Source organism: Gorilla gorilla, chromosome 1 (assembly GCF_029281585.2).
Source record: "Gorilla gorilla gorilla isolate KB3781 chromosome 1, NHGRI_mGorGor1-v2.1_pri, whole genome shotgun sequence".
Taxonomy (NCBI): Eukaryota; Metazoa; Chordata; class Mammalia; order Primates; family Hominidae; genus Gorilla; species Gorilla gorilla.
In genome coordinates, this window is record NC_073224.2 from 231,009,328 (window position 1) to 231,150,975 (window position 141,648).

General features: G+C 50.1%; 2 protein-coding genes and 1 pseudogene across 7 annotated transcripts; all 3 read right to left on the reverse strand.

Moving 5' to 3' along the window:
- Positions 1–874: 874 nt before the first annotated feature.
- Positions 875–27,232, reverse strand: TMEM201 (transmembrane protein 201). Of its 4 annotated transcripts, XM_063702925.1 has the most exons (13): positions 26,955–27,214; positions 19,954–20,074; positions 18,913–19,107; positions 17,241–17,417; positions 14,412–14,761; positions 13,593–13,796; positions 8,183–8,415; positions 5,837–5,908; positions 4,943–5,242; positions 4,675–4,733; positions 4,406–4,527; positions 3,856–3,993; positions 875–2,763 (listed from the first exon to the last, which is right to left on the reverse strand). In XM_063702925.1, exons 1-13 carry the CDS (start codon positions 27,065–27,067, stop codon positions 2,550–2,552), a joined length of 2,298 nt encoding a protein of 765 aa, XP_063558995.1. In that variant the 5' UTR covers positions 27,068–27,214; the 3' UTR covers positions 875–2,549. The 4 variants fall into 4 exon arrangements, with proteins under 4 accessions (XP_063558995.1, XP_004024661.4, XP_055239979.1 ...); XM_004024612.5 differs by lacking the exons at positions 4,406–4,527; positions 4,675–4,733 and having other exon boundaries at positions 26,955–27,228; XM_055384005.2 differs by lacking the exons at positions 875–2,763; positions 4,406–4,527 and having other exon boundaries at positions 3,859–3,993.
- A 6,584-nt stretch (positions 27,233–33,816) lies between these two features.
- On the reverse strand, positions 33,817–77,096 carry SLC25A33 (solute carrier family 25 member 33). 3 transcript variants are annotated; one of them, XM_019013995.4, is made up of 7 exons: positions 76,774–77,096; positions 62,424–62,603; positions 48,878–48,955; positions 45,892–45,992; positions 42,850–42,916; positions 36,347–36,627; positions 33,817–34,291 (listed from the first exon to the last, which is right to left on the reverse strand). In XM_019013995.4, the coding sequence occupies exons 1-7, from the start codon at positions 76,827–76,829 to the stop codon at positions 34,089–34,091; spliced, it is 966 nt and encodes a 321-aa protein (XP_018869540.1). In that variant the 5' UTR covers positions 76,830–77,096; the 3' UTR covers positions 33,817–34,088. The 3 variants fall into 3 exon arrangements, with proteins under 3 accessions (XP_018869540.1, XP_030862211.1, XP_055239999.1); XM_031006351.3 differs by lacking the exon at positions 76,774–77,096 and adding an exon at positions 76,484–76,697; XM_055384024.2 differs by lacking the exons at positions 42,850–42,916; positions 45,892–45,992 and having other exon boundaries at positions 76,774–77,074.
- On the reverse strand, positions 36,634–42,843 carry LOC129532850 (large ribosomal subunit protein uL6-like; annotated as a pseudogene).
- Positions 77,097–141,648: the final 64,552 nt, after the last annotated feature.

The following is a 141,648-nucleotide window of genomic DNA, read 5'->3' on the forward strand; positions in this document are numbered from 1 at the left end:
GCCGGGGTAGGAGCTGAATGGGCTGCTGGATGTCTGAGCCTCAGGTTTAAACATGACGTTCCCAACATCTTGAAGACCCGAGGTCAGTGAGCTCAGAGGCGTTTGTGGCTCCCGCTGCAGGCAGCTCCTGATGGGGAGCCGACCCAGCCCTGCACCCTCATCTGCCCTCAGGGTCTGGTTCAGGTTGGTCCTGCCGGCCCCTGGGAGCCGGTCCCCCTGCTCACTGGCTGTGGTCCTCCTGCCCGCTGGGCACTGGGCCAGAATGACAGCCCACCTTGGTAGAGCTCCCTCTGCGTTGTGCTGTGGCTTAAGGGTCCCCATATCAGCCCCGGATGGCCGTCCTGTTACTCCCGTGTCAAACTGAAGCCAACAGAAATGCAGATCCCAGTCACCAGAAAGGTGACCCCAGAGCTTGTGCTGTGACACCCCGGCCATTCCCCATCCCCGCCGCCTCAGCATGGAGCTGTGCAGCAGCTCTACGCCCTCTCTGAGGAAGACAAGGTCTTTTTCACAACCTGACCGTGGTCCCTGCAGCCAGGGGCAAGGACGGTCAGGGATGGCTGGTGGGCTCAGGCTTTTCTGAAGAGCTGAGCTGAGCATTTCCTGCCTGGACACCCTTCTCTGCACAGCAAACTCTGGGGTGTCCTTCCGGCCCAGGCTCAGCCAGGCAGCGAGTCTCCTGTCCAAATCCCTAAGCCCCTCCAGGGACACTGTCTGGTCACACTGTGGCCACCCCAACCCGAGCCCCCCACTCCAGAACCCCCCATTGAAGAGGAAAGAGAAAGTGGATGAGAGCCCCCTTAGCAGGGACCCTGCCCTACCTGGAAGGCCCGAGCTGCCCAAGCAAACGAATACAGACAGCCAGCAGGCATCATTCAAAGGCTGTATCTTTTTTGGTTTCCTTTTTTGCTTTTGTAAAGAAAAATAAGGTGTGTTTTCTGTTTGAAACAAAACATAAAACCCCCTCCCGCTGGGCCTGTTCCCTGGCTCTGGGGGATGCTGGGACCGCAGGTCTGGGCAGGAGAGGCCAGGCTACCCGGCTGAGAGGAGGGAGCGCCCTCAGAGCCAGAGATGAAGTGCATTTGGGAATGGAGTTTGATTAAGCAAAAAATAAAAAACCTCGACACACACACACACGCCTGCTATACAGAAATGGGGACCAAGAGGCGCTGCCTCCGAGTTGGAACCATTGCTGGCAGCTGGACTCAAAAGTCCTGATGCTGTCCTGGGGCCCCCATTCCCCACGTTTCAGGGGTAGGCAGGGCAGGAGGCGGCATCCACAGCTCTCAGGACAGGAGTCAGGGGAGAGGAGGGTGACGTCAGAGCAAGCTCCTTCCCCACATTAAAAAAAAGGTATTAAAAAAGCACCCAAAGCTTAAAAAAAAGAATCCTCCATGGCAGGGAAAGTTGGGGGCATCCTGCTTACTAGCAAAATGCCTGACCTGGCAAAATGTGTAGAAAAATAAAATTAAACTTTATCCCTGAATGGCAGAGTGAAGACCCTTCTTCCCGCCCCACAGTGAGTCTCAGAATCCACCGAGACAGCTGATTCCTCCCCAGCTGGCACCAGCACATGACCAGCAGACACACACTGCCCCAGGCCCGTGTCCCAGGCCCAGGGTGGGACAGCGGAGGGGCTCTGATAGCCACGGGTGCACGGTCCCTCCCCACTGCCTCACAGCATTGGGAGCGCCCCTCAGTGCCAGGAAGGAGCCCCAGCAGGGGAGTGGGCAAGAGAACCAGGGGAAGATGGGGTTCTCAGGGGCTCCTGGGCAGGAGAACTAGGGGGAGATGGAGTTCTCAGGGGCTGAAGGGAGGCAGGTGCCCAGTAGGGTGGGTGAAGGGGTGCAGTCTCATCTGAGATCTGAAGGCCCCCCGCCAGCCTGCCCTGCAGTTCCATGTGCAGCTGAAGGACCAGACGTGCAGGCCTGGAAACACAGGGCGAGGCGGGCCAGGGCTCTCCGCATTCTCAGGGTAATGGGGCTGCTTCCAGGAAGGTGAACAGAGGTCACAAAGTGGGGCACATGTGGCAGGGGACGGTGGGGCAGGGGCTCGCGCTGGTCCTGGAGGCCCAGCTGGGCCTTTGGCTGCTCAGACCTGGGAGCTCTGAGGATCCCGGGAGCCCTTCTGCCCACTCCACAGGAAGGGGCAAGACAGGGCAGATGATAAGGACCATGCTTCCCCCTCCCCCAGGGGGCCTTCAGCTTAGTGGGGCTCTGAGGTTGCCCCAGGTGAGACAGGGGAGTACAGTACAAAGATGTGACTATGCCTGTGGGCGTGGGGCCGGAAGGCAGGCCAGGCAGCTCCTGCTGCAGTTACAGTAGTACTGGTGTCCCTGCCAGGCAGGGCTGAACCATGTGGGGCACCCCAGGGTCATGCAGCCCCTTGGGGCTCCCTGGCTTCGGGATCAGAGTGTCAGCACCAAACACAACTGATGTCAGCCAAGGAGGTGGGCGGGCAGAGAGTGTGACCTCAGACACACGCTCAGCCCTGCAGTCTGTTAGGTGAGGAGGGGCAGGTGTCCTGAGGACAGTCACAGTCCAGTGAGGTCAAGGCCCTGGAGATGAGGGCAGAGGTGGCAGCCCCTCCAGGGAGGGTCCTGAGGCCGGCAGTGGTGAAGCAGCAGGCACCGGGTTGCTCCCCTCCGAGGGGCTCCAATGGTGGGTCAGCGCAGGCTCTGGTACAGAAACACCGAGGTGAACAGGGCGTTGGCGGCCAAGCTCACGGCCAGGAGGCCCCGGACCAGGGAAGGGCCGAAACGACCTGAAAAGCAGAGACCTGGTCAGAACATTGTTTGGGTGGGTGGGGTCGCTGTGCAGCTGAGCAGCCCCCTAGAGCATGCAGTTTGTGGGGAGCTCAAGGCTCTGCCCAGGGTACTCTCCGAGACTGGTGAGGCTCACCCCCAATTCTTCTCTTGGCCAAAGGCTTCCCTAGCAGGAAAGACCCCCACTCCCTGCCTCCCTGAAGGCACAGCTTTTCCTAACCCTGAGCCGCCAGGAAGGCCATGGGCTGGGCTGTCATGAGCTGGGGCCTGGGTGATGAGGCAGTGACCACAATGGCCACTTTACAGATGAGGTCACGGGGGCTGGGAACAGGAGCACCCCGTCCAGGCCTCCAAGGGAATAAGCAGCCAACCCAGGTCCACCTGCCGCATGCCGCAGCCTGCGTTCTCACCAAGGCCTCCAAGCTGCTGGGCCACCCTCCAGCCTGGGGCAGCACTGGCTTTGAGAGTCAGTGCAAAATGACCTGCCCAGGAAAAGCCCTGCTTGCTGATCTGTCCATCTCCCTCAACACACACCCCCTCCTCCCCACCCAGGGAGTGATGATGTGTACCACAGATCTGGTCTCTTGCCCCTGAGCCCCAGGGTTAGTGAGCAGAGAACCTGGGATCTGAGCCAGGCAGCTCGGCACCCGGTGCAGGCTGCAGCCCCAGCGTGATGTGGTCCCGGCGCACCCAGGCTCTCTGGGCACTTCCGGCCACGATGGCAGCCTTCGGTATGTGTCCTAAATGGCAGCCATGGGCCACAGGTGCCTACTGAGCACTTGAAATGTGGCTAGTGCAGCTCAAGAACTACATTTCGAACTTTATTTAATTTTAATTCAGTTAATTTAAATAGCTGCCTGGGGCCAGAAGCTACTGGAATAGTGCAGATCGGGGCCCAAATCCCGAGGGGGGGAGTGCCGTCTACCGAGTCCCTGACCCTGGATTCAGAGGCGCCGGGTGGGTTACTTGTCGGCCACTCAGGGACTGCAATGTCCTGGAAGATTCTGTCAGCGCTCTGGACCCCCCAGGGGGAGATGGTGGCTTCGGATGTGTGCCCACACCCCTCCCCTCCCGCACCTCAGGGTACAGACCTCTCCAGGTGGCGGCCTCCTCCGAGCAGCCCCTGGTGGTGGTGTCCACCACACAGGTAGACGACTGGGAAGAGTCGTCCTCTTTCTTGATGGAGCGGTTGCTGCAGGCGCTGCCTCTTTCCAGCTTGGATCTCAGGTCTGCAGAGAGAAGGGTGTGCTTCTCAGCGGCGCTCACGGCTCCCTCCAGGGACAGACGTGGGGCAGCTGTACTTCCACTCTAAGGACAGTTGTCAGAAGTGGTGAGCCAGCCTGTCCCAAGCCACTCATCCACCCTGGACAGTGGGGGGCCAGGTCCTTGCTCAACTGTCCTGCCACCTCTTATCTGCCAGTATTCAGGCCCAAGGTGACCAGATCTCTGACATCGAAAGAGATGTGGGAAATCTAAACATTCGAGGCCGGGCACAGTGGCCCACGCCTGTGATCCCAGCACTTTGGGAAGCCAAGATGGGTGGGTTACTTGAGATCAGGAGTTCAAGACCAGCCTGGGAAACATGGTGATATCCTGTCTCTACTAAAAATATAAAAATTAGCCAGGCATGGTGGCGCGCACCTGTAGTCCCAGCTACTCAGGAGGCTGAAGCAGGACAATCTCTTGAACCCTGGAGGAGGAGGTTGCAGTGAGCCAAGATCACGCCACTGCACTCCAGCCTGGGCGACAGAGTGAGACTCCATCTCGAAAAAAAAAAAAAAAAAAGGAAATCTACAAATTCATGTGAAAGTTGAAAGTTGTAGGTTTTAAAGGCTGGGGGCTAACTGTAAACATTTTAAATGCTTTGCATACAGCACCATCTGAGTGAAACTATCTGTGGCCACACGCACCTGGCAATGCGTGATGTGTTTTCGATCAGTTCCAAGAAACAGAGGACCCTGAAGGTCAACTGCAAAAGGAGAAACTGAAATCAGCCATTAGAGGTCAATGTCCCAGAGGGTTCAAGTCACCAGAGCCGGAATGGGGTGCCTAGAGCTCCAGGGTGGGAAGGCGCACACCGGAGTCAGAGCAAGGATGAGCCCCCCCGCCACCGCACAGCCAGGCCTCTTGGCAGCAGAGGCCCTCCCACGGCCCCTTGGGGTGGTCAGAAGGCCGTACCCAGGGCGTGCTTCACATCCTGCAGGGGCGGCTTCCGGGGAACTTGGGGCGGCTCCATGGTGAAGAGGCTGCCGTTGTGAGGCGAGTGCCCATCGGAGCTGCTGGGCGTGGTGGGGGCCTCTCCAGCGGGTGACGGGAACAGCAGCAGCTTCTGTCCCTTCAGGTTGAGCCGGGCAGGGCTGATGAGGGGCCTGCGGTGGCGCAGTGAGCCGGAGCTGGAGGCCACCGAGCCGGCCACGGAAGGCGCTGGGGAAGGGAGTGGGGAGGAAGGGCAGCTCCCCGACAGAAGAGAGAAGTAATCTGGAGGGAGGGAGGAAGATGATGTGAACGTGGGCTCCTGTCACTGCAACGCTACGACGCGCTATTTCATTTCTGGGGGCTTTCTTCTATTAACCCGGGAAGACAGGAAAGGTGCAGAGACTGGGGACAGGGGGAAGTCCTGCTGCAAAGCTGAAGGAGGAGAGGTGCCCTCTACCAGGCACCTGAGGGAGAGGAGAGATCCCGGAGCCTCAGCCATGGCCTTCTGCCCTTGATTTCCATCCAAAGCCCCGGGCACCATCAGCTGAGAGCAAGGCCAGATAGCAGCAAACCCTGGAGGTACAAGGCCAGCTCACCCGAGGCCTTGCTGCCAGCTGGCACCTGGTGCACCAGCTCCAGCCGTGACTGCCACTGAGGATGGCAGAGCAGCATGGTACCATCTGATCCTAGAGACTGTCATTCCCATTTCACGCAAGAGGAAACTGAGGCACAGGTGTGTAGGTCACTTGCCCAGGGCTGAGATGTGAACACACACTTGGGGTCTGTCTGACCCCAAAGCTCACACAAACCACCGTGCTCTGGAACGCCCGGGCTTCATGCTGCCCCGTCCCCCACTTAGCTCTCTGTCTTCCTCACCTGAAACAGGAAACTCCCCAGATCGAGACACCTGAGATGGTGGGCGGCTACCGCTGAACAGATAGCCGGAGTCTGGAGACAGAGAGAAGCGGGCGACACGTCAGGCCTGTGGATGACGTGCAGAGGCCCCCACAAATGCTCTGCCGAAATCCCAATCCAGCCTTTGCTCTTTACAAATGTGGTTTCATGGAAACACAGGTGCTCACGGATTCCTCGGACTGCTGTCTGAGGGGTGCTGGGCACGTTCCCTTTTTGCAGATAAAGAAACTGAGGCTCGGGCTGGGCGCAGTGGCTCATGCCTGTAATCCCAGCACTTTGGGAGGCTGAGGTAGGCAGATCAGATCACGAGGTCAGGAGATTGAGACCATCCTGGCTAATATGGTGAAACCCCGTCTCTACTGAAAATACAAAAAATTAGCTGGGCGTGGTGGCAGGTGCCTGTAGTCCCAGCTACCCAGGAGGCTGAGGCAGGAGAATCACTTGAACTTGGGAGGCGGAGGTTGCAGGGAGCTGAGATGGCGCCACTGCACTCCAGCCTGGGCGACAGCCTGGGCGACTCCATCTCACAATAAAAAAAAAAAGAAACTTGAGGCTCACAGCAGGTGGTGAGAAGAGTCGGCACCGGGCATATTGTCCACTCCTCGTTCCATGCCCTTCTTCCCACAGAAGGGCCTGCTTTTCCAGCCATCTAGTCCCACTTTCTCCACTAACTGCAGACCCCAACTGCCTGTTCTCTCCATCCCAGGGATCACCAACCACGCTGCCTTTTCCTAAATCAGGCGCATGCACCCCAAGGGCAGGGGCCCCAATTCCAAGTGGCTGGCTGAGAGCTGAATGTGGGACCCAGGGACTGCCTCATGTCCTGTTGCCACCTGTGGGCTCTGAAGGGTCTGTTGCAGCATGCAGATAACCCTCCCCTCACCAGGCCAGTGGATAGGCTGGATAAGGGTGGTCATAAGAACCCAGCATGCCAACCAGGGTCCTTCTAGAATCCATTCTATGGATGCTGGGAGAGGCCGTCTTCCTGCTGGGCATGGGCTGCAGGACACAGGGATGAGGTGTGTGGCAGAGAAGCGGACTGAGGACAGACAGGGAGACAGCAAGCTGGATTCTGGCCACAGCACCTGAGCCCGGTCCAGCGCGTCTCTGAATACATGAGCCAAAGCCCTGCAGGAACTCCTGCCTCCGACCCACCCTCTGGCGATGGAGACCGGGCTCCTCCCCCCGACCCACTCTGGCAATGGAGACTGGGGTCCCATCTGTCACCGGACACTCCAAGACAAGCTTGCGCCCCAAGACCTCTGCTGCCACCTCAGACAGGTCGCTACTGTGTCCCTGCCTTGAGCCTTAACAGGGAGATTGCCTGTTCTTCTCTGTGGGCAGGAGCCCCTGCCTTGGAGGCCTGAACTGGCTCTGGGATTGCCACGCTCCCCTCCCAAGGGGCTTGAAACAGAAGTCCCTGAGCTCTGCCACCTTGGTCAGTGCGCACAGAGTTTACTCGGAGTGCTCAGGCCCAGGGCAGGGCTGCTCCTGGCACCTCCCACCCCAAGTTCCATTCAAGTGCCACCAAGCTGGGGTGCCCTGAAAATAGGGGGGTATCTCTGCTTAGGGGAAAAGCAAAAGCATCCTAATATAAACCTTGGTGTGTGTGCAAAATGGCCTGCCCTCTAACTGCACGAGAGGAGAGGGGCCTTGGCTGTTATCAGCATCTCCTCCCCTAGAATAACTAGAGTGGCCCCCTTTGCTGAGGGGCATGTTGCAATTTTAGAGGAAAAGATTAGGGCACAGCACGGTGCACACATTTACCCAAGGTCATGTCACCAGAGCTGGGACTAAGGGGCCGTGCTGGGGCTCCCAGATGATATGGCAATTCTGGGCACTTTATTTTTATTTTTGTTGAGACAGGGTCTTGCTCTGTTGCCCATGGTGGAATGCAGTGGCGTGATCATAGCTCACTGCAGCTTCCAACTCCTGGGTTCAACTGATCCTCCCACCTCAGCCTAAATAGCTGGGACTATAGGTGTACACCACCATGCCCAGTTAATTAAAACAACTTTTTTTGTAGAGACAGCGTCTCCCTATGTTGCCCAGGCTGGTCTTGAACTCCTAGCCTCAAGCCATCCTCCCACCTTGGCCTCCTAAAGTCCTGGGATTAAAGGCATGAGCCACCTATTCCTAGCTAGCCCCATTTCTTTGGGGGGAACTGAGGCTCAAAGCTCTGTGCTGCCTGTCTCTGTAGCAGGAACACTAACCACTCCCGGCCCTCCCTACACTATGTACCCATCCACAGTTCTGTCCCAGCTGCCCCCAGCCCTGACTGTCTGCCAATGCCTGGGCACCCCTTACCTGCTCGAGTCAGAGAGGGTATGGTTCCCAGAGAGAGGGCCCGGCTGAGGCGGCCGGGCAATGAGGAGGGTGAGGTCCGTCGAGGAGACCGGAAGAGCTGCTGGTTGGCGAGGGGCAGGAAGCTGGGCGGGCTGGGGATGAACAGAGACGCTGGAGAGCCTCCGACACTCGGGTGAGGGATGGCCAAGCTGGGGCTGGTGGGGAAAAGGCCGGCAGAGTCTCCTGGGAAGAACCTGCAAGGGCCCGTCAGGCACGGGACAAGAAGAGGGTCAGCGGGAGGTCCCGGAGGCAGCCTTGCAGTGGGTCCCACCCCTCTCCCACAGTGCAAGGTGGGGGCCTCAGCTGGGGTCCCAGAGGAGGCGTGCGTTAGTTAAAGCAGAAAAGCAATCCGACCACATTCACGCCATTAGGAGCGGGTGGCTGGGAGGTGCCAGCAAGACCCGGCCCTCCCCGCATGCCCCCTCCTACCCCCTCGGCTCACAGCAAACTATCTCCACTACGAGTCTCGGTATTAAAGTGACACTGTCGCCTTTGCCAACCTCATGCCAACCCTTTCGCCTTGAAGCAAAAATGCCCAGCCCCGTGCCAGGCACTCAATGAAGGTTAATGGACTTGGACTCCTTGCCACTTCTTGTTCTGTGCCGAGCCTTCCCACAGAGCGGCCGGGCTCAGGGACATCCCGGCTCATCTCCCAGACGGGCCTGGATCATAGGAAGTCAGGCCCCAGCACGGCTCTGGGCACCCTCTGTTCCCAGGTGTGATTCCTGGAAGTCCTCCCACAGCTCTGCCCTTAGAAGGTTGCCTCCTGCTCTCTGGCCTTGCACTCTGGAAACTCCTCTGAAGTTCCTGGTAGAGCAGAACTGGGGAGCAGCCAGGCCTTGGAACCCCCTGGAAGAGGCTCTCACGGGATAACGCCAAAACCGAACTTAGAAGAGACCCATCCACGACCGCAAGGCTGCCCGAAAGACGGAAGGTGACAGTGTCTCTTTAACTCGAGATGGTACAAATCACACAACAGGACCTAATGGCCCCACGCCAGAACGTCAACCATGCTTCTGATTAAGGCACCCAATTACAGAGGGAAGAGAGGGACAGAGGCAGTTAATACATTAGTCCACCGTCTGGACGGAGCTCCGGGGGTCCAGCCTTACCTCGGTGCCAAGGGACAAATGAGCCCAGTGGACAACGTGCTGTTGAGCGGGCAGGCTGGCCCACGCCCTGCAGGAGCCAGGGGCTGCTTAAGGGACCTGTGCCCAGCACGACTGCATGCTCGGGGATCGCTAGCCAAGCCGCGCGCCACCAACCTCCCAGCTACTTTCCCTCTAAAAAAGTTTTACAAGGAAAGTGTGGGGCCAGCTCTTGACTTCCCGGAGAATCATGTAACCTTTCTAATGCCTTCCAAGGTGCCAGGAGACCACCTGGACTTCAGAACCAAAGGCGAGGCCATGTTTGGCGAATGTGGGCATCAAGGCAGGAGCTGAGCTGGGGACCCTGGGGAAGGCCCCGGTCAGCCGGACTGGACACATCCTTGTTCCGCCTGCTGACCTGTGATTCCCAGGCCCAGTGCCCGCTGCTTGCCCCCAAGACTCCAGGGAAGGCTCCACCTCTACACAGAAGATGAGATTTTGTGTCGTCATGTTAGAATTCTGATTCCATTTGGCGGAACAGCGTAGCGACTTCAGGGAATGACCCTGAGGGCACCTTTAGGCAGGGGCAGTGAAGGTGTTGCTGGGACCTTGGGGCATGACCCTCCATGGGAGAGAGTTTGTGGGGCAGGGCTCTGCGCTGGGCTTCCTGTGCCCACCCTGCCCGGCAGCACAGACATAGCCAAGAGTCAGCCAAGGGTGACCAGGTCCCCCAGTGACCTGAGAGTACCGTTGGGGGACGCGTGAAAGGAGGGTCCTAGTGGGCTGTGGGTATGAGGTGGTCAGCTGGGCCGCGCAGCTCCTGGCCCCAAAGGGTGGGCTCCAGCAGGAGTGGCTGGGTCTTGCCAGGGCATCCCCACTCTTCCCAGCTCCTGCTCACACCACCCGGGGCTGCCTCAGTGCTTAAAGGCTGAATCTCCTGGCCACCTGGCACAGGGGCTGTTGTTCCCAGTTTGGTGCCACTGAAGATGGTGCTGTGGGGAGTTCCTTCGCAGTTTGACTCCCTCACTGTGATATGTGGGAACATCACTCAATGAGCAAGACCTCGTAAATCGCTCACAGGGCTGGGCATGAGGGCTGGGCTCTGTACAGGGGCCCCAGCGAGCCTCCGCCAGCTAAAGGAGCCCAATCTGTTGGACCCTGGAGAACTCCAAAGGTGCTGACATTTCCTTTGGCGAGAGACCCCCACGACTGCCCTGTGCCCTCAAACCACGTCTCAGAGAGGGACTAAGAGACCAGGATCAGGCCTGGATGCTGGCTCTGGGGAGTGCCGGAGCGGATACGCTCATCTGACACCAAGGGGAGATGTCTGGTCTTCTCCGACCCAATCCCAGCCCACGTCAGGAGTGGAAGGAGAGAGACCACGTTTTAAGCAGCAGTTTATTGAGACGGAAAAAATATGATCCAGCAAAGGCGAGGAGGCGAGCCGGGCCCCGAGCCAACTGGTGTCATTGTCACTGGCTCCCAAACCTGACTCCTGTGGACGTGTCTGTACCCCAAACACAGCTGCCCACCCCAGCCCTGGCACAGAGCCCTTCTGAAAGAAAGAAAAAAGAAGAAAGACGCGGCACCTGACGCCAGCGGGTAAAAGCAGGGCCCCAGAGGCATTTATTGAAAACACAGCATCCAAAACACGACATCTAGGCCAGGTGCGATGGTTACAGTGATGAGAGGGTCACTAGACAATTATCCACAATTCTACGACATGAGACAGAGACTCAGCAACAGTCACAGACAGAAAGGTCACGCGTTCCTTCCTGGGCAGGGCGGGGTGCGGCAGGTGCGGCGTGGAGGCTGCGTCCTGGCGGTTTGCTCCCAGGCAAGGGGTACGGGGGGCCTGCTTGGCCTGGGTGGGGACCTCAAGTCTGAGGGTGAGGATGGCTGAATCTACCTCGCTTATGTCTCAGGGACGGTCACCCACACCTAGGATGACCCCAGCCAGACCCTAGAAGGTCTGATGGCCATCCCAAGTCCCCTGCAAGGAGAAGAGTTCCCTGGCAGGGGTGACACATTCCCGGTCAACAAACCACAACACAGTGGTGCCTGCACTCTCTCAGCTGTTGCCACAACACTTGAAGGTGCTGGAATTTTCTCCACGTAGTGAAACTTTTAAGGGACACATGAATAATTTAAAAAGTCACACAAAACTCTACAAAAGGCAGGAATCCTCACTCTGCTGAGAGCTACCTCCTGAGATGTCGTTTCCGGACCCCGGCAGAGGGCAGGAGTGACATCAGCTCGGCAGGAGGATCCTGGCCAGCGCGAGGGCTGGCTCTGGTTATTATAAATAATCTAATTTAAATACACACATACACACAGATGTCCTGCTTCTACCCAATGCCAAGAAAAGCAGAAATTAGCATCACACTGTCAACACTTCCTCGAGAACCGAAGATTCGAGACGCAAGCAACAGCATGGCCAGCCGACAGGACGCTTTCCCGTCCTGGCTCCACCACGTCCTTCTCTCAGATGGGCTCTTTGTGGGCTGGGGGGTGGCGTGAGTGCACAGGCAGGTGGTTCCCTGCCCCTCAGGTAGACACCACTGGGGGCCGCTTTGGCTCACCCGCCCCAACTCCTCACTGCAGAACCAGTGGGAAGCGTGGCCCCGACCACATCTTTTCAGAGGGGTTTTCTCACCTCACGCTCCACACAGAACAACAAGCTGAGCCCAGTAACGCTGGGGCCTTGTCTGAAGCCACACAGGTCATCGGGCACAGAGGCCACAGAAGCCCCCGAGGGTCTCCCGATGCACCTGGGTTCCTCACTTGTGAAGCTGGGTGGGATGTGAGCTGCTACCCAATCACTGGGGTAGGGCAGCCTCTAGGACCCCCAGGCGTGGCAGATTCACAGCAGTGAGGCCTGGCACCTGCCCCCCCAACCCATCCCGGCAGACCCAGGTGATGGGTGTAACCCTCATGCACCTGTGATCTGCTCTTGCCTCCCCCGGGGTTCCAACGCACAGGAGAGAGGAGCTGGCACACCCTGGCCACATCTGGAAGGTGAACTCGTGCTCAGAGTGGCGAGTGGCAGGACATGCGGGCCCCGAAGGAGTGGGCAGCCAGAGGGAACATGCCCGGTGAGGGACGGCCTCGGGCCACTCTCGACTGGGACCCCTGGATAAAGCCCCCAGGCCGGGAACTTCCTCTGCACGTGGCAGCCCCTCGACTTCCAGAGTGTGTCCTCATGAGCCACCTCATGTGATCCCCACACCCACTGAGCTGGCACCCAAGGGCTATGGAGAGGGGTCCACCTCATTTCATAGATGGTAAACTGAGGCTGAGAACAGCAGGGGCCTGGCCAGGCCCTGCTACTGAGGAGCAGGTCTGTGGGCTGCCCCCTCACCTGAGTCGGAGGACAGAGTGGCGCTGGGCCATGGTGAGCAGGCACCTGCAGAGGCTCGTGACAGGTCAGGGAGGGAAAGGATGACAACGACCTGAGGTCACTGAAGGCCTGCATACCCTGGGCCCCTTACCCTTGGAAAAGCTCAGACTCCCCAAGGTCAGCACAGGCTCCTACTGCCTGTGTCAGGCGGGGTCTCGCTCCCCAAACTCATGGTGAAGGCCAGGCTGGGCCCAAGAACTGCACTCTCCATTTCCGGGGACTCGGGAGGGTCTTGGAGCAGGAGGCCAAGCAGCAGACAGAGCTGCAGCTCGGCCTCCTTCACGGCTCCACCACCTCCTGCACGGCCGGTCCAGCCATAAGCAGGACCAAGGGGACAGACCACAGGTGCTCCTCAGGGGTGAGGCTGGGGCTCTCTGCTGCCCCAGCCTCACTCTGCTGCACGGTCAGGGCACGCCAGGGGCCCAGCCTGCAGCCACTGTCACCACCCCTGTGCAGGAGCCAGAAGGGAAGACAGCAGGACCAGGACCCTCACCCAACAGTGTCAGAGCCAGCAAACGGCGTGGTGAGAGGGGGGTGCCTGGAGCTGCCAGTAGGAAGCCACGGGCCAGAGCCTGTGTGGGCGCTGCCCACGTTCCAGTCACCAGGCCAGTGAAAGGGCCATTGGCCAGACAGGTGGCAGCAGTGATGAGTGGCTACAGGGCACTCGGGGATGGCTGGTGGTGCCCGAAAGGAAAAGGCGGGGCAGACTGACTCTTCGAGGCAGTGGAGGGACTGGGCCAGGACCTGGGGCTGTAGGGTGGGGGTGGGAGGGCGTGAGCAGGTGAAAAGAGGCAGGACAGAGAGGGGCCCGCTTCGGACCTGGCAAAGCCTGGGCCTGAGCATCCGTGTGTCCTCCCCCCGCAGTCATGGCTGCTTCTCTGACCTTCGGGGCCGGAACCTCCGTGGGCCCGTTGCCTTCCTTGTGGCCACAGCCGCCGTGAAGCCAACCAGGCAGCACAAAGATGTGGTGCTGAACTTGAGCGTGTCTAGCCAGCTAGGCGAGGCGGCCTGCAGGTGCTGCTCAGCCAGGTGCAGCCCCAGCAGCAGGGCCCACAGGCAGGTGCAGAAGGCATCGATCCTCCGGAGCCTGAAAGGGAAGCAGCGGGGTCACCCCAGGGGAGGACAAGACCTCCTGGGTCCACGCCTTCCTTCCTGCCTCCTCTGTCTATACCTGGCCCTGCTCAGAAGAGTCCAGAGCCAGGGGAGAGCATGGGCTCGGAATCCCCTCACACTTACACGCTACCTGGCTCTGAGCAGGTGGGTCAGTGTTTCTCCTCAGCCTGTTAAGTTCTAGCCTGTAACAGGGCTAAGGAAAATTCCTCTGAGTCGGTGAGCAGGGGCGACGGGGACATAGCACTCACAGGACATGCTCCCACTCAGGGAACCCCAGAGCCCCCCACGTGAGCCCCCACAACCCAGGAGGCAGGTGGTTATCGTCATCCTGATTTGACAGAGCCTGAGGAGGAGAGAGGAGGCAACCCAGCCCAGCTCACAGCGGGTGTGCACGGGGCTGGCTCAGAGAGCGTCTGCAGCCTCACCTCACCTACGACTCCCAGCCCCTGGGACCAAGCCTTGTACCAGTGACATGGTGGAGTTCAGCCTAGGGCTGTGCACCCAATGGGGTCTCTTGGCCCCCGCCCTAGACAGTAATCCAGCACACAGTCCCCTGCCCGCCAACTCCTGGCCCTGGCCCCATGCACACCTGATGCGGCCAGCCAGCAGCATTGCCAGCAGGCAGGTGAGCAGGCCCAGTGCCACGACGCCCGTCTGGTGGCTCTGCCCAAAGGCCCAGGCCTCACACAGCTTCTCCGCCATGTGCTCGGGGAGTAGGCCCAGCAGCTGCCGCCAGCCCTCGGCCCCAGGGGCGGTGCCATTGTCAGGTGTGGCTGAGCCATTGCCACCAGGTGGCAGGGCCAGGGGCACAGTGGTGCCTGGGGCGAAGTGTCCGCTGGCCCCATACAGCGCGGTGGTCAGCAGGAAGGCGCAGGCCAGGAAGGCGAGGGCACGGAGCAGGATGACCTGGACCGGGGACTTCACGGCGGAGGAGAAGTTCTGCAAAGGAGGAAGAGAGGCAGGTTAGTGAGACGGCCACAGAGCCACCCCCAGCCATCACTGGTGCCAGTCTGTGCGGAGTTCTGGCCAGACCCATGTTCCCACACATCCTGGGCTTGGTTCAAAAACTCACCACTCAGTTCCACCGGCCCGCCTCACTTCTGGGAGGGGAGGAGTGCTGCTCTACCACCCTCTCCTTTTAAAGAAGACTTTCCATATTGTAGTGACCTTATTTTGGCTCACTGCAACCTCTTCCTCCTGGGTTCAAGCGATTCTCCTGCCCCAGTCTCCGCAGCAGCTGGGATTACAGGCGCCCACCACCACACCCAGCTAATTTTGTATTTTTTTTATAGAGATGGGGTTTTACCATGTTGGCCAGGCTGGTCTTGAACTCCTGACCACAGGTGATCCACCAGCCTCGGCCTCCCAAAGTGCTGGGATTACAGGTGTGAGCCACCGCGCCCAGCCAAGTTGAGCCCTTTCCTTTACGCTGGGGAAGCAACATGCCCATGGGGCCACCTCCCTACCCTGCTCCCCAGGCCCCTTCATGTCATCCAGGGTGGGTGTCCCGGGAGAGTGACTGGTATCACCACGCGTTTATTATGTGCGTATCTGAGCATGGGTTTTAGGGGTGGCCCTCCTGTTTCTCAGCACTTTCCTGGCACTTGCATTCGTCCTCCTAGCAGCCTTGGTGGCGCACTCCTAAGCCCTGGACCCATTTACAGCTGTGGAAACCACACTCAGGGAAGCTGAGAAACTTGCACAGGGCCACGTAGAAAGCCCACACCTGGTATGCAGTGGCTCCAGGGTTTGAGCCCAAGACCATCTGGCTAAAACTAATTTTTATCATAGTACTCAGTTGATAGAATATTCTGGTTGTTTAAAAAATCTGGTATGGTAGCAAGGAGGCTAAGTAGTAAAATCTACCCTTACAAAGAAACTCCTATCCACCCCTTTGTGTCTCTAGATGTGACCTGGGTCTGATTGATATGTGGTTTCCAGTCTGCAGCTGGGACACAGCCGTGCTACCTCTGCCCTGCCACACGTCTGCACAGCAAGGCACCAGGTGGACCCTCTCCTGGGGCCTTTGGTTCTCATTCTGTCTGCCTTGTTCCTGGTCTGAATAACTTACTACTGTACTTTTAAGGTTAACTTTTGCCACAGTTATCTGTCCATTTATGTCAGCTCCAATTAAAATCACAATAGGGGCCGGGCGCAGTGGCTCACGCCTGTAATGTCAGCACTTGGGGAGGCTGAGGCGGGCGGATCATGAGCTCAGGAGATTGAGACCACGGTGAAAACCCGTCTCTACTAAAAATACAAAAAATTAGCCAGGCGCCTGTAGTCCCAGCTACTTGGGAGGCTGAGGCAGGAGAATGGCGTGAACCCGGGAGGCGGAGCTTGCAGTGAGCCGAGATCGTGCCACTGAACTCCAGTCTGGGCGACAGAGCGAGACTCCGTCTCAAAAAACAAAACAAAACAAACAAAAAAACCTCACAATAAGAATTTTTGGTGAGAACTTCACAAAATGATGGAAACAGTTATTTGGAGGCTGGGTGCGGTGGCTCACGCCTGTAATCCCAGCACTTTGGGAGGCCAAGGCGGGTGGATCATTTGATGTCAGGAGTTCAAGAGTTCAAGACCAGCCTGAGCAACAGGGTGAAGCCTCGTCTCTACTAAAATATAAATATTAGTCGGCTGTGGTGATGAGTGCCTGTAATCCCAGCTACTCAGGAGGCTGAGGCAGGAGAATTGCTTGAACCCGGGAGGAAGAGATTGCAGTGAGCCGAGATTGCACCACTTCACTCCAGCCTGGGCGACAGTGCGAAACTGTCTCAAAAAATAAAATTTAAAAATAAATAAAAGGCTGGGCATGGTGGCTCATGCCTGTAATCCCAGCACTTTGGGAGGCCAAGGTGGGAGGATCACCTGAGGTCAGGAGTTCAAGACAAGTCTGGCCAACATGGTGAAACCCCATCTCTACAAAAATATAAAAATTAACTGGGCATGATGGCGGGTGCCTGTAATCCCAGCTACTCGGGAGGCTGAGACGGGAGAATCGCTTGAACGTGGGAGGCAAGGTTATAGTGAGCCGAGATCGTGCCACTGCACTCCAGCCTGGGTGACAGAGCAAGACTCTGTTTGAAAAAAAAAAAGGACGGGTGCAGTGTCTCACATCTGTAATCCCAGAACTTTGGGAGGCCAAGGCAGGCGGATCACCAGAGATCGGGAGTTCGAGACCAGCCTGACCAACACGGAGAAACCCCGTTTCTACCAAAAATACAAAATTAGCCAGGCGTGGTGGCGTGTGCCTGTAATCCCAGCAAAACTTTATCTCAAAAATAAAATAAAATAAAATAAAAATAAAGGGGCTCAGCTCTGAAGAGCTACCCTCTGGTCACTAGTGCCCAGCCTCCTGGGAGGGTTTCCTGAACAAACTCAATGCCCCCACCCCCGCCCTGTGGACGCCGCCTCTCACCTGTGCGTGGGTCTGGTCGGCCTCCCGGCGCTTGAACTGGTGGCTGAGCAACAGGGCACGCAGCTGGCGGTTCTGGTGCTTGATGTAGTACTCCACAGCCGCTTGGCACGGCCGGCACAGCTTGTACATCTGCTCCAGGTGATGCCGGTACACCTCGACCTCCTCGTCATACCTGCCCTGTGGGGTGGGGGAACAGGCTCGGCATCTGCAGGGGTGGCTGAGCTGCCTCCATCTTACAGGTCAGACGTGGAATCAGATCCTGACCTGCCACTTACTAGGGGATGACCGCGAGCAAGTCAACCCCACTCTTAACCTGCTTCCCCTCTGCCCAACAGGACAAATGCCCACTGTGTAGAGCCATGTGGGCTACTGGGAGTTAGAGCCAATCCGGGGCAGGGCCCACAAGTGATGGGGACGCTTCCCCTCTGCCCAACAGGACAAATGCCCACTGTGTAGAGCCATGTGGGCTACTGGGAGTTAGAGCCAATCCAGGGCAGGGCCCACAAGTGATGGGGACACTAACAAGGTTCTGTTGCTCCAGGGACACACCCGCAGGCCAGGAGCTCAGGGTCTGCTCCCCAGATGCAGAGCTCCAAGAAGGTGGGTGAACATGGGGGAAGGTGGCTGCTGGCTGACACTGCCTGGAGTGCGGCAGATGGACAACCCAGACTGTGGTGCCTGCCCTTCCGCTTGAACGCTAGAGAGCCCCTGGCCAGGCCTGTCTTTGTGGCAGGTGAAGGTTTCTTTCGGCTTCTGAAATAGCCCAGAAGACAAGTCCCCTCCTTCTCAGCCCTTAGACGTGCAGCACTGCAACTCTCCCTCCCTGTTTCTGAGGAAGCAAACGTTTTGGCCTGCAGGGCCAGGAGGGTCAGGAGTGTGATCCCTTGCTGTGACCAAGCATGCCGAAAAGCTGCCTGGCTGCCAAGTCACCCCTGCCTTCCCCTTCTCGCAGGTTCCCCATCCCTGCCTTGGCCTGAGTTCACCTCTATTCTCCCTCTCTCCCAGGCTGGACCCCAGGAAAGCCAGTGTCTCTGGGCCCCAGCTGGGACCTGCCTCTTGAGGTGACAGGACTCCCTGGGCTGGCCGAGGGCAAGAAGGAGCAGCCAGTAAGCAAGGCTTTTGGACTCCATGGAGGGCACAGGCGAGGTGAGGCTCCCAGCTCAGCCCAGCTCCTTAATGCCAAGCCTCTCAGCAATGTCTAGCTTCCTCCTCCTCCCAGAAGCCAGTGGCATCCTCCACCAACCCCACAGCAGACTGCCGGGGCCACTAGCAGGCAAGGCTGATTCAGAGAAACAGGACAGAGTGGGTTCAACAGGGCCCCACCTGGAACCCAAGGTCCCTTCCTCCCTCTGCCCAGGGACAAATTCCTCTGGACTGGCAGGTGCTGGGCTTTCCACGGTGTTCCTAGGCTTGGAACCCTGATAGCAGTGACCGTAAGACACGGGGAGAAGCAGCTCAGCTCCAACAGGGTCAGAAGAACTAACACATCCTGGAATGTGCTGGCAGTGGCAAGGATGAGGGGGCCCCTTTGGGCACTCAGAACAGAAAAGCCGCTGTCTAGCAGAGCAGGGGCCAGAGGACCAGAGTCAACACCCTGCACGTGCCTGTCCCCCGGCTGCTCTAAGCATCCCTGGCCCCAGCCAGGATCCCTGCCCTCCCAACCCGGCCTCACCTCCTCTCGGGGAGCGAAGGCGGCCAGCTGCTTGATCTTGGTGGTCTGGTGGTGGTTGCACCTCTTGCACAGCAGGACTTGGCTGCTCACCCACTGCTGCGGCTGCGAAGGGTCACGCAGGCTGGGCGTGCTGCTCACCACGTGGTTCAGGTGCTCCAAGTACTGGGCGGGGATCGGCTTGTTGTAGTCGCCGTTCTGCGGGAGAGAGGTGGGACTCGAGGCAGGCAGGCCTTCCCAGCTGGCTCAGGCTTGGTGATGTCCCTGGGGGCCCGCCCCGCTCCAGGCAAGTGATGGTAGATCTCAAACATCTCCATTCTTTTTTTTCTTCTGCACACAACAGCAGCTGCTTTTCTCAAGACACCTCCATGGAACCCAAAGGCCCAGATGCCGAGTGAAGCCACCTAGCCTGAGCACAGAGCAGGGCCTGCAGCCCGCCGCCCACCCACACACCTCTAGCCAGCATCTGTCCTCAGAGCCCTACCCTCTCGGAACTCAGTCTGCAAACCCTGGTCTAGTCCAGGGGACAGCACACTATGACCCGTGGAGGAGCTGCCCGTTTCTGCAATCAAGTTTTATTGGAACACAGTCAGGCTAATTCACTCTTGTATTATCTATGGTGGCTCAGCAGGGTTAGCAGTTGTGACAGAGACCAAATGGCTTCCAAAGCTTAAAATAATATCTGGCCCTTTGCAGAAAAGGTTTGCTAGCCCTGATATAGTACAGAGAATGAGATGCAGAGCCAGAAAGACCTGGGTGTGAACCCCAAATCTGCCACTTTTAGTGGTGTAACCTTGGACAAACTGCCATGGCTCTGTGCGTCGGGTTCCTCCTCAAGTGAGGGGACAGCGCCAGGGCAGTGGTGAGAATCGAGTGAGACAATGTACACGAAACACCATGCTCAGGGCCTGGAGAGGACAGGGTATGAGGATGTGGGGTCCATGAGCCCCGGGGCAGGGCAGGGACACAGGGTGGTCTCAAGGGTGCAAATCTCAAGATCCCCACCCCCGCGTGCCCACCCGTCCGCCTGCCTGTGACCCACACCTCCTGGAAGCCGTTGTACTGCTCGCAGTGGGGACAGTCCCAGCAGTTGCGGTTCCCATAGGGCACCAGCGTATCCTGGTTGCAGAACCAGCAGTTGACCATCGTGTGCGTTGGCTTCATCCTGTGGACCAAGGAAAGAGCGGGTTGGCCTGGAAGACCCCAGCACCTGCTGGAGAGGGACCTCCATGCCCTGCCCCAGGGCCACCAGGGAAAGGGTGCTGGGAGTGGGATCTGGGATCTGGGGACGCAAAGCTGGAGATGCTGGCCCCAAAACAGCAGGAGGAACAAGGGCTCTGAAGGAGAGGAACAAGGGCTCTGAAGGAGAGGAACGCAGACTAGGTACAGCTGCATCCACCCAGGACCAGACAGGGAGGCCACGGCCAACCTGGGCTTCTCAGTCTTCAAGGGGAGGAGGCCAGCTGGAGCCTCACCAGATCCCTAGGCTCCAGTGTGGCCGCATGGGGACCCAGGGCCACCAGCTCCTGGTGGCCTGGGGCTCACACATGGAGCACAACAGGGGCCAGGGCTGGCCAAACCACAGGGCTGACTGGGACCAGGTTCTAGGACCACCCCTCCCCCACGAGGTCCTTGATCCTGGGCTGCAGAAAGGGTGCGCCCCAGGCAGCTTCCAGATTGAATGGGGCCTCCTGTGCTCGAGAGAGAGACAGTCCCAGGATGTGAGAGCCAAGGAGGCTGAGGGGAGGGAGCAAGTGACAGCTGCCCAGCCTGGGGCCAACCCTCTCTGGTGGAGAGGACAGTGGCCCTCGCTGGCTACACAGTGTGGTGACAGGTGGGGCCTCGGGATAATCCCAGCCCAGACACTGGGGGATCTATGCTCTGGGCTCCCCTCTACCCACCTCATTGGCTGTGGGACACTGGGGGACTGGGGAGGGGTGGGCAGAGAGACCACCACTGCCCAAAAAACCCCCCCAGTTCCGGAAATCCATGAACAATGTGGGTGACAGGCAGCAGCTGTGGGAGCCCTGGGACCCCGGCTTTGCTGCTCCGACTCTCCACCTCTCCCCCAGGGGCCACCTCCAGCTCGAGGACACCGCTTGAGCCCCTGCCAGAGTGGGCAGCCACTCGCTGCACAGACGGCCCCCCGTCCACAGGACCAGAGAGCACGGCCCTCTAGCCTTTCATCCTGAGGCGCTACTCAGAGAAAGGAGGACGGAGCCCTGGGAAGTTCCTGTACTCTCAGCCTCAGTGTCCACATCTGTGAAGTGGGGGCAACCACAGCACCCCCGGCTTCTGCATGCTGCAAGGACGCAGTGACACAAGACAGAAAGGTGCTGTGCTCTGCAAAGAGCCAGCTCTGTCGCTAACCCATTGGGCTGGCCAGGGGCCTGAAGGGGAGGCTGGGCCCTGGGAAGCAGGGCTCCCGCTTCTGACACTACTGCTGCTGCCCGGCCCTCCCCTCCACCCCCTTCTCCTGACCAGGGGCATATGAAGGGAGATGTGTGATCACCTGTCAGCTGGAGACAAAAGCACCTCCCTCACAAGGGACTGCTCGTGGGACGCACTTAACAGTGACTGGCCTAGAGTATGTACGCAAAAAAGCCAAGTTACATGGAGTCGGGGGAGGCTTGGGAGAGAAGGGGAGATGGGACCAGGCCCTGCGGGGAAGGCCCAGGGCCCACAGGGGCAGCTGGGATCTCCCCCAGCAGCCTCGGCCCACACCTTCTCACCCCACACCCCCTGCCCCAGCACAGGCCCAAGCCCTCACAGAGGACAAGAACCGCTGCATCTTGTCAACAGCATGGAGACAGCAGGCAAGGCCTGCAGACCAGCGACAAAATGGAGCCAGCCAGCTGGGCAGGCGGTATGGCAACAGGCACGGCCTTGGAGAGCAGCTCTGCCTTCTAGGGCCGCAGTCTCATCCCTCACCTGTCAAAGGGGGCTGCTGAGCGTCCCTGCCCCAGGAGAGCCCACTGTGAGGATCCTACAGGAGAATGCAGGGAGGTGCTCAGTGCTCGGCATTAGGACAGCGCCACTGGGCGCCGACTACATGAACAGCCAGGGAAGGAGACTCGCTCTGGGGCATGTGGAGACCTGCTCTGCTGCGGTGCCCGCATCTAGCACTCCCGGGCAACTAAGCACGTGGACTTCCCTGTGCTAATTACTAGCTGTTGTACAGGCTTCTTTGTAACTGTGCACGGGGGCGTGTCCTGATGGGTGATGACCTGCTTGTGTGACCCCCCACCCCAGAGCCCTGAGCCAGACAAGGCTCTGCATCCAACTGCCTTTGGGTGACAGGCTTCCTATCCCCACGGAGGGCCCCTCAGCTCTCTTACCCTGTTTGAAAAGGAAGGTCAACCCTTGAGCCTGCCTAGGGGACCAATGACAGCTGAGCAGGGGCTGTGGCTTCTGTCCAGGGCGCCTGCCATGAAGCCCCGCCCACCCCAGGAAGTCATGTTTCCATTCTGAATCTCCTGCTCTGTTGCTAGGGAAATGGCTCCACTGATCTAGAATGAGGCGGCCTGGAAGAGGGGGGAGGCAAGGGATTAGCCCTTGTCCCTGGGGCCAGCAGCTCTAACTCCTGTCACTCTCAGCCCTGGGTAATCCCTGCTAGAGTTGGGGGTGGGCTCTCTCGTGGCCAGAGCAGCTGCCACCCACTTTGGCCAGGCGGGCCCTACCTGGCAGGGGGTCCTCTCCCACAGTGCCTTTGGGGGCGAGCCTGAAAGGTCCCAAGAGGCAGGTAGGCCAGGGGTCGATGGGGAGCTGGGCATGAATTGCAGGTCCCCCAGGCACCAGCACGGCGGCGTCAGACACATGACCGCATGTGAAACACTGTCCACAGCTCGGACGAGGTCCCCACGCAGGTGGGGGAAGTCCTGGCCCCTAGCCTATGCTTGCCTCTGCCCAGCCTGTTGAGGCAGCATCTGGGCCAATCTCTTCTGAGCCAGCCTAGGCTGGACCCTGTTTTTGCTCTGGGAGAAGCCCCCAAGTTTCCCTGATAAACCCCTCAGCCCACTTCTCTTCTGCAAGCCAACAACCTCTGTCCTTAACTTGACTCTGGGACAAACCACAGTTGGTGGACAAGGTTTGAGGTAACGTGACAGAATGTCCCTGCAACACAAGCAAGAGAGGAGCTCGGGCCTGGAGGGGCTGCCCCTGCCCACAACGGTTCCAGCTCCGGGGGGACAGCAGCTGGCCCTATGGGTCCCATTGGATGGGTGGACACGAGGGCCTGGAGGCCACTATCTCGGCTCCTGCTAGCTCGATGCCGAGCCCCTGGGAAGCCTGAGGAAGCCCGGAGGGAGATGGGTCCCTAAGAAAAAGCTAGGGCAGCTGCATGCTCTGTACCTGCCCCGTCCACAAGCCCAACATACACACTGAGGGAAAACAAGACGGGCACGTGTCCTTAATGATGACACCACTCCAGAGCCCTGAGCACGGACATGTATTGAAACAAAGCTCCTGCAGGATGCCTCACTATTCCCTGCAGGTGGGAGGGGCTCTGTTCTAGGTGCGAGCCCAGCACTGGGTCCTCAGCCTAAGAAAGCACCAGGTAGGGGGCACCTGCTAGAGGGGGCACTGGATGGGGCTTGGTCCCTGCCCTGGGGAGCTCAGTGGTTGTAGCAGGCTGGCCAGCTCCCAGAGTCTCTGCCCAGCCCTGGGAAATCATCACCTCCTCAGACAGGGGCCTTAGCACATTGCTCGGGACCTGGGACACTGTGTGCTGGCCCCAGTGGGGGGTTGGAAAGACTGTAAGAGTCAGGTTCCCTCAGGGGCCAGGGAGCCAGAGGCCAGCCTCCCAAGCAGCTCCTCACCTGCACTTCCCGCTTAAGTGGGCAACACCGTGTCTCATTCAACCAGAAGGACCAGAGAAGAGGCCTCCTGGGCTTCAGCGACAGCAGCATCAAAATGCAACTCAGAACTTAGCACTGCCAGGGCCTCCAGCCCATCTCCAAGCAAAACATACTTGAATCCACAGTAGCAACTCCAACATCAGGATGGAAAATGCCCCAATCCACCATTCTAGGGTCGCTCCTGGTGCGAGCGGAACATCCCATCAGTTAAGCAAGCACCACGCTAGGCTGGCAGAGATGCAAACATGAGCAAGACAAGAACGACGACCTCCCAGGGCAGCTGGTGACAGATGCCACAGGACAGAGGCCAATAAGCGGGGCATCTGCGGTCGCCCTGAAGCACAGCTGTGCTCACCAGCAGGGCAGACGGCAGAGGGAGGGGACCACCCAATGTATGCCCAGGGTGCGGCGGTTGCTCAGGGAGAGTGCGCAGCAGCAGGAGAGTGAGTGGGAGGGGTGAGCCTGGAAACGGGAAGGGCCGTTACAGGGGACTCTGACTTCCAGAATGAGGCTCTGCTGCATATCCTCTGGGAGGCTGCATCTTCTTTGTCCCCAAACACTAGAAAGGAGACAATCCCAGTAAACACCAACAAAGCCTCGGAGGCGGGGCGGTGGTGTGTGCAGGGATGTGCTGGCAGAGCACGGATCCTGGGCATCGTTTGAAGAGGGCTGAGGACAGGCACCCGAGCAGCAGCGTCCAGGGGACAGGGAGGCCTAGGAAGCCACAGCCTTCACGACGGCCTGGACACAGGGAAGTGAAACTGGGGCATCTGCCCCCCAACTGTGCTGACCGTGGTGGCTTCCCATAGGTGCAGAGAAGCAGCCAAGGGGCTCTGTGAGCACCCAGAGGTTGAAGCTGGGCTGACAAGCTGAAGTTCTGGTGCGAGGCAGGGCCCTGCCATTTAACAGCCAGGTGATGTGGGGCAGGTAGCCGAACCTCCCCAAGCTTTGGTTTCCTCATCTGTAAAATGGGAGAACAGTAGAGCCCGCCCTGGCAGTTTCATGAGGAGACAGTGTGCTGTGCTTACAGCCATCAGCTGCTCCCATCAGTAACAACCATGGAAGTGAGAGGACTCCATGCGTGGGGAAGCCAGGGCGGGCCCTGACTGAGGCTGTGGGAGGACTCAGTCCTTCAGAGAAGCAGCCTCCTTCCCATGCGCCTCAGCCAGTCCTAAAGCACAAGATGGGGCTGACCTGCCCACTCCCTCTACATCTTCCTCTCTGTCCATCTCTGTGCTGAGCCTGCAAACACCCACCCAGCTAAGTCGCCTTCCAAAAACAGCTCTCCTTACATGCCCTCCCGAGGGTCATTCAAAACCCACACTGCAGCCAGAGTCAATGCTCGGTTCCTCGCTGTCACAGCACTCTCCTCCTCGGAGGAAGGCTCAACCTCTTGCTAGGTTGGTCTGGCCTCTGAATCGTGACAGTGGCCAATTTATGACCTCCAGGTGAAACCCAGTGCTCTATGAGGACATCTTAAAGCATCCTGGGAAAGGCTGGCCCTTCTCAGCCCAATCAACAGCAAGGGTCTCAATGCCACACCGTCACCTGCTGGTGTCGTCAGGGGTGTGAAAGAAAGGACTTCCAGGCACCCTCCTAGTTCCCCTGGCACCAGCTAGCCCAATACCTCTCCAAGGCCCCAGACTCCTGTTTCCAGGAGATGGAGAGCTGTGGCCAGCAGGGCAGAAAGGGGAGACAGCATCCCTGAGGACAGCTGCAGTGTGTGGCACAGTGAGCCACCCAGTCCAAGTCCAGCCTCAATAAACACAACGGAGGTGCTGTGTGGCTGGCAGACTATCCCCTCCCCCAGGCTCTGATCCTTGAGGCAACACCCCCCATCCTGGGTTATCTGAGAGGCGGCTTCGTCCAGGAAGAACACGGGGTGCTGGACCAGCTCAGCTGGCAACATGCTCTGGGAATCTGAGCAAATCACCTGAGGTCTCTGGACCTCGGTCCCCTGGGTATAAAACCACCGGCTTGGACAAGCTGGTCCTGCAGATGCTCAGCTTCCAGAAATCCAGCAGAAACCGACATGGAGAGACTTGGGTTGTCAGGGACCCCTGGGCTGGGGTCACTCAATCCCCAGCTACCCTCCTCAGTCACATCTGGCCCATCTTCCAGACACAGCTGATGTCCCTCCCATGCCTTCCTCCTCTGGGAAGCCTCTGTGACTCAACCACCTGTACTTCTTTTTCCCCGTTTCCCCCCTGGAGGACAGAAGCAGCACCGGTATGTGTTAAGGAAGAACAAACAGACCAGCCAGACGATCAGGGTTCAAACCCCAGCTCTGCCACTTGCTGCTGAGTGGGCAAGTCCCTTCTCCCCTTTTACCTAAGAGTGTGAGCTCATTGCATCCCTTGCCGAAGCTGCAAACCCATCCACTCTTTCTAGGATGTTCTCACAACCCCAATTTCCCCCCTGCCCTCTGGAAAGGTGGATCAAGTGGAGAAACAGTAAGCTACCTGCGAGGCTCTGCTGAAGCAAGAGGCCACTAAGCTTTTATGCCTGGTGATGGAGGCCGATGAAAGAGGCCGGATCTGAACCCGGGGGCCCGCATGGCCCGTGAGCGGGGCAGGGAGGAGGGTGGCCCCGGCCCGTCTTGAACTGTTTGGAGGCATCTCAGGCCTTGCCCACCTCTGGGAGGCAGCCCAGCCTCGGGGTCTGCCCTGCAGATTCCATCGGCTCAAACCATGATTCCTCTCATTAACACCAAGTTACTGAACCTCCCTGTCCCTCAGCTGCTCTAGCGTAAGCAGGGGCTGTGGCTCTGAAACGCGCGGATGCGAGGCGTGTAGAAAAACACCCGGGACGTCACACGCCGAGCAGCAAGCGCCAGCCGCGATCGCCAGCATCGCCGTGCACCGGGGCCCAGCACGGGGCTGAGGGCAGGGGCGGCCCGTGCGCACCGGCTCCAGCCCCCCGCGGCTCCCGGAGGAAGTTTGTGGCCCCCGCGCGGCGCTCTAGCCCGCACCCCACGTTCCCGGAGTCCCCGCCGCCCCACTCGACTCCGCAGCCGCTTCCCGACTGCAGTCTCAACCCGGTCTCAGGGGGCAGCGGCGCGAGCCGGGGGTCTCCGCGCGCTCGCGGGCAGCCCGGGTCCCGGCCGAGGGGGGCAGCGGGCCGGGGCGGCGCGGGGGCGGGCCTGGCGGGCGGCGCAGAGGGCCTCGTGGGGCCGAACCATGCACTCACCTCCGCGCGATCCGGTAGAGCAACACGCCGGCCGCGGCGCACGCCGTGACCCCCAGGCCGCCGGCCAGGCCGGCCGTGGGGCAGCGGGCCAGCAGCGCGCTCACTCCCTCCATGGCTCTCCGCGTGGAAGGACGGCAGGCGGGTAGGCGGGCAGGCGAGCAGGCGGGCAGGCGGGCAGGAGGCGGTGACGCCGGGGGCGCGGGCCGCAGGCGGGACGCGGGGCGGCGACGCGCGCCTCCTCGCGCCGTGACCTTCGCCGCTTTGTAGCGGGCGCGGGCACGCCCCCTGACTCGGCGCGCTCCCGTCGCGCAGCCAATCGGGACGAGGGGTGAGCCCGGGTGGGCGGGGCGGCGGCGGAAGCGACAGCGCCGGCCCGGGAGCGCCTCCGCGCGGCCGGAGGTGGAAGACGGCGCGGGGAGGGCGGGGCACGGAGCCCTGTAGGAAAGCCCCGCCTTCTGCCTCCCGCGCCAGCCGCCAGGCCCGGAGATCTGGCTGCAGACAGTCCACCGAGCTTCTGCTAAGGGGAGCATCTCCAGAGTACGCAACTGCTTGTAATTAGTCTTTTTCCCCCTCGCTAATCCTGTCTAGTCAAACCCAGCCTATGCGCCCAGTGCTGTTTAGCAGCTCCTTGAGCCGCTCTAATGGTTGAAAAACTAGCTTTTTAGAAACACGATCATCCACGGATAGGGACATGGTTGAATAAATCATAGGACAGCCATAGTTCGGAACATAATGCAACCATTAGAAAGAATGCCAGATCCAGGCAGGGCGCGGTGGCTCACGCCTGTAATCCCAGCACTTTGAGAGGCCGAGGCGGGCGGATCACGAGGTCAGGAAATCGAGACCATCCTGGCTAACACGGTGAAACCCCCTCTCTACTAAAAATACAAAAAATTAGCCGGGCGAGGTGGCGGGCGCCTGTAGTCCCAGCTACTCGGGAGGCTGAGGCAGGAGAATGGCGTGAACCCGGGAGGCGAAGCTTGCAGTGAGCCGAGATCGCGCCACTGCACTCCAGCCTGGGCGACAAAGCGAGACTCCTTCTCAAAAAAGAAAGGAAAGGAAAGAGAGAGAGAGAGAGAGAAAGAAGGAAGGAAGGAAAGAAGGAAAGAAAGAAGGAAAGAAAGAAAGGAAGAAAAGAAAAGAAAGCCAGATCTGGAGTTATTGGCATAGATGGATGATACATTGTTTTTAAAAAGCAACATGCAGGCAGGGCGCGGTGGCTCACACCTGTAATTCCAGCACTTTGGGAGGCCGAGGCGGGCGGATCACCTGAGGTCAGAAGTTCAAGACCAGCCTGGGCAACATGGTGAAACCCCATCTCTACTGAAAATACAAAAATTAGCGGGGCGTGGTGGTGCACACCTGTAATCCCAGCTACTCGGGAAGCTGAGGCACAAGAATCGCTTGAACCTGGGAGGCGGAGGTTGCAACGAGTCAAGATTGTGCCGCTGCATTCCAGGCTGGTGACAGGAGACTCCTTCTGAAAAAACAAAAACGACAACAAAAAAGCAACATGCAGGCCGGGCACATGGTGGCTCACGCCTGTAATTCCAGCATTTTGGGAGGCCGAGGCAGGCGGATCACAAGGTCAGGAGTTGGAGACCATCCTGACCAACATGGTGAAACCTGGTCTCCACTAAAAATACAAAAATTAGCTGGGTGTGGTGGTGGGCGCCTGTAGTCCCAGCTACACGGGAGGCTAAGGCAGGAGAATTGCTTGAACCCAGGAGGCGGAGGTTGCAGCGAGCTGAGGTTGCGTCACTGCACTCCAGCCTGGCAACAGAGTGAGACTCCATCTCAAAAAAAAAAAAAAAAAAAAGAAAAAAGAGAAAAAGAAAAAGCAACATGCAGATTGATTTTTATTTATTTATTTATTTTTATTTATTTATTTTTTTTATTTTTTTATTTTTTTTTTGAGACGGAGTCTCGCTCTGTCACCCAGGCTGGAGTGCAGTGGCGCGATCTCGGCTCACTGCAAGCTCCGCCTCCCGGGTTCACGCCATTCTCCTGCCTCAGCCTCCCGAGTAGCTGGGACTACAGGCGCCCGCCACTACGCCCGGCTAACTTTTTGTATTTTTAGTAGAGACGGGGTTTCACCTTGGTCTCGATCTCCTGACCTCGTGATCCGCCCGCCTCGGCCTCCCAAAGTGCTGGGATTACAGGCGTGAGCCACCGCGCCCGGCCCAGATTGATTTTTAAATAATATCCAAAGCTTAAATAAAGCCTTATGTGCTTGTGGGAAGTGGAGAATAGTTAACACTGAACTGCAAACTGATTACCTGGTGGTGGGAGGAGATTCAAGAGGAAGAGTCACTGTGTTTCATTATTGATTTCAGCTAAATTACTAGTTTTAAAAAAGTAAACAGAAAATATTTGTATCTAATTACACACTATGTTCCAGTGTTCTGATAACTTTTTTTTGAGGTTAACATTGTAAATTCTTTGTGGGTAGTGATGGATTGAGGGCAAATGTTTTTTTGCTCCTGCAGCCAGTTCCTCTGTCCACACCCGAATCATGCACATTCACTGGGGGGAAGGGGGACTGGAGAGTGAAGCAGACAGGAAACCTGGAGGTTCACTTGGGTCTGGACCTCCTCTTTCTTGTGAGTATCCCAGCAAAAGCCTTTCCATGCAGTCTGGATGCTTTCACCAGCCATGAGCAAACAAAATAATCATTTAAGGTGTATCTTCCTTCAAAACAGCAGGCAGGCATTGTGTTTAAGTACCATTTGCTTCCCAAGGAAGATTCAGTTTGCATGTCCCACCCAAAGGACTCTTTATGTGGCCAATTCTATTATGTGCATTAGTTTAAGCACACCTTTATCAGCAGTATCATCCATGGATCTGTAATTCTTAAGTAAATGGAATGAAATGGTTTGTCAGATCTTGACTTTGGAGTCAGACCATTCCACAGGCTCAGATGCCCCTCTTGCTCTGTCGTCCAGATTGGAGTAGAGTGGCACAATCCCATGGCTCACTACAGCCTCAACCTCCTGGGCTCAAGGGATCCTCCCACCTCAGCCTCCCAAGTAGCTGGGACTACAGGTGCATGCTCAGCTAATTTTTTTGTAAAGAGAAGGTCTCCCTATGTTGCCCAGGCTGGCCTTGAACTCCTGGCCTCAAGCAATTCTCCTTCCTCAGCCTCCCAAAGTGCTGGGATTACAGGTGTGAGCTACCACGAGGTGGCTAATGCCTGTAATCCCAGCACTTTGGGAGGCCAAGGCAGGCAGATAACTTGAGATCAGGAGTTCGAGACCAGCCTGGCCAATATGGTGAAACCCTGTCTCTGCTAAAAATACAAAAATTAGCCAGGCGTGGTGGTGGGCACCTGTAATTCCAGATACTTGGGAGGCTGAGGCAGGAGAATCGCTTGAACCCAGGAGATGGAGGTTGCAGTGAGCCGAGATCATGCCATTGCACTCCAGCCTGGGCCACAGAGCGAGACTCCATCTCAAAAAAATTTGTTTTAATTTAAAAAATCTTTATATTAAAAAAAGAGAAAGAAAAAAGCACAACAGGATGACTACAGTCAATAATAATTTAATCGTACTTTTGAGACAGGGTCACTCCTGTCACCCAAGCTGGACTGCAATGGTGCCATCTCAACTCATTGCAACCTCCGCCTCCTGGGCTCAAGTCCTTCATTCTCCTGCCTCAGCCTCTGGAGTAGCTGAGACCACAAGTGCACACCACCACACCCAGCTTTTTTTTTTTTTTTTAAATAAAGACAGGGTTTCACCATGTTGCCAGGCTAGTCTTGAACTCCTGAGCGCAAGTGATCCTCCACCTGCCTCACCCTTCCAAAGTGCTGGGATTACAAGCGTGAACCACCCAGCCCCAACATTAACTGTGCATTTCAAAATAACAAGAGTGTAACTGGATTGTTTGCAACTCAATGGATACACGCTTGAAGGGACGGATACCCCATTCTTCATGATGTGCTTATTTCACGTTGCACGCCTGTATCAAAACATCTCATGTACCCCATAAATATATATACCTCCTGTATACCCACAAAAATTAAGAGAAAAACCACAGGTATTTCCCATTTTTAAAGCTAATGAGCCCTTTACAGAGGAACCATCACTTCTTTCCTACTTTGGGTGCCTAAGCAGCTTGCATTTCCATGCCCTGGGGCAGGAGAAGCAGAAAACTAAAATTATAATTGGTTACTATCAAATTTATTCATTCAAGAAGGAGTGAAAACAAAGCAATTTTACACCTTCATATTAGACACAATCTTGGAAAACAGGTTTTAATATGGATATAGGAGGATGTTGCTAAGTGCCATCATCGAATATGAATATTAAAATAGGAATGTGAATATTAAAATTAGATGTTACTCTGTAATTCCAGTGCTTTGGGAGGCTGAGGAGGTAAGATCGCTTCTGGCCAGTAGTCTGAGACCAGCCTGGACAACATAGCAAAACCTCGTCTGCACAAAAAATGAAAACACATTAGCTGGGCATGGTGGTACTTTCCTGTGGTCCAAGCTACTTGGGAGGCTGAGATGGGAGGATCCCTTGTGCCCAGGAGTTTGAGGTTACAGTGAGCTATGATCTTGCCACTGTATCCAGCTTCAGTGATCGAGTGATACCTTGCCTCAAAACAACAACAACAAAGGAAGGGGTGGCACGGGCCAGGTATGGTGGCTCCCTCCTGTAATCCCTGTACTTTGGGAGGCCGAGGCAGGTAGATCACCTGAGGTCAGGAGTTTGAGACCAGCCTGGCCAACATGGTGAAACCCCATCTCTACTAAAAATACAAAATTAGCCAGGTGTGGTGGCGCATGCCTGTAGTCCCAGCTACTCAGGAGGCTAAGACAGGAGAATTGCTTGAAACCGGGAGGTGGAGGCTGTAGTGAGCCGAGATTGTGCCACTGCACTCCAGCCTGGGAGAGACAGAGCAAGACTCCATCTCAAAAACAAAACAAAACAAAACTTCTGGAATAGCATTCCTGTCACGTATTGTAAAGTACAGAAGCTTCACTAAAGTCACTCATTTTGACTTCTACGTAGTTGTTGGAGCAATTATACTAGAGTCAAGAATCCCAGTTAAAAGTAAACTCAATTTAAATATAACTTGGAAATATCCTCCGCTTAACCCTACCAGGGTGTCTGCAAGTAAACCTGAAACTACAGTGCATAGGTATTAGAAATGAGTATCTTTCTAGACGTTCAAATTGAAAACCAACCTTCATGTACAATATACTCAAATTCCAGTGAAAGAGCTAATGGAAGACTAGGGGTTTTACTTGCCTTCTTCTTAGTATCATCTTTTTGTTCCCTTATTAAATTTGCTTTAAAACCAAGGGGGCAACATCCTGGTTTTTTTTTTTTTTTGAGATGGAGTCGCACTCTGTGGCCCAGGCTGGAGTGCAGTGGCGCCATCTCAGCTCACTGCAAGCTCCGCCTCCCAGGTTCACGCCATTCTCCTGCCTCAGCCTCCCGAGTAGCTGGGACTATGGGTGCCCGCCATCATGCATGGCCAATTTTTTTGTATTTTTTTAGTAGAGACGGGGTTTCACCGTGTTAGCCAGGATGGTCTCGATCTCCTGACCTTGTGATCTGCCCGCCTTGGCCTCCCAAAGTGCTGGGATTAAATTTTTTTTTTTTTTAATGTTGAACTAGGATATTTAAACAATCCCAGTGCTTCCTATCAGAATGTGAGCTCTCTGACGGGTGAGCCATAGTCCTACGTTGTGCTCCTTTTCTGCAAGAGCAGAGGTCCAAGAACAGGGCTAAAGACCTCAGTGGGAATGACTGTTCTTTATCACATTCTGGATTCACAGCCAAACAGGGTGGCTGTGCTGTCAACACACTTAACAAGGCAACTGGTCTTAAGTTCCGGAACTATATCCAGGAGCCAGGCCATTGATAAACAGTTCTTTAAAAATTCTTGCCTTGGCCGGGCGCGGTGGCTCACGCCTGTAATCCCAGCACTTTGGGAGGCCGAGGTGGGCGGATCACGAGGTCAGGAGATCGAGACCACGGTGAAACCCCATCTCTACTAAAAATACAAAAAATTAGCCGGGCGCAGTGGCGGGCGCCTGTAGTCCCAGCTACTCGGGAGGCTGAGGCAGGAGAATGGCGTGAACCCGGGAGGCGGAGCTTGCAGTGAGCCGAGATTGCACCACTGCACTCCAGCCTGGGCGACAGAGCGAGACTCCGTCTCAAAAAAAAAAAAAAAAAATTCTTGCCTTTGGTTCAAAGTAGGGAGAAAAGGATAACTTCAGCGAATTTTTTATAGCTTAGAATATTTAGTGTCAGAAAGTTATATATATTCATCTCAGTAGTCTGAACGCTTAGATGATCAATCTGCAAGTAATTGGAAATGTACAAAGAAGAAAAATTGCTGGGAAGTTTGTCTTGGTCCATACACCACCATCAAAATGTGACACAATTTTTTTTTTTTTTTTGAGATGGAGTCTCACTCTGTCGACCAGGCTGGAGTGAAGTGATGCGATCTCGGCTCGCTGCAACCTCCGCCCCCTGGGTTTCAAGTGATTCTCCTGCCTCAGCCTCCCAAGTAGCTGGGATTACAGGCCCACGTCTGGCTAATTTTTGTATTTTTAGTAGAGACAGGGTTTCGCCATGTTGGCCAGGCTGGTCTGGAACTCCTGACTTCAGGTGATCCATCTGCCTCAGCCTCCCAAAGTGCTGGGATTACGGGCGTGAGCCACAGTGCCCAGCCAAAATGCGACACTTCTTCCCTGTCTAGCAGTGCAAGATCTTAAAGTCAGATTATAAAACAAGTTGTATTCTCACTTTATCATTTTTCTCTGCAGTTCTAGGGCAGGTTTATCTGAATTACTTAAGTCCTTCATAGTATAGTGAGCATAAAAGAGGACACAAGCCAAATGTATACTTAAATTAAATAGCATGATTTAATTTAGTTGGTGCTTAACCCTGAATCCTCTTAAGTTAAAAAAAAAGTTATAATTAACTATTAACGTTAATGAATTTAAACCTTCCAGAAAGCATGAATCCAAAAGGAAATGTCCAACAGGTGATATGAACCAGATATTTTATGGCCTTTCCTGTTTCAGTCTCAAACTTTCTAAACATCAATGGGGAAAAAAAATTCTCTAGAGTTTTTCAGTTTTATTCTTCTAGAGCACAATTTTCCGGCCTGTTACTGAGTACGGTCTTCTAACAGGTACACAATTAACTCATAAGTAGACAACACAATGGCAGTATTTGGGATCTGCCGGATAAGCTGGGCAAACAGTCCTCTATAAAAGGCGAGGTAGCCTTCTTCCCGGAACACCAGGCGCGCCGTCTGGACAAAAGACTTGTACTTGGTGCCCTCTTCCCGGAGCCTCGTCCTTATGACTTCTGCAGAGAGAGAAAGACCTACTTTACGCCACATATTAAATGGGGAAAGAATCCACAGCACACAACTTTAAAACTGTCAAGGTTAGGCCGGGTGCGGTGGCTCACACCTGTAATCCCAGAACTTTGGGAGGCCGAGGCGGGTGGATCACTTGAGGCCAGGAGTTGGAGACCAGCCTGGCCAACATGGTGAAACCCCGTCTCTACTGAAAAACAAAAATTAGCCAGGCATGGTGGTGCACGCCTACTACTAGAGTGGCTGAGGAATGAGGATCGCTTGAACCTGGGAGGTGAAGGTTGCAGTGAGTCGGGATCGTGCTACTACACTCCAGCCTGGGCCATGGAGCAAGCAAGACTCTGTCTCAAAAAATAAATAAATAAAATAAAATTGTCAAGGTTACAACTGTGTCTATTTCCCACCTCAGCTGTATTTGGACAGGAAAGTCACATAACCTAGAGAGACAATGAAAAATTAAGTTCTTTTTAGAATCTTTTCCAACTCTAGGATTTGGTCAACTATGGACACTTACACATACATAAAGTACAAAATAACTTTTTTTTTTTTTTTTTTTTTTGAGGCAGAGTCTCACTCTATCACTCAGGCTGGAGTGCAGTCGGTACGATCTTGGCTCACTGCAACTTCTGCCTTCTAGGTTCAAGTGATTCTCCTGCCTCCGCCTCCTGAGTAGCTGGGATTACAGGCACCTGCCACCACACCCAGCTTATTTTTGTATTTTTAGTAGAGACGGGGTTTCGCCATGTTGGCCAGCCTGGTTTCGAACTCCTAATCTCAGGTGATGTGCCCATCTTGGCCTCCCAAAGTGCTGGGATTACAGCAAAATAACTTTTAAGGGGTTAAAAAAAGCTTAGTTTGAATGAGACTTAATGTTAAAATAATTCATGGTTTTCTACTCCCAATTAAGCAAATGCTAATTTGTATGAAGTATGGCAATATCTTCAACGAATTCTTTTCTTATATTTTTCAGTTTCCTCCTCCTCCTGGAAACGTTTTCTACTCTGCCCAGCTCAAAAGCCACCCTCTCCTTTGCCAGCCTTTGCCCGCCTGGGCCTCCTTCCCAGACACCTAGAGTTGGACATTCGTCACTCCTGCCCTCACACAGACCTCAGACCCTGGGAGGCATCACTGACCTCTTTCCTCAGATGTCCTCTGGGGTCAGCTTAGTGCTCCAGGACACAAAGGGGACTCAGCACCTGTTACTGAGTTGACCGTATGCATTTGCCATAGCTGACAGTACAGAAGGCTTATGAAAATAAAACCTGTTTTTCATGGCACAATAAACTAAGCATTTTTTAAAATAAGTAAGCCAGTAGGTCAACAATTCTATAACTTAAAAAAATAAACTTACCCAAAGTAGCCTTACTTAAGGCTCCATTAGAAATAGAGGCTGAATGATTATTATTATTATTATTATTTTTTGAGACAGAGTCTCCCTCTGTTGCCAGGGTGGAGTGCAGTGGCTTGATCTCGGCTCACTGCAACCTCCACCTCCCGGGTTCAAGCGATTCTCCTGCCTCAGCCTCCCAAGTAGCTGGGACTACAGGCATGCGCCACCACGCCCAGCTAATTTTTGTATTTTTAGTAGAGACGGGGTTTCACCATGTTGGCCAGGCTGGTCTCAATCCCTTGACCTCATGATCCGCCCGCCTCAGCCTCCCAAAGTGCTGGGATTACAGGCGTGAGCCACCGCGCCCCACCGAGGCAGAGTAAGTTTGGCTCCCATATTATTATTTTGATTCAAGGAATATTAAATACAATCCAGATTTTTAGCTTCCTTGAAAACAGCAAAAGTTCAGCAACCCAGGGCCTGAGTTTCTGCACAACAAGTTTTGGCTATTATCAGCTGGATTTGAGTAAGGTCGAGTTTCCACCACTCACGTGACCTCTGTCCATGCGGTTAGAGCTGTTTCCCTCATACTCACTGACCTTACCTGCAGGGATCCTGCGCCTCAATGTGCGCCACAGAAGTCTAGATATACCCACAAACAACAAACGTGACAGCTGTTTTACTGCTCTGGAAGAACAAAAGCAAAACATACCGTGTGGATAAGCAATGCAGGAGGCACAGCCCTTAGAAAGAGCAGCAGCTGCCATAAGTCCAAAAAAACTTGTGGAATTTTTCTCAGTCCCATTTGCAGAAGAGGCTAATGGAGCTTCTTTCAGATACTTCTTTAAACTTTCATAAATAGCAAAGCAGATTATAGTTTCGGAAATTCCAGCGTACGAGGCAGTTAATCCTCTATAGAAGCCACGAATGCCTTCGGTCTGGTAAACGTAACGAGCACACTGGAGTGTATTCATCTGCTTAGAGCCCCTCACTCTGCATAAAAGAGACCAACACAGGCTGTTAAGGAGACATATCATGGCGGAACACAGACATCACACAGTAGGAGAACAGGTACGGGTCTTCTTTGTGGTGGTAGGATACTTGTTTCCTGGCTCCTAACTCTCATAGCCCTCGTCTTTTGTTATGTGGGGTGTGTGAGGCCGCAGGGGCAGCCTCTGACAGTCCCTTGATCTCCTTTCACCTGCCCCAAGGCCATCCTCTAATATCCGTATCTTGTTGGTCTTACTCCATGAGAGTCCCCTCCTATCCCCTGGGGGAAGGAATGCTGCTGACATGAAGCTTCCAGAAAAACCCAAGAGGACAGGGTTCAGGGAGCTTCCAGAGCTGATGGCATGGAGGCTCCTGGAGGGTGGCCCCCGGGGAGGGTATGAAAGCTCCACGCCCCTTACTCTGTACCTGGCCCTACCTGTCTCTTCTTCTGTATCCTTGCGATGTCCTCTATAACAAACCAGTAAATATTAAGTGTTTCCCTGAGTTCTGTGAGCCACTCCAGCACATTAATAGAATCCAAAGAGAGGGTCATGGGAACCCCAACTTGAAGCTGGTCGTTCAGAAGCTCTGGAGGCCCAGACATACAACTGTTGTGTGGGTAAGTGGGTGGGTGGGGGGTGGGCAGTCCTGGGGACTGAGCCCCCAATCTGTGGGGCTGTCTCCTGGTAGACAGTGTCGGAAGTGAACGAGAGGACACCCAGCTGGTGTCCGCTGTTCGGTGTGTGTGGGAAAAACCCCCTACACATTTGGTCACAGAAGTCATCTTCTGTGTCAATGACTTGTGGTGTGACAGTGGAGGAAAAACATGGTTTGAGGAGAGTTTTTCCCACATATCTTTGTACTGTTGTCAGCTGACCTCCAGCCCACTGTGAGGCCAGACCAAGTAGCTGGCACACCTGACAGGCCCACAGAATACTAGCTACATCTGTATCAAGAGTCATAGAAACATGTTCATAAAAACATTAGCATTTGACCTAATTTTAGAAAGAGCTACAGGGAGCAGTAAGGCTCATCACAGAGGAACTACAACTGCAAAACAATCAGGACAACAATCCAGATAGCTGACCATGGTACATCTGCTAGATTAAGTCACAAGGCCGTGAGACACAGGGAATGCTTTCAGTGGAAAACAGGACTAAGTTAAAGGTAAAGGATGATCACAAGGGCTGGGCGCAGTGGCTCACACCTGTAATCCCAGCACTTTGGGAGGCCAAGGCGGGAGGACTGCTTGAGGCCAGGAGTTCAAGACCAGCCTGGCCAATGTAGTGAGGCTCTATCTCTACAAAAAAATAAATAATAAGAAAGAAAAATAGGAACATTCCAACCTGTTGGTGAGGCTACTTATTAGATTTCTGATCACACTCGTCTCCAAATAGATTCTATTATTGCTAAATTTATAAAATCATAAAACATCAAAATAAAACAGCAAATGAAAACCATGAGGTTTAGAGGCTCCTACCCCAGGACATAAAGCATTTATGAACTGCCTGGCTGCAAGGCAGGAGTGAGCCACCAGATGAGCGTAGTTAGGTGTGCACCGGTCACACATCACAGACCCCTCCGAGTGGGCGCAGACCTGGGGCCCCTTGGGCTTCAGTCTCAGCTGGCCTCTCTCCCTTCTTTATTATCTCCGCATAGACTGTTCCCGCTCCTTAGCCGCAGTGACCTTTCTAACACATATCCAACCATGCAACTCCCGTGCTTAAAACCATCCAGAGGCCGGGTGCGGTGGCTCACACCTGTATTCCCAGCACTTTGGGAGGCTGAGGTGGGCAGATCACGAGGTCAGGAGATCGAGACCATCCTGGCTAACACAGTGAAACCCCGTCTCTACTAAAAAATACAAAAAGTTAGCCGGGCATGGTGGCGGGCACCTCCCAGCTACTCGGGAGGCTGAGGCAGGAGAATGGCGTGCACCCGGGAGGCGGAGCTTGCAGTGAGCTGAGATGCACCACTGCACTCCAGCCTGGACAACAGAGTGAGACTCTGTCTCAAAACAGAACAAAACATCCAGAGTTTCTCACCCTTGGCACTATTCACATTTGGGGCTAGACTATTCAGTTTGGGGAGAAGCAGGCTGTCATGTGCCTTGTAGGGTTTAGCAGCATCCCAGCCTCTATTCACACTAGACACCAAAAACACTCACCTAAGTTGTGGCAACTTCAAATGTCTCCAAACTTAGATGCTGGATGTCCCCTGGAGGGCACCCCCTACCTCCATCCTCCATTTCCCCTGAGGACCACTGCTCTGATGACTTTCCACTGCCCTCAAAGCCCAACTCCAAACTCCCTTTCAGGCCTGGGAAGGATCGGGCTCCCCTGCTCCTCCAGCCTTATTCTTCCATAACTCCCTTCTCCGGCGCAGATGCACGTACTACACGCCAACTACACTTCCTGTGTTACAGCTCCCCAGAACTAACCACGCTTTCTTTTCTTTTTTTCTTTTTCTTTTTTTTTTTTTTTTGAGACGGAGTCTTACTCACTCTGTCCCCTAGGGTGGAGTGCAATAGTGCAATCTCAGCTGCAACCTCAACTTCTGGGTTCAAGCAATTCTCCTGCTTCAGCCTCCCTGGGATTACAGGCTCCCGGGTTCACGCCATTCTCCTGCCTCAGCCTCCCGAGGCATGACACCACACCCGGCTAATTTTTGTAGAGACAGGGTTTCACCATGTTGGCCAGGCTGGTCTCGAAATCCTGATCTCAAGTGATCCGCACACCTCAGCGGATAAAGTACTGGGATTACAGGTGTGAGTCCAGCCTAACTACGCTTTCTTGACTCAAGATTTCTACACTCACCTTCTCTCTGCCCAAAAGACTCTTCTCTGCCGCCCCCACCTGGCTATTCTTTTTTTCCCAAATCAGTGTCTTTTATGGCATCATTTAAATATCACCAATAGGTCTTAGGAATCATCCGGCATGTTGTTTCTGTAGCGGGACAACTCTTAGATCTTATTCATCAGCCTGCTGAACAGTTCCTTTTTCAGAGACATAGATACCATCCCCAAACTTCCTGATATCCTTAACTGTTGTGGCTTGCTGAATCAAGGCAACTGAATTTGAAACAAGCTCGATGTCATTTCCTTCAAGGATTAAATTCATCCTTCTAGGCTTGAGATACTGAACAAGCAACACCTGGTCTCATCCGAACCCTGCGGGTGTATTTTTCATCCAAGAAATTTCGGATTTCAACAAGAGACCCATCCTCCTGGATAACAATGTCGGTGGGGAAGTGAGCATACGCAGACCTCATCTTGTAACAGAAGCCCAGTGTAACACCCTTGATCGTGTTCTGCACATAACTGCCAATAGTTTGAACGGTAGCCAGTTCCTTTCTGTTACCCCACCGTGTGGCACTCCAGAGCCTCTTTAGACTGAGTTCTACATTGATGTGACTGAAGTCCCTCTGCATGGTTCCTCTGGGGCCATTCACAGTAACTGTGCATCCCTTCAGGGTAATGTTGACATTTTCTGGAATGACAACAGTCTGGTTGCTGTGAATGGTCTTCATTTTCACAGTAGACACGGCAAAGCCCACCTGGCTATTCTTAAGATGGGAGTTGGGTGCTGCTGCCTCTGAAGGCCCTCCCAACCTTCTCTCTCTTAACCCAACCTGTACTGGGTGACTCTTGAAGGTCTAGTGGCACCCTCAGCAACCTTATCCCACCAAACTTTAATTATCTTATCTGTGAAGCTGTAAGTTCCTAGAAGCTAGGTCTTAATTCCCTGCTGTTTCCCTAGTGACTAGTGCAAGCAACAAATATTCACTGCTGAGAGACAAATATTAACAGAGCTCACCCAAAGTTCTAAAGTATTCTTGAGCACCATCATTAGGCAGAATGACAAGAATACATATACAGGCTCTCAGCTGATGGACGCATTTATCCCTGGCTAAACAGAAGTGATATGAGTTTACTATGGGACACTTGGAATTAGGAGGAATTACCAAAGGCTTCCACAACAGGTGACAGCATGACCAGGAAGGGGAAGGGGGAATCTCTGGTGAGGGACAGCATACGTGGGCAGACAGAGCAATAAAAGCACATGACATTTTTGGAAAACTACAGGACTGCTGAATTAGGAATTTACCCTGAGAGGAACAGATTCATCAAAAGAGTCTGAGCAAGTGGTCTGTTCAAATGATTATACCTGATGCATGTTAGAAGGCTCTTTCGGGCAGAATAGATTGATTGGGGGAACTTGGAGTCAGTGACTCATGCAGAGGTTATCATGGTCATTAGGAAGAAAAATGAACTGGGGCCCCTACCTACCCTTCCTGGGGTACTCCCTGCCTCCTTTCGTTTTGTTTTTGTTTTTTTTTTCCAGACAGAGTCTTACTCTATCACCCAGGCTGAAGTGCAGTGGTGTGATCTCGGCTCACTGCAACCTCCACCTCCCGGGTTCAAGCGATTCTCCTGCCTCACTCTCCTAAGTAGCTAGGATTACAGGCGCCCACCACCACGCCTGGCTAATTTTTGTATTTTTAGTAGAGACGGGGTTTCACCATGTTGGCCAGGCTGGTCTCAAACTCCTGAGTTTGTGATCCACTCGCCTCGGCCTCCCAAAGTGCTGGGATTACAGGCATGAGCCATTATGCCCAGTCTGCCTCCTTTCTTTAGAGGCAGCTGAAAATCAGAGTGGACTGGCTAGAAGTTTCCAGTGCATACATTTCCAGGCAGCACAGTAATACAGGGGTTCTTAATAGAATGCTGGTAGTTCCTTCACTTGGACTGGGGAGAAAATGCATCTTTAACCCTAATCCCTAACTGAAATCCAATAGTTAAGTTGTTAACTATTGGAGTTTAGGGCTAAGCATAGTGGGGTATCTAATCCCAATTTGGGTCTTAGCTATTGTGTCTTCAGAAGTATTAAAGCCACCTTCATAGTTTATTTTATTTCAGCTAGGGTTTTTTACAACTTAGATGAAGCTTAGCTTTATTAAGTCTAAAGCACTCCTTACACCGGGTTCCATTAGCTTGGTTAAGTTAACTGTATTCATTACGAATGTAAATACACAGGCCACAGTAGTAGCAGCAGTAGTACCTGTGATTTGACACACATAGAAATATTTTCATGTCACATTACATTTGTTGAAAACATCACAGGACACTGTTTATCATTTCTTAGAAATTATAGTAGTTACTGGACTACTGCCATATCTTATTAATTTAATGTGTTAAAGAGGCATACCACTGTATCACTGACAAGTGTATTTTTAAAAACCTTATTAAGGCCTGGTGTGGTGGTTCACGCCTGTAATCCCAGCACTTTGGGAAGCCAAGGCAGGAGGACTGCTTGAGCCCAGGAGTTGAGACCAGCCTGGGTAACATGGCAAGATCCATCTCTACAAGAAAAACAAAATTAGCTGGGTATGGTGGCATGCACCTGTGGTCTCAAACTACTGAGGAGGTGAGGCTGAGGCAGGAGGATTGCTTGAGCCTGGGAGGTCGAGGCTGGGTGATAGATGAGGCCCTGTCTCAAAAGAAAAAAAAAAAAAAAAAAAAAAGAAAAGAAAAGGAAAAAAAATACATTATTCTACCTAGGAGGCATAGATTGCAGTGAGCCAAGATTGGACCACTGCACTTCAGCCTGGGCAACAAGTAAGACCCTATCTCAAAACAAAAAAACAAAACAACAACAACAAAAAAAAAACCCAAAAAAACTCAAAAAACAACATTATTCTAAAAAGGGCCTGCAGGTGTCACCAGACTACCAAAGGAATCCACAGCCCCACAAAATGTTACAAACCCCTGGCTGGAGCTTGAGGGCAGAAACCTATTACAGCTGAGGGCCTTTGGAGACTAAAATTAGCCCTCTGAGGTCTGAGGACACTCAGTGTTGTGCCTGTACTGTCTTCCCTTTTGAAAGAGAGACCATCCGGAGGAGAACCCACAGCACTTCAACTGGGGTGGGGTCTGCAAAGGAGAGGCAGTCACTGACTCTCTGAGACAACAGGCGGGACTGCGGATCAGGGGACACAACCAGAGATATCCCCTCCTTCCCCTGTTTGTCATCTCTGTCGCCCTCATCTTCCCATGATGCTTACAGCACAAACTCAACACAAAAGGAATCCTGCGTGCACTTAGATTAAGGAAACGAGGAGGGGTGTACATCTCTATATCTCATCCTTAGAGATGTGGAGGAATTGGGGCAAGAAAAAAAAATCCCAAAAATCCTTTCATTAAGGAAGGAACAAATAATAACTTACTTCTGTTCTAGCTGCATTCGGGTTTTAACCATCCATATAGGATTCATTAAGGAATTTGTGATAAAAGCTGGAAAAAAAAACAGTAAAGGTCAACACTGTATATAGTCAATACTTATTAAAGATGTCTATTATCATATAATAAACTTTGAAATTGGGATTTCAATGGCCTAATAAAAAGACAGTAGGAAGCAGTTATATTTCTATCCTGCAGATAGAAGCTTCAGTTTCCCCATTAAGTGTAACATCTATTGGTATTGCTGGATCTAAAAGAAATTTCTCTTAATTTTCTAGAATCCCTTCTAGTCTTTTCAACCTGTAGGTGGTGGTGTTGATATCTGTGTGAATGTGATTCCTACTGAAAATTGTAACTGTCCTAAACCTCAATTTATAAGCCTCAGATCCAGAAATAATTTAACTTTTAAGACTGATCTGCTTATTTGGTTATATGATAACCATTTGGTGAGTATGCCTTCTCCATCTCTTTAAAAACATTTTTTCTTTTTTTTTTTTTGTAGAGACAGCGGTCTCCCTTGTTGCTCAGGCTGGTCTCAATTCCTGGGCTCAAGGGATCCTCCAGCCTCAGCCTCCCACAATGCTGGGATTACAAGCATGAGCCAACACACCCAGCCAAACCTCCCTCACCTAACATTGTGAATCATTCTAGGACAACCAAAAAAAGCAACACCATGGTATTAGAGATACTGACATACAGTATCTCTTCTGTAATACCTCACACCCTCTATAGTGCTATGGAAGCAGATTAATTTGATACTAGGAAGACACTGGTTTTTTCTTTTTTTTTGAGATGGGAGTCTTGCTCTGTCGCCCAGGCTGGAGTGCAGTGGCGCGATCTCGGCTCACTGCAAGCTCCGCCTCCTCGGTTCACGCCATTCACCTGACTCAGCCTCCCGAGTAGCTGGGACTACAGGCGCCCGCCACCGCGCCTGGCTAATTTTTTTTTTGTATTTTTAGTAGAGACGGGGTTTCACCGTGTTAGCCAGGATGGTCTCGATCTCCTGACCTCGTGATCCGCTCGCCTCGGCCTCCCAAAGTGCTGGGATTACAGGTGTGAGCCACCACGCCCGGAAGACACTGGTTTTAAGAACTTCCTTGAGGTCTGCTTTATTTATCAAGGGTTCTAAGTTAACTTTGCAAAAGTTACAAAACAGATTAATAGTTGTTAGCTTATGCTAACTCACTACTGGCCTATCTTTAAGCGAAGGGCTACCTGTTTTGGAACTCTGCCTTTCCTCCTCAGAGCTCTGTATTACATAGAAATGGCTTCCTTGTATAAAGCAACTTTAACATTTTCTATTCAGGGTCTAGAAATAATTAGCTATAAATATTCAGACAGGTTGGTCATACTTGTATTTGGAGTAACAACGGCAGACAAAACTGGTGTGTACATCTTACAGACTGGTAGGACATGCAAATTTTTCGTAAAATGCCAATTTAAGTTCTCTAAAATATCTTTCTAGGCTTGGCGTGGTGGCTTATGCCTGCGATCCCAGCACTCTAGGAGGCTAAGGCAGGTGAATCACTTGAGTTCAGTAGTTCAAGACAAGCTTGGGCAACATGGTTAAACTCCATTTCTACAAAAAATACAAAAAAATTAGCTTGGCATGGTGGCATGCAGCTATAGTTCCAGCTACTCAGGAGGCTGAGGCAGGAGGATGGCTTGAGCCCAGGAGGTGGGGGTTGCAGGGAGCTGAGATCATGCCACTGCACTCCAGCCTAGGTGACAGAGCCAGACCCTGTATCAAAACAAAACAATACCAATTAGAAAAAAAAAACGCTTCTGTTTAAATGAACATAGAACTCTATACAAAAGAGCCTTCTCGGCCGGGTGGGGTGGCTCACGCCTGTAATCCCAACACTTTGGGAGGCCGAGGCAGGCAGATCGAGACTATCCTGGCTAACACGGTGAAACCCTGCCTCTACTAAAAATACAAAAAATTGGCTGGGTGTGGTGGCACGTGCCTATAGTCCCAGCTACTCGGGAGGCTGAGACAGGAGAATCCCTTGAGCCCAGGAGGCGGAGGTTGCAGTGAGCCGAGATTGCGCCATTGCACTCCAGCCTGGGTGACAGAGTGACTCTGTCTCAAAAACAAACAAACAAAAAAGCCTTCCCTTCTCTCAGAAATCTACACGTTCATGTTTTGCAAGTACATCCCGGGGAAGAAGTCCCGCTATGGCTTTTCAGTAGGAAGTGGAATGGTTCCCTCAAAAGAGAACAGATGCCCTATGAGCTGTCACTGACCCTACTGGAAACTCCACTGCAAGCCCTACACCCTCACTGCATAACCCATAGTTGGGGACAGGAGTGCCAATTGTACACAGGGTGTGTGGGACCCCGTGGGGAATCTGAAGAAAGAAACTCTAATTTTAGAAAATCATCTGATGGGGCTGGGCGCAGTGGCTCATGCCTGTAATCCCAGCACTCTGGGAGGCTGAGGAGGGTGGATCACTTGAGGTCAGGAGTTTGAGATCAGCCCGGGCAATGTGGTGAAACCCCGTCTCTACTAAAAATGCAAAAATTAGCCAGGCATGGTGGCAAATACTTGTAATCTCAGCTACTCAGGAGGCTGAGGCACAAGAACCACTTTAACTTGAGAGGGGGAGGCTGCAGTGAGCCGAGATTGCACCACTGCACTCCAGTCCAGCCTGGGTGACAGAGTGAGACTCTGTCTCAAAAAAAAAAAAAAAAATCTATTATCTATATCTATCTATCTATATCATTTGATGGGCAAACAGAAGACATGAAAAACCTATGAATATTCCTTTAGAAGAACAAAATACCAGTAGCATGCATAGAACATGTACATTTTGAGGGCAAATAAAGAGCTTTAGTGGTCAAGGAAAATAAAATCAAGCTACAAACCGCTCTCACTCTCCTATCGGTTGTAACATAAAGCTTTAGAAAAACAATTTTAGGTGCAAAGGAAGCAAGGAGCTAATTTCTAATTCCTGGAAAAACTGGCACAATGCATGCTTTAGAAAAGTGAGAGAGAGACCCTCTCTTCACTCACTAGGGTAACATACCTGCAGAGCCAGCTGAGAAAATATGCACAATATTGCTGTTAGGCACGAAAATGCCATTAAATTGCTCTTTGGCTTTGGAGTAACATGCAAAGTATACAGCCCTGTTAGAACAAAGAGAACATTATAAAGAAATCATCACAGTGCAACTTTATACGTCCCTCCAGAACACCTGAAAAATTTTCGGAAAATAAAATGGGAAAGATGCTGCCATGTACTAAAAAGCTTGTCCTCGCCTGTGCTAAAACCAAAACCTGCCACAGGCACGTTCAGGAAGCTCCTGTGTGTCCCTCCAGAAATGATTTAGTGGTGACAGAGGTGTTCAAAAATAATTGAGGAAAGTGAGATTTGGGGAAGACATCTACAAAGTCCTTTTACATTCTTTGTTCTGGATAAATGCTAATCCTTTAAGCTTCAACACACTGGAAGTTTTAATTTTTTTTTTTTGTTTCTAGAATAGATCACACTTTTTCACCCTGTGCCAAAATGAGAATGTCGAACATAATTTGAACTGTTTTTGGGCGACTCGGGATCACACAGGAACAGCCATCATATCATACCTGTGTTTTCATAAAGGGCCCTTCCGCCACCCCCTGCCTTGACTACCGCAGAGTGGTCCCGTCACCCTTGTTTTCTCTTCACTTTTCCCCCTGCTGTCTTCCCTCTTGTTGGGGCTGGGAAATAAGAGCTACTTGGGATTTTTCCTGCTCTTTCACCAGCAATGCAGGGAAAATGTTTCTTTCTTCTGCTGGTCAATGAATCAATCATAGAATATATTTTGCAGTTTAGGATCTTAACTACTACTTATCATTATTGTGTTATAAAAGTCTTCCTTTTCCCCTAATGGGTAAGGCAGTCAGGAATCTGCATCAGGTTATCAGGGTTACACTGTAGGAGCATTGCCTGTGAGCAGCGAGGGCTCTTCTCACTTTATTTACTACAGATGGGCAGTAGGTTTCCCATCTATGAATAATGCACACCCCAGATCATCTCACAGACTAGTACTTTCTGTCTTTAAATACATCACACATACTTGCTACAAAATTCTAAAGGAACAAAAGCAGTAAAAAAGTCTGCCTTTTCACAACATCCCCAGGTGATCTGTGTTTTTTTTTTTTTTGAGATGGAGTTCTCGCTCTGTCACCCAGGCTGGAGTGCAGTGGCGTGACCTGGGTTCACTGCAACCTCCACCTCCTGGGTTCAAGCCATTCTCCTGCCTCAGCCTCCCGAGCAGCTGGGATTACAGATGCATGTCACCACGCCTGGCTAATTTTTGTATTTTTGCAGAGATGGGGTTTCACTATGTTGGCCATGCTGGTCTCAAACTCCTGACCTCAAGTAATCCGCCTGCCTCGGCCTCCCAAAGTGCAGAGATTATAGGTGTGGGCTACTGCGCCCAGCCGATTTATGTTTAAATTGGAGCACTGATCTGGAAGAATTCTATAAGCTTTTGGTCTTCACCCTATATAAGACAACATTCTCATTTTTGTTGTAAGATTTCATTTCATTTTCTTTTTTTTTTTTTGAGACAGAGTCTCGCTCTGTCACCCAGGCTGGAGTGCAGTGGCACGATCTCATGCCATTCTCCTGCCTTAGCCTCCTGAGTAGCTGGGACTACAGGCGCCCGCCACCACGCTCAGCTAATTTTTTGTATTTTTAGTAGAGACGGGGTTTCACCGCGTTAGCCAGGATGGTCTCGATCTCCTGACCTCGTGATCCCCCCGCCTCGGCCTCCCAAAGTGCTGGGATTACAGGCATGAGCCACCGCACCCGGCCAGACTTCACTTTCTTTCAAGTCTCTTGGAGTATGACAAGTTAAGTGTCCTGCCCTGCCACCCCGTTCCGTTCTCAGGAGGTCCTTTCTGGAAGAAGTTTTTTTGTTTTGTTTTGTTTTGCTTTTTCTTTTTGAGATGGAGTTTCACTCTTTCACCCAGGCTGGAGTGAAGCGGCATGATCTCAGCTCACTGCAACCTCTGCCTCCCACTGGGTTCAAGCAATTCTCCTGCCTCAGCCTCCAGAGTAGGTGGGATTACAGGTGCCCGCCACCATGCCTGGCTGATTTTTTATTTTTAGTAGAGATGGGGTTTCGCCAAGTTGGCCAGGCTGGTCTCCAATTCCTGACCTCTGGTGATCCACCTGCCTCAGCCTCCCAAAGTGCTGGGATTACACAGGTGAGCCACCACAGCCGGCCTGGAAGCAGTTTTTAATTTACTTTCCAGATATGCTATTCTCTATCTGTCTCTGTTACTTTTACAATCATACACTGTTATCCTCTCTATCCTATCTATCCAAGAGAACTTTCTGCCAAGATGGGATGCCCTGTATCTCTGCTCTTCAATACAGCAGCCATTAGCTGCATGTGGAGATTGAGTGCTTGAAACATGAAGACTGAGCAACTGAACCTTTAATTCTGATTAATTTACATTTAAACTGCTCCATGTGGCCAGTGACTACCGTTATGTACTGGGACAGTACAGTTCCGTATATTTCAAACAGGCTTTCAGGAGAAGCCCTGCAAAGATATGAGGATGTCATTTTACAGAAAGTGAAGTTAAAAGCCTTTACAATTCCTCTGGATCAGTGTTTCTAACTGCGTTGGAGTCACCTGGGGGTTCTGTTAAAATGCAGATTCTGATGTAGGTCTGGGATGTGCCCTGGGATTGTGTGTTCATAACAAGCTCTCAGACAATACTAATGCTGCTGGCCACATGCCATACTTAGAGTAGCAAACACTTAAAGTACATTACAGTAATGATAGCAGATTAATTTTCACACTTAAGAATATAAAGAATACAGTAAGTAGAATCCTTTCTTTCACACACTGAAGACACACTTAGCATTCTCAATGACTATTTGCTATGTCCGCTATATTTAGGCAAATCCAACACAGAAAAAGACACTGGTCATTCAGCAGCATCACCCTTTGGTAAGAAAGGACCCAGAATTCCATACTGCTTAGCATGAGCTAGCTGGAAAGTTTAATGCTTACCTTGATGGTGCAACTCCAACCAAATTTGGACCCAAGCCTCTAAAAAGTGACTTTGGTCCCTCTTTCTCCAAGATCGACCTGAATAATAAGAAAAGACAAACCTTTAAAACCCCTCAGGCAAGGCCTATTAAAAATGATAAAGAGTCAACCTTCTCATTAGTTCCTTGAGAGAATAAAATGTTTGAGAGATCTCAAGCTCGACTCTTATCTGATTTGGTTACAATACAGAATCGGAAGGCTGTAGAATACTACTATCATTAGCACAGTGAAAAAACATGCCTGAAAAAGCATCAGTTAGACATATTTTCTTTCTCTTTTTTTTTTTTTTTTGAGATGGAGTCTCACTCTGTTGCCCAGGCTGGGGTGCAGTAACATGATCTCGGCTCACTGGAACCTCTGCCTCCTGGGTTCTAGCAATTCTCCTGCCTCAGCCTCCCAAGTAGCTGGGATTACAGGCACTCACCACCACACCCAGCTAATTTTGTATTTTTATTTATTTACTATTATTATTTAGACGGAGTTTCACTCTTGTTTCCCAGGCTGGAGTGCAATGGCGTGATCTCGGCTCACTGCAACTTCCGCCCCCCAGGTTGAAGCGTTTCTCCTACCTCAGCCTCCCGAGTAACTGGGATTAAAGGCATGCACCACCACGCTCAGCTAACTTTATATTTTTAGTAGAGATGGGGTTTCTCCGTGCTGGTCAGGCTGGCCTTGAACTCCTCACCTCAGGTGATCTGCCCGCCTCGGCCTCACAAAGTGCTGGGATTACAGGCATGAGCCACCACACCCGGCCCAACACAGGAGGAAGCTGTGCAGAGTCTGTACTATACAATGAAATCCTGTGAAAGTAGGATGAGTATCTGGCAGAGGGTGCCACACAGGGAATAATTTCCTCATCATAATAAGATTCACTGAGAAACAGGTTCAGAGATTTCTTTTGGATTTACTGCTTCTAACAATCCTATCTTCTAGATCTTTACCTAATGTAGCAGAATCTTATACAGGGATATAAAGAATAGAGCCAGCTCAGTGCTCATACCTGTAATCCCAGCATTTTGGGAGGTCCAGGCAGGAGGATCACTTGAACCCAGGAGTTCCAGACCAGCCTGAGCAACACAGTATAAACCCCATCTATACAAAAAATGAAAAATATTAGCCAGGTGTGGTGGTGTGTGCCTGTGGTCCCAGCTACTCAGGAGGCTGAGGTAAGAGGATCACTTAGCCTGGGAGGTCAAGGCTGCAGTAAGCCATGATCATGCCACTGCACTCCAGCTTTAGCGACAGAAAGAGATCCCTTGTCTCAAAAATTAAAAACAAAAAAAAAGTTGGCGGGGGAGGGCAGAATTTAAGGAATAGAAAACTAATAATTTTCATGGACGGATGACGGTTTTTTAAAACCAAAGCCTAGTATCTCAAGTCCAAAGATTATACCGTGACTGCTTTTTGTTTTTCATTTTCTTTACTTTTTTTTTTTTGAGACAGAGTCTCACTCTGTCACCCAGGCTGGAATGCAGTGGTGCAATCTTGGCTCACTGCAAGCTCTGCCTCCCAGGTTCACGCCATTCTCCTGCCTCAGCCCCCTGAGCAGCTGGGACTACAGGCACCCGCCACCACGCCCGGCTAATTTTTTGTATTTTTAGTAAAGACGGGGTTTCACTGCATTAGCCAGGATGGTCTCAATCTCCCAACCTGATGATCCGCCTGCCTTGGCCTCCCAAAGTACTGGGATTATAGGCGTGAGCCAATGCACCCAGCCAACTGCTTTTACTTTTAAACTTTTTTTTTTTGTGATGACATACACGTAATAGAAAATCTACCATTGTAACCTTTTTTTTTTCTGAGACAGAGTCTCGCTCTGTTGCCCAGGCTGGAGTGCAGTGGCATGATCTCAGCTCACTGCAAGCTCCGCCTCCCAGGTTCATGCCATTCTCCTGCCTCAGCCTACCAAGTAGCTGGGACCACAGGCACCCACCACCACGCCCAGCTAATTTTTTGTATTTTTAGTAGACACAGGGTTTCACTGTGTTAGCCAGGATGGTCTTGAACTCCTGACCTCGTGATCCACCCACCTAGGCCTCCCAAAGTGCTGGGATTACAGGCGTGAGCCACACTGTAACCATTTTTAAGTGTACAGTTGAGTGACATTAAGTACATCCACACTGTTGTGCAACCATCACCACCATCTACCTCCAGAACCTTTTCATCTTTTCAAACTGAACCCTTGCACTCATTAAGCACCAGCTCCCTAGCCCTCCCTCCCGTCAGGCCCTGGCAGTCACCATTCTACTGTCTCTAATCTGACAACTCTAGGTATCTCTTATTAGTGGCATCACATCTTTTTTTGTGACTGGCTTATTTCACTCAGTCTTTGAGGTTCATCCATGGTGTAGCATGTGTCACAATTTCCTTCTTTTTATTTTATTCCTTTTTTGAGACAGGGTCTTACTCCATCACCCAGGCTGGAGTGCAGTGGGACGATCTCGGCTCACGGCAACCTTCACCTCCTAAGTTCAAGCAGTTCTTGTGCTTCAGCCTTGCCAGTAGCTAGGATTACAGGTGAGTGCCACCACACTCAGCTAATTTTTGTATATATATATATATTTTTAAATAGAGACGAGGTGTCACCATGTTGGCCAGGCTGGTCTCGAACTTCTGGCCTCAAGTGATCCACCCACCTTGGCCTTACTAAGTGCTGGGATTACAGGCGTGAGCCACTGTGCCCACCCAGAATTTCCTTTTTTTTAAAGGCTGAATATTATTCCACTGCTGTATACACCACATTTTATTATCCATTCACCCATCGATGGACACTGGGGTTGCTTCCACGTTTTGGCTATTATATATAGTGCTGCTATAAACATGGGTGTACAAATATTTGTTTGAGTCCTTGCTTTGGATTCTTTTGTGGAATCCAAGTGGAACTGCTGGATCACACGGTAATCCTATGCCTAATTTTTTGAGAAACCACTAGGCTGTTTTCTATAGTGGTTACACCACCTTACATTCCCGCCTGCAATGTAAAAGGGGTTCCGATTTTTCTATAACCTCGCCAATGTGCTTTTCACACAAAAAAAGTTAAATATTGTTTCCAATTAAAAGCGACTCAGAAAATCCTGAAAGGATTGTATGGAACATTCTTTAGAGGCATTTTTCCGCAGCAACACAGTTATTCACGTTGGTTAAATTTACTCTCTTCAATGGTTCAATTTCCATGGTATCCAGTAGAATTTACATTGTTATATAATGGTCTTCTCTAATTTAATCTCCTTTTCTTATTGAGGATTTCTCTTTACTAGTAGTACCATCCATTTGATAGCACTTAAGGTTGATCTAGCTCACAAATAATCATATGCTAGTCAAAAGTTAATAGAATAGCTGGGAGCAGTGGCTCACATCTGTAATCCTAGCACATTGGGAGGCCGAAGCGGGTGGATCACTTGAGGTCAGGGGTTCGAGACCAGCCTGGCCAACATGGTGAAACCCCGTCTCTACTAAAAATACAAAAACTAGCCAGAAATCACTTGATCACAGGAGGCAAAGGCTGCAGTGAGCCCAGATCATGCCACTGTACTCCAGCCTGGGCAACAGAGCAAGACTCTGTCTCAGAAAGGAAAAAAAAAAAGTTAATAGAATGTTTTACTTTCATTATAACACACAGAAGATATGATGAAAAGGTCTTTCACTTTATGGAAAAGATGTTCCTATAAAGTTAATAGTAAAGTAAATCCTGTCAATTCTATTTCTACCTCTTCCACTTTCTCCACAGGGAAAGTTTCCCAAATTAAGCTGGTTTTTGGTGCAAAAGAGGTACAGCTGACATTCTGGTCCACAGCATACTGGATAATGTTAAAGTTTCATCTATTTCCAGCTCTCCTTCTTCAGATCACTATGTAACTTTTCATGCTCTAGATTCTCTGAATGTATAAAGTAAATAGAATTTTGAATCTTAGCTTCTCTTCTAATTTTTGGATGTTTAAAATAAAGAATATCTATACCTTCAAGAGCTAGTAGTAGGCTAGCAATTAGATGAAAAAGGGTGGAAAGAAAAAAGTAAAACTATGTCTATTCACAGATGGCATGATCTTTTGTTGAAATACTAAAGAATCGGCCGGGCGCGGTGGCTCATGCCTGTAATCCCAACACTCTGGGAGGCCGAGGCGGGCGGATCACGAGGTCAGATCGAGACCGTCCTGGCTAACACAGTGAAACCCCATCTCTACTAAAAATACAAACAAAAAAAACTAGCCAGGCGTGGTAGCGGGCGCCTGTAGTCCCAGCTACTCGGGAGGCTGAAGCAGGAGAATGGCGTGAACCCAGGAGGTGGAGCTTGCAGTGAGCCGAGATTGCGCCACTGCACTCTAGCCTGGGTGACAGAGCGAGTTTCTGCCTCAAAAAAAAAAAAGCTATTATTTAAAAAAGTGTAAGTCAGACCTTAGTTCAATTTATGTAATTTTTTTTTTTTTTGAAACGGAGTTTTTGCTCTTGTTGCCCAGGCTGGAGTGCAATGGCGCGATCTTGGCTCACCACAACCTCTGCCTCCCAGGTTCAAGTGATTCTCCTGCCTCAGTCTCCAAGTAGCTGGGATTACAGGCACCCGCCACTACGCCCAGCTAATTTTGTATTTTTAGTAGAGACAGGGTTTCTCCATGTTGGTCAGGTTGGTTTCGAACTCCCTACCTCAAGTGATCTGCCCACCTCGGCCTCCCAAAATGTTGAGATTACAGGCATGAGCCACTGTGCCTGGCCCATTTATATAATTCAATTACATAAAAATATTATGCAGAGACAGTAGTCTTATTTTCTAATCAAATCATTTTCCTTACTGACGGGTGTTAAGCCCAGGCCCTTTTAAGTGATCCCATACAACCTCTGCCTCCTGGGTTCAAGCAATTCTGCTGCCTCAGCCTCCTGAGTAGATGGGATTATAGACAACAGCCACCACGTCCTGCTAATTTTTTTTTTTTTTTTGAGATGGAGTCTTGCTCTGTCGGCCAGGCTGGAGTGCAGTGGCTGCATCTCAGCTCACTGCAGCCTCCGCCTCCCAGGCTCAAGCGATTCTCCTTCCTCAGCCTCCTGGATAGCTGGGATTACAGGTGTGCACCACCATACCTGGCTAATTTTTGTATTTTTAGTAGAGATGGGGTTTCACCATGTTGGCCAGGCTGGTCTCGAACTCCTGACCTCATGTGATCCGCCCACCTCAGCCTCCCAAAATGCTGGGATTGCAGGCGTGAACCATGAGTATTGCCCCTTTTTTTTTTTTTTTTTTTTGAGACGGAGTCTCGCTTTGTCGCCAGGCGAGTGCAGTGGCACGATCTCGGCTCACTGCAACCTCCACCTCCCGGGTTCAAACAGTATTGCTCTTTTAAGGGTTCAAGCAGTATTGCTCTTTTAAAAGATCGAGCTGTCTGAACTAAAACCTCTCTCAAGTAACACCTTGAAGTGGCCTATACTTTATAATATAGCACATAATCAAGATTTTCAAACGCTAAGTGTATCAAGAAATTGTGTAAAGTTTAGATCCTCTCTGTGGTCCCCATTAATGTACCCTGTTCAGCTTCAGGAGTCATTTAAACACAATTAAGGGAATCTCTGGCTCCAGGAAGCTTGAAGCCGCTCATCCATAATGCAGTAGGGAACTCGTGTCCTCAAGTGACTCAGGCCTGTTAAGAACTTAAGAAAGGCGGTCTCCATAGTTACACATAATAACAGTTGGCAAAAAGCCAAATCTGTTACATAATCCAAACTTCTAACCTAGCTTGATGTTTACAAAACTTTTCTGGAACAATTAAGATCCTACTATAAATGGTACATTTTAGCTGCAAAATCAAGCCCAGAAGGATCCAGACTCATTTTCCCGCAGTCACAAACTTTCATTTAGGAAAAAAATGGAAAAAAAAAATCAGGGTCTTGTTTGGAGCATTTTATTCTCTTCACTGTTTTATATCATAATATGCATACCACAGACTAATCCAAGACAAATGTCTCATCTGAACACTGCGGTTCCTAAAAGATAAGATAGGAGATCACTAACACGTTACTTTTCAGATGAAAAAGGCACTTGAAAAAACAAAAAGAGGGCTGGGCGCGGTGGCTCACGCCTGTAATCCCAGCACTTTGGGAGGCCGAAGCGGGCGGATCACAAGGCCAGGAGATCGAGACCATCCTGGCTAATACCGCTGAAACCCCGTCTCTACTAAAAATACAAAAAAAATTAGCCGGGCGTGGTGGCGGGTCCCAGCTACTCAGGAGGCTGAGGCAGGAGAATCGCTTGAATCCGGGAGGCAGAGGTTGCAGTGAGCAGAGATGGTGCCACTGCACTCCAGCCTGGGCGACAGAGCAAGACTCTGCCTCAAAAAAAAAAAAAAAAGAAAAAGAAAAAAAGAATGTGTCTCAGCAGTTTAAATAGTAAGAACTTTGCTGGAAAATATTAAGCCAGAAGATTTTTATTTTTTTAAAAGCAAATACCTGAAATACATATACTATTTATTACTCTGGCACATTTAATAGCAGATACCTGAATCTGTTAACATATTGCCTTTTTGCTTTTTAAGTAACTATTAAAAAAAAAAGATAGGTTCTTCAATAGGTTCTTCAATAGAGAATATTTTTTCTTTAACAGAATACTTTTCTTTAACAGAACAGAGAATTTTTTTCTCTGAATTTTGAAAATAAACTTTCTATAAACAAATTCTGTTCTCTGACAAGTCTTTTAAAGTAGTATTCCCCAAATGAGTAAGACTATTAACAAGCAGACAACTTTTTTTTTGAGACGGAATCTTGCGCTGTTGCGCAGACTGGAGTGCAGTGGCCCGATCTCGGCTCACTGCAACCTCCGCCTCCGGGGTTCACGCCATTCTCCTGCCTCAACCTCCCGAGTAGCCGGGACTACAGGCGCCCACCGCCACGCCTGGCTAATTTTTTGTATTTTTAGTAGAGATGGGGTTTCACCATGTTAGCCAGGATAGTCTCTATCTCCTGTCCTCGTGATCCGCCCGCCTCGGCCACAAGCAGACAACTTTTAAACGAATGACCATGTTATTTGCATGGGTTTTTTTTTCTTTTCTCTTTTTTTTTTTTGAGATGGAGTCTCGCTCTGCTGCCCAGGCTGGAAGGCAGTGGCGTGATCTCGGCTCACTGCAACCTCCGCCTCCCAGGTTCAAGTGATTCTCCTGCCTCACCCTCCTGAGAAGCTGGGATTACAGGCACGTGCTGCCATGTCCGGCTGGTTTTTGTATTTTTAGTAGAGACGAGATTTCGCCATGTTGGCCAGGTTGGTCTCTAACTCCTGACCTCAGGTGATCCACCTGCCTTGGCCTCCCAAAGTGCTGGGATTACAAGGGTGAGCCACTGCGCCCAGCCTTGTATGGTTTTTGAATAACAAAGTGTCTTCCAAAAGTGTCAACAGGAAACTAACACGGGCTTTGTAGATAAGACAAAAGCCTGTACCCTTGTTCTTGTTTGATCACTTACTAGGTAAAGACCCTCTCTGTAAACCATCGTCACTGCCGTTAGCTTAGGGATGGTTAATGAAGAAACAGAAAGCTGTACAATAATCCAGGTGAGAGAGGATGGTGGCTTTAACCCACATGGTGGCAGCCTGAAAAGGAGCCACCCTCTGTTAAGCCCCCCTAAAGCTTCCTAAGTTGGTATATTGTTTTTATGTAAGTCCTGAGTTACAGACTCTGCCTTTAGAACTTATTAACAGGAAAGGATAAAAATTTCCCCCGAAGAGTGAGTATGCTTTCTTCACATGAGAATTATGTAATAGGATATTCCCCCCCCCCTTTTTTTTGCCTCTATTAAGAGATAAAAGGCTTTAAGGTTAAAAAAAAAAAAAACCTTGTGTTTAAAAGCAGAGAGTAGCTATTATAATGACAGCAGCTTTTATTATTTACACGGAGGGAGGGTGTTAAGCCCTTTATATGCAATATCTTCCTGACATGCCAAAACTCATGCATTCAATTTGTATGGAATGCTTGCTATGTGACAGGCAACATTCTCGATGCTTGGGGACGATTTCAGTAATTAAAAGAAACCAAAGTCACTACCTCCAAAGAAGTCCCATTGGAGGGGGTGGTGAAGAGGGAGAAAAGAATATAAATAAGTAAACTACACTGTATGTTGATGGACGTAAGTGCTACGGGTAAAAATATAAAGCAGGAAGGCGGGCTGGAGTGTTGCGGAGAGTTTGCTTTTAAATAGCATGGTCACTGTAGGGTCTTCCTGCAAGGTGATGACAGCGGACGTCAGCCATGCAGACAATGTCTACTGCAAACACCCTGCGGTGGGAAATGTTCCTGGCCTTTTAAAGGAACAAAAAGGAGGCTGGAGAGGCAAAGGGGAAAATAGGAGATGAAAAGTCAGAAGTAATGGGAAGGGTGAGAATCGTGTAGAACCTAGTAGGCCACAGGGATAGCTGTAGCTCTTACCCAGAGGGAGACAGCAACTCTGAGCAGAGGATCTGAGCAGAGGGTTCTCTGGGTGCTCTGCTGAGATCAGACTGAGTGTAGAGGGCAGCAAGCGTTTCAATCCAGAGCAGTCAGGAAGCGAATGCACCAATATAGGTGAGATACGGTGGCTTCCATCAGGACAGTGGTGGAGGAAGTAGTGAAAAGGGGTAAGATTCTGTATTTATTTTGAAGGTAGACTTGATAGGATTTGCTGCAGGGCTGAGAAATAAGATCCAAGGATGACTATGAAGTTTGAGATCTGTGTAGCTGGAAAGATGGAGCTGCCTCTAACAGAGACAGGGAAGACTCTGGGAGCAGCAGGTTTTATGGAGTTCTGTTTTGCTCATGTTACTCTTGGAAGGCTAATAAACATCCAAGCTGTCAAACAGGCAGCCGGATGGAGCGTGTGAGGCTCAGAGCAGAAAGGCTGCCAGCTTACAGATGGTATTTACAGCCATGAAACTAAGTGCGCCCACAGGAGTGGCAGTAGCTAGAGAAGGCCAGGGTCTGGGCCCTGGACCCTCCAACAGCCAGAGGTTGTAAGGCTGCAGCACAGCAAAGGAAGCAGAAGCAATAGCCACGGAGGCAGGAGGGTGCAGTCCTAGGAGTCTCTGAGCTGGGAACTGCTGCTGCCTTCGCGGAGAAGCAGCAGAGGCTCAGCCTTGTGTCTGGGGCTTGTTCATTTCTTACTTTACTTTAGCGGCTTCAAGTCTTTCTTAGAAGCAAGGTGGATATACATTGAACATGACTTTGGGCATGTCACTTAGCCCTTAACCTGCATGTCCTCTTCTCTAAAATAGAGGTAATGTCACGCCTGAGTACTAATCTGCTAAGGTTGTGAAAAATCAATGAAATACTACCACGTAAAAGGAGTTTTCTTCATAAGTGTGTACACCTACTATGTACCCACAATTTTTTTAAAAGTAGTCCTTTACTTGAAAGTTATTAAATAGTTGTGTGAGAGAATCTTTCTTTTTTTTGACACAGGGTCTTATTCCATTGCCCAGGCTAGAGTACAGTGGCACAATCACAGCTCACTGCAGCCTTGATCTCCCGGGCTCAAGGACATCCTGTCTTACGTAAATTGTGCCTAAAAGTGCTAAATGTGTGGTTTTTGCAATAGAGCACCTGCATTTTATTACGTCTTTTTCTAACATTTCCAAAATACATTTTTACAATGATAAGTAGCTTTCCTGATAAATGTGTCTTGAACACACTCTTGCCCAAGAATCAGTTTGAGAGATCTGAATATCATGCTCAGTTATATTCAACTCCTAAGTTCAGCCTCCTGAGTAGCTGGGATTATAGGTGCACGCCAACATGCCCGGCTATTTTTTGTATTTTTTGTAGAGATGGGATTTCGCCACATTGCCCAGGCTGGTCTCAAACTCCCGGGCTCAAGCAATCCATTTGCACTGGCCCTTCAAAATGCTAGGAATACAGGAATGAGCCACCGTGCCCAGCCCAGAATTTTAAAAATATATAATAAAGCTGAGGAAATAAAGCTTAAATAAAATAGCTCTTGGGTGAAAAGTGCCACTTTACAAACACCTTTCTGACAAAACATTATAACTAAATTTTACTAACGCCATTGTTTGTATTTTGATGTCAATAAAATAAACTGATTTAAAAGTATTCATGCCGAGCACAGTGGCTCACGCCTGTAATCCCAGCACTTTGGGAGGCCAAGGCAGGCAGATCACCTGAGGTTGGGAGTTTGAGACCAGCCTGACCAACATGGAGAATCCCTGTCTCTAATAAAAATACAAAATTAGCCGGGCGTGGTAGCACTTTCCTGTAATCCCAGCTACTTGGGAGGCTGAGGAAGGAGAATCGCTTGAACCTGGGAGGTGGAGGTTGTGCCGAGATCACGCCATTGCACTCCAGCCTGGGCAACAAGAGTGAAACTCTGTCTCAAAAAAAACCAAAATTAATTAATTAATTAAAGTATTCATATGTAAGTGATGGCTCATTATTGTGTAGCTGTGGCTGTATTAACCAATGAAGCCGGTGGGACTGTAATGAAAATAGTTTGTCTTTTGTGTGGTGTGGAAGTTGTTGCTGATGTGGAAGTTGTTCCTGTATTAAAACATGGAGTGGCCTTTTTCCTTTGATTTAAATTTTACTAAACAATTGCCCTAATTGAGGGGAGGGAACAGATACACACAGACACACACACACACAGACACACAGACACACACACACACACACACACACACAATCTCTTATGGGGGGGGGGCTGGATTTACTGGAGATTAGAAAGCCATAAGAATCCAAAATGTTCTAAAATCAGAAACTTTTTGAGTGACAACATGATGCTGAAAGAAATGCCCATTGGAGCATTTTGTATTTCTGGACTGGGGATGCTGAACTGGTATGATGAAGCAAATATTCCAAAATCCGAAATCTGCATTGCTTCTGGTCCCAAGCATTTCAGATAAGGGACACTCTACCCACATATCCTGTAAAACCTAAAATGGAGAAACATTCCCATTTACCTTCCAGGCTTGGCCCTGTTGACACCCACACTTTTGGGTAACAGTTCCCCAGTTACAGTAAATCCAAATTCACTAGTCATGATTATTTGGCAAGAGGAAGTTCATTTTGAATGTTACTGAAGTAACATTACCTGTCTCAGTTTCCTTGTGTCCAAAGCACTGCATGTTCCTTAGAAGAAAGGTGTCACCTGGGACACTGGCACCGCCTAAGCATGTGAAAAGGCAAAGCAGGAGGGGTGTTCTCACAGTCCCATCTTGATGGGGGCATGGACTCGGATCTGTCCTGAGAGCAAACTGTCCCTCCACATCTCTGTGCTTCTGTCCCTCCTGTACCCACCCCCAACCTTCCTGCCCAGTGACTCCACTCCTTTTCTTAGCATTTAATTTAAAAACCTGATTCTCACCCAGACACAGTGGCTCATGCCCATAATCCCAGTACTTCGGGAGGCCAAGGCAGGCAGATCTCCTGAGGTCAGGAGTTCAAGGCCAGCCTGGCCAACATGGTAAAACTCTGTCTCTACCAAAAATACAAAAATTAGCCAGGCATCGTGGTGCATGCCTGTGATCCCAGCTACTCGGGAAGCTAAGGCAGAAGAATCGCTTGAACCGAGGAGGCAGAGGTCTCAGTGAGCAGAGATCGTACCACTGCACTCCAGCTTGGGTGACAGAGTGAGAATCTGTCTCAAAAAAGAAAACAAACAAACAAACCAAAACCTCAATTTCTCCTGGAGTCTTGGACACCGATCTCCCTGTTCCCTCGCTGGGCTTCTGATGCTCTCACTTGTCCCTGGCATCTGGTCTTGCTGTTCAGTTTTGCTCAGTAAGCTCAGATGTACCTTTGCACACATTTGGCATGAATGCCCGAGTGACTCATAGTTGGGTTTTACAAATAAAACATACCTAAAAATAAACTAAGCACTCTCCAACTCATCCTGCCTTATCTAAATTGTGCCTAAAAGTGCTAAATGTGGCTGGGCGCGGTGGCTCACGCCTGTAATCCCAACACTTTGGGAGGTCAAGGTGGGCGGATCACGAGGTCAGGAAATCGAGACCATCCTGGCTAACATGGTGAAACCCCGTTTCTACTAAAAATACAAAAAAATTAGCTGGGTGTGATGGCGGGCACCTGTAGTCCCAGCTACTCAGGAGGCTGAGGCAGGAGAACGGCGTGAACCCAGGAGGCGGAGCTTGCAGTGAGTGGAGATCGCGCCACTGCACTCCAGCCTGGGCGACAGAGTGAGACTCCATCTCAAAAAAAAAAAAAAAAAAAAAGTGCTAAATGTGTTGTTTTTAAAACAGAGCATCTCCATTTTATTACTTCTTTTTCTAACATTTCCCAAATAAATCTCTACACTGATAGCTTTCTTGATGAATGTCTTTCTTGAACATACTCTTGCCCAAGAATCAGTTTCAAAGATTTGAATATCACGCTCAGTTAAATTCAACTGTTAATTATAGAGCATCTCAAAGTACAAGGTCCTGAGCTAAAAATCAGATATTCAATCAGTTCTCTTCTGAATTTGATTTTACCTTATGCATAGACTGATAAGCCAAATTTGACTTAAGAATATTTGGCTACTTTATAAGCAAATGAATTATTTTTTCTACAGTAAAAATAATAAAATGGGCAGGTAGCTCAGGAATAAAACAAATTTTAAAGCCCATTTTATTACATATAACTTTTCTTTTAAATATAAATATTTGAAAATATTTCCCAATAAAAAGCAAAAAAAAAAGCCAGTGTGGTGGCTCACACCTGTAATCCCAGCACTTTGGGAGGCGGAGGCGGGTGGATTACCTGAGGTTGGGAGTTTGGGACCAGCCTGGCCAACATGGAGAAACTCCATCTCTATGAAAAATACAAAATTAGCTGGGCATGGTGGCGCATGTCTGTATTCCCAGCTACTCGGGAGGCTGAGGCAGGAGAATCGCTTGAATCCAGGAGGCAGAGGTTGCGGTGAGCTGAGATTGCGCCATTGCACTCCAGTTTGGGCAACAAGAGCAAAACTCCAGCTCAAAAACAAACAAACAAACAAACAAACATTTTGTTTCTTTTAAAAATATTCACGGCTGGGTGCGGTGGCTCACGCCTGTAATACCAGCACTTTGGGAGGCCAAGGTGCGCAGATCACCTGCAGCGAGCCAAGATCGCACCATTGCACTCCAGCTTGGGTGACAGAGCAAGATTCTTCTGTCTCAAAAAAAGTAAATAAATAAAATAAAATAAAATAAAATATTCACAACTCTTCTGTTGTGCAATTTTTAAAATTTTACTCTATCACCTCTTATCTTCATTTCCCTCAAAAGCTTTGAGCAAGAGCAATGATGTGATGCAACAGTTTACACGTGGATTTTTGGTTTGCTTTGCTAGGTTTACTTTAACCGCCCTGGATGATGGTCACATGTACACTGGGACCCCCGCTGCCAGGGGAGCAAGGTCAGAGCTCAAAGGTATTGGTAAAGAAATCTAATTCTTAAGTTAGGACCAAGGCTATGCAAACAGAACATCACATTTGATAAGCTTGATGAACATTCTCTGTTGACAGTGGCGGTACAGGGTGTGCAGGTGGCAGGAGCAGACAAGACTGAACTTACTTCAGAACCTGAAAGAGTCCAGGTGTCACAGATGTTGGTCTCACCATTCCAGCTCCACTAATGGTCCCCAGATGAACCTGAGGATAGTAGACTGTCCGGAGAGCTAATCTTGAAGACTGCAACCGTGTCTTAATGACTTCTAGTGGACAAGTGAAAATAGCACCAACTGTGCCTCCACACCTGTAAGGGAAACCAAAGCAGATCAGAGAAGCTATACTATTCTCTACACAATGGAATGCCAAGTTTAGCTTTTCTCTCTTTAAAACTAGAACGCACCGGGCGCGGTGGCTCATGCCTGTAATCCCAGCACTTTGGGAGGCTGAGGTGGGTGGATCACCAGGTCAGGAGATCGAGACCATCCTGGCTAACACAGTGAAACCCTGTCTCTACTAAAAATACAAAAAAAGAAAAAAATTAGCTGGGCATGGTGGCAGGCGCCTGTAGTCCCAGCTACTCGGGAGGCTGAGGCAGGAGAATGGCGTGAACCCAGGAGGCAGAGGCTGCAGTGAGCCGATTGTGCCACTGCAGTCCAGCCTGAGTGACAGAGCAAGACTCCGTCTCAAACAAAAAAACAAACCCCCCCCAAAAAAACTAGAACACAACAAAGGTTAATAAAATTAGTTGAACCTCAGCACTTTGGGAGGCCGAGGCAGGTGGATCACCTGAGGTCAGGAGTTCGAGACCAGTCAGGCCAACATGGCAAAACCCCATCTCTACTAAAAATACAAAAATTAGCCGGGCATGGTGGTGCATGCCTGTAATCCCAGCTACTCAGGAGGCTGAGGCAGAGGTTGCAGTGAGCGGAGATCTCGCCATTGCACTCCAGCCTGGGCAACAGAGCAAGACTCCATCTCAAAAAAAAAAAAAAAAAAGTTGAAATCCCAGAGCTAAAGGGTAACTACTATTCCCACGTTAGCACATCCTTCGGGGCTTTCCATTCTTGGCATTTTCACCTAACCCCTTCCCAGTATCTAGGTATTGTGAGTGCCCTTTTATGGCAAATTATGCACCTGCTTCATCATTTCCAATGGCTTCATACTATCTCTGCCTTATCGATTGATAAGATTTTAACCAATTTCCTACTGTTGGACATTCATGTCATTTCGAATTTCACTACCATGCTGCAATGAATACTCTAGAAAAGTATTTCTGCACATTCAAACAAAATAGTTCATTCAGGTGAAGATACTATTTTGAAAATCAATATTTACTCCAATACAGACCCTTCTTAAAATGTGATTAATTACTTTCGGCCAGGCACTGTGGCTCACACTTGTAATACTACCACTCTGGGAGGCTGAGGCAGGTGGATTACTTGAGGCCAGGAGTTCGAGACCAGCCTGGCCAACAGGGTGAAACCCAATCTCTACTAAAAAAAAAAATACAAAAAGTAGCCGGGTGTGGTGGCACATGCCTGTAATGCCTGTAATTCCAGCTACTGGGGAGGCTGAGGCAGGAGAATAGCTTGAATGCAGGAGGCAGAGGTTGCAGTGAGTCAAGATTATGTCACTGCACTCCAGCCTGGGTGACAGAGCAAGACTGTCTTAAAAAAAAAAATCTGATTAATCACCTTCAACAATGAAGTCCTTGTTTTTCCCTCATTCACAACTAATCAGTTAATCCTGTGTTTTCATTACTCACACTGTCTCTCTGGATCAGGGTTCCCCTAAGCCAATCATTTGAGTATTACCCTTATATTCATATCGAGATATTACCTGAATTACTATTTAAATATTTTTATTCAAGGCAACTCACTTATTTATCCTAAAATACCTACTTCCATCATCTCTTAAACAATTCTACCAATGAAATAACATGTTTGATGGGCTAGTTATAATTAACAATGTCAAGGGCCATAGACACATCCTCACCCATGCCTACCAATGACACAGGCCTCACTCTGGAAAACATCGCTCTATAATCTGATGAGTTCCTCAAGATTCAGACCTGGGGCCTTACTTATCTTTCCATCCCTGGCATCAGGGCTCAACAAGTTCCTAAACAGTGTTTACTAAGCAAAGGAATTATTCAACTGAGATTTCAACGAAAATGTCTTCCAAGGTTTCTAAGTATTTGAAAAAAAGTCTTTCTCATTAGACTGGGAGCTCCTTGGAGAAAAGCTGTTCGTACATTCTTGCAACTAGAGCGTAGCAGGCACCTGGCATAAAATAGGTGGGTCAATAAAAATGATAGAGCACCAGCATCTCCGCCTGGGAAAGGCAACGACAGGAAGGAAAAACAGGCCTGGACATACAGAATGTTTATGCAGCTTCCCTACTCCACTAGAGGCAAATGTTGGAAATCTAGAAGCAAACCTAGTCCCTAGCACACACTCTGAAAGTAATGAATGAAGTAAAATCCCCATGAGGGATTATTTTATTTTATTTATTTACCTATTTATTTTTGGGGGACAGTTTCACTCTGTCACCCAGGCTGGGAGTGCAGTGGTGCGATTTCAGTTCACTGCAACCTCTGCCTCCTGGGTTCAAGCAATTGTCGTGCCTCAGCCTCCTGAGTAGTTGGGACTACAGGTCCCAGCTGTATTTTTTTGTATTTTTAGTAGAGACGGGGTTTCACCATGTTGGCCAGGCTGGTCTTCAACTCCTGACCTCAAGTGATCCACCTGCCTTGGCCTCCCAAAGTGCTGGGATTACAGGCGTGAGCCACGCACCTGGCCTATTTTTATTTTTAATCAAGTTGTGGGCCTAGCTTAATACTGGTTTGTGTAATTTGCTCCAAGCACTAGAATATATCTAAAGAAAATAGGCTATAATAAGGAATATTTTTAAAAAGATACAAGTGGCCAGGTGTGACAGCTCATGCCTGTAATCCTAGCACTTTAGGAGGCCAAGATGGGTGGACCACTTGAGCTCAGGAGTTGGAGACCAGACTGGCCAACAGGTCAAAACCCTGTCTCTACCAAGAATACACATTAAAAAATTAGCTGGGTGTGATGATGTGTGCCTGTAGTCCCGATACTCGAGAGGCTGAGGTGGGAGGATGGCTTAAGACCAGGAGGCAGAGGTTGCAGTGGGCTGAGATCACACCACTGCACTCCAGCCTGGGTGACAAAGCCAAGACTCAGTCTCAATAAATAAATAAATAAATAATAAAAATAAAAATGATAGACGTAAAAACTTTCTAACCCATGTCTATTCATACAAAATACTCCTACCTGTCATAATAACCACATGCCTAAAAAGTATAACATTTAAAGATACTGAGAAACTTACCAGCTACGTAGTAAAATAAAGAAATATCTGAAATCTATTTGTGTTCGATAACATAACTCCAAATCATTGAAAAAGAGCTTCTGGGTAAATCCTTTGATCAGAAAGCCAGTAAGTTCAAATACCATACAGGTCAATCACCTTTGCTTTGTCCCTAAGTAAACTGCACTCATTACTTTGGCCAACTGTCATCCAAGTCTATGTGTTCGTCCAAAAAAGCAAAGTGTGTTCGTCCAAAAAAGCAAATGCCCTAGTAACAGCGAATCAGTGACCTCTTTCAAGGTGGCAGGCCACACTCACTTTTTTTTTTTTTTTAAAGAGAGAAGGTCTTCCTCTGTTACCCAGGCTGGAGTCCTGTCTCTACAAAAACAAAAACAAATTAGTCAGGCATGGTGGTGTACACCTGTAGTCCCAGCTACTTAGGAGGATCACCTGAACCCAAGGAGGTCAAGGCTGCAGTGAGGTGAGATGACACTACTGTACTTCAGCCTGGGTGAGACCCCGTCTCAAAAAAAAAAAAAAAAATATATATATATATATACATATGTATATAGGAAAAAAATATGTATATAAAAAATATATATAGAAATATATATATATATGTTGGGCGTGGCAGCTCACACCTGTAATCCCAGCACTCTGGGAGGCTGAGGTGGGCAGATTACTTGAGGTAAGGAGTTCTAGAGACCAGCCTGACCAACGTGCTGAAACCCTGTCTCTACTAAAAATACAAAAATTAGCTGGGTGTGGTGGCGGGTGCCTGTAATCCCAGGTACTCGGGAGGCTGAGGCAGGAGAATCCCTTGAATCTGGGAGGCGGAGGTTACAGTGAGCCGATCTTGCACAACTGCACTCCAGCCTCAGCGACAGAGTAAGACTCCGTATCAAAAAAAAAAAAAAAAAAAGGTTTGTGATGTACTGGAGGCCTTGGTGAATGTTTTTTCATTGTAGATGGCATTCAACCTACTATGAGCCCCAACACTGGGAACTCCCATTGATCCCACCATCAGTTCATCCCCCCCATTGATCTCACCATCAGTTCATCCCCGCCATTGATCCCATCAGCAGTTCATCCCCCCCATTGATCCCACCAGCAGTTCATCCCCCCCATTGATCCCACCAGCAGTTCATCCCCCCCATTGATCCCACCAGCAGTTCATCCCCCGCATTGATCCCACCATCAGTTCATCCCCCCCATTGATCCCACCATCAGTTCATCCCCCACATTGATCCCACCAGCAGTTCATCCCCACATCTCTTTTCTGCCTTGCTTGCCCTGGGGAGCTTGCAGGCAGAACTAGGTGCCTTTCCTTCCTCTGGTCCCCATGCTCCTTGACATCAAGCCAATGGGACCGCTAGGAGTTAACAAGATTGGCTCAAAGTGGGAGTCACTGAGTGTCCTTCCCAAGCATACCACCCAGTCCCTTCTCATCCTGCTGGCTTGGGCCAATGCACCAGCCTCTCACTTGTAGGAGGCATCTGGCCACAGAGCAAGCTACCAGTCTCCCTGCCTTACAAGCTCTCTCAATCTGTAGCCCAGACCTACTAGGGGCCGGGGACAGAGTTGGGGACAATAATAGTAAAATCCTCTCTGCCCACACACCCCAATGTTGACAACCACAACCGTTCTTCTCTCATAGACAGTCTGGTCAATGGCAGCAGGGCAGGTTCTTCCACCTAAGTCTTAGACTAGGATCCTCTTGGTTCATCTGAGGGCTCCAGTAGCCAGTGCTCAGACAGTAGGAAAAGTCATATTCAACTGCCAGTTACATGCTGACACAGCGTTAGCCTCACATAGTTGGAAAATGGACTAATCTGACTGGCAAGCAGTATTTTAGACAAGGAATCTCCAAACTGGGATACATACTCTAAGAGATGTGCACCATGACCTACTGGCATACAGAAAGAAATAACATTTTATTTATAACCTCCACCATTTAATTTCTATTTTGTTTGTTTGCTTTTTGTTATTGAGACAGAGTCTCACTCTGTCACCCAGGCTGGAGTGCAGCAGCATGATCTCGGCTCACTGCAACCTCTGCCTCCCAGGTTCAAGTGATTCTCATGCCTCACCCTCATGAGTACCTGGGATTACAGGCGTGCGCCACCCTACCTAGATAATTTTTCTATTTTTAGTAGAGACAGGGTTTCACCATGTTGGCCAGGCTGGTCTTGAACTCCTGACCTCAGGAGATGCGCCCGCCTGGGCCTCCCAAAGTGCTGGGATTATAGGCGTGAGCCATCGCGCCCAGCCCATTTAATTTCTATTTTGTGTATAGGTCTTATAGTATGTATAAAAGTAACAGGGTAATATAATTATACATAAGATATGCACAAACATGTTAATCATAGCAGTGTATGATTAAAGTTTGAAGGCCATGGCTGGGCACAGACTCAAACCTGTAATCCCAGCACTTTGGGAGGCCAAGGCAGGCAGACTGCTTGAGCTCAGGAGTTCTGAGACCAGCTTGGGCAACATGGTGAAAACCCATCTCTACAAAAACTACAGAAATTAGCCAGGCGTGGTGGTGCGCGCCTGTAGTCCCAGCTACTCTAGTCTCAGCCACCCAGCTACCCCGGAGGCTGAGGTGGGAGGATCGCTTGAGCCTGGCTGGTCAAGGCTGCAGTGAGCAGTGATCATACCCCTGCACTCCAGCGTGGGTGACAGGAAGGGAAAAACAAAAACAAAAACAAAAACAAAATCAAAACAAAACAAACAAGAAACCCACAAAAACTTAAAAAAAAAAAAGTTTGAAGGCCACTATTCTAAACCAGTAGTTCTCAATTGGGGCAATTTTGTCCCCACCCCAGTAACAAAATGTCAAGACATTTTGGGTTTTGAAATGGGGGAGAGGGGGTTACTCGTATCTAGTGGGTAGAGGCCTGGGATGCTGCTAAACATCCTACAATGCACAGGACAGCCCATCCCTCACAGACAAATAATCATCCAACCAAAGTTGAGAAACCCTGTTCTAGACCAATAAAATGGGCACTATTTGAAGACCGTAAAATGGACTGGTGGCACTGCTGGTTGCCTCCCCAGCATCCATCCCTCTCTTCCTCTGTCTTAACAAGATCCCTAATTTCCTTTTTTTTTTTTCTTTTGAGACAGAGTTTTGCTTTTGTTGCCCAGGCTGGCGCAATCTCAGCTCACTGCAACCTCCGCCTCCTGGGTTCAAGCAATTCTCCTGCCTCAGCCTCCGGGGTAGCTGTGATTACAGATGTGTGCCACAATGCTTGGCTAATTTTTGTATTTTTAGTAGAGATGGGGTTTCACCATGTTGGCCAGGCTGGTCTTGAACTCCTGACCTCAGGTGATCTGCCCACCTTGGCCTCCCAAAGTGCTGGGATTACAGGCATGAGCCACTGCGCCTGGCCAAGATCCCTAATTTCTTAAGTCACACAGAGGACAGGATTGAACTCATGTCTAGTTTTGGCCTGACTCACTGAAGCATGTCCACATCATAACATCGACTTTGCCTTGTTATCTGTTTAGGGATGGACATATGATTTCAGCCCAAGTACTCAGCATAATTTCCCTGGGAGCAATGACTGGTTTAGAGCAAGGGGTACATGTCCTAGTGGATCCAGAATTACACTGAAGACTTGCTTAATGGTGGGAGAAATACCAGGAGCTGCTGCTGGAAGCCCTTCTGTGGCTATGCAGGGCCAGCCTTAGAATGAAGCAGGTTACTGGAGGCCAAGAGGCGTGGGTGGGCCCCTCCCGGTGACACTGATGCACTGCTCAGCTAAGCCCTCACCTGAAGCCTGTGCTCCCTCTAGAGTTCAGGTTTTTGTACCCATAAGCAAGCCGGTTTGAAGTTGAATCTTCTATTACTTGCAACTGAACACCCCCTAAATGAGCCTAGTCAAAAAAAATGTATACCTAAACTTTTCAAGAAAGCAGTTAAAGAGTTTTACTAACATAAATAATCTTCCAAAGGCCAGCTGGGACTCATGCTTGTCTTAACAGTTCTGAGGAAACACCCTGGACATTAATTTAATTTTGCTCCTAAGGTAATACTGTTCTAGTCAGTCACTGATGCCAAAGTGCAGAGAAAATTCTCTGTGGGGCCGGGTGCGGTGGCTCACACCTGTAATCCCAGCACTTTGGGAGGCTGAGGAGGGCGGATCACGAGGTCAGGAGATCGAGACCATCCTGGCTAACACGGTGAAACCCTGTCTCTACTAAAAATACAAAAAATTAGCTGGGTGTGGTGGCGGGTGCCTATAGTCCCAGCTACTCGGGAGGCTGAAGCAGGAGAATGGCGTGAACCCGGGAGATGGAGTTTGCAGTGAGCCGAGATCGCACCACTGCACTCCAGCCTGGGCGACAGAGCGAGACTCCGTTTCAAAAAAAAAAAAAAAAATTTCTCTGTGGGATATTCCATTCACAGCAAACATCTGAAGGATTTGAATCCAGTGGAGGAAAGCTAGGAACAATTGTTAAACTACATGTCTAAAAGCAGTCACGAGGGATACTCTTTGAAGTCTATTTGCCTAATTTTCTAAAAAGAAACTACTAATTGAATTTTTTCTGCACCTTTTCTGTTTTCAACTATGTATTCCTTTTCTGTTTTTTTAGACGAAGTCTCGCTCTGTTGCCCAGGCTGGAGTGCACTGGCGCGATCTCGGCTCACTGCAAGCTCCGCTTCCCGGGTTCAAGTGATTCTCCTGCCTCAGCCTCCCAAGTAGCTGAGATTACAGGCCTGCGCCACCATGCCCAGCTAAATCTTTTTTGTATTTTTAGTAGAGATGGGATTTCACCATGTTGCCAGGCTGGTCTTGAACTCCTGACCTCAAGTGATCCACCTGCCTCGGCCTCCTTTTAAAGTGCTGGGATTGGCTGGGCGCGGTGGCTCACGCCTGTAATCCCAGCACTTTGGGAGTCCCAGGTGGGAGGATCACGAGATCAGGAGTTCAAGACCAGCCTGGCCAAGATGGTGAAACCCCATCTCTACTAAAAATATAAAAAAAAAATTAGCCGGGCGTGGTGGCAGGCGCCTGTAATCCCAGCTACTCGGGAGGCTGAGGCAGGAGAATCGTTTGAACTCGGAGGGCGGAGGTTGCAGTAAGCCAAGATCTCGCCACTGCACTCCAGCCTGGGCGACAGAGTGAGACTCCGTCTCAAAATAAAAATAAAAATAAAGTGCCGGGATCATAGGTATGAGCCACCACACCCAGCCTATGTATTCCTTTTCTTAAAAGATAAAAATACGCTCCCCTAGAATCACTTGAACCTGGGAGGCAGAAGTTGCAGAGAGCTGAGATCACACCACTGCACTTCAGCCTGGGTAACAACAGCAAAACTCCGTCTCAAAAACAAACAAACAAAACAAAAAAAACCCACCAAAAACAGAAAAACTCCCCTCCCCATTCCTCTACCTTCTCTCATTATTCCTTTCCAAAACTGAAGTTTTGTATTACATGAAGATATAGTTAACCTTCTAATCCTTTTACACCCATGCCTCCCTAGTTTAATTTTTCCCCTTGTGGCTTAGGCACCTCACCTCCAGTTGACAGCAGAGTAAAACTACAACGTTACTACTATAATATATACTGGGATTTTAAAAAAAGTATCTTTATGTGATCAGAAGTCATAAAATTTTAAATTATGCACACAGAATTGTGCTTTTTAACTCTGAGTTTAAACTATCAAGGAAAATTTGTAAAAACCAACTGTCTTCAACAACAGCCTCTGTTCCCTATGCATACATGCATATCGGGCACTAAAACCAAGGCCTGTATGCTCTTTCTGATAATAATCACTGCCCCACTGATGGTAAACTGCTTTCCAGGCTCACAGCTTATCCACATTTTGCCAACAAATGGTACTGCCAGACATCCTGCAATCCTAATCTTTGGAGGTTTGGTAACCGCCATTTCACCTGCTACCTCTATCGTGCTATTTAAAAAACATTAGGTGCTTTTCTGTATACACTGTAAATTTTTGGAAAGTTTTACTTGAAACCTGGCATTGGCTGGGCTCGGTGGCTCACGCCTGTAATCCCAGCACTTTCGGAGGCTGAGATGGGCAGATCACCTGAGGTCAGGAGTTCGAGACCAGTCTGGCCAACATGGTGAAACCTGGTCTCTACTAAAAATACAAAAAACAGCCGGGCGTGGTGGCACGTGCCTGTAATTACAGCTCCTCGGGAGGCTGAGGCACGAGAATTGCTTGAACCCGGGAGGTGGAGGTTGCAGCGAGCCGAGATGTCACCACTGCACTCCAGCCTGGGCTACACAGAGAGATGCTACTTCAAAAAAAGAAAAAAAAAAACCTAATCATTAGCTGATAAAGATTTAATTTGCAGGACAAGTACCTGAGTATACCTGGCAACAGCTGCCCATATTAGGTGGGAAAACATTGAATTTTGAAAATATCTGTGTCTTATTATAGTTTAAGTTTTTCATTTTTTGTTTTTCTTCTGAGATGGAGTCTCTCTCTCTGTCTCCCAGGCTGGAGTGCAGTGGAGCAATCTCAGCTCACTGCAACCTCCACCTCCCAGGTTCAAGTGATTTTCCTACCTCAGCCTCCCAAGTAGCTGGGATTACAGGCATGCACCACCATGCCCAGCTAATTTTTGTATTTTCAGTAGAGACGGGTTTTGCCATGTTGGCCAGGCTGGTCTCGAACTCCTGACCTCAGGTGATCCACCCGCCTCGGCCTCCCACAGTGCTGGCATTACAGGCGTGAGCCACCACACCTGGCCTAGTTTAAAATCTTAAAGATATACTATATTCCCATTAAAATACATTTTAAAGGCTAGGATGACAAAACAAAAAAGCATGCCATAAAAATAAGACCCAAAGCATCTAATCCAGGATCAACCTCTAAATCTAAGGACAGCTTAGCCCAGCTATTTCAGGTACTGAGTAGATCTAAATGGGCACTGTGCTGTTAAGTGGCTGCCCAGCAGATGAAGGACATCACTAGCACTAACAAGACAACCAGAACCCCCATGCTATTTGATGGGGCAAATTTATAGGATTTTCGTCTTTGGCAAATCAAGCCTACATACAGAAGGGCCACCTCAAAGCACTTCTGTGTTCTTGATGAGGTGGTTTAAACAATAGAAAAGGAATGACAGGACTGGGCCCAGTGGCTCACACCTGTAATCCCAACACTTTGGGAGGCTGAGGTGGGCGGATCACCTGAGGGCAGGAGTTCGAGACCAGCCTGTCCAACATGGTGAAACCCCGTCTCTACTAAAAATACAAAAATTAGCCGGGCGTGGTGGTGTGAGCCTTTAATCCCAGCTACTCAGGAGGCTGAGGCAAGAGAATCACTTGAACCCAGGAGGTAGAGGCTGCAGTGAGCTGAGATCGCACCACTGCACTCCAGCCTGGGCAACAAGAGTGAAACTCCGTATCATAAATAAATAAATAAATAAATAAAAATGCTTTTTCACGCAGGGCGTGGTGGCTCACACCTGTATAATCCTAGCACTTTGGGAGGCCAAGGCAGGTGGATCACTTGAGGTCAGGAGTTCGAGACCAGCCTAGCCAACGTGGCAAAACCCCATCTCTACTAAAAATACAAAAATTAGCCAGGCATGGTGGCACATGCCTGTAATCCCAGCTACCGGGGAGGCTGAGGCACGCGAATCAAATTGCTTCAACCCGGGAGGCGGAGGTTGCAGTGAGCAGAGATTGCACCACTGCACTCCAGCCTGGGCGACAAAGTGAGGCTCCGTCTCAAAAAAATAAAATAAAAATAAAGAAATGCTTGTTCAGTATCACAGTATCATAAATTAGCAACAGTATTAAACTTGTTTGATGTTATAGTTTCCAATGGCTATTCAATAAACAACAGAAATGTGACAGATTTTTAGTGGGGACTCTGACTTCTTTTCAAAGGAAGTGCACTTCGTTTTCTGGAAAGACGCCAGCTTAACAACAGCAGCAACTAGTTACTTGGAGCAAGGCAGCACATATTCCACCGGACTAGGTGGGACCTCTGGGTGGCCTCATTTTAACCATACAATACAGCCATTTTACACTCAGCTCCTTTCATGTTCTTCCCTAACAGAAAGTAAAATATTTTAGGCTAGTGAGAGTGGATCAAAATCCAATTAGTTACTCTGAAAACATCCTTTTGGAAGCTGTCTTTTCTTTCTTGAGTCTCAAATTGCTGCCAAGACAGGAACGGAAACTTGTTAAATACAATGGCTTCAGGCGCCACCCTAATAAACTACCTACATCTTAATCAAGCAGGAGAGCTGTGCGGGCCACTGCAGATTTACTCCATCACAAGGTATAAGGCTGGTGCCCTAGTAGGAGAATCTGGCAGCCAGAGGGCACAGTGAAGGGTACAGAGGGAGATTCAACAAGACAGGGCCATCCATCTCACAGTGAGCCTCAACAGAGGCTGCTCCAGCATGCAACTCTCCTGGTTTGGAATACAAAGAAAAGTTTTAAAAGACCACCTCCCTGGCCGGGCGCAGTGGCCCACGCCTGCAATCCCAGCACTTTGGGAGGCCGAGGTGGGCAGAGGAGGTCAGGAGATTGAGACCATCCTGGCTAACACGGTTAAACTCCGTCTTTACTAAAAATATACAAAATTAGCTGGGCGTGGTGGCGGGCACCTGTAGTCCCACCTATTCGGGAGGCTGAGGCAGGAGAATGGCGTGAACCCGGGAGGCGGAGCTTGCAGTGAGCCGAGATGGCGCCACTGCACTCCAGCCTGGGAGACAGAGCAAGACTCCGTCTGAAAAAAAAACAAAAAACAAAAACCCACCTCACTAAAAACAGTAAGTCAAAATCACTGAGCAGAAATTCCTTTTTTTTTTTTTAAATGATCCTTCTTGGCTTAAATAACGTGTGAGACAAAAAAAAAAAAAAAAAAAAAAAATGGCCAACTTGTTTAAAATTCCCAAGAAAGACAAATTTATATAGAGTGGCTTAATTTAAGAATGCTTCCCCCTGGCCGGGCGTGGTGGCTCACGCCTGTAATCCCAGCACTTTCGGAGGCCGAGGTGGGCGGATCACGAGGTCAGGAGATGGAGACCATCCTGGCTAGCACAGTGAAATCCCATCTCTACTAAAAATACAAAAAATTAGCCGGGCGTGGTGGCGGGCGCCTGTAGTCTCAGCTACTGGGGAGGCTGAGACAGGAGAATGGCGTGAACCCGGGAGGCGGAGCTTGCAGTGAGCCGAGATCGCGCCACTGCACTTCAGCCTGGGCAACAGAGCGAGACTCTGTCTCAAAAAAAATAATAATAATAATAATAATGCTTCCCCCTTGTGTTACTCTGAAAGGAAGTCTCCGCCGGGCATGGTGGCTCACGCCTGTAATCCCAGCAATTTGGGAGGCCGAGGTGGGCCATCACTTGAGGTCAGGAGTGCCAGCCTGGCCAACATGGCAAAACTCCGCCTCTTAGCAAAAACACAAAAAAATTAGCTGGGCGTGGCCGGGCGCAGTGGCTCACGCTTGTAATCCCAGCACTTTGGGAGGCCGAGGCGGGCGGATCACGAGGTCAGGAGATCGAGACCATCCTGGCTAACACGGTGAAACCCCGTCTCTACTAAAAATACAAAAAGCTGGGCGCAGTGGCGGGCGCCTGTAGTCCCAGCTACTCGGGAGGCTGAGACAGGAGAATGGCGTGAACCCGGGAGGCGGAGCTTGCAGTGAGCCGAGATGGCGCCAGTGCACTCCAGCCTGGGCTACAGAGCGAAACTCCGTCTCAAAAAAAAAAAAAGAAAAAAAAAATTAGCCAGGCATGGTGGCGGGGCCTGTAATCCCAGCTACTCGGGAGGCTGAGGCAGGAGAATCGCCTGAACCCGGGAGGCGGAAGTTGCAGTGAGCCCAAAGATCGCACCACTGCACTCCAGCCTGGGCGACAGAGGAAGACTCCCTCTCAGAAAAAAAAAAAAAAAAAAGGAAGTCTCAATGGAGACATGGAGGGAAGGGCTGCAAGGGAATGAATGACAGGGAAGAGATGAATGAGAAACTCTTCCAATCTATGAAGACCCACCGAAGTTTTTGGTTAAAGTAACCTGGTGACTGCCCACAATACAAGTACAAAAAAAGCTCAGAGACGCTTTCATCAGTCATCTTCCAAGATAAGTTTCTCAACCATTGTTTGTTGTAAGGAACATATCCAGGTAGGAAACCAGGCTGCAACTACTCAAGCCAAGATGATCATCCCAGGATAAACTATTTTATGCAAAATATCCTACACTCAAAAATTCCTGTGCCAGGCCGATGAGGTCCTCAAATTAATACTCCAAATATCTGTAAGACTCCGAAAGGACCCCAAGCCACCGGCTGTGATAAAGGAAAAAAGAAAATTACTAATACTCAAAAACATTTTACCTTCTATTCTCGGCGGGAGGTGAGAAGGGGAGGTGGCGAGGGGTACCATCTCCCTTCCTAACCGCAGAACTCAACCTCCTAAAAATGCATTGTCTCCGCTGGAAAAAAGGTGCCTGACCATAGACCTAATGCAGCTTTCAAAACAAGGAACACCTTACAATTCTGCGGTCTCCGGCGTTGGAAGCGTCTACCAGCCGGCGAGAAGTGTCTCAACACACCTTCCAGACCTCATATTAGTTCGGGTCCCTGGCTTAGCCACCCCGCGTGTGGCCGCAAGCATCACCGTTCCCCAGCACCACCCAGGCCTTGCTGACGTCCAACGTCCGCAGACCTTTTTGCCCGTCCGGATGACCTCCCGCGCTGCCCTGAGGAACCTCGGGCACACCCGAGCATCAGCGATCCTACCACGGGCTCTGAGGCGCTGCGCTTCGGGAGAGGCCCCAGGAGAAGGGGGCGGGGGAGAGGGGGCCGCGCCACAGCGTCCAGGCTGGACCGCCGCCGAGCAACACTCACCGGCCACTGACTGTTCAGAATGGGGAAAAGCTGGGGACGCCGCGGGGAGGACGGGCGGCGGGGCACAGCCGCCCTCGGGGCTGCGGTCAGGACGTAGGGGTGAGGAAGGCCCGACCCCCTCCCTCGGCCCTGCCCACTAGTCCCCGACGCCGGGACTTCCTCCTCACGAGCGCCGGCGCCGTAGCCCGGGGAAGGCCGGTAACCGCCGCGGGAGGCTGGGGCCGCGCCCGGGGCGAAGGCCGAGGGGACCGCAGGCGGTGGGGCGCGCGCGACTGGGCCCGGGAACTCACCCGCCGGCGAAGAGGTGAAGCAGCGTGTTCTCCTTCTGCTGGCCGCCCGTCGCCATGGCCGCGCCGGCTCCGCGGCCCGTCGCCGCCCGGTGGCGAGAGCGCGTGGCGGCTCGAGGGATGCGCGAGGTCGCCGGGTCTTGTCTCCCCGCTGCCCTCAGGGGGCTGCCGGCAACGCCTCCATGCGCGCGCGGGCTCCAACGCCCGGCTCTGCTCGGCCCGCGCCTTCCGCGGCGTGGCCGCCGGCGCCTCACCGGCCTCTGCGGCGCGAGCCCGGCGGGGAGCTAGAGCCCGGCGCGCGGCCGTCACGTGGCGGGGGCCGGACCGTGACGTCACGGGCGCGCGAGTCTGGGGCGGGGCGTGACGGGGGTGTGGACCCAAATTTCGAGCGCCCATTGGTTAGGACGCGGATGTGGGCGGGGAGGTTGCGCAGTTCTGGGGCGGAGCCAGCCCCGAGCGAATGACTGGGGAGAGGGGCTGGCCTAGGCCGGAGCGTGGAGGCAGTGGAAACTGGCTGTGACTGACTGGTCCTCGCTCCTCAGAGAAGCCTCGCGAGGCCCTAGGCCTTGCCTTATTTTAAAAGTTTACTTTGTGATATTTACGTGTGCAAAAGATGTACAAATTACGTGTTACATCTCACACCTCTGTACTCACCACCCCGTTTAGGGAAACAAAAACATAATCTAAAAAACTATAATCTAAACAGCCTTAGATAATCAGTGAGGCCCTCACGGTGGCTCACGCCTGCAATCTCAACACTTTGGGAGGCCGAGGTGGGCGGGCGGATCGCCTGAAGCCAGGAGTTACAGACCAACCTGGCCAAGATGGCGAAACCGTGTCTCTACTAGAAATACAAAAGTTAGCTGGACGAGGCGGCGCACCCCTGTCATCCCAGCTACTTGGGTGGCTGAGGCTGGATAATCGCTTGAGCCCGGGAGGCGGGGGCTGCAGTGAGCCAAGATCTTGCCACTGCACTCCAGCCTGGACGACAAAGCGAGACTCTGTCTCAAATAATTAATAATCATTATCATTATGTGTATTTTTGATCTCCCTATAAGTAGTATTGTATGCTGCGTATATTTTGCAGTATGCTTTTTGCTTCTTTTCTGATCATCTCCAGCCCAGACCTAGATATCCAAACTGCTTCTCTCAGCCTATGTCACTGGGTCATTGTCATACTCAACCTGACATCTTCTAATCTCCACGTCTCCCCCAGACGGAGACTTTCCTGGCCGCCTTTGCAGCGCAGTCTGTCACATGACTATAGAACCAGGGCTTCTGCAGTTAGTTCGTTGATTTATTTAAGTTGTCCTTCCCATACAGGAATGTAAGCTTCAGGAGAGCAGGGACCTTATTTCTTTTGTTCACAGTTGTTCCTGACACAGTACCTGCCACCTAGTAATGCCCAAGGAGCTAATGAATAAAGGTCCCAAATTGAACATCACTCTTCCCCTCCCCCAAACCTGCTCTGCCTCTATTTCCTGTCCTGGCAGTGACACCACTGACTGCACAGGCACCAGTGCCAGAAGCTTTCCTGTTACCTTGGACTATGTCTCTCTGTCTGTCTCTCTCTCAGCAGACCACCATTCACCTGCAGAACGTACCAACCCTTTCTCTTCCGTCTCTCAGAGCTCCGGAAAGCTGTACCTTGACCAGAACAAGCAGTTAGATGTCCTGTGTGTAAACATAGAGAGCTTAAGTAGGAGGGAATTGTGTGGAAACATGGGAGCTAGCCAGCCAATCTGTATTTGATTGCTGGGACTCTTTAAATAAAAACAGCTCTTAGGAGCAGTCCTCCAAAATGCAAATACAGTGGTTACTATTAAAGCCATTGCTCCCAGGCCTAGGAGAAGGGGAAGCCATACTAGGGCATGAGATATCTGACAAAAAGAAGTAAAGAAAATCCAGCACAGTGGCCCACTCCTGTCATCCCAGCACTTTGGGAGGCTGAGAAGAGTGGATCACTTGAGTCTAGTAGCTCAAGACCAGCCTGGATAACGTGGCAAAACCCTGTCTCTACAAAAGAAAAAAAAAAGTAAAAATAAATAATTTTTTTATTTTTATTATATGTATTTTTTTATTTTTATTTATTTTTTTTGAGATGGAGTCTTGCTGTGTCACCCAGGCTGGAGTGCAGTGGCACGATCTCGTCTCACTGCAACTTCTGCCTCCCGGGTTCAAGCAATTCTCCTGCCTCAGCCTCCTGAGTAGCTGGGATTACAGGCATGCACCACCACACTGGGCTAATTTTTGTATTTTTAGTAGAGACAGGGTTTCACCATGTTGGTCAGGCTGGTCTCAAACTCCTGACCTCGTGATCCGCCCACCTCAGCCTCCCAGAGTGCTGGGGTTACAGGCGTGAGCCACCACACCTGGCCTATTATTTTAAGAGGAGGCCTCATTCTGTCACCCAGGCTGGAGTGCAGTGGCACCATCTTGGCTCACTGCATACTCCACCTCCCAGATTCAAGCGATTGTCCTGCCTCAGCCTCCTGAGTAGCTGGGATTACAGACGTATGCCACCATGCTTGGCTAATTTTTGTTGGTTTTTTCTTTTTCTGACACAGAGTTTCACTCTTGTCACCCAGGCTGGAGTGCAATGGCGCGTTCTCGGCTCACTGCGACCCCCACCTCTTGGGTTCAAGCGTTTCTCCTGCCTCAGCCTCCCGAGTAGCTGGGATTACAGGCGCCCGCAACCATGCCTGGTTAATTTTTGTATTTTTAGTAGAGACAGGGTTTCACCATGTTGGCCAGGCTGGGCTCGAACTCCTGACCTCAGGTGATCCACCCGCCTTGGCCTCCCAAAGTGCTGAGATTACAGGTGTGAGCCACCATGCCTGGCTTGAACCTGCTATTTTGCCTGACTAGGATGGCCCCCTTCCTAGACTTCTAGAGTTCCTCTGACATCAGCTCAGGCACTGGCCATGGCCATGTACTGGGTATACAACAGAGATTCCAATAGATAAAAACCTTTAATGAAACATTGGCAATCAAATCCAGCAATATAGAAAAAGGATAATACATCAGGACGAAATGAGAGATGCCCAGGAATTAGAGATTGGTTTAACATTCAAAAGATAAATCCATATAATTCAGCATATTAAGAGAATAACAGGGACACATGTTCCCAGGACCTCCTGGGGCTGTGTCAACAGCAAAAAAAAAAAAAAAAAAAAAAAGAAAGAAAAAAAAACAGTGAAAGAGAAAGAGAGAATAATGGAAAAAAACCTGATGACCATGTAAATTGATGCAGAAAAGCATTTGAAAAAACTGAACACCTATTCATGAAAAAAAGCTCTCAGCAAACAAGGAACAGGAGGGAATTCCTCTATCTGATATAAAGCGTCTACCCCAAACCTATAGCTAACATCACATACAACATTAAATAACTGACCACCTGCCCCTAAGATTGGCAATGAGCAAAGATATTTGCTGTTACCACTTACTCAATGTTGTGCTAGAGGCCCTAGTCAGTGCAGTAAGGCAACAAAAAGAAAAAAATGTGTAAAGATCATAAAGAAGTGAAACTGTCTTCAGTCATAGATGATGTAACTGTTTACTAGAAAATTCTAAGTAATCTATATAACAACTACTAGAACTAATTAGTGAATTTAGCAAGATCACAGGAAATAAGGTCAATATACAAAAAAAAAAAGGTTTTGCTAGCAGCAATTTTAATATAAAAAATTTTTAAATTATTTTTAGGCCAGGCGCGGTGGCTCACGCCTGTAATGCCAGCACTTTGAGAGGCCGAGGCAGGCAGATCACCTGAGGTCAGGAGTTTGAGACCAGCCTGGCCCATTCAAGCTGCTACTAAAAATACAAAAATTAACTTCGGCATGGTGGTGGGCGGCTGTAATCCCACCTGCTTGGGAGGCTGAGGCAGGAGAATGGCTTGAACCTGAGAGGCGGGAGTTGTGGTGAGCTGAGAACGTGCCATTGCACTCCAGCCTGGGTGACAAGAGTGAAACTCTGTGTCAAAAAATAAAAAAATTATTTTTACAGGCTGGGTGTGCTGGCTCACCTCTGTAATCTCATCACTTTGGGAGGCCCCGGTGGGAGGATCATTTCGGCTCTAGACTAACCTGGGCAACATAGCAAGACCCCATCTCTATTTTATTTTATTTATTTTTATTTATTTTTTTAGATGAAGTCTCACTCTGTCACCCAGGCTGGAGTGCAGTGGCATGATCTCAGCTCACTGCAACCTCTGCCTCCTGGGTTCAAGCAATTCTCCTGCCTCTGCCTCACAAGTAGCTGGATTACAGGCACGTGCCACCATGCCTGGCTAATTTTTCTGTATTTTTAGTAGAGACACGGTTTCACCATGTTGGCCAGGCTGGTCTTGAACTCTTGGCCTCAAGTGATCTGCCTGCTTCAGCCTCCCAAAGTGTTGAGATTACAGACGTGAGGCACCACACCCGGCACCCAACTCTATTTTAATATTAAAAATTTTTAAAATTATTTTTACATCCCTTCTCGGCCTTTTGGCTAAGATCAAGTGTAAAACGATTTTTACAGCCGGGTGTGATGGCACACACCTGTGGTCCTCGCTACTTGAGAGGCTGAGGCAGAAGGATGGCTTAAGCCCTGACGCTGGGCGTGGTGGTTCACGCCTATAATTCTAACACTTTGAGAGGCTGAAGATTGCTTGAACCTGGGATTTCGAAACCAGCCTGGCAACACAGATGGACCCTCACTCTATAAAAAATTGTAAAAATAAGCTGGGTATGGTAGTGTGTGCTTGTAATCCCAGCTACTCTGGAGGCTGAGGTGGGAGAATCTTTTGAGCCTGGGAGGTTGAGGCTGTTGTAAGCTGTGATCGCACCACTGCACTCCAGCCTGGGAGACAGAGAGTGACTCCATCTCAAAAAATAATAATAAAATAAATAATAAGAGCAAAGAAAGAAACCAGACATAAAAAGTATATGATTTCATTTACATGAAATTCTAAAAAAGGTAAAACTAATCTTTAGTGACTGAGAACAGATGAGTGGATGGATGCCGGGGGCCGGGGATAGGAGGGGACTGACTGCAAAGAGGCTGGAAAAAACTTCTTAGGGGTGACAAAAATGTTTCATACCCTGATCAGGGCATATACATACAATGAGAATCTTGGTTTTTGAGATGGAGTTTTGCTCTTGTTGCCCAGGCTGGAGTGCAATGGTGCCATCTCGGCTCACTGCAACCTCCGCCTCCCGTGTTCAAACAATTCTCCTGCCTCAGCCTCCTGAGTAGCTGGGATTACAGGTGTCCGCTACCATGCCCAGCTAATTTTTTGTATTTTTAGTAGAGATGGGGTTTCATCATTTTGGCCAGGCTGGTCTCGAGCTCATGACCTCAGGTGATCCACCGCCTCAGTCTCCCAAAGTGCTGGGATTGCAGGCTTGAGTCCCTGCACCCGGCCCATACAGTGAGAATTAAACTCGTTAAAAGTCATACTTAAAATGGGTGCATTTTATTGTATGTTAATCATAATGTATTTTAGAAAAGTTGACCATAAAGTAGGCCAGGCGAGTTGGCTCAGCCTGTAATCCCAGCACTTTGGGTGGCCGAGGTGGGCTGATCACTTGAGGCCAGGAGTTTGAGACCAGCGTGGCCAACACGGCAAAACCCCGTCTCTACTAAAACTACAAAAATTGGCGGGGCGCGGTGGCTCACGCCTGTAATCCCAGCACTTTGGGAGGCCAAGACGGGCGGATCTCGAGGTCAGGAGATTGAGACCATCCTGGCTAACACGGTGAAACCCCGTCTCTGCTAAAAATACAAAAAAGTTAGCCAGGCATGGTGGTGGGCGCCTGTAGTCCCAGCTACTTGGGAGGCAGAGGCAGGAGAATGGCGTGAACCCGGGAGGCGGAGCTTGCAGTGGGCTGAGATCGCGCCACTGCACTCCAGCCTTGGCGACAGAGCGAGACTCCGTCTCAAAAAAAAAAAAAAAAAGGAACTACAAAAATTACCTGGGCATGGTGGCAGGCGCCTGTAATCCCAGCTACTTGGGAGGCTAAGGCAGGAGAATTGCTTGAACCCAGGAGGTGGAGGTTTGCTTGAACCCGGGAGGTGGAGGTTGCAGTGAGCTGGGATAGTGCCACTGCACTCCATCCAACCTGGGCAATAGAGCAAGAATTTTGTCAAGAAAAAAAAGACAGAAAGAAAGTCGACTTATAAAGTAAAAAAGCAAGGTGGATTACAGACATAAATATATGTATACATGTATGACATGCCAGGTGTAGAGAGGAAGAAGTTCACAGTTATACTCAGAGATTCATTTAGTTGTTCCTGGGTCTCTGACTTGGTGCGGTGGGAGAGGAGAAGCTTGTTTGGGCTTTTTGTAACCATTCCAAATTTGAAGGGCCTGAGGCTTCTTGCCGACCTGTTGTGGATTTATTTCGCTTTCTCCTCTGACTGCTTGTTGGCAAACCACTAATTGCTTCTTTAATCCTTGTTTTTCTGCAAAAACTGCTGGCTATTGGAAAAACCTCCATCCTCTCCCAAAAGTTTGGGGTTTCATTTCTTTGCAGGGGATTGTAAGGAGCATTTCAATTTAGCAGAGAGCCAAAGGCTGGGGCTGGACCTCCCAGGAGGCCTCACTTAGGGGGAGAGGAAGCTGTGAGGCCTGTTTCTGCCCAGGGGCAGCAGGAGCAGGTAGTGCGATTTGGGGGCAAAGGACAAATACCCAGCAGGTCACTGGTCCTCTTCTCATTTCTCCTCAACCGATCCAGCCTGAGCCAGGTTTCCAGCTATGGGCCTAATGAGACCGCAAGTCAAGCCTCGTTAATGAAAGGCCTGTGTTGTTCCAGCTCTGACAAGGAAAAGCCGCTGCCTGTTGCGAGTCCCGCTCTGTGCCTACAAGGCTGGAATGTGTTTTTCCAACTTTGTGTGAGCTCTTTGTCCCTGCCCACAAATGTTCATGATCATTTCTTATAAGGAGGCAACTTTGGTGCACTATCTCAAGTCTAAGAGGCCCAGACTTACGTTTCTAATGTGTGTGTATTTTTAATTTTTTTTTTTGAAACAGTTTTGCTCTTTTGTCCAGGCTAGAGTGCAGTGGCGTGATCTCGGCTCACTGCAATCTCTGCCTCTCAGGTTCAAGTGATTCTTGTGCCTCAGCCTCCCAAGTAGCTGGGATTACAGGTGCACACCACCACACCTGGCTAATTTTTGTAGTTTTAGTAGAGACAGGGTTTCACCACGTTGGCCAGGCTGGTCTCAAACTCCTGATCTCAGGTGATCCACCCATCCTGTGGCCGGGTGCGGTGACTCACGCCTGTAATCCCAGCACTTTGGGAAGCTGAGGCAGGCAAATCACCTGAGGTTGTGAGTTTGAGACCAGCCTGACCAACATGGACAAACCCCATCTCTACTAAAAATTAGCCAGGTGTGGTGGTGCATGCCTGTAATCCCAGCTACTCAAGAGGCTGAGGCAGGAGAATTACTTGAACCTGGGAGGTGGAGGTTGCAGTGAGCCAAGATCACACCGTTGCACTCCAGCCTGGGCAACAAGAGAAGAAACTCCGTCTCAAAAAATTAAAATAAAATAAAATAACATATATAATCCTTAAGAAAGGGGTGGGGCGCAGTGTTTCACGCCTGTAATCCCAGCACTTTCAGAGGCGGAGGAGGGCGGATCACAAGGTCAGGAATTTGAGACCAACCTGACCAACATGGTGAAACCCCATCTCTACTAAAACTACAAAAATTAGCCGGGTGTGGTGGTGCATGCCTGTAATCCCAGCTACTTCAGAGGCTGAGGCAGGACAATCGCTTGAACCTGGGAGGCAGAGGTTGCAGTGAGCTGAGATTGCACCACTGCACTCCAGCCTGGGCGACAGAGCGAGACTCCGTCTCAAAACACACACACACACACACACACACACACACACCCCTGGAGGCTGGGAGCAGTGGCTGATGCACACACACACACACACACACACACACACACACACACACACACCCCTGGAGGCTGGGAGCAGTGGCTGATGCCTGTAATCCCAGCACACTTTGGGAAGCTGAGGTAGGTGGATTGCTTGAGTTCAGGAACTTGAGACCAGCCTGGCCAACATGGTGAAACTCCATCTCTACAAAAAATACAAAAATTAGCCACACGTGGTGGCAGGTATGGGTGTCTGTAGTCCCAGCTACTTGGGAGGCTGAGGTAGGAGGATGATTTGAGCCCATGAGATGGAGGTGGCAGTGAGCCAAATTTGTGCCATTGCACCCCAGCCTGGGCAAGACAGCCAGATGCTCTCTCAAAAAAATAAATAACTAAAACTAAACATAAAATAAATAAAATAAAAACACCCTGAAACTGCATCAGTTTGCCTCTAAATGAAGTGGAGCTAGGCCGGGCTCTGCTGTCAAGGGAGTTAACCTCCGGCCTTCAGGGCTTTTGGATTTCAGAATTGTGGGTGAAGGACTGTGGATCTGTTTCACTTCATCCACCTGACAACCCTGCGAGTGAGTATTCTCAAGCCTGGCCAGGCTGAGTGCTTTGCCCGAGGTCACAGAGCCGGTGCTGGCCACACTTGCAGGAGCATGGTCCTTGAGCACTAGCCACCTGCCAGCACTTCATGCACCTAAACTCATTTAGGCCCCTAAGAAGCCATGTCCTTTTTCTTTCTTTCTTTCTTTTTTTGAGATGGAGTCTTGCTCTGTCTCCCAGGCTGGAGTGAAGTGGCATGATCTCAACCCCCTGCAACCCCTGCCTCCTGGATTCCAGCGATTCTCCTACCTCAGTTGCCCAAGTAGCTGGGATTATAGGCGCCCACCACCATGCCTGGCTAATTTTTTTTTTTTTTTTTTTTTTTTTTTGAGATGGAGTTTTGCTCTTGTTGCCCAGGCTGGAGTGCAATGGCATGATCTCAGCTCACCGCAACCTCCACCTCCCAGGTTCAAGGGATTCTCCTGCCTCAGCCTCCTGAGTAGCTGGGATCACAGGCATGCGCCAACATGCCCGGCTAATTTTTTGTTTTTAGTAGAGACGGGGTTTCTCCATGTTGGTCAGGCTAATCTCGAATTCGTGACCTCAGGTGATCCACCCACTTCGGCCTCCCAAAGTGCTGGGCTTACAGGTGTGAGCCACCACGCCCGGCCTAATTTTTATATTTTTAGTAGAGATGGAGTTTCACCGTATTGGCCAGGCTGGTCTCAAACTCCTGACCTCAGAAGATCTGCCTGCCTCAGCCTCCCAAAGTACTAGGATTAATGGCGTGAGCCATGGCGCCCAGCCGCCACGTCCTCTTACTCCCATTTTACAGATGAGCAAACTGAGCTTGGGAGAGGTTAATAACTTGTGTGGAGTTATGATGTGAACCCAGCTACCCCTGCCTGCAGAATGGGAGTGCCTAACTCAGAGCTGGGGCAGAGGTCAGCTCACTCTCCCTTAGGTCGGGCCAAGTGGGTTCAAATCCCAGCACCCTGGGCACCTCACATAGCCTCTCTGAGAATCTGTTTCCCAAACTGTTGAGGGCAGATGGAACTGCCTCAACAGGACCTGGCTCACAGGGCTGTGGTAGGATTACAGACGTTAACTGTGCCTCAGCCAGAGAAAGTGCCCAGTAAGCAGAAGCCCCATCATTGTCATGTTTTCGGTCCCCAGCCCTCAATATGAGTTTCAGCCAGCTAAGCGCCGTGGATCATCCCTGCAATCCCAGCACTTTGGGAGACCGAGGCGTGTGGATCATTTGAGGTCAGGGGTTCAAGACCTGTCTGGCCAACATCGCGAAACCCCGTCTCTACTAAAATTACAAAAATTAGCCGGGCATGGAAGCAGATGCCTGTAATCCCAGCTACTTGGGAGGCTGAGGCAGGAGAGAATCGCTTGAACCCAGGAGGCAGAGGTTGCATTGAGCTGAGATCGCACCATTGCACTGCACCCTGGGCAACGCAGTGAGATGCCATCTCAATTATATATACATATATATATATATGTGAGTTTAAGCCACATTGATTGTGGGCGGGCAGCTACCAGTTGGAAAAGCTGCTGGGCGAGAGACTTGGAGGATCCTCAGCATACAAAGTGGGTTCTACATTCTTGTCTCCAGAGTGTTGCTCTCCTCAGCCTGATACCCAGCGCCAGCTGCTCTGAATACCAAGGGGTGCTGCGCCAGGGGCATCACCATGGATGTGGCCATCCCCTAGGGAGAAACCACAGCGTCTGGACCCACAGCAGCTTCCAAGCAATGAATGAGTGGGGGCGGAGCAAGAGAAAGCACAGGGCCGACCTATTGCCCAGGCTGGTCTCGAACTCCTGGGCTCAAGCAATCCTCCCACCTCGGCCCCCAAAGTGTTGGGATTACAGACGTGAGCCACCATGCCTGGCCAACAGGGTAATTGGTAGACAAAACACATAAGACATAAGAAAAAAGCTGGGAGTCCCAGAGGCTCAGTGCAGACAATGCAGGTAGGCGTAGGCTCCAGCTGATGTCACCAGCAGTGACTTCTGCATGCGTCAGGGAACTGCTGAGAGACAGAGCAGCTTCAGGCTCTGAGAAGTCACTTTCATTTTTCAATGGGCTTTTTTTTTTTTTTCCTGAGACCAATTGCCCAGGAGGCAGAATCAGGACACTCTCTAGAGGGCCAGCAAGCCTCGGGGCTTTGAAGATTTCATTACTGCCTAGAAATTATTCTTTGTTCACTGCCCTCCCAGGGGAGCTGGCTCCGGTTGCAGACCTGGCATCACCACAGTCTAAGTAGGGCAGAGCTGGGGTGCTGCCGCTCGAGGCCCAGCAAAACAGAGGGGCAGGCCTGCAGAAGGGACCCAGACCCTAGCGAACATCCAGAGAGTGCCGGCTCTGCGCTTTAGTCGTATTGACTCAATTGTTCCTCAACACTGTCAAGCGGGGACTATTTTATTACTGTCCCCATTTTACAAATAAGGTGACTGAGGCACAGAGGATTTGAACCAGTGCATTTCAGCTCCAGAGTCTGTGCTCCACCCACTGCCAGGATGGATTAGAGACTCCAGGCAGGGAGCGTTCCCAGCCTTTCTTCCTTTGACATCAGTTAAGCCGACCTGTAAGCCATCTTTCCCCTTGACCAACCTCTTTGTGCTGATTTTTTTTTTTAATTTTTATTTTTTAGACAGAGTCTCACTCTGTCGCCCAGGCTGCAGTGCAGTGGCACGATCTTGGCTCATTGAAACCTCCGCCTTCCAGGTTCAAGAGATTCTCCTGCCTCAGCCTCCCAAGTAGCTGGGATTACAGGCGCCTGCCACCATGCCTGACTAATTTTTGTATTTTTAGTAGAGACGGAGTTTTGCCATGTTGGCCAGGCTGGTCTTGAACATCTGACCTCAGGTGATCCACCTGCCTTGGCCTCCCAAAGTACTGGGATTACAGGCATGAGCTGCCGCATGCAGCTCTCTTCGTGCTGATTTGTGAATCTGTTGCCAGTGAGGGGAAAGGAAGGAAAGCCAGATGTGGAAGGACAAGCACTGGGTTCTCATTACCAGACATGGTTTCATGAGGGCCTGTGAGATGCTCACCATCAGAGCTCATGAACACTGAGCACTTCAAGGCATGCTCTGCCACTTTCAGGAGTGTGACTGGGACTACAGGTGCACGCGACCACACCCGGCTAATTTTTATATTTTTAGTACAGACAGGTTTTCACCATATTGGCCAGGCTGGTCTCGAACTCCTGACCTCTTGATCCGCCTGCCTCGGCCTGCCAAAGTGCTGGGATTACAGGCATGAGCCACCACACCCAACCCACTGATGGTTAACATTAAATGTCAACTTGATTGGATTGAAGGATGCAAAGTATTGTTTCTGAGTGTATTTGAGACAGCCAAGGAAGAAGGGCTCCCTGGAGATCGTTTAACCGGCCTGCGTACCGGGAGGAGTGCGCACTGAGGTGGAGCCTTGGGAAGTATGGGCTGTTTGCAGTGGGGAGGAGCCTGGACTCTCCAGTTCCTGAGTGGTAACCTGGGATTCAATCTGTGAGGTGGGAAACCTACGAGCAGGACCCTCGGTTTGCTGAGAGTTCCTGTTTCCCCTTTTGTCCTTTTTGCCCAGTAAATTTCATTTTTCTTATCCTTCAAAGTGTCTGCGAGCCTAATCTTTCCTGGTCGTGTGACAAGAACCTGAATTTTTCTTTTTCTTTTTTTTTTTGAGATGGAGTTTTGTTCTTGTTGCCCAGGCTGGAGTGCAGTGGCTCGATCTGGGCTCACCGAAACCTCCGCCTCCCCGGTTCAAGCGATTCTCCTGCCTCAGCCTCCTGAGTAGCTGGGATTACAGGCATGTGCCACCATGCCTGGCTAATTTTGTATTTTTAGTAGAAATGGGGTTTCTCCAAGCTGGTCAGGCTGGTCTTGAACTCCCGACCTCAGGTGATCCACCCGCCTTGGCATCCCAAAGTGTTGGGATTTTCCTACAACATGTCTGGGTGTTGCCAGAAGAGATTAACATTTGAGTCAGTGGACTGGGAGAGGAAGACCCACCCTCAGGAAGACCCACCCTTAGCGTGGGTGGGCACCATCTAATCGCTGGCCACCACGCCCGCCACCACGCCCGGCTAATTTTTTGTATTTTTAGTAGAGACAGGGTTTCACTATGTTAGCCAGGATGGTCTCAATCTCCTGACCTTGTGATCCACCCACCTCGGCCTTCCAAAGTGCTGGGATTACAGGCGTGAGCCACTGCACCCGGCCAGGGATGACTTTGAATAGACTAGGAGGCAGGTTTGCCCTAAACAGTTCCCAGCTTGACTTTTCCCTTTAGCTTAGTGATTTTGGGGGCCCAAGATAGTTTCCTTTCATAGAACAAGCTTGGATTGTGTGAGGAACTGAAAGGAGGCCCGTGTGGCTGAAGCCTGGGGAGCCAGGGGTGAGAGATGTGGGGGACAGAGAAGCAGGCAGGGTTGGTGCCAGGCCAGGCAGGTTGTGTGCATGTAGACACAGACTTTTACCTGGACAAGCTGGTTTTACCCTTCTGTCCAGGGACTGTCTCCATACATCCTCCTTCATATGCTGAATCTTCATTCAAGCCTCATGACTTTGAGACGTGGCTGAGCCACACTTTTGGGGAGAACAATCCAGCTTACAAAGCCAACGGTGTGGACAGGATTGCAGAAGAGATTCAGTTCCAGAGTCTGCATTCTGGAGCTGATGGGAATTCTGAGTGACCGACAAGGCCCTGATTCATCCTTTGGTCCCTGTGTGGTTAATTTCTTTCTTTCTTTCTTTTTTTTGAGTCAGAGTCTCGCTCTATAGCCCAGACAGGCTCACTGCAACCTCTGTCTCCCAGGTTCAAGCGATTCTCCTGTCTCAGCCTCCCGAGTAGCTGGGATTACAAGTGTGCGCCACCACACCCAGTTAATTTTTTTGTATTTTTAGTAGAGATGGGGTTTCACCATGTTGGCCAGGCTGGTCTTGAACTCCTGACCTCAAGTGATCTGCCTGCCTCTCAGGGGGGAGACCACCCCTCATATTGTCTTATGCCCAATTTCTGCCTCCAAAGACAGAAGAAGTAAAAACTAAAAGGCAGAAATGAAATCCACAAACAGCCCGGCGCCACACCCTGGGCCTGGTAGTTAAAGATCGACCCCTGACCTGATCAGTTATTTGCATAAAAAAAAAAAAAAGCCCGAGCGAGGTGGCTCACGCCTGTAATCCCAGCACTTTGGGAGGCCAAGGCAGGTGGATCGGGAGTTTGAGACCAGCCTGACCAACATGGAGAAATCCCCTCTCTACTAAAAATACAAAAAATTAGCAGGGCGTGGTGGCACATGCCTGTAATCCCAGCTACTTGGGAGGCTGAGGCAGGAGAATCTCTTGAACCTGGGAGGCGGAGGTTGTGGTGAGCCGAGATCGTGTCATTGCACTCCAGCCTGGGCAACAGGCTTTGAGACTCTGTCTCAAAAAAAAAAAAAAAGCACTGTGAAGATCCCTGTCCTGTTCTGTTCCTTTCTAATTACCGGTGTATGCAGCCCCCAGTCTCATACCCCCTCCTTGCTCAATCCATCACGACCCTCTCACGTGGGCCCCCTTAGAGTTGTGAGCCCTTAAAAGTGACAGGAATTGCTCACTCGGGGAGCTCGCTTGTTGGAGACATGAGTCTTGCCGAAGCTCCTGGCCTTCTTTAACTTGGTGTCTGAGGGGTTTTGTCTGCAGCTTGTCCTGCTACACCTCAGCCTCCCAAAGTGCTGGGATTATAGGCGTGAGCCACCATGCTCAGCCCCCATGATGGTTAAATTCATGTGTCAACTTGACTGGGCTAAGGGTACTCAGATGGCTGGTAAAACATTTTGTGTGTGTGTGTGTGTGTGTGTGTGTGTGTTTGTGTGTGTGTGTGTGTGTATGCTTCCAGAAGAGATCAGCATTTGAATTGGGAGACCGAGTAAAAAAGATCTACCCTCACCTATGTGGGTGGGCATTGGCCAATGCTCAATAGAGCAAAAAGGCAGAGGAAGGTGATTTCACTGTCTGCTTGAGCCGAGACATCTGTCTTCTCCTGCCCTTGGACATTGGAGCTACTGGTTGTTGGGTCTTCAGACTGGACCAGGACTTACACCATTGTCTTCCCTGGTTCTTAGGCCTTTGGGTTTGGACTGGAACTGCACCACTGGCTTTCCTGGGCCTCTAGGTAGCAGATGGCAGATTATGGAACTTCTCAGCTTCCACTATGCTGTGAGCTAATCCCTCATAATAGATCTCTGTTTTTCTGTTTTGTTGAGATGGAGTATTGCTCTTGTTGCCCAGGCTGGAGTGCAATGGCGCAATCTCAGCTCACTGCAACTTCCACCTCCTGGGTTCAAGCGATTCTCCTGCCTCAGCCTCCCTAGTAGCTGGGATTACAGGCGTGAGCCACCATGCCCGGTCTTAGATCTCTTTTTATATATCCATATCTATGTCCTATTGGTCTTGTTTCTCTGGAGAACCCTGACCAATATAGTCCCAGCGCCTCTGCTTCTAGAAATATGACAGACTTGAGATCCTAAAAAGCCCCCCTTACTACAAAACTCCTGCAGATCCAAGACGAAACAATAAATAGGCCAGGTGCAGTGGCTCACACCTGTAATCCCAGCACTTTGGGAGGCCGAGGTGAGTGGATTACTTGAGGTCAGGAGTTCGAGACCAGCCTGACCAACATAGTGAAACCCCGTCTCTACTAAAAAAATACAAAATTAGGCCAGCACTGTGGCTTACGCCTGTAATCCCAGCACTTTGGGAGGCTGAGGCGGGCGGATGATCGAGACCATCCTGGCCAACATGGTGAAACCACATCTCTACAAAAAATACAAAAATTAGCCCGGCGTGGTGGCACGTGCCTGTAGTCCCAGCTACTTGGGAGGCTGAGGTAGAATCACTTGAATCCGGGAGGCCGAGGTTATAGTGAGCTGAGATCACGCCACTGCACGCCAGCCTGGATGACAGAGCGAGACTCCATAAAAAAAATAAATAATAAATAAGAGTCTCCCTCTGTCACCTAGGTTGGAGTGCGGTGGTGCAATCATAGCTTCCTGCAGCCTTGAACTCTCAGGCTCAAACCATCCTTCCACTTCAGCCTCCATAGTAGCTGGAACTACAGTTGGTGCCACCACACCTGGCTGATTTTTTTTTTTTTCAGGCAGGGTATTGCTTTGTCACCCAGGCTGGAGTACAGTGGGGCGATCTCAGCTCACTGCAACCTTCTTTTCCCATGTTCGAGCGATCCTCCCACCTCAACCTCCCAAGTAGTTGGGACTATAGGCGCATGCTGCCACACCTGGCTAATTTTTGTATTTTTTGTAGAGACAGGTTTTGCCATGTTGCCCAGACTACACCTGGCTGATTTTTTGTATTTTTTTTTCTAGAGACGGGATCTTGCTTTGCTGCCCAGGCTGGTCTCAAACTCTTGGCTTCAAATGATCCTCCCGCCTCAGCCTCCCAAAGTGCTGGATTACAGACAATAAATTCCTTTAAAATACAAAGCAGTTTTCTTATTTATTTATAATTGTAATAAAATATATATAACAAGGCCGGGCGCGGTGGCTCACGCCTGTAACCCCAGCACTTTGGGAGGCCGAGGCAGGCACCTCATGAAGTCAGGAGATCAAGACCATCCTGGCTAACACGGTGAAACCCTGTCTCTACTAAAAATACAAAAAAACTAGCCCGGCGTGGTGGCAGGCGCCTGTAGTCCCAGCTACTTGGGAGGCTAAGGCAGGAGCATGGCATCAACCCGGGAGGCGGAGCTTGCAGTGAGCCGAGACAGCAGCACTGCACTCCAGCCTGGGCAACAGAGCAAGACTCCATCTCAAAAAAAAAAAAAAAAAAAAATATATATATATATATATATATATATATATATACAAAAAACATAAATTTACCATATTAACCTTTTTATTTTATTTTTTTTTTCTTCAGAGGGAGTCTTTTTTTTTTTTTTGAGATAGAGTCTCGCTCTGTCGCCCGGGCTGGAGTGCAGTGGCGTGATCTCGGCTCACTACAAGCTCTGCCTCCTGGGTTCACGCCATTCTCCTACCTCAGCCTCCTGAGTAGCTGGGACCACAGGCACCTGCCACCACGCCCGGCTAATATTTTTGTATTTCTATTAGAGACGGGGTTTCACCATGTTAGCCAGGATGGTCTCGATCTCCTGACCTCATGATCTGCCCATCTCGGCCTCCCAAAGTGCTGGGGTTACAGGCGTGAGCCACTGCGCCCGGCCTAGAGGGAGTCTTGCTGTCACCCAGGCTGGAGTGCAGTGGCACAATCTCGGCTCACTGCAACCTCTGCCTCCTGGGCTCAAGCCATTCTCCTGCCTCAGCCTCCCCAGTAGCTGGGATTACAGGCGTGCACCACCATGCCCAGCTAATTTTTGTATTTTTAGTAGAGACGGAAGGTTTCACCATGTTGGCCAGGCTGGTCTCGAACTCCTGACTTCATGATCTGTCCGCCTTGGCTTCCCAAAGTGCTGGGATTACAGGCGTGAGCCACTGTGCCCGGCCCATATTAACCACTTTTAAGTGTACTGTTTCGTGGCATTAAGTACCATGTCACTGCCACCACTATCCACCCCTAGAACTTTATCTTTCTAAACTGAAGCTCTGTCCCCATTCACCACTCCCATTCCCCGCTCCCCCAGGCCCTGGCATCCACCATTCTACTTTCTGTTTCTTTTTTTTTTCTACTTTCTGTTTCTATGGATTTGAATTTCTAGTACCTCATGTGAGTGGAATCACACAGTGTTTGTCCTGTTGGGTCTGGCTTACTTCACTGAGCACAACGTCCTCAAGGTTCTTCCATGACGCAGCATGCGTCAGAACTTTCTTCCTTTTTTTTTTTTTTTGAGACGGAGTCTCTCTCTGTCGCCAGGCTGGAGTGCAGCGGGGCGATCTTGGATCACTGCAACCTCCACCTCCCGGGTTCGAGCGATTCTCCTGCCTCAGCCTCGAGTAGCTGGGATTACAGGTGCTCGCCACTATGCCTAATTTTTGTATTTTTAGTAGAGATGGGGTTTTACCATGTTGGCCAGTCTGGTCTCGAACTCCTGACCTCAGGTGATCCACCCACCTTGGCCTCCCAGAGTGCTGGGATTACTGGCATGAGCCGCCATGCCCGGCCTGAATTTCCTTCGTTTTGAAGGCTGAATGATGTTCCATTGTATGGATAGACCACGTTTTGTTTATTCATTCATCCATGGATGAACATTTGGATTGCTTCCACCTTTTGGTCATTGTGAATAATGCTGATGTGAATGTGCAAATATCTATCTGAGTCCCTGTTTTCAATTCTTTTGGGTATGTGCCCAGATGTGGAATTTCAGGATCACCTGGTCATTCTATGTTTAATTCTTTTTTTTTTTTTTTCTGAGACTGAGTCTCGCTCTGTTGCCCAGGCTGGAGTGCAGTGGCGTGATCTTGGCTCACTGCAAGCTCCGCCTCCTGGGTTCATGCCATTCTCCTGTCTCAGCCTCCCGAGTAGCTGGGACCACAGGCGCCCGCCATCACACCCGGCTAATTTTTTGTATTTTTAGTAAAGACGGGGTTTCACCGTGTTAGCCAGGATGGTCTCGATCTCCTGACCTGGTGATCCGCTTGCCTTGGCCTCCCAAAATGCTGGGATTACAGGCGTGAGCCACCACGCCCAGCCTCTATGTTTAAGTCTTTAAGGAACTGCCCATACTATTTTTCATAAAACCATGAGAAATCTCCAGGGGTCAGAACTCCCTCCCTTGAGTTGTTTGCTGAACTTTGTAGCCCCGCTGTTGTGCAGGTTCAGGTGGCCGAGGAAGTACTGGTGCAGGTAAGGGGCCCTCCAGGGGCTGCAGCCTCTATGAGGCATGAACTTTCCCACACCTGCCAGCAAAGGTAGATGAGGAAGTCGGTCTGTCCAAGGGTAAAAAGCTCCTTTGAAAATGTGTACCTAGGCCGGGTGCGGTGGCTCATGCCTGTAATCCCAGCACTTTGGGAGGCTGAGGTGGGTGGATCACCTGAGGCTAGGAGTTCGAGACCAGCCTGGCCAACATGGAGAAACTCTGTCTCTACTAAAAATACAAAATTAGCCGGGCGTGGTGGTGCATGCCTGTAATCCCAGCTACTCGGTAGGCTGAGGCGAGAGAATCGCTTGAACCTGGGAGGTGGAGGTTGTGGTGAGCCAAAATCGTGCCATTGCACTTCAGCCTGGGCAACAAGAGTGAAACTCCGTCTCAAAAACAAAACAAAAAAACAAAAAAAGAAAATGTGTGCCCTTGGATCACAAGGTCAGGAGTTCAAGACCAGCCTGGCCAACATGGCAAAACCCCGTCTCTACTAAAAATACAAAAATTAGCCGGGGCATGGTGGCATGCCTGTAGTCCCAGCTACTTGAGAGGCTGAGGCAGAAGAATAGCTTGAACCTGGGAGGCTGAGGTTGCAGTGAGCCGGGATAGCACCACTGCACTCCAGCCTGGCCTGCCTCAGTGTGTCTGAGGCTGCAATTTATACTGCTTTTGTGATGCAGAGAGCACCACACTGGAAAGTTACATTTGCCTTTGGTTTCCCAAAAGCACCACCTTTTGGGTGGTACACAGGGATCTGGGAGTTAGTGCATGTCTGGGATGTGGTTCCAGGAAGCACAGGGAGGAGAAGGAGGGGAGAGAGCAAGGAGGTGAGGGTGAGCAAAGGGACCGCTGTCATTGCTGTTGGGATCTGGTGCTCAATCCCACAGGGCCCCAGGGAGACTGTGCAGACGCAGCCCAGAAGGTCCCTCTGGGAGGCGAGGAGGCAGGACGTTTCCCACTGAGTCTCAATCCTCATTAGCTCAGGGTTGCTCCTGACTCCTCAGCCCGTGTGCCCCCACGGCGGGGGAGTGTCCTCGTGGAGGACGGGGAAGCCACAGGAGCCTGCAGGGTGACTTGGGGCTGGCTGAGGGGATAGAGGTGGGTCCCTGACGAGTCTGACCTGTTCAGTGAAACAGTCCCAGGTGACAGTGTTTGGGGAATCTCGCAGAAGTCCCGCATCCTCAGCAACAGCAACACGGGGTTTCTGTCTGAGGAGCTGAGCAGAATGTGAACCCAAATTCACCATTTCAAATCACTCGCTGACATACAACATTTCCAGATCTGGCCGGGGACAGTGGCTCACGCCTGTAACCCCAGCACTCTGGGAGGCTGAGGCAGGCAGATCTACTAAGGTTAGGAGTTCAAGACCAGCCTGAACAACATGGTGAAACCCCATCTCTACTAAAAATACAAAAATTAGCCAGGCATGCTGGTGCATGCCTGTAACCCCAGCTACCTGGGAGGCTGAGGCAGGAGACTCACCTGAACCCAGGAAGCGAAGGTTGCAGTGAGCTGAGATCATGCCACTGCACTCCAGCCTGCACAACAGAGACCCACCTCAAAAATTATGTATGTATATCATTGTAGATCCTTTCACCATGTGATATCTGCCATGCCTCTGAGCCTTTGCACATGCTGTGCCCCCTGCCTGCCCTTTCCTGCTGGTAGAGTCACCTCCAATGCCACCTCCCTGTGGAGCCCCGGCCGCTCTCCTTCCCCAAACCTCGCTAACCACTCCTCTGCCTGCGCCCTCAATGCCCCAGCGATGTCCCAGTGGAGACGCATTTGTTTCTGTGTGTCTCTCCTGCTCTGGTTTTTATTGCACCTTCTGTGTAACGTGAACAGCTAACAGGATTGTGGAAGGTGTGCCCTCCCCAACCTCCCTCTTTTTTTTTGAGACAGTCTCGCTCTGTCACCCAGGCTGGAGTGCAGTGGCTCGATTTTGGCTCACTGCAAGCTCCGCCTCCCGGGTTCATGCCATTCTCCTAGCTCAGCCTCCCGAGTAGCTGGGACTGCAGGCGCCTGCCATCACGCCTGGCTAATTTTTTTTGTATTTTTAGTAGAGACGGAGTTTCACCGTGTTAGCCAGGATGGCCTCGATCTCCTGCCCTCGTGATCCTCCCGCCTCGGCCTCCCAAAGTGCTGGGATTACAGGCGTGAGCCACTGCGCCCAGCCCCCAGCCTCCCTCTTATCCCTTCATCAAGGGAGAATCTTACTGCAAAACAGAGGTAGAACTTGGTTTCAAGAACCTGTGTCCATGAACATCATAACATTTCATTTCTTTTTCTTAATTGGAGACGGAGTTTTGCTCTTGTTGCCCAAGCTGGAGTGCAATGGCACAATCTTCGCTCACTGCAACCTCTGTCTCCTGGGTTCAAGCCACTCTCTTGCCTCACCCTCCCGAATAGCTGGGATTATAGGCATGTGCCACCACGCCTGGCTAATTTTTGGTATTTTTAGTAGAGATGGGGTTTCACCATGTTAGCCAGGCTGGTCTTGAACTCCTGACCTCAAGTGATCCGCCCACCTTGGCCTCCCAAAGTGCTGGGATTACAGACATGAGCCACCGTGCCTTGCTGGAGATCAGAGTTTTTAAGAATAACTTGGTGGGGACAGTGAGTCCAGTGCTGATTGGTCAGGTCAGAGATGAAATCATAGGGATTCAAAGCTGTCATTTTACGCTGAATCAGTTCCTGGGTGGGGGCCACAAGATCAGATGAGCCAGTTTATTGATCTGGGTGATGCCAGCTGATCCATCAAGTGCAGGGTCTGCGAAATATCTCAAGCATTGGTTTTAGGTTTTACAATAGTGATGTTATCCCCAAGAGCGGTTTGGGGAGGGTCAGAATCTTGTAGTCTGCAGCTGCATGACTCCTAAACCATCATTCCTAATCTTTTGGCTAATCTGTTAGTCCTACAAAGGCTGTCTAGTTTCTAGGCAAGAATAATGTTTGTTTGGGGAAAGGGCTGTTATTATCTTTGCTTTAAACTATTTAAAAAAAAAAGGGTGCAGTGGCTCACGCCTGTAATCTCAGCACTTTGGGAGGCCAAGGCAGGCAGATCACTTGAGACTAGCCTGGCTAACATAGCGAAAGTCTGTCTCTACTAAAAATACAAAAAATTAGCTTGGCCATGGTGGCACAAACCTGTAATCCCAGCTACTCAGGTGGCTGAGGTGCAAGAATCACTTGAACCCGTGTTAGGAATGCCTGTTCCCTGGTGCCATAAAGAAATAGCACTTGAACGTAAATTTAATTTCCTTAGCAAGGCCATTTTTTAACTTTCTGCAGAAAGGGTACACTCGCCAGCAGTTTTGCCATGAGAGTACACTGAACAAAGGAGACAGGGTCATTTATAACTTGATGCGTCCACCCTACTGCTGTGTCTGGTTTCCACTGGCTGGAACGGAACCTCATATTCTGTATTTGTCCTGATTTGCTAGCAACTTAAAACTTCTAAAAAAGGCAAAAGCAGACGAGAACAAAGGAAGGGGGAAGTAACTCGTGGAATGCTGAGAAAGGTAAAAACACCTTCAAATAAGGAAGAGGAACAGGCTATGAGCTAATGCTTGCTTGGACCAGTATAAGCATGCCAGAGCAAATATTTAGGCTAAACTGTGGGAGCTAAGAACATAAAGTACATTGATTTCTTTATTATGGCTAGCAGATATTCAAGAATATTAGCACAGGTCTTTGAATAAATTTTGCTTCTAAGAGAGGTTACTATTTATTCCTAATTAGACGGGGAAGAACATCTTTGAAGAGGAACTTCTACTTTACTTTTTACACCCAGTGGGTGGAGGTTCGATCATGGCACAATCTCGGCTCACTGTACTCCAGCCTGGGTGACACAGCAAGACCCTGTCTCCAAAAAAATAAATAAATAAAAATAAAAATGGCTGAGCGCGGTGGCTCACGCCTGTAATCCCAGCACTTTGGGAGGCCGAGGCGGGCGGATCACGAGGTCAGGAGATCGAGACCATCCTGGCTAACAGGGTGAGACCCCGTCTTTACTAAAAATACAAAAAATTAGCCAGGCGTGGTGGCGGGTGCCTGCAGTCCCAGCTGCTTGGGAGGCTGAGGCAGGAGAATGGCGTGAACCCGGGAGGCGGAGCTTGCAGTGAGCTGAGATCACGCCACTGCACTGCAGCCTGGGGGACAGAGCGAGACTCCGTCTCAAGAAAAAAAAATAAAAAAAAAAATAAAAATAAAAATAAACTGTAAACTAAGTTCTTCCCAAAGTTAGTTCAGCCTACACCCAGGAATGAACCAGGACAGCTTGGAGATTAGAAGCAAGATGGAGTTGGTTAGGTCAGCTCTCTTTCAAATTTTGTCATGGCAGTTTCAGCAGGGCAGAAAGAACCCATCACGGGATTCCATGGCTTCCAGGTGATGAAAGCTCTCTTTTCCCTGGCGTTGCCTCTGCCGCTTCCCCTCCGCCCTCCCTGCTTGCCTGGTGTGGCCTCCTCTGTGGCTCCTTCTCTTCTGTCCCCTGTGCTGGGTCCCAGGCCCACCCTTCTGAAGCGGCTACGTTGTCTGGGGTAAATACCCTGGGGTTCATCGTCTTGCCCCAGAAAAACTTAGGACACGGACACACACGAGGCGTTTAGGAGTGGAGGTTCAACAAGCAAGAGAAAGAGAAAGAAAGAGGAACACAGCTCTCTCTCTAGTGAGAGAGAGGGGACTTCTGAGAGGAAAAGGCTGGCCAGCGGTGGATGCGCCGAATTTGTTTTTGTTTTTGTTTTTGAGACAGAGTCTCACTTTGTCGCCGAGGCTGGAGTGCAGTTGCACAATCCTGGCTCACTGAAACCTCCTGCTCACTGCAACATCCGCCTCCTGGGTTCGAGCAATCTTCAGCCTCCTGAGTAGCTGGGACTACAGGCATGCACCACCATGCCCGGCTAATTTTTGTATTTTTAGTAGAGATGGGGTTTTGCCATGTTGGCCAGGTTGGCCAACAAAAAAAAAACAATCTTTAAAAAAATCAATCAGCAGCCTGGCGTTCCCAGCATTCTTTCCCCTACACTTGGCCACACATCTTCTGGCCCTGCACTGACCTGTCATTGTTCAGGGTGAGCTGTAGTGGATGGTGAAAGTGTTTCTAGAAGTCTTTTCTTCTATTTTTTTTTTTTTTTTTTTTTTTTTTTTGTGAGACAGAGTCTTGCTCTGTCACCCAGGCTGGAGTGCAGTGGTGTGAACACGGCTCACTGCAACAGCGACCTTCTGGGGTTAAGTGAGTCTTCCCTTCAGCTTCTTGAGTAGCTGGGACTAGAGGTTCATGCTACCATGCCTGGCTAATTTTTGAAATGTCTTTGTAGAGATACAGTCTCATTATGTTGCCCAGGCTGGTCTTGAACTCCTGGGCTCAAGCGATCCTCTCGCCTTGGCCTCCCAAAGTGCTGAGATTACAGGCATGAGCCACCATGCCCAGACATTTTTTTTTTTTTCAAAGACAGGGTCTTGCTCTGTTGCCCAGGTTGGAGTGCAGTGGTGTGATCATAGCTCACTGTAGCCTTGAACTCTGGCCTCAAGCAATCTTCCTGCCTCAGCTTCTTGAGTAGCTAAGACTACAGGCCTGCACTACCACACCTGGCTACAGAAGCCTTTTCTATAAGAATTTTACATACACAGACTTGATGACAAACCGCATAGATATTCACCACCAAACTTAGCCCACCTTCTCATCAGATTCCAAACACCTGCATCCATTGTAATGATACCTGACGGGAGGGGCAACGCACAGTGGGAGGTCAAAATGGAAAGGGGTCATATTTAACCACTTCCCCTTTGCAAGTTTGGCAAAAACATTTGACCAGGAGAGGCCCATTGCTGGAGTCCCTGCAGCTTAAGCTGGGTCTGCCCCTGCGTGAAGCACCTGCGGGAGTTTAGAACCCAAGTTCTCCTTGTGTTGTAGAGAAGACGGTGCCTGTGATTCTCTTAAGGACATTTGTACATTATCTGGCTGGTGAATCCAAAAGAAAAGCAATACTTTTTTTTTTTTTTTTTTTTTTTTGAGATGGTATCTTGCTCTGTCATCCAGGCTGGAGTGCAGTGGTTCGATCTTGGCTCACTGCAACCTCTGCCTCCCAGGTTCAAGGGATTCTCATGCTTCAGCCTCCCAAGTAGCTGGAATTACAGGCGCGTGCCATCACGCCCAGCTAATTTTTGTATTTTTCATACAGACGGGGTTTCGCCATATTGGCCAGGCCGGTCTCGAACCTGACCTCAAGTAATCCACCTGCCTGGGCCTCTCAGAGTGCTGGGATTACAGGTGTGAGCCATGGTGTCCAGCCAAAAAGCAATAGTTTAAAAACTTGCTTACACAAATACTCCCACCGCATTTTTCATAACAGCCAAATGTATTAGGGTTCTCTAGAGGGACAGGACTAACAGGATAGATGTATACATATGGGGGAGTTTATTAAGGAGTATTGACTCACACGATCACAAGGTGAAGTCCCACAATAGGCCGTCTGCAAGCTGAGGAGCGAGGAAGCCGGTTTGAGTCCCCAAACCTCAAAAGTAGGGAAGCCAACAGTGCAGCCTTCAATGTGTGACCGAAGGCCCGACAGCCCCTGGCAAACCACTGGTGTAAGTCCAAGATCCCAAAAGCTGAAGAACTTGAAGTCTGATATTTGAGGGCAGGAAGCATCCAGCACGGGAGAAAGATGAAGGCAGAAGACTCAGCAAGTCTAGTCCTTCCACCTTCTTCTGGCTGCTTTATTCTGGCTGCTCTGACAGCTGATTAGATGGTGCTCACCCAGACTGAGGGTGGGTCTGCCTCTCCCAGTCCACTGACTCAAATGTTAATCTCCTTTGGCAACACCCTGACAGACACACCCAGGAACAATACTTTTGCATCCAAATCCAATCAATTTGACAGTCATTATTAACCATCACACCAAACAACGTAACAATGCTAATGTCCATCTATTGATGAATGGAAAAATGAAACATAGTATATTACCACACAATGGAATATACATATAAAAAGGGATGAAGTACTGATACGTGCTATGAAATGAATGAACCTTGAAAACATCATGGTAGGCCAGGCACGGTGGCTCATGCCTGTAATTCCAGCACTTTGGGAGGCTGAGGCAGGCGGATCACGAGGTCAGGAGATCAAGGCCATCCTGGCTAACACAGTGAAATCCCGTCTCTACTAAAAATCCAAAAAAAATTAGCTGGGCGTGGTGGCGGGTTCCTGTAGTCCCAGCTGCTCGGGAGGCTGAGGCAGGAGAATGGCGTGAACCCAGGAGGCACAGCTTGCAGTGAGCCGAGATTGCACCACTGCACTCCAGCCTGGGCAACAGAGCAAGACTCCATCTCAAAAAAAAAAAAAAAAAAAAAAAAAAGTAAGTGAAAGAAGCCAGAGGATAAAGATCATGTAGTGTGTAATTCCATTTATAAGGGATTTGCAGAGTTGGGCGCAGTGGCTCACAACTATAATCCCAGCACTTTGGGAGGTCAAGGCGAGCAGATCACTTCAGGTCAGGAGTTTGAGACCAGTCTGGCCAACATGGTAAAACCTTGTCTCTACTAAAAATACAAAAATTAGCTGGGCATAGTGGCGGGTGCCTGTAATCCCAGCTACTTGGGAGGCTGAGGCAAGAGAATCGCTTGAACCCGAGAGGCAGAGGTTGCAGTGATCCGAGATCATGCCACTGCACTCCAGCCTGGGAGACACAGTGAGACTCCATCTCAAAAAAAGAGATTTGCAGAGAAGGCAAATTCATAGAGACAGAAAGTTTAGGGTTGTCAGGAGCTGGGGAAGGGAGAATTGAGGGTAACAGCTAAGGGATATGGCTTCTTTTAGAGTGATGAAAATCTTCTAAAATTGATTGTGGTGATAGTTGCACAACTCTGTGAGTCTACTAAAAATCATACAGTTTGTCCACTTTTTTCTTTTGTGGCATGGCCTGGCTCTGTCCCTTAGGCTGGAGTGTAGTGGTGCAATCTCAGCTCACTGCAACCTCTGCCTCCCGGGCTCAAGTCATCCTCTCATTTCAGCCTCCTGAGTAGCTGGGACTACAGGCGTGCGTCATCATGCACAGCCAATTTTTGTATTTTTTGTAGAGACAGGGTTTCACCATGTTGCCCAGGCTGGTTTCGAACTCCTGAGCTCAAGCAATCTGCCTTTCTCGACCTCCCAAAGTGCTGGCATTACAGGTGTGAGCCACTGCACCCAACCCAACTGTACACTTTAAATGTATGAGTTGTATGGTATGTGAATGATAGCTTAATAAAGCTGTTACGAAAAACCAAATCAAAACAAAACCCTTACTGATCGCTTTGAGACAGTATTTATTTAGATTCATAATACACATCAACGGGAGGTGTCACTGTGTGAATTCTCAGGGTGATTCAGAGTTATAGAGTCACTTTTGTGAAAACTCCAACTTGGGTCAAGCAGCTTCAGGCCAACACAGGACCAGCTGAAGAGGCTTATTCCAAGGGTACATGTTCAAAGTCTGGATACCACATGGAACCAGGCTGTGGGGTGATGGAAACTGAGCAGGAATAAAAGGGAACAGGCAGGCCAGACGGGGTGGCTCACGCCTGTAATCCCAGCACTTTGGGAGGCTGGGACAGGTGGATCACTTGAGATCAGGAGTTTGAGACCAGCCTGGCCAACAGGATGAAACCCCATCTCTACTAAAAATACAAAAATTAGTTGGGTGCAGTTGCACACGCCTGTAGTCCCAGCTACTGGGGAGGCTGAGTCAGGAGAATCACTTGAATCCAGGAGATGGAGGCTGCAGTGAGCCGAGATCTCACCACTGCATCCAGCCTGGGCGACACAGCGAGACTCCATCTTAAAAAAAAAAAAAAAAAAAAAAAGAGGCCATGCACAAACGAGAGCTAGTCACACTTCTTTCAGTCTCTAATTGTCATCTCTCTCCCCTCTAAGATACTAAAGCAAGATTGGAACCTGGGACAGTTTTGCAAGTTACAGAATTTTAGCCCGGTCTGTGGGGCTGTTGTCCTGCCTTGGAGGGAGGCCAGTTTCTGATGCCAGATTGAATGTAGATGCGACTGCAGCTGCAGTTAGCAAACAGTAGTAAAGCACCCAAGGAAATCAGTTTCTTTTCTCTTTTTTTTTTTGAGATGGAGTTTCGCTCTGTTGCCGAGGCTGGAGTGCAATGGTGTGATCTCGGCTCACCACAACCTCTGCCTCCTGGGTTCAAGTGATTCTCCTGCCTCCGCCTCCCGAGTAGCTGGGATTACAGGCACCCCCCACCATGCTAATTTTTGTATTTTTAGAAAAGATGGGGTTTCTCCATGTTAGCCAGGCAGGTCTCGACCTCCTGATCTCTGGTGATCCACCCGCGGCCTCCCAAAGTGCTGGGATTACAGGTGTGAGCCACTGCACCTGGCAGAAACCAGTTTCAGAAGTGAATCTGAGAGGGACTGTCACACGCATCAGAGGAGCCCGTTCCAGGGGGACACCATTAGTCCAGGTGGGTTTTCAGAACAATTACAGAGAATTTGCTCTCCTTCAAGGTCCAGCATGCAGACCTGCAGGCCTTATAGCCTCACGGACAAGCTCTCAGTGTCAGTGGCCACCGTGGACACGTGCTGCCCTTCTTGACCTTGCTGTCCCTGTGTGCCTCCCATGGGTGTGGAAGGAAATGGGTTTAGCTTCTCTTTCACTAGGAACTCACCTGGGCATTAGGCACTATAGTGGGTTGAACGGTGGCCCCCCAAATATATGTCCATCCAGAACCTGTGATTGTCACTGTATTTGAAAAAAGCGTCTGTGCAGATGTGATTAAGAACCTCTAGATGAGGCCGGGCGGGGTGGCTCACACCTGTAATCACAGAACTCTGGGAGGCCGAGGCAGGCGGATCACCAGAGGTCAGGAGTTCGAGATTAGCCTGGCCAACATGGCGAAACCCCGTCCCTACTAAAAATACAAAAAATTAGCCAGGCATGGTGGTGCGTGCCTGTAATCTCAGCTACATGGGAGGCTGATGCAGAAGAATTGCTTGAACTCGGGAGGCGGAGGTCGCAGTGAGCCGAGATCACTCCAGCCTGGGCGACAGAGTGAAACCCTGTCTCAAAGGAAAAAGCAAAAAGAAAAAGAACCTCTAGTTGAGATCATTCTGGATGCCTGGTTGGACCCTAATTCCAATGACTGGTGTCCTTATAAAAAACAGAAGGGGAGACACAGATGCAGAGGAGACGGCCCTGGGAAGACAGAGGCAGAGGTTGGGTGACACAGCCACAGGTGAAGTCACACCTGGAGCCTCCCAAAGTTGGAAGAAGCAGGGAAGGGTGCTGCCCCAGAGCCTTCGGAGACAGCGCGGCCCTGCCAACACCTTGATTTGAACTTCTGGCCTCTGAAACTGTGAGAGACTCAATTTCTGTTGTGTTAAGCCACCCAGTTTATGGCCATTTGTTCCAGTAGCCACAGGAAATTAATACAGTTCTTCTGGGTCTCAGCATCTCATCAATAATGTATTGTCAAATAAAGCAGCGTTTACCATAGGCTGGGGACTATGTAGGTTAAGCCTTTTATCTATTTACACTGTCTAATCCTTGGAATAATCTGTAAGGTAGGTGCTGTTATATTCCGGTTTTGCCAGTGCAGGAGAGCGGCTCAGACTGGGTGAGTGTCCTGGCCGCAGAGGTGGCTGGTGGGGCCCTGCTGTGTGAGCAGGTGGGGCCTGCTGTGGCTCCCTCCTGGGCTCTTGCTCTTGGCCACCTGATACAGGAGCACAGAGAACCTAACACGTATAGCCACCGGCCAGGCCCTGTCCCTGAGATCTTCAATTCTGTGCACTGACTCGCACTCCAGGGGGGCCTGAGAGGCTGTGGGAGGATTGAAGGGTTACGTTCAAGCCTTCAGGGGCAAGGCCCGGAAATGATGCTGAAAGACTCTCGTGGCCCTGCCTGGAAAGACCTTTTTTTTTTTTTTTTTTTTAATTGAGATGGAGTCTCCCTCTGTTGCCCAGGCTGGAGTGCAGTGCTGCCATCTCGGCTCACTGCAACCTCCGCCTCCCAGTTCAAGAGATTCTTCTGCCTCAGCCTCCTGAGTAGCTGGGATTGCAGGCATGCGCCACCACACCTGGCTAATTTTTGTATTTTTAATAGAGATGGCGTTTCACCTTGTTGGCCAAGCTGGTCTTGCACTCCTGACCTCAGGTGATCTGCCCACGTTGGTCTCCCAAATTGCTGGGATTATAGGCGTGAACCCCCAGCCCAGTTTGGAAGGACTTCTCTTGCAGCTCCTCTTCCTGCCCCCGCAGATCCCTACAGTAAGCACCCTGGATGGGAGAGGGATGCTTGGTGGCGATTGAGAGGTCAGCACTGGAAGTCATCCTGCAGACCCGGCCCCTCCTGGTACAGGTGTGGCATTGAGTGTGAATGGAAAGAAAATGTTGGCCCATGGCTTGATATGGGGGCATGGAAACAGGAGCGATGGTGGATGTTGAAGGCTTGGCAGTGCACAAACAGGGCTGCTTCGGAAGGGACCATGCAACAAACTGGGCCCGGGGTGTGGTGGGCTCACTGAGACCCCTGTGATGGGGAGGACCCAGCCTGGCCCTGCCCACAGCCACAGCCTCTAAGGATGGTGGTGCTTCTCCCCCGGGCTGTCCACTTGCACCCCTCATGCCTCACCCTGGAACCCCAGAAGAAAGCAGCAGTGGTTGTTTAAATAATAAAAAATTTGGCCGGGTGCAGCGGCTCATGCCTGTAATCCCAGCACTTTGGGAGGCCGAGGTGGGTGGATCATTTGAGTGAATGAAAAAAAATCTCAAGAGTGAATTTTAGGTCAGGAGTTTGAGACCAGCCTGGACAACATAGTGAAACCCCATCTCTTCTAAAAATACACACAAAAAATTAGCTGGGCGTGGTGGTGCACACCTGTAATCCCAGCTACTAGGGAGGCTGAGGCAGGAGAATCGCTCAAACATGGGAGACAGAGGTTGCAGTGAGTGGAGATTGCACCACTGCACTCCAGCCTGGGGGACAGAGTGAGACTTTGTCTTAAAAATAAAAAAATAGGCTGGGTGCGGTGGCTCACACCTGTAATTCCAGCACTTTGGAAGCCCGAGGCAGGTGGATCACCTGAGATCGGGAGTTCGAGACCAGCCTGACCAACATGGAGAAACCCTGGCTCTACTAAAAATGCAAAATTAGCCAGGTGTGGTGGTTCATGCCTGTAATCCCAGCTACTTGGGAGGCTGAGGCAGGAGAATTGCTTGAATCTGGGAGGCGGAGGTTGCGGTGAGCTAAGATTGTGCCACTGCACTCCAGCCTGGGCAACAAGAGTGGAACTCCATCTCAAAAAAAAAAATAAAAAATAATAAAATTAAAAAAATACATAAAATAAAAACATTAATAATAAACAGGTGTGGGTCCTGGGGTGCAGGGCTCTGAGGAACGCTCATTCAAGGCAAGTGATCTTTAGCCCCGTGACCTTTCCAATGCCAGCTGGGGAGCTCGTCCGCCTGTCCGGCCAGAACAAATGAAAAACAGGCACCCGGGAGTCACCTGAGCCACCACCCTGTGTTCCCTCCTCTCCTTGGAGTGAAATAACAGCTTGGCTGATGCCATGAGGTGAAACTAGGGCCCAGGAGCCGCCGGCCCCTCATGGGACAGACTGTACAGCCCAGGCTCCTCTGGGCCTGGCCAGCGTGGTTATTTATAAGCCCCGGCTGCCTCCAGTGTGCCTGGATCAGACTGGCTTGTTTGGGTCACCGGTGCCAAGTTTTTTCTTTCTTTTTCTTTTTTTCCAATAAGAATCTGCGTCTGAGCATGGACGGAATCCCAGAATCAAATCACTGGATCAGTACTTGCTCACCAAACACATTCGAGACCTCAAAAGCTCAAAGGTGAGGTTTTTCTTCCACCTTTCCTCTGGACAAATGCCTTGACCGTGGGAAGGAAACAGTGGAGCTCTGGGCTGGAGGGGGCGGTGCTCCCAAGAGCATCTCCCTAAAATTTGCCCCGATGGTGTCCTTTCTCAGAGATGGACATATCGAAACTTTTCTTTCTTTCTTTCTTTCTTCCTTCCTTCCTTCCTTCCTTCCTTCCTTCCTTTCTTTCTTTCTTTCTTTCTTTCTTTCTTTCTTTCTTTCTTTCTTTCTTTCTCTCTTTCTTTATTTCTTTCCTTCTTTCTCTCTCTCTTTCTTTCTTTCTTCTTTCTCTTTTTTTCTTCTTTTTCTTCTTTCTTTCCTTTTCTTCTTTTTTTTTTATGAGACAGGGTCTCACTTTGTCACCCAGGCTGGAGTGCAGTGGCACGATCATAGCTCACTGCAACATCCACCTCCCAGGGTAAAGCGACCCACTTGCCTCAGCCCCGAAGTAGCTGGGACTACAGGCATGTGCCACCATGCCTGGCTAATTTTGTTTTTGTTGGTAGACATGGGGGTTTCACCATGTTGCCAAGGCTGGTCTTGAACTCCTGAACTCAAATGATCCTCCTGCCTCAGTCTCCCATAGTGCTGGTATTACAGGCATGAGCCACTGTGCCCAGCGGGAGTTTCATTTTTATTTGCAAAGTAGACTGAAGTCCCTGGAGAAAAGGCTTCAAAAACATATTTTATAGGACTTAGGGCTGTGCTGTGCTTTTCACAGGCCCTGGGTAATTTTTCTTTCGTGAGTACCTTCTCCATTAAAATTTTTTTAAAATTATATTTTATAGCCACATACAATTTTACAGACAAAATCCAAGCTGGAGTCATTATGATATATATTTATGATTATATTCATATATATATTATATATATTTATTGTATATTTATATACGTATTCATATATATTTATTATTATATTCATATTTTCCTCCTGATTTTATTTTTTATTTATTTTTATGTTTTTTGAGAGGGTGTCTCCTTCTGTCACCCAGGCTGGAGTGCAGTGGCGCCATCTCGGCTCACTGCAACCTCCACCTCCTGGGTTCAAGTGATTCTCCTGCCTCAGCCTCCCGAGTAGCTGGGATTACAGGTGTGCGCCACCATGCCCGGATAATTTTGTATTTTTAGTAGAGACCCACACCTGTTTACTATTAATTATTTTATTTTATTTTTGTGTTTTTAAATTTTATTTATTTATTTATTTATTTTTTTGAGACGGAGTTCCACTCTTGTTGCCCAGGCTAGAGTGCAATGGCGCAATCTCGGCTCACTGCAACCTCTGCCTCCCGGATTCAAGCAATTCTCCTGCCTCAGCCTCCCAAGTAGCTGGGATTACAGGCATGCACCACCATGCCTGGCTAAAGAGAGGGGGTTTTGCTGTGTTGGCCAGGCTGGTCTCAAACTCCTGACCTCAAGTGATCTGCCCATCTCAGCCTCCCAAAATGCTGGATTACAGGAGTGAGCTACTGTGCCTGGACATTTCCTCTTGATTTTATAAAGGAGTTAAAACATTTTCTCTGGGTCCTAAATGTATCAGAGCCCCTGGGCCCAAATGCTGAGTCAGTCCTGGGGGTGCTGGTGTCACCCTCCCTTTGCTGTTTTATTTTTTAATCGTTTCTGCTATCAAGGTTTACCATGTTAAGTGATTTACATGCAAAATCGTGTCTCTTCCTTACAACAGGCTGTAGGGTAGGTACCCTTGCTACCTACTCTACCTACAGACAAAGACGCTGAGAAATCAGATAACTTGTCCAAGGTCATGGACAGCTGGGACTAGACCCATGGCTTGTCACACTCCACCAGCCTTATTCTTAACCTCTCTGCCTGATGCCTCTTGACCCACATTCGACTTTGAAAAAGTTTACGCACTTGGTTCATCGGAAAAAGCCACACACAGCTGCCCGGAGGACTCTGTTAATCAGTAGCTGGTTGCTTCCGGCCCAGTGGGCAACACCAGAGGCAGAAAGTACAGTACAGACAGAAGCGCAGGCCAGCAGTTGCATCTGAACCCACGCTCTTCCTCCCAGCCCTTTCCCTTGTCTTCACTCACAACCTAGTGTCCTCAGTATCGCCCAGCACGTGAGGCAGCCGGTTCACTCCAGCCTTGACCAGGGCCGTCGCGGGATCAGAGCCTCCTCTGTGAGAATTAGAAAACAGTATCTCTTCCTCAAGACCCTTGACTGCTAGGAAATTGACACCAAAAACATACAAATCTACAATGTCCAGTATGTAGGTGATGTGAATGGCTCTCTCTTCAGTGTGCAGTGTGCACACCCTGCGCACCTATACAAGGCAGCCCTGTCCAGGCCTCCAGACATCCCAGTGCCACTGCCTGCTGTCATGGGGTTCTAATCTAAAGGGTGAGATGCCAGTCCCGGGAGAAGGCTAATGATGAAAGGTTCCAGGATAAAGGTTAATATACAAAAGTCAATTAGTTTCCTAATGCCAGCAATAAAGTGGAATTTGAAAGTAAAAACATATTACCATTTACATTAGCATCCCTCAGAATTAAGGCCAGGCACAGTGGTTCACACCTGTAATCCCAGAATTCAGGAAACTGAGGCAGGTGGATCACTTGAGGTCAGGAGTTTGAGACCAGCCTGGCCAACATGGTGAAACACCATCTCTACTAAAAATACAAAAATTAGCTGGGTGTGGTGTGTGTGTCTGTAGTCCCAGCTACTTGGGAGACTGAGGCACAAGAATCACTTGAACCCAGGAGGCAGAGGTTGTGGTGAGCCTAGTTCACGCCATGGCACTGCAGCCTGGGTGACAGGGAGAGAATCTGTCTCAAAAAAAGAAATGCCTAGGTATAAATCTCACAAAATATGTACAAGATCAGAGGAAAATGATAAAGCTCTGATGAAAGAAATCAAAGAACAACTAAATAAATAGAGAAATAATCCATGTTCATGGATAGGAGACTCAATATTGTGAACTGAGCCCAGTCAGTCAGTTCTTCCCAACTTTATATACAGATTCTCAGCATTTAACTTTGTGGATATCAAAAAAACAATTCTAAAGTGTTTCTGGAGAAGCAAAAGACCCGGAATAGCCAACTCAATGAAGGAGAACACAGTCGAAGGACTGCACTACTTCAAGACCTACTCTTGGCCAGGCATGGTGGCTCATGCTTGTGATCCCAGCAATCTGGGAGGCCGAGGTGGGCAGATGACTTGAGGTCAGGAGTTTGAGACCAGCTGGCCAACATGGTGAAACCCCATCTCCACTAAAATTACAAAAATGAGCCAGGCGTGGTGGTGGGTGCCTGTAATCCCAGCTACTCGGGAGGCTGAGGCAGGAGAATTGCTTGAACCCAGGAGGCAGAAGTTACAATGAGCTGAGATGGTGCCACCTCACTGCAGCCTGGGCAACAGAGCAAAGCTCTGTCTTGGGAAAAAAAAAAAAAAGACTTACTCTAAAGCTACAGTAATCAATGCACTGTAGTATTGGTGAGAGAATAGAAAAACAGATCAATAGATCAATGGAATGGAATAGAGAGCCCATAAATTGACCCACATAAGTAGAGTCAACTGATCTTTGACAAAAGAGCAAAAGCAATACAATAGAGCAAAGATAGTCTTTTTTTTTTCTTTTCTTTTTTTTTTTTTTTTTTGAGATGGAGTTTCATTCTTGTTGCCCAGGCTGGAGTGCAATGGCGTGATTTGGGCTAGCCGCAACTTCTGCCTCCCGGGTTCAAGCAATTCTTCTGCCTCAGACTCCAGGGTAGCTGGGATTACAGGTGTGCGCCACCACACCAGGCTAATTCTGTATTTTTAGTAGAGACAAGGTTTCTCCATTTTGGTCAGGCTGGTCTTGAACTCCTGACCTCGGGTGATCCACCCACCTTGGCCTCCCAAAATGCTGGGATTACAGGCATGACCCACTGCACTTGGCCAGGATAGTCTTTTCAAGAAATGGTGCTGGAAAAAAAAAAAAATAGAAATGGTGCTGGAACAACTGGACTTCCACATGCCAAACAAAAAAACAACAACAAAAAATCTAGATACAGACCTTACAGCCTTCACTAAAAGTCAACTCAAAATGGGCCATAGACCTAAATGTAAAACATAAGACCATCAAACTCCTAGAAGATAAATAAGAGATAATCTAGATGACCTTGTGTATGGTGAGGACTTTTCAGACATAACACCAAAGGCGTGATCCATAAAAAAAAGAATTGATAGACTAGTTTCATTAAAATTAAAAACTTGTACTCTGTGAAAGTCACTGTCAAGAGAGTGCAGAGACAAGCCATAACCTGGGAGAAAATATTTGCAAAAGACATATCTGATAAAAGATTGGGCTGGGAGTGGTGGTTCATTCCTGTAATCTCAGCACTTTGGGAGAGGCCAAGACAGGAGGATCGCTAGAGCCCAGGAGTTCAAGACCAGCCTGGGCAACATACGGAGACCCTGTCTACAAACAGTGTTAAAATTAGCTGGGTGTGGTGGCACACACCTTTAGTCCCACCTACTTGGGAAGCTGAGGTGGGAAGATTGCTTGAGTCAGGGAGGTTGAGGCTGCAGTAAGCTGTGATTTCACCACTGCACTCCAGCCTGGGCAACAGAATGAGACCCTGTCTCAAAAAACAAAAAACAAAATCCAACATACACACACACGATTGTTATTCAAAATATACAAATAAGCCGGCACGGTGGCTCACGCCTATAATTCCAACACTTTGGGAAGCCGAGGGGGACGTATCACTCGAGGCCAGGAGTTTGAGAACAGCCTGGCCAACATGGTGAAACCCTGTCTCTACTAAAAATACAAAATTTAGCTAGGCGTGATGGCGCATGCCTGTAATTCCAGCTTCTTGGGAAGTTGAGACTCAAGAATTGCTTGAACCTGGGAGGTAGAAGTTGCAGTGAGCTGAGATTGTGCCACTGCACTCCAGCCCGGGTGACAGAGCAAGACTCTGTCTCAAAACAACAACAACAACAACAACAAACAAACAAAAAACCAAAATATACAAATAACTCAACAATAAGAAAATGAGCAACCTGATTTTAAAATGGAGCAAATGCTTGACCAACACCTCACCAAAGAAGATATGCAGAGGGCAAATAGGATATGAGAAGATGTTCAATATCATTTGTCATTAGAGAACTGCAAAGTAAAACAAAAATGAAAGTACTGCATACCTATTAGAATGGCCAAAGTCGCTGGGCGCGGTGGCTCACGCCTGTAATCCTAGCACTTTGGGAGGCTGAGGCGTGTGGATCAGAACAGCTTGGCCAACATGGCGAAACCCCGTCTCTACTAAAAATACAAAAATTAGCCAGGCGTGGTGGCGCACACCTGTAATCCCAGCTACTCGGGAGTCTGAGGCAGGAGAATTGCTTGAACTCGGGAGGCAGAGCTTGCAGTGAGCCGAGGTTGTGCCACTGAACTCCAGCCTAGGTGACAGAGTGAGACTCCATCTCAAAAAAAAAAAAAAAAAAAAAAAGAATAGCCGAAGTCCACAACACTGACAACACAAATGCCAGTGAGGATGTGGAGCAAAAGGAACCCCCACTCACTGCCGGTGGAAATGCAAAATGGCACAGCCACCTTGGAAGACAGTTTGGTAGTTTCTTACAAGACTAAACATACTCTTACTATATGATCCAGCTGATGAATTGAAAACTTACATCCACACAAAAAGCTGCACATGGATGTTTATGGCAGCTTTACTCCTAATTACCCAAACTTGGAAGTAACCAAGATGTCCTCCAGTAGGTGAACAGATAAATAATCTGTGGGTCCCTGGGTGTGGTGGGTCACACCTGCAATTCCAGCACTTTGAGAGGCCGAGGCAGAAGGATCATTGGGCCCAAGAGTTTGAGACCAGCCTGGGCAACATAGGGACACCTTATGGATGTCAGGTGCTCAGTGGAGTTTTAGCTTAGGTCCAACTTGTGGTGGCTCCCGTGGATCCCTGAACCCATCCTGGGGTTATTTCCTGGTTCCAGGTTCGAAATGGACATTCTTAGCACCTAGCAGAATCCCCACACTTGTTCCCTACCTTGTGCGGTGAGGGCTATTATGGTGGGAAAGGCCAAGTGGAAACCATTAGCGTTATCTCTGCCTAGGAAAATAGTACATCAAAAGCAACATTGCATCCCTGGGGTGGGGCTGCAGAGATTAGCACCACCATCAAGGACTTGGAGGAGGCGGGGGTGGTGACCCCCACCACATCCCCATTCAACTCTCTGATTTGGCCTGTGCAGAAGACAGATGGACTTTGGAAACTGATAGTGGATTATTATAAACTTAACCAAGTGGTGACCCCAAAATTCACACATCTCTGGTCCCTGCTACTGCATGCAGCTGTTGATCTGACTAATGCCCTTCTCTTTATACCTGTCCATAAGGCCCAGCAGAAGCAGTTTGCATCCAGCTGGTAAGGCCGGCAATGCCCCTTGGCGGTCTGGGCTGATGGGTATATCAGCTCTCCAGCCCTATGTCACAGTTTAGTTCACAGTCATCTTGATCACCTTTCCCTTCCACAGATATCATGCTGGGGCTGGGCGCGGTGGCTCACCCCTGTAATCCTAGCACTTCAGGAGGCAGAGGCAGGAGGATCGCTTGAACTTAGGAGTTTGAGACCAGCCTGGGCAACACAGTGAGACATCATCTCTCTCTCTCTCTCTCTCTCTTTGAGATGGATTTTTCGCTCTTGTTGCCTAGGCTGGAGGGCAATGGTGCAATCTCGGCTCACTGCAACCTCCGCCTCCCAGGTTCAAGCAATTCTCCTGCTTCAGCCTCCTGAGTAGCTGGGATTACAGGCATGCGCCACCACACCCAGCTAATTTTTTGTATTTAGTAGAGACAGGGTTTCACTATGTTGGTCAGGCTGGTCTTGAACTCCTGACATCAAGTGATTCACCCGCCTTGGCCTCCCAAAGTTCTGGGATTACAGGCATGAGCCACTGCGCCTGGGCCGACATCATCTCTATAATTTTTTTTTTTTTTTTTAATTAGCCAGGCATGATGGTGTGTGCCTGTGGTCCCAGCTACTTGGGTGGCTGAGGCGGGAGGATTGCTTGAGCCCAGGAGTTCAAGGTTGCAGTAAGCCATGATTGTGCCACTGCACTCCAGCCTGGGTGACGGAGTGAGACTCTGTCTCACAAACAAACAAAAAACACAAAAACCCCCAAAACGGTGGAACTTCAGACAGTGGAATATTACTTAGTGCTGAAAAGAAATGAGCTAGCAAGTCAAGAAAAGACAGAAGGAAGCTTGAGTGCATATCACTAGTGAAAGAGGCCAGTCTGAAGAGCCTACATGCTGCATGATTCCAGCTGTGTGACATTCTGCAAAAGACAAAACTGTGGAGACAGTAATAGTTCAGTGGCGGCCAGGGGTTGGGGGTGGTAGGGAGGGGTGAACAGGCAAAGAACACAGGATTTTTCCGGCAGTATAACTATTCTTATGCCGCTACAATAGTAGATGCACGCCATAATGCATTTCACATTTGTCAAAGCCCGTAGAATGAACACTACCAGGAGTGAGCTCCGGTGTCAGCTCTGACTTTAGTGACAATGACGTGTCGATTGTAATGGAGGTACCACACTCTCCTGGGGGATTTTGGTTTCGGGGGAGGCTGTGTGCAGGGCGATTGAGAAGCAAGGGCGGGGGCAGTTGAGAGCCTGCCCCGGGCTTGCGTGCCGGCACCCTCACTTTCCAGCTGGGGTAGTTGCCACCCCGCACCCGCAGTGCGGGTGAGGACCGAGGGGTAACAGTGCATGGCGCAGAGCGGGCGGCGCGGGTCGCATCCTCTCCGGAGGCCATTGCAGCCGCTTTCCCGCGCTTCCTGCCGGCGCTGCTGCGCCCCCTGGTGGCCGCACGAGGAGCGGCCGCTCTGGGGCGCTACTTGAGGCGGGGCTGTCCTCGCGTCCGCAGTGGCCACCCTTGCGGTGGGCACTGCGGTATGACCTACTAATCAAGGTCCCCAATGGTAGCCACGCTGAGTTTTCTCCCCGCCTGCTTTCTCGAGGGTCCTGAGCCGCCATCCCCAGGACCAGATTGGTGGACCCTTGGTGGCCCCTCTGGAAGATGGTACCCTAAAGCCCTTTACCCAGCCACTACCAACCTTGCCCAGGACGAAGACCAAGCCCCTCCCCTCCCCGCTCTGCCCCTCGGGCTCTCCCAGGACACACCCGAAGCGGCGGAGAGAGGCAAACCTCCTCTCCGCGGAATGCCCACAGCAGCCCAGGGTAGCCTATCCACTCACTAAACCAGAGCTGCCAGGGTGGGGAATGCAGAGAGGCCCCCTCCCAGGACCCTCCCTCTGTGAGCGAGAAGTCCAGGGAAGGGCTCTGCCACCTGGTTTTTGAGGGAGGCTGAGTGTTAAGACACGCAGAGGTGATGCTAAAAGGAGAGGGTGCCAGGGTTTACCTGCCGCCTCCTTCTCTCCCAGCAACTCCAAATAAGAATTTTTATTTTTATTTAGAAAAAGTCATGCTTTGTTGCCCAGGCTGGCGTGCAGTGGCGTGATCTCAGCTCATTGCAACCTCTGCCTCCCGGATTCAAGCGATTCTGGTGCCTCAGCCTCCCCAGTACTTGAGATTACAGGCATGAGCCACCACACCCGGCTAATTTTTGTATTTTTAGTAGAGACGGGGTTTTGCCATGTTGCCCAGGCTGGTCTCAAACTCCTGAGCTCAGGCAATGTGCCTGCGTCGGCCTCCCAAAGTGCTGGGATTACAGGCGTGAGCTACCGCGCCTGGCTATCAAATAATAATTTCAAAAAATTAGCAAAGTATGTGTTTTAAATTCTCAAGTTGATGGTTATAGTTTAATTCAGGAAGGAAGAAATTAAGAGAAAGCAATAATCTACTGGTGAAATAATGGATGAGCCATTAGGGAAAAATTCTAGAATTTCACTTTAAAAAACCCATTTGTGAGGATAAAGTATTTATTTATTTATTGAGATGGAGTCTCACTCTGTCGCCCAGGCTGGAGTGCAGTGGCGCGATTTTGGCTCACTGCAACCTCCGCCTCCCAGGTTCAAGCGGTTCTCCTGCCTCAGCCTTCTGAGTAGCTGGCATTAAAGGCGTCCACCACCACACCTGGCTAATTTTTGTATTTTTAGTAGAGACGGGGTTTCACCATGTTGGTCAGGCTGGTCTCAAACTGCTGACCTCATGATGTGCCCGCTTTGGCCTCCCAAAGTGTTGGGATTACAGGCATGAGCCACCTCACCTGGTCGAGGATATTTATTAATAACATCTTTTTTTTTTTTTTTTTTTTTTTGATGGAGTCTTGCTCTGTGCAGTGGCATGATCTTGGCTCACTGCAACCTCTGCCTCCCGGATTCAAGTGATTTCCAGCTAATTTTTGTATTTTTAGTACAGACAGGATTTCACCATGTTGGTCAGGCTGGTCTTGAACTCCTGATCTCAAGTGATCTGCCCTCCTCGGCCTCCCAAAATGCTAGGATTACAGGTGTGAGCCGCCGCACCTGCCCAATAACATCTTTTTGTATTATTTTCTGGTATTATCCTCCAATGGCTGATGACATCTTTCATGTAAATGGGCCCCTGGCCGTAGGCCAGCTAATAGCCACCCCTGTGTCCTCCTTTGAGGGAGCCCAGAAGCCCTCCCTTTTCCCCAGGTCTTCCTTGTTAGTAAGGCATGAATCCCAGGACATCCTGAGTGTGACTGGATTCTGGAGGCAACTGGCCAACAGGCGAAGGTGAGCTGACCCACAGCTGGGTGGTGGCCACAGCCAGAGCAGGAAGAGCAGACTGGGAACCATGATGGGAGTGAACTGAGAAATGGAAGAAATTGTGTGTCTGTGTTTGTCATTTTTTTTTTTTTTTTTTTTTGACATGGAGTTTTGCTCTGTCGCCCAGGCTGGAATGCAGTGGTGTGATCTCAGCTCACTGCAACTTCCGCCTCCTGGGTTCAAGCGATTCTCCTGCCTCAGCCTCCCGAGTTGCTGGGATTACAGGTGCATGCCACTACGCCTGGCTAAATTTTGTATTTTTAGTAGAGATGGGATTTCACTATGTTGACCAGGCTGGTCTTGAACTCCAGACCTAAAGTGATCTACCTGCCTCGGCTTCCCAAATATGTTTGTGATTTTAATTTGGACCCGCACAGGCTGTGAAATCAGGGCATTTGAGCCATGTTTGTCTAAATTTCAAAGGGCTGTGTTGGCCCAAAGTGACATCTGAGTTGGTCACAATATACAATATTGAATTTTTTTTTTTGAGATGGAGTTTTGCTCTTGTTGCCTAGGCTGGAGTGCAATGGCGCGATCTTGGCTCACTGCAACATCTGCCTCCCGGGTTCAAGTGATTCTTCTGCCTCAGCCTCCAGAGTAGCTGGAATTACAGGTGTGTACCACCACGCCTGGCTAATTTTTGTATTTTTAGTAGAGACAGGGTTTCACCATGTTGGCCAGGCTGGTCTCGAACTCCTGACCTCCTGATCTGCCCTCCTTGGCCTCCCAAAGTGCTGGGATTATAGGTGTGAGCCACCGCGCCCAGCCAATATTGAAGTTTAATGTCATTGATGTCCCCCTGGAAATCGGGGTGCCACCAGGAAACTGGCTCTGTGGCAGGTGATGAGGGCTGGAGGATGGCTGGCTTTTTTTTTTTTTTTTTTTTTTTGAGACAGAATCTTGCTCTGTTGCCCAGGCTGGAGTGCAGTGGCGCAATCTCGGCTCACTGCAAGCTCTGCCTCCCGGGTTCACGCCATTCTCCTGCCTCAGCCTCCTGAGTTGTTGGGACTACAGGCGCCCGCCAGTGCCTCAGGTACATTTTCTATTTAAAAAATGGTTTTTCTATAACAAAAGCGATAGAACCTCAGAGAGCTGGGGAAACTGGGACAGAAAGACGAATAAAGCCCTTATAGCTCTGACTACAGAATTTGCTGACTCAGTTCATTAACACATGACCGTGTTCATGAACACAACTGCAATCCTAGGCCATGTGCAAATCTAAATTATGTGTTAACATAGAAAAGCCAGTTTTTTCAACAAATGAATTGCAAGTAAAAAAAAAAAAAAGGTAAACACAGAACCTAAAGATAAAAAGATTTAAATGGAAGATCAACCAATCTCAGTGGATCCTGATTCAAACTAACTTTAAAAAAAGAACAGCTGGGTGCAGTGGTTCACGCTGGTAATCCCAGCACTTTGGAAGGCCAAGGCAAGAGGATCTCTTGGGGGTAGGAGTTCAAAACCAGCCTGGGCAACATAGTGAGGCCCTACAAAAATTTTTTTAGAAGAACATTTTTGTCATTGATAAGACTGTTGATAATATGACACTGATAAGTGAGCGGTGTTGAAAAATTTATTTTAGGTGTATGTAATAACATTGTGGTGATGTTTAAGAGTCCTTATCTTTTATGCACGCACAAGTATTTACAGACGGAATAATATGTTATCTGGGATTGGCTTTAACATAGCACAGTTGGGGGTAGTGAATGCAGGTGAATATGAAATGAGAATGAGATTGGTCAAGGGCTTTTTTTTTTTTTTTTTTTTTGAGATGGAGTCTTGCTCTGTCGCCCAGGCTGGAGTGCAGTGGCGTGATCTCGGCTCACTGCATCCTCTGCCTCTGGGATTTAAGCGATTCTCCTGCCTCAGCCTCCTGAGTAGCTGGGATTACAGGCGCCCGCCACCACGCCCGGCTAATTTTTTTGTATTTTTAGTAAAGACAAGGTTTCGCCATGTTGGCCAGGCTGGTCTCGAACTCCTGACCTCAAGTGATCCACCTGCCTCGGCCTCCCAAAGTGCTGGGATTACAGGCGTGAGCCACTGTGCCCGGCCGAGTGTTGTTAATTGTTTGTGAGATTATTCTGTTTTTTGATGTTTGAAACTCTCCATAATATAATGTTCTTAACAATTAGAAAAGAGATTTTGCAGGGGCTGGGACTGACCTTATCTGAGTGTGAAGGGACCCACGTTATGAGAGGCACGCAGTGGGCTGGGAGAAAGTGCTGGACAAGTCACACTTGGTCCAGCTGCCAGCTGCCTCCAGATGCGGCTTTCTATGGCTCAGTGTCCGCCAGGGGGAGCCCGAGACCAAGCTAACCCGCCCAGGACCGAGAGGCTGGGCAAGGGCTGAACCTGGGTGAGCGGCTCTGAGATCTGCTGAGATTGCAAACGCCTTGGTGGGGGAAACTTTACACACAAACCTGAGACGTGCATGAGGCGAAGGCGAGGGCCAACTTTTGGGCCTCCCAAAGTTCTGTGATTACAGGCATGAGCCACCACACCCAGGCTTATTTTATTTTTTCAGATGGGGTCTTTCTCTGCTGCCCAGGCTGGAGTGCAGTGGCACAATGATAGCTCACTGCAGCCTTGAACTCCTGGCATCAAGTGATCTTCCTGTCTCACCTCCCAAAATGCTGTGGTTACAGGCATGAACCACCGTGCCCAGCCGTGAGCAGACTTTGTTCCCTCCCATGCTGAAGCTGAGAGTATGATGGGGGCCCCTGGGCCTCCTGCCCTTTCCCTCGACGAGCTTGGTCGAAAACACGGAGGTTGCAGATTGCTATGACAGCCTCTAGACTGCCTGATGAAACTGGCTCCTCGGAAAGCAGACTCTGAAGAGTTGGCGTCCACAGCACGGGTTCACATCCCACAATACACACATGTGTGCTGCCCATGTGCACGCCCCGGGAATCAGATCGGGGTGACGAGCCATTACAGTTCACACAGGCCTAACCCCCCACTTCAAAACGTTGCTATGGGGACAGTAAAATGGATTGCATGGCCCATGGGTTGGCAGTTACTCAGAAAGCTGGACATGGAGTTACCATATGACCCAGAAATTCCACTTCTAGGTATTGAGAGAATTGAGAACTATGTTGGCACAAAAACTTGCAGCTAGCAGCATTATTCATAATAGCCCCCGAGGGGAAACAACTCAAATATTCATCAACAAATAAACAAATGAAATGTGTAGATTTCTTTTCTTTTTTTTTTTTTTGAGACGGAGTTTCGATCTTGTTGCCCAGGATAAAGTGCAGTGGTGTGATTTCGGCTCACTGCCTCCCGGGTTCAAGTGATTCTCTTGCCATAGCCTCTCGGGTAGCTGGGATTACAGGTGTGCACCACCAGGCCCGACTAAGTTTTGTATTTTTAGTAGAGACGGGGTTTCACCATGTTGGTCAGGCTGGTCTTGAACTCCCGACCTCAGGTGATCTGCTCATCTTGGGCCTCCCAAAGTGCTGGGATTACAGGCGTGAGCCAACATGCCTGGTCTAGAATGTGTAGATTTTTAAAAACACACACAGTGAAATACTGTTCAGGCTGGGCGTGGTGGCTCATGCCTGTAATCCGAGCACTTTGGGAAGCCAAGGCGCGTGGATCACTTAAGGTCAGGAGTTTGAGACCAGCCTGGCTAACATGGTAAAACCCCATCTCTACTAAAAATAAAAATTAGCCAGACATGATGGGGTGCACCTGTAGTCCCAGCTACTCAGAAGGCTGAGGCAGGAGAATTGCTTGAACCCCGGAGGCAGAGATTGCAATGAGCTGAGATTGTGTGCCACTGCACTCCAGCCTGGGGGACAGAGTGAGACTCTGTTGCAAAAAAAAAAAAAAAAAAAGAAAAAGAAAAGAAGAGAAAAAAATACTATTCACCTATAAAAAGGAATGAAATACTGATACATAGATGAACCTTGAAAACATGATGCTAACCAGACACAAAAGGCCACATATCGTATGATTCCATTGATATGAAATATTCTGAGCAGGTGAATTGGTAAAGACAGAAAATAGATGAGTGGTTGCCCAGGGCTGGGGAGGTGGGGATGGGGAATGACTGTTGTACGGGGTCTCTTTTCAGTGTGATGAGAGTGTTCTGCGATTACACAGTAGCGATGATGACGCCGCATTGAGAATATGCTAAAAACCAGCGAATTACGCACTTTCGAATATGGTAAAAATGGTGAGGGTTTGAAAAAATAGACTGAAATGCAGGAACCGCCATTCGGCCAGGGAGGTGGGCAGGATGTCTGAGGATTCCTTCTAGAACCATGGTGAGGGGCAGGCCTTGAAACCTCCTCTGGGTAGCCGCTTGCCCTCACTGCTCCCCTGAAATCAGCCTTGTCCAGCTCGCCAGTGACCCTGCCTCAGCCCTGGTCTTCCTCGACTAGCAAACAAATGCCTCTTCTTCTTCTCCTTCTCCTTCTTTTTCCTTTAAATTGAGACAGAGTTTTGCTCTTGTTGCCCAGGCTGGAGTGCAGTGGTGCAATCTTGGCTCACTGCAACCTCCGCCTCCTAGGCTCAGGCGATTCTCCTGCCTCAGCCTCCCGAGTAGCTGGGATTATAGGCACACGTCACCACACCTAACTGATTTTTGTATTTTTAGTAGAGATGGGATTTCGCCATGTTGGCCAGGCTGGTCTCGAACTCTTGACCTCAAGTGATCTACCTGCCTCGGCCTTCCAAAGTGCTGAGATTACAGGTGTGAGCCACTGCGCCCAGCCTTCCTATTCTTCTGCACGTCCTTCCTGTCTTCTGGGACCACAGCACTCTGGATCCTCCTCCTGCCTCCCTGACTGCTCCTTCTCAGTCTGCTGCTGGCTTACTGATGCTCACATGTCCTTAGATTGCTTCTCTGCTGGTCAGCTCACTCCCAGGTGCTCTCAGCAGGTCTCAGGCTGTTAAGTAACATCCAGTCATCAGTCCAGCCCCAAGTGTCCCTTTACTGCAGACTCCATGCCCAGCTGGCTCCTCAGCCTCTCCGCAGAAGGCCCACTGAGAAGCTCATACCTAACTTCTGCAAGGCCACTTCCGTTTGCCTGGTGGAAACTTGCTCCTGCCAGACTTCCCTATCCTTGCTCCTGGCAGCCCCATCCTTCCTTTTGCTCAGGCCAGCAACATTGGTGTCACTTAAAAATGGTAGGGCCGGGTGCGGTGTCTCATGCCTGTAATCCCAGCACTTTGGGAGGCTGAGACGGGCGGATCACGAGGTCAGGAGTTCGAGACCAGCCTGGCCAACATGGTGAAACCCTGTCTCTAAAAAAATACCAAAAAAATTAGCTGGGGGCATTGGTGCATGCCTGTAGTTCCAGCTACTTGGGAGGTTGAGGCAGGAGAATTGCTTGAACCCAGGAAGTGGAGGTTGCAGTGAGCCAAGATTGCACCACTGCACTCCAGCCTGGGTAACAGAGTGAGACTCCGTCTCAACAAAAAAAAAAAAAAAAAAAAAAAAAAAGAAAAGAAAAAAAATGGTTAAGGTGGCTGGGTGTGGTGGCCCATGTCTGTAATCCCAGCACTTTGGGAGGCTGAGGCTGGAGGATCACTTGAGCCCAGGAATTTGAGGCCAGCCTGGGCCACATGGTAAAACCCATCTCTACAAAAAATAGAAAAAACCTTTTTTTTGAGACGGAGTCTCGCTTTGTCCCCCATGCTGGAGTGCAGTGGCACGATCTCAGCTCACTGCAATCTCTGCCTCCTGGGTTCAAGCAATTCTCCTGCCTCAGCCTCTTGAGTAGCTGGGACTGCGAGGTGGCATGCACCTGTGGTCCCAGCTACCCGGGGGAGCCGAGGTGGGAGAATCGCTTGAGCCCAGGAGGTGGAGGCTGCAGTGAGCTGTAATTGCACCATTGCACTCCTGCCTGGGTAACAGAGTGAGACCCTGTCTCAAAAAAAAGAAACAAAAAGGAAAAATAAAAGGAAAATATAAACCTAGAATGTTTTTTTTTTGATGGAATGAGATAATGTGGTAAAGCTCCCCGGCAGTGCTTGGCACGTGGGAGATGCTACACCGACTTTTTTTTTTTGAGACAGAGCCTTGCTCTCTCACCCAGGCTGGAGTGCAGTGACGCTATCTTGGCACACTGCAACTTCTGCCTCCAGGGTTCAAGCAATTCTCCTGCCTCAGCCTCCTGAGTAGCTGGGACTACAGGTGCGCACCATCACACCTGGCTAGTTTTTGTATTATTTGTAGAAATGGGGTTTCACTGTGTTGTCCAGGCTGGTCTTGAACTCCTGACCTTGGGTGATCCTCCCATTTCAGCCTCTCAAAGTGCTGGGATTACAGGCGTGGGCCACCGTGCCTGGCCTCCACTGACATTTACAGGAGGCCTAGGATGCTGGAGTGACCGGAGGAGGTGGTGGGAATGGACTCAGGGCTCCAAGATTCCCCACTGGGCTCCTGGCTCTGCTCTCAGATGGAATGTTCTTGGGGCAGAAACAGAGACATAACAGGGAGCAGTCTCCTCTTGCGGCTTGACAGAGAAGATCCGGAGAGGGCAGAAACGCGGGCCAGAAAGAGGGAAGAAAACTCAGGCTGGATTCAGGCTCAGACAGAACAGAAACCCACGAGTATTGCAAACATTCTCCATCTGGCCACAGCCGCGTCTGTAATCAGGCTGATGAGAAGTACTCGCACCAAAAAGCACCCCGGGAAAAAAGAGGATGCTTCTTATCGGGGGCCTTCCCTTTCTTTCGGGTCTTTCCGTATGGAATTCAATGATGACTTTGGAGGAAAGTTTGAGGAGAAAAGGCAATAAAAGTGATGGAGAGGTTGTAGAGCCTAATTATGAGGAGAGATGAAATGACAGCTTGGCTGTGGCACAGACCTGGGGGAGACGTGGCCTCATGCTGGCTGATGTTAAGGGTCCAGATGGAAGGAGAAGTTGGGGAGAGTCTGGGAGGATGTGAGGAGGAGGAATGAAGTGCTATTATGAAAAGGAAGTGATAGGCTGAGGTTCAAGACGATTTCTGGGCCAAAAACCCATTGAGGAGAATAATGGTCTCCCAACGGCCCTGGAAACACTCCATTGCTTGATATAGTCAACGTTTTACAAGATCAAGTCTCAGGATCTGTTCTGTCGGGAGTGACCACCTCTTCCCCAACTTGGATGTTTCATCTCCAGGCTCTCTGCCTCTTTTACCCGTTTGTGTGGGTTTGCAGCCTCGGTCTTCTGGTCTGTGGACAGGGCTCTGGCCCTGGAACACAGGCTGGGAGGCGAGTTCGGTGAAGAGGACCAGCACGCCTGCCTTCTGCTTCTCCTAGGAGAGTCTCAAATAACAGATGGCGGAATAGCCAGAGAGCATCTTCATCCCACCAGGGGCAAAGGAGGAAGGAGCGAGAACATCTTCATCCCGCTGGGGGCGAAGGAGGAAGGAGCAACCAGATGAGGTGGGAGGCTCTAGGAATATTAGGGGTAAGCAGTCAGTGGGCTTCTGGTCTCTGGTCCGAGCTGAACACATATTTGAGCGGTTTCTCTTCTTCCTTTTTTTTTTTTTTTTTTTTCTGAGATGGAGTCTCACTCTGTCACCCACGCTGGAGTGCAGTGGTGCGATCTCAACTCATTGCAACCTCTGCCTCCTGGGTTCAAGCGATTCTCCTGCCTCAGCCTCCTGAGTAGCTGGGATTACAGGCGCCCGCCACCATGCCCAGCTAATTTTTGTATTTTTGGTAGAGATGGGGTTTCACCATGTTGGCTAAGCTGGTTTTGAACTCCTGACCTCAGGTGATCCACCTGCCTCGGCCTCCCAATGTGCTGGGATTACAGGCGTGAGTCACTGCGCCTGGCCCCATTTGACTGGTTTCTTTTGGGACAGTTTCTTTGACTTCTCTAATTCCTCTGTCCCATGGGGTCATGATGCCTCATCGCTTCTGATTTGCCCTCATGTGTACCAGTTTCAGGCCAATGGCCTCCTTTATCTATTCAGCATTCGTAGTTGAAGCCAACCTTAAGAGTGGCTGAAAACATTCCAGATCATCTGGGGTTCATGGGAAAAGTTGGGGCTGGAGATATATGTCTGGGAGTTGTCACCACGTAGATGGCGTTAGAGCCCTGAGTTGGGGAGAGCTCACTTAGGATGTGAAGGTGGGTGGAGAAAACAAGACTCTGGCCTTGAGCTCGGCGCCAGCCAATCTTAGAGGCTGAGAGACTTGGAGGAGGAGGAAGAGGAAGAGGAGAAGGGAGTGGGATGGACAGAGGATCCCAACGAGCACTTACAGAGCATTTACCACGTTCCAAGCACTGGGAGTGGGAGCTGGAGGGCCCCACGCCTGGCCCTCCAGTAGCTTCCGGGCCATTGGAGGAGGCTGAGTAACAAACCGCCACCATCAGACTTGGCAACAAGTGCATTGAGGGGCTAGTTGCTGAGGCTTGGGCAGTAAAGAGAGGTGCATCAGAACCCTACAGGGTATCCAGAGAGGGCTCCCAGAGCGTGAGACACGGGAACTGAGTCTCAGAAAACAAGTGAGTGCTGGAAAGGGAGGGGCAAGGTGATCCCGAGAGCCCCCAAGAGAGGTGCGAACTGAGAATTGCAGTTATTAGATGGGGGTCAATGCAGAGGGGCAGGGGATCCCCGATTGGCAGAGCACTGGGAGCCTTCTGTTTGGGTTTGATCCCGTGGGGCTGTGGCCACAAAATCAGGGGTTAGGGGTCAGCAAACTACAGCCTGCAGGCCAAATCCCACCTGCTGCCTGTTTTTGTACAACTTGCAAGCAAAGGACGATTTTTACTTTTTTTTTGAGACAGGGTCTTACTCTGTTGCCAGGCTGGAGTGCAGTGGCGCGATCTTGATTCACTGCAACCTCTGCTTCTTGGGCTCCAGTGATCCTCCTGCCTCAGCCTCCTGAGTAGCTGGGACTACAGGCGCACACCACCATGCTGGGCTAAATTTTTGTATTTTTAGTAGAGATGGCGTTTTGCCATGTTGGCCAGGCTGGTCTTGAATTCTTGAGCTCAAGCAACCCTCTAGCCTCAGCCTCCCAAAGTGCTGAGATTACAGGTTAAGCCACTGCGGTCGGCCAAGTTTATACTTTTCTTAATGGTTGGGAATATAAATCAAAAGAAGAACAATAGTTCATGGCTGGGCGCAGTGGCTCCTGCCTGTAATCCCAGCATTTTGGGACGCCATGGCAGAAGGATCACCTGAGGTCAGGAGTTTGATACCAGCCTGGCCAACATGGCAAAACCCCATCTCTACTAAAAATACAAAAATTAGCTGGGTGTGGTGGCACATGCCTGTAATCCCAGCTACTCGGGAGGCTAGGCAGGAGAATCTCTTGAACCCAGGAGGCAGAGGTTGTAATGAGGCGAGATCACACCACTACAGCTTGGGCAACAGAGCAAGACTCCATCTCAAAAAAAAAAAAAAAAAAAAAAGAAAAAAAAAGAGGAGTAGTAGTTCATGACATCTGACAATGATATGAAAATCAAATTTCAGGCCAGGCATGGTGGCTTACACCTGTAATCCCAGCATTTTGGGAGGCCAAGGTGGGCAGATCACTTGAGGTCAGGAGTTCGAGACCAGCCTGGCCAACATGGTGAAAACTCGTCTCCACTAAAAATACAAAAATTAGCTGGACATGGTGGTGGGTGCTTGTAATTCCAGCTACACAGGGGGCTAAAGCAGGAGAAGGAGAATTGCTTGAATCTGGGAGGTGGAGATTGCAGTGAGCTGAGATCATGCCACTGCTCTCCAGCCTGGATGACAGAGTGAGACTCTGTCTCAAAAAAAAAAAAAAAAAAAAAAAAAAGAAAAGAAAATCCAATTTCAGTGTCCATATATAAGGTTTGATTGGGACAAGGCTTCATCTGTTCAGAAGCTATAGGCTGTGTGTGCTCTCCAATGGCAGAGTGGAGGATTTGCACTGAGACTGGTGAACTGCAAAGCCTGAGCTTCTCACATCGAATCCTTTAGAGAAAAATTGTGGAGGCTTTGTGACATGGTATTTTAGACACCCAGCGGTATTTTAGGGACCCAGTGGTAAACAGGACAGACAGAAATTGGGGCCCTTGTGGTTTCCATCCTGGAGGGGGACGCCTCTCTCCAGCATTGCCTCTTTCTGAGGGCAGAGACCACGTGGACGGGATCCGCTCCTGGTTCTAGGATTTCTCCTGTTCCTCTTCCCAGGAGTGGAGTCAGCTGTCACAGGGAGCCGGTGACCCTTAAGGCCAGGACCTGCTGGAGCCTCCCGTGTCGCTGCTCGCTCTCTAGCCCTCTGGGAGAGGTGACGCGGGCCGTGTGGGGCCAGTGCAGGGCACCCTCTCTGGCATGGCATTTATGACGTGGTTGTAACGGGCTCCAGGCCAGGAAAAAGACGTACCTGCTCCTACAAAAGTGAGCCCTTCTCATGAGTGCACTCCCTCTCCCTGGTGGAGTAGCAGCGGGAACATCTTTTACCCAGAGCTGAATTTTATTGTTTTGTTTTTCCTTCAGGGACAAACTGTTCACTCAAGGGCAGGCACCAAACCTTGTTTTCTGGGGAGGGGAGGCCACCTCCCATGGCTCCCCTGCAGGGACTCACATGGTCCTTGGAGCTCTCCCTTGAAGGCTGTGAACAAAGAGCGGTCCAGCCCGGGAGTTCATAGCTCCCTTTGGAGCCCCTTGGCTCGGCCGGCCTCTGACTTCAGGGTTGCTTGGCTGAGCAGGGTGCTCCCAGTGTGCTCCTTGGTGTCAAGATATGCCTGTGTCACTCCCCGAGTGGCCCAGCAGCTGGCTCAGGCTTGGCCACCCTTGCTCAGCTGGAGAGCCCCTCCATCAGCAGAGGCAGCCTTGTCGGTGGCTAACAGCAGGGCCTGGAGCCTGAGTTCTGGGGTACAAATGTCGCTCTGCCACTTAGCAGCAGTGTGACCCGGGCAGGCTGCTTAACCTCTCTGTGCCCTTGTATCTATAAAATGTGGTAATACTAGTGCCTGCCTCGTAAAGCCTTTATGAGAATTAAGCGACTTAGCATCTGGAACATACTTAGAACAATGCCTGCGTGCAGGCCGAAGCAGCCCTGTCTAGGACACTAACCCGCTGTGTTGACTTCTGATTATCACCAGTTCCAGGAATGCCTCTGAGATTTTTATTTTGTCTACTGCTCTTGCGTAAGAACATGTACTTTCGGTAAATCCTGCCTTTAGGTCAAAATAACCTTTTGAAAAAATATATTAAAAAAATATAAATAGAGACAGGGTCTCACTATATTGCCCAGGCTGGTCTTGAACTCCTAGTCTCAAATGATCTTCCCACCTCAGCCTCCCAAAGTGCTGGAATTACAGGTATGGGCCACCACACCCAGTCCCAGAACAACCTAGACCATAAGCCCTGCCCTTAGGCAGATTCACTTGGCATGCTTACCTTTCTCTACAATTGTCTTACATATTGCTTCCCTATTGGTGTATAAGCCCTGGGTCTGGGAGGGAATGGCGTAGGGATCCATCATCTTGCCTTGCAGCTGCCTGAATTGATGGCTTCTGTTCCTAAGTCCCTATTAAATGTTCCCTTCTGAAGCTGGGTACGGTGGCTCATGCCTGTAATCCCAGCACTTTGGAAAGCCAAGGCAGGTAGATCATTTGAGGTCAGGAGTTTGGGACCAGCTTGGCCAACATGGTGAGACCCCATCTCTATTAAATATACAAAAATTAGCCAGGTGTGGTGGCAGGTACCTGTAATCCCAGCTACTTGGAAGGCTGAGGCAAGAGAATCACTTGAACTCGGGAGGAGGAAGTTGCAGTGAGTTGAGATCGCGCCACTGCACTCCAGCACGGGTGACAGAGCGAGACTCTGTCTCGAAGACAGAGAAAAAAAGTTCCTTTCTGAGAAATGATATATCAGCCTCTTTGTTCCACCTCTCAGCTCCCTTGGACTTTGGGGGCAGGTTTGCACAGATTTGCACACTGCAAAACAATGGTGGCACAGAATGTTCCTACGCGTTTTTGTGACATAAATAAACAGAGGGAGGTCCTCAGAGGGACCCTGGCTCTCTCCTTCTCTCTGTTCCCAGAGCACTTTATGAATGTGCTCTTCTAGCACCTGGCTGTTTTGTTATAGGGTCCAGGGTGGGCACTGCCTGAAATATCTGTGCCCCGTCCATTACCTGGCAGAGCACCTGGCTCAATGTAGGCTCTGGGTAAATGAATGAACGAATGAGACACCCCACCTTCCCCAAATGGGTAGAAAATGTTCCTGGAAAAATGAGTCCCTGTGAAGGAAACTTTGACCATAATTTCCAAAGGAATTTCAAAGCAGAGTCCGTGTTTCCAGGGTTGACCAGCACGGCTGCTGGGTCTGGCTGGGAACTTGGAGGTTGGCCAAGTGAGCCCAAAGCGAGCGTGTGGCAGGGAGGGAAGAGCAGGTGCTTGTACAACAGGATGGTGAAGGAGGCTTCCAGAGGACGAAGCTTTGGGCCAGCCAGGACCTGCCCTGCTGAGCCCAGGAGAGAGGCCAGCACCTGCTGGCACTCAGCCAGTGGTGATTTCCCCCAGGACAGTGTGGAAAGGGAGGCTTGTTTGTTCTTTTAGGCTAAGTCTTAGGAGAGACTAGGTTATTAGAATTTTAAGGGCTGGAGCTGAATGTGGTGGCTCACACCTGTAATCCTACCACTTTGGGAGGCCAAGGTGGGTGGATCACCTGAGGTCAGGAGTTCAAGACCAGCCTGGCCAACATGGTGAAACTCCATCTCTACTAAAAATACAAAATTAGCCCGGTGTGGTGGCAGCTGCCTGTAATCCCAGCTACTTGGGAGGCTGAGGCAGGAGAATTACATGAACCTGGGAGACAGAGGTTGCCGTGAGCCGAGCACTACGGCCTAAGCGACAGAGAGAGATTCTGTCAAAAAAAAAAAAAAAAAAAAAAGACTGGGCATGGTGGCTCACACCTGTAATCCCAGCACTTTGGGAGGCTGAGGCAGGTGGATCACTTGAGGTCGAGACCAGCCTGGCCAGCATCGTGAAACCCTGTCTCTACTAAAAATACAAAAATTAGCCGGGCGGGGGGGGGTGCATGCCTGTAATCCCAGCTACTAGGGAGGCTGAGGCAAGAGAATCACTTGAACCTGGGACGCAGAGGTTTCAGTGAGCCAAGATGGCGCCACTGCACTCCAGCCTGGGTGACAGAGCGAGACTCCATCTCAAAAAAAAAAAAAAAAGAATTCTAGGGGCTGGGTGTGGAGTTGGTCCAGGGGAGTTAAATATGATAGTTGGCTCCGAAGCCCAGCAGCTCCAAGGGGCATGGAGTGCCCTAGAGAAACAACCTTTGCTCCCTGACAAGTCCGTGGTTGCACCAGCAGGGGAGCGGGTCCACCCCAAGGAAACATAACTGGTCTTGCCTGCAGTTCGGGTGAACTATGCATCTCGGTCCTTTGGCTCAGGTCCTCTCTTGGTAGCCAGTTTCCAAGCAGTCCTGGGTCACCCAGCTTGGCCCCACCCATCTGTCCACACCTTAGCTGGCATCCAGAGGTGATGGTCGGGCAAGGGGCCTGACATCACCTTCTTTGCTGATCTCCAAGTTAGAATCAAGTAAGGAAGTGGGGGACAGCGGATGACCCTGTCTAACAGCCTCTGGGCTCTCACATTGAAAAACACGAATGGGCCGGGCACGGTAGCTCAAGCCTGTAATCCTAGCACTTTGGGAGGCTGAGGTGGGAGGATCACTTTAGGTCAGAAGTTTGAGATCAGCCTGGCCAACATGATGAAACCCCGCCTCTACTAAAAATACAAAAATTAGCCGGGCGTGGTGGCATGCACCTGTAGTCCTAGCTACTTAGGAGGCTGAGGCAGGAGAATCCCTTGAACCCAGGAGGCAGAGGCTGCAGTGAGCTGAGATTGAGCCACTGCACTTCAGCCTGGGCAACACAGCAAGACTCCATCTCAAAAAAAACACAACAACAACAAAAACCCATGAATGCAGTCACTATGAGAGCATCAGACAGACTTTGGGTGGTGTTGAAAGGCCTAGTCAGATCACTGAGGCTGGGGGGTGAACTCCACCCCTCCTCCAGCTGTTGGTGTCAGAGGTCTCCCTGTGAGCCGCTGCAGGCAAGGGAGCAGGGGGCTCCAGAGGTTGACCTCAGCAGAAGGAATACTCATCTAATACTGATGGCTGCAGTATTAGAAATTGCATCCTTAAATATGGGACAGAATGGGAACTGGCTGCTTGCTCGGATAAAGGCTGCTGGCATAAATTTAAACTCTGTATCTTTGGAGAAAACTTGGAAAATAACCTCTTTTTTTTTCTTTTTTTTTTGAGACGGAGTCTCGCTCTATTGGCAGGCTGGAGTGCAGTGGCGCGATCTCAGCTCACTGCAACCTCCGCCTCCCGGATTCAAGCAATTCTCCTGCCTCAGCCTCCTGAGTAGCTGGGACTACAGGTGCATGCCACCATGCCTGACTAAGTTTTGTATTTTCAGTAGAGACGGGGTTTCAGCATGTTGGGCAAGATGGTCTTGATCTCTTGACCTCGACCTCGAGATCCACCCGCCTCGGCCTCGCAAAGTGCTGGGATTACAGTGGTGAGCCACTGAGCCTGGCCTTTTTTTTGATGGAGTTTTTGCTCTTGTCACCCAGGCTGGAGTGCAATGGTGCAATCTTGGCTCACTGCAACCTCTGCCTCCTGGGTTCAAGCGATTCTCCTGCCTCAACCTCTTGAGTAGCTGGGATTACAGGCACATGCCACCATGCCTGGCTAATTTGTGTATTTTTAGTAGAGACGGGGTTTCACCATGTTGGTCAGGTTGGTCTTGAACTCCTGACCTCAGGTGATCCACCCGCCTCGGCCTCCCAAAGTGCTGGGATTACAGCGTGAGCCACCATGCCCGGCCAATAACCTCTCTTTTAAAACAGTGTTCCAAGGCATTTTGTTCATTCATTCATTCAACAAAGGTGAATTGAGGTCTTACTATATAGCCCAAGCATGGTACTGGGCAGCCATGGCCAGACACACACCTTGCCCAGAAGAATCCCAGTGTGGCTGTGCAGGGGGCAGATGGGAAACACAGACAGAAAACTGACAGGAGCCTGAGGGCAAGTGCTGCGAGGAACCACACATGGGGTTGTGGGGGTCCAGGAGGCCGCCTTCCAGATGGAGGAGAGGAGGGTGCTGAGTCAGGGAAGGCTTTTTGGAGGAGGTCACGCCTGAATCGAGTGTGAAAGGACGAGTAAGCGTTTGGGGGCTGGGGAGGGGGCGATGAGAGTGTCCTGGCAAAGGAGACAAGAGCAAGGACCCTGTGGCAGGAGGAAGTGTTGTGTGTGGGTATGCATGTGTGTATATGCACTTGTATATGTGTATGTATATCTGTTGGTGGATATGTGTGTAGCATGCAGGTATGCAGGTGTGTAAATGCATGTGTATACGTGTGTGTATGTCTGTGGGTGCATGTGTGTGTGTAGCATGTGGGTATGCACGTGTGTAAATGCATGTGTATATGTGTGTACGTCTGTGGGTGCATATGTGTGTAGTGTGTAGGTATGCATGTGTGTATATGCATGTGTATATGTGTATGTATGTCTGTTGGTGGATATGTGTGTGTAGCATGTGGGTATGCATGTGTGTAAATTCATGTATATATGCGTGTGTATGTCTGTGGGTGCATGTGTGTAGTGTGGGTGTATGAATGTGTGTATATGCATGTGTATACATGTGTATGACTGTGGATGCATATGTGTGTGTAGTGTGTGCGTATGCTTGTGTGTAAATGCATGTGCATATGCGTGTGTCTGTGAGTGCATGTATGTGCATACGTGTGTAGCATGTGTGCATGCATGTGTACATGTATGTAGGTGTGTATATATGTGTATACATGTGTGTCTGCGTGCATGCGTGTTCACGTGTGTATGCATGTGTATATGTGTGGGTGTGTATGTGTGTGTATATGTGTGTGGGTGCATGTGTATGCACATGTGTGTGAAGCATGTAGGTATATGCATGCGTATGTGTGTGGGTGCGTGTGTGTGTATATGTGCATGTGTCTATGGGTGCATATGTGTGTGTGCATGTGGGTGTGTCATGCATGTGTGTGTGTGAGAATTGTGGGGCTGGTGTGTTAACCGAGAGGCAGGGGTACAAAGCCTGAAAGGGGAGGGAGGACCCCTTAAGAGGGAGGTTGCATTTTATTCCACAAGGAATGGGAAGGTGCCAAGGCAGGAGAGTGAAACTGGAGTCCCCCTTGCCACAAATACTAATCAGGTCTCTTTTAGTTGCAAATTACAGAAATCCAGTTCCAACTAACTTAAGTACAGAAGGTGTTAATGGTTTTCAAAAGTAAACGGCCTCTAAGGCTAGTTCTGCCTTCAGGCAGAGGTGGATCCAGGAGCTCAGGTGATATTGACAAGAATGGGCCTCCCCTTTGTCTCTGCTTTCCTCCGTGTGGGTCTCATTCTCAAGTGGGTGTGCCCTGGGTGGCAGTAAAGGTGGCTGCCAGCGACTCCGGCCTCCTATCCTGCAGATTCAGCAGATGTCTTGAGGGTGTTCTCATGGGCTGGGATTGAGTCACAAGCTCCCCTCAGAAACTGTGCCCTGGGCGGCAGTAAAGGTGGCTGCCAGCGACTCCAGCCTCCTATCCTGCAGATTCAGCAGATGTCCTGAGGGTGTTCTCATGGGCTGGGATTGAGTCACAAGCTCCCCTCAGAAACTGATCATGATGACTCTGATTTGCACGACTTGGGTCATGTGCCTGCCCCTGAAGGCAGGGGGTGAGGCAGTCACCTGGATTGAAGGGAGGTCAGGACAAGGAGAGAAGGGAGCTGTGCAGATGTCTGACTCCATTTGTATGAAATGCCCAGAATGCATAAATCATAGAGACAGAATGCTGACTAGTGGGTGACGGGAGTGATGGGGCATGAGGAGGAGTGACTGATTCATGGGTAGGGAGTTTCCTTTTTGGGGGGATAAAAATGTTTTGGAATTAGACAGAGGTGACGGTTGCATGACATTGTGATTGTATTAAATGCCACCAAATTGTTCACTTTAATTTTATTTATTTATTTGAGACAAGGTCTCACTCTGTTGCCCAAGCTGGAGTGCAGTGGTGTGGTCACAGCTCACTGCAGCCTTGATCTAGATCCTAGGCTCAAGCAGTCCTCCCCCCTTGGGCTCCCGAGTAGATGGGACTACAGGTGCATGCCACCGTGCTCAGCTAATTAAAAAAATTTTTTTTTTTTTTTTTTTTTTAGAGATGGGGTCTCACTATGTTGCTCAGGCTAGTCTTGAATTCCTGGGCACAAGTCACCTCCTGCCTCAGCCTCCCAAAGTGCTGGAATTACAGGTATGAGGCACCATGACTGGCAAATTGTTCACTTTAAAAAGGGTGAATTTTGGCCTGGCATGGTGGCTCATGCCTGTAATTCCAGCACTTTGGGAGGCTGAGGTGGGCGGATCACTTGAGGTCAGGAGTTTGAGACCAGCCAGGCCAACATGGTGAAAGCCCTTCTCTACTAAATATACAAAAATTAGCTGGGTGTGGTGGCAGACACCTGTGCTCCCAGCTACTTGGGAGGCTGAGGTAGGAGAATTCCTTGAACCTGGGAGGCAGAGGCTGCAGTAAGCCGAGACTGCACCACAGCACTCCAGCCTGGGCGACAAGGCGAGACTCCACCTCAAAAAAAAAAATAAATAAATAAACTAAAAAAATAAAATAGTGATTTTTATGTAGTGCAAATCTCACCTCAGTAAAAAAATTTTAAAATGACAGTTGTCCCTGCCCCTCATCCCCAGGCGTCCTGGGACACTCCCCCATCCATAGGGGCTGCTAGGCGAGGTGACTCCTTTCCTTCCCCTTCTGCCTGTTTTCTCCCCTCTTAAACTTCAGAGGGTTTGGGACCCGCAGTGGATTTTAAGCCAGAGGCTACTACAGGGTAGTTCCAGGCATGGTGGCTGGCAGGGCTGTAGCCCACTGCTGGGACCAAGGGCATGCCTCTGTGGCTTCTCCAGAGGCCAGTTCCTGTATTTTCATGAGATCTGGTCGAGCAAGCTCTAGTGAGGTGCCAGGGACATCTTGTTCAGAGGAGAGCTGGTGAGCGGGTTTTCCTGGTGGACCTTTAGCCAGCTGCACCTGTGTTCCTCTGGGCTGTGGGCAGAGGGGAGGGTGCTGTCACAACTTAGGGTCCAAGCTGCAGCTCCAGCGGGCCGGGAAGACTTGGAGCAGCGAATTTCCATCATTGCTTGGTGCGGGGGATGCTTGGTGACGCCACCACGAGAAAGGGCTGGGCTTGGGGAGGAGCCATTCACACTGGAATTGTAAAGAGGAAAGAGGGTTTTGGCTCACTTTCTGAGCGAATCCTCCATGCTGGGGTTTGGGCAGAGCCCAGAGCTGCCTTGGGGCTCTCCCAGAGCGAGCCTGCACTGGCTCCTTCAGGAACCGGAGTTTCCATCCAAACCCTCTTCCTTGGGTTGCTCAGTGCAAGCCGGCCGTGGTGGGATGACGACTTCTGGTCCCCAGCAGGCTGGCACCACGCTTGTCTGGCGTGGACATGGGGACTGGTCCCTTGGGCTGAACTGTGCTCTCTGCTCCTCTCTGATTTTTATTTTTTTTGAGACAGAGTCTCACTGTGTCACCCAGGCTGGAGTGCAGTGGCAGAATCTCAGCTCACTGCAACCTCTGCCTCCCAGGTTCAAGTGATTCTCCTGCCTCAGCCTCCCCAGTAGCTGGGACTACAGGTGTGCACCACCACACCTAGCTAAGTTTTGTATTTTTAGTAGAGACTGGGTTTCTCCATGTTGGTCAGGCTGGTCTTGAACTCCTGACCTCAGGTGATCCACCTTTCTCAGCCTTGCCAAGTGCTGGGATTACAGATGTGAGCCACTGAGCCCAGTCTCTGCTCCTTCTTTGAGCTGGAGACAGGCTGAGGTCCGGCCTGGGGGTCTAGTCTGCCTGCACCCACTATCACCCACTGAATAGGTCAGAATCTCAAGGTGATTTTGCAAGCTCCTTTCAGGGATTTTCCCACAAGTTGAAGTTAGAGAATAACTGGAGTATGGAACCACATTTTTGTTTGTTTGTTTGTTTGTTTGTTTGTTTTTTAGACAAGGTCTCACTCTGTCAACTAAGCTGAGTGAGGTGGCATGATCACCGCTCACTGCAGCCTCAACCTTCTGGGCTCAAGTGATTCTCTTGCCTCAGCTTCCCGAGTAACTGGGACCACAGGTGTGCAGCATCACACTTGGCTAATTTTTGATTTTTTGTAGAGACAGGGGTCTTGCTATGTTGCCCAGACTGGTCTTGAACTCTTGGGCTCAAGTAATCCTCCCACCTCAGCCTTCCAAAGTGCTGGGATTACAGGTGTGAGCCACTGCTCCTGGCCAGGACTAGGTTTTGCTCTTGAAGGCCGAGGATTTCCCACCCGTTTCCCCACTGCTTGGATGTTGCAGGACAGGAATTCTCAAAGAGGTCAGGTTCTGGCAAAGATAGTATAGTGGTGAGTCCTGGGCCAGGTGACTTGGGTTCAAATCCTGACTCTACCACTTCCCAGCTGAGGGACTCTGTGCAAAGCACTTCACATCACTGGTCCCCAGTTTTCTCATCTGTACGAAGGGGGCACTGATACTGCCCCTCTGTAGTGGGCCCCCATGATTCATGTCCACCCAGACCCTCAGAATTTGACCTTATTTGGAAATAGGGTCTTTGCAGAGGTAATTAATTAAGGATTCTGATATGACATCATCCTGGATGTCGGGTGGGCCCTATATCCAACAGCTGGTGTGCTTATAAGAAGAGGAGACAGGGAGGCATTCACAGAGGGGAAACGGCTGTGGGAAGACAGAGACAGAGAGTGGGGTGATGTGGCCACCAGCCGGGGAACGCCTGGAGCCCCCGGAAGCTGGAAGAGGCCAGGAAGGATTCTTTCTTAAAGGCTTCAGAGGGATTGTGGCCCACTGATATCTTGATTTTGGACTTCTCGACTTCTGAGCTGTGAAAGAACTCATTTCTGCTCTTTTAAGCCACACAGTTTATGATGACTTGAAATGGTCGCCCCAGGAAATGAACACACCCACTCAAAGGACAGTTATCACCCAAAGCCTTTGACACACAGCACATAGTAGGTGCTCAATAAAGAACCACTAGGATCCCTGTGCTGCCCCCTGCAGGGGTGGGAGGTAGGAGGTGTGGACACAGGAAGAGGGACTGTCAGGATAGCTCTGTCACTTTTCAGAGCAGCAACCTGTGGCCCTGGAGGGGACCATCCCGGGGTATCCAGGGGTCCCCAGCTCCTGCCGCTGTTGGGTGTCACCCTTCCCTGCTGGCTGGCGGCTGAGGCTGGAGCCCTTGAAGGACAGAGGTGGAGGGAAAGTGAGGAGTCTGCTGTGAAGGGCAGCTGCAGGGCCGAGGGCCGAGGCCTTCAATAGGGATGCTTGCCGCTGTGAATCATGGCCCATAGGCCAATCGCTGCCTGCTGACACATCACACCCCAGGAGGAGGACGGCTGTGACCTCATGCTGGTTGTCAAACACTCAGGGCCCCTCCCAGCTCTGCCCAGTGCTTCAACTTGGCCCGGAGGGAGCTGTCCCCACCCCACCCCTGCCCAGTGTTGTGTGTTCTCCCCTCCCCTGCACACACAGCAGGACAATCAGACCTTCCGAGCCAAGACTTCAGTGGCGGTTTATGATTTGGATGCTTTGGGAATGGGTGAGGCCAACAGTTTCCACTTCCCTGAGGGCAGCCGAGTTGTAAACCTGGGAAGATGTTCTGCACATCTGCCACAGCTGCCTGGCCAGGGAGCGCTGGGATACGCCTGGGAGGGTGTGTTCCCAGGGCTGGAGTCCCATTCTCTCCTGCCTTCATCTATAAAAAGAATGGTTTGCAGATGGGGAAACTGAGGCCCGGAGGAGTTAAGAACTTGCTATACACCTCCAAGTCAAACAGCATCTTGGCAAGAGAGGCAGGACCACAACTGAGAGTTTATCTTGGGCAAAGCTCTGCTCTGCTTCCCGGACCGGGGTCCTCGTCTTCTCGGGCTCTGTTGGGAATCTCACCTCCTCTGCTTCCTGGTTCCTGGATGGGCCTGAGCCATCTTTTAAGCCTTGGTGATGCTTACTTGTTGGCTTCAAGTTGTGATGGTAAAATAAATAAGCAAGAGGCTTGGGGAGCTCCAACCAGTCCTGCCGGCTATTCCCAGATTCCCATTCAAAGCTGCGAAAGTGGCTTAAGTATTGTGAAGCCTGGAACTCTCACCTGGCGGGGGGGACAGGGGACAGGGGGCAGGTTAGGGGCTGAATGTGGCCTGGCTCCTGGCCTCTAGACACAGCTCTGTTTTCTTTGCCCTTGCCTTCTGAAGGCAAGCACGTCTCCTGACAGCAGAATTGTAGCTTCCGAACTCCCTCCGTGCCCACCCAGCCTTTACAGGTTGAGCAAACTTCCCCATGCTCAGGATTTGCATTCCTGGCTGCTACATTTCCAGAAAACTTAGCTAGAATTTCAGGAGCGTCTATTCAGAGTGGACATCTGCAGCGAGCCTGGATCCCTGAGCATCCAGGACACATCCTGCTCCTAACCTGTCCTCTGTCCACCCAGGTGAGAGTTCCAGGCTTCACAGTACTTGAGCCACCTTTGTGGTTTTGAATGGCGACCTGGGAACAGCGGGCAGGACCGGTTGGAGCTCCCCAAGCCTCTTGCGTATTTATTTTACCATCACAACTTGAAGCCAATATTTAAGCATCACCAAGGCAACAGCCCAAATCTCCCGGCCCTTGGCCCCCATCCAGCCCCAAATGGTGGGGACGAGGGCGGGGTGGGGGGAGCAGGGAAAATGAGTCAACCGTCCCCCTGCCCTGCAACCACCTGGGAAAACAGTGACCCAAAAATCAAATCCCGGCTTCTCTTGCAAGGACATTGCTCGTTTTCCCGTGGTCCTACGACGGAGCACTTTTAACACAGCAGAAGAGTCTCACAAGACCTCGGTGCTAATATTTTATTTTTGTGTTGTGGTTAGAGCCCACAGGTTTTAAAAACTTCTTATTGAAGTTTGATATCCATGTACAAAGTGTACAAACCATAAGCATACACCCTTCACAAACTGCAATTTTTGCAAACAAAACACGCCCAGATCAAGGGTAGGCACACAGCCAACCCCCAGGAGTCCTCCTTACTCTCCAGTCCTTGTCACTGTACCCCCAAAGTGAGTGCCATTCTAACTTCTCATAGCACTGGTTGCTGGTTAGTTTATTTATTTTCTGTTTCTTTTTTAACTTTTGAGTTCTGGGATACATGTGCAGGATGTGTAGGTTTGTTACATAGGTAAGCGTGTGTTGTGTTCGTTTGCTGCACAGATCATCCCATCTCCTCACTGGCTACTTTTGCTTGTTTTTGTGCTTTATATAAATGGAATCATACACTCTGTTCTCTTCTGGGTTGAAGCCAGTGGGATTTTTAGGCTTGAGTTGCCCTTCTCACCTCCAGCTCCGGGGAGGAGAGAATAAAGGAAGTAGAAGGCATGTTCTTATTTATTTATTTATTTGAGATGGAGTCTTGCTCAGCTGCCCAGGCTGGAGGGCAGTGGCACGATCTTGGCTCACAGCAACTTCTGCCTCCTGGGTTCAAGCGATTCTCCTGCTTCAGCCTCCGAAGTAGCTGGGATTACAGGTGCCTGCCTCCACACCCAGCTAATTTTTGTATTTTTGGTAGAGATGGGGTTTCACTGTGTTGGCCAGGCTGGTCTTGAACTCCTGATCTCAGGTGATCCGCCTGCCTCAGCCTCCCTAAGTGCTGGGATTACAAGCCAAGCCACTGCGCCCAGCCTGAAGGCACTTTCCATGTGCCCGCAGGCCATGGTCTTAATTATTTTAAAGGGCCCAGCATCATTTTCCCATGTACCGTGTAACTGGGGTTTGTATCCGCCTGGCATCAGTTTGGAGGATGGAGAGTAGTGCCACATCACTAACAAGCTTGAGGCGGGTTGAGGGATCTCTGGAACCCTGGCCCCCAAAGCCCTCATTTCTCCTGGCAGGATGCTGGGGGCAGCTCCATAGTCTTTGCAGCCAGGGTATCCCTCCATTGCAGGGCGGGCTCCAGCCACTCCTTTTTTTTTTTTTTTTTTTTTTGAGATGGAGTCTCACTTTGTCACCCAGGCTGGAGTGCAGTGGTGCAATCTTGGCTCACCGCAACCTCTGCCTCCCAGGTTCAAGGGATTCTCTTGCCTCAGCCTCCCGAGTAGCTGGGATTACAGGCACACACAACCATGCCCAGCTAATTTTTGTATTTTTAGTAGAGACGGGGTTTCACCATGTTGCCCAGGCTGGTCTTGAACTCCTGACCTCAGACAATTCACTGGCCTTGGCCTCCCAAAGTGTTGGTATTACAGGTGTGAGCCACTGCACCTGGCTGGCCTGCCTGCCTGCCTGCTTTCCTTCCTTCCGTTCTTTTCTTTCTTTCTTTCCCTCCCTCCCTCCCTCCCTCTTTCTTCTTTCTTTCTTTCCTTCCTTCCTTTCTTTCTTTCTCTTTTTCTTTCTTTCTTTCCTTCCTTCCTTCCTTCCCTTTCCTTCCCTTCCCTTCCTTCCTTCCTTCCTTCCTTTCCCTTCCTTCCTTCCTTCCTTCCTTCCTTCCTTCCTTCCTTCCTTCCTTTCTTTCTTTCTTTCTTTCTTTCTTTCTTTCTTTCTTTCTTTCTTTCTATCTCTTTCTCTTTCTCTCTGTTTCTTTCTTTGATGTTTTTGAGATGGAGTTTCGCTCTTATTGCCCAGGCTGGAGTGCAATGGTGCAATCTCGGCTCACTGCAACCTCTGCCTCTCAGGTTCAAACAATTCTCCTGCCTCAGCCTGCCAAGTAGCTGGGATTACAGGTGAGCACCACCACACCTGGCTCATTTTATATATTTTTTAGTAGAGACATGGGGAGTTTCACTGTGTTGGTCAGGCTGGTCTCAAACTCCTGACCTCAAGTGATCCAACCCACCCTGGCCTCCCAAAGTGCTGGGATTACAGGCATGAGTCACCACGCCCAGCCCCTATTTTTTATTTCTTTATTTTTTGAGACAGAGTCTCTCTCTATTGCCTAGGCTGGAGTGCAGTGGTGCAACTTTGGCTTACTGCAATCTCGGCCTCCTGGGTTCAAGCGACTCTCCTGTCTCAGCCTCCCGAGAAGCTGGGACTACA

Bases quoted from the DNA above. Each gene is read 5' to 3' on its own strand.
- SLC25A33 (XM_019013995.4), bottom strand. From the start codon at position 76,829: ATGGCGACGGGCGGCCAGCAGAAGGAGAACACGCTGCTTCACCTCTTC. The intron at 45,993-48,877 runs GTAAGCATTAAA...TTGTTCTAACAG, and splicing joins GTTGGAGTTGCACCATCAAG to GGCTGTATACTTTGCATGTT. The intron at 34,292-36,346 runs GTATGTTTTGCT...CTCTCTCTGCAG, and splicing joins CTGCATTGCTTATCCACACG to AAGTCATAAGGACGAGGCTC.
- TMEM201 (XM_063702925.1), bottom strand. From the start codon at position 27,067: ATGGAGGGAGTGAGCGCGCTGCTGGCCCGCTGCCCCACGGCCGGCCTG. The intron at 5,909-8,182 runs GTAAGGGGTGCC...CTCTGTCTCCAG, and splicing joins ACCCTCTCTGACTCGAGCAG to ACTCCGGCTATCTGTTCAGC. The intron at 2,764-3,855 runs GTCTGTACCCTG...TCTGCTTTTCAG, and splicing joins GGAGGCCGCCACCTGGAGAG to GTCGTTTCGGCCCTTCCCTG.